The following is a 125,998-nucleotide window of genomic DNA, read 5'->3' as shown; positions in this document are numbered from 1 at the left end:
ACTCTCCCTCGTGATGGAGTGCTTCAGAGAAAAATGCAGGGGGGTTATAAGAACAGCCCTTTACCTGAAGTCATATGTATTTGCAGACAGTGAAAACCCTGGTCAGATCCCCAAATTCACTTTCAATATATTAACATCTTGATGCAGGAATTAATTTGTATCTTTTTGACTAGACGATCCCCTAAAGAAACATCCCATGAAAAACCACCTACATATGACCTTGTGCTATTTTACAGAGCACAGCCTCCAAATAGCTGGTAAAGACACCCAGATGGTGTTTGGCCTATGTATTTTAGTCAGATGGTTTATTTTCCCTTTGGTAGGTTTGTAATGCTCAAGAAAACATTTTGCCCATCTATCTGCATTTCAGTAGAATACAAACTGACTAATAGGTAAATAATCCGTGTGAAAGTAAATAGCCTTAAAGTAAACTGCCTTCACATTCCATTGATCAGCTCAGTCAGCAAACTTTTCTATATTGTCACTAATGTTCTAAATATTTTGGAGAGAAACATGCCAGAAGTATAGAGTATTTCCATTTCTGTCTCACATAAGGTCATTATGAACTCCTCCTTGAATTGATATTGATCCTTCAGCTTGCAGAAATATTCCTCCAATTTATTTTACTTTTGTTGCCGTAGGAATTGCTACGGAAGGTACAAGGAAGAAAATGAGCTGATGCAGAATGGGATCTACACATAAAAATACAACGTGAAGCATCTGCGGCGATAGGCTGACACAGCAGATGCTCTTTAACCATTTCGGGTTCCTTACTATCCAGGGCTGCCACCACTTGGGCATTTCTGTGGCAGCAGCCCCCAGCTTTGCCCAGTTGTAAAAAACAGCAAACGGCTTTCTACCATGGAAATGTCAAAGACCAGCAAGTATTTCATCCTGAAGACACCGTTAGAACATATTTTGTCTCTCTTCTCAAAAACAATCTTAACCTTTGGGACCCGCTCAAGTTCAGGATTGTGCTTCAGCCCTTCCTGGACACTCCTTTACATGAAGGCTGCTGAGAGGGGTGAAGGACCAGCAGCATGCCAAAACCTGTTCACTAGGGAGAAAACAGGGGCTGAATGTGGGGGAAGGGAGGGAAGCGATGAGAAGGACAGGACATGGCAGAGGGTTCAGCCAGCTCAGCCCACCCAAACCGGGAAAATTTCATCAAAGGAGCGGCCAGAAGCCACTTTGCAGAAGGGCTGAGGCGCCTCCGGTTAACACTGCCTGGCCAAGGTCTCACCAAATTCAACCGGCACCCTCCCAGAGCTATGCCAAAGACAGCTGCTGCTAAGGAAAGATGTGGGTAACAATCTGGCTCTGTTTTCCTCTCCTTACAGCTGCTGTGATAGGGGTGAAGCTTTCTGCTTCTGCTGCCCCAAAGCTGAATTGAGCCCTGGAGCAAACCCGCGTCAGCATGTGTGTGTGCGTGCGCACGTGTGGAACCTGCATTTTCACACCATCTCAGTTTCTGCCTGCTTCTCACTTTGGTTAACATTTGAAAAATCCATTTCCCAGAGTGACTTTTTAAAGAGAATGATTTAAAGCTGGAAGCCAAAGGGACCATCTACAAATTTGCTTGCTTTTGGTTTTGCTACTGGGTAAAAAAGAGTGAAAAAGCCACTCCAGTGGGTAACTTTCATTGTACCAGCTGCAAAAAAAATATCTGTTAGGAGTATGGTTAGGAGAAACAGTTTACAAGAATTGGTTTATCAAAACTTGCCTGAGCCTTTCAAATGAGCACAGCTCAACGGCAGATATGAAAGCCAATGTCTAAGACAGAAATTGGGTCAGCGATCTGCAATAGCGTACTTGCCAGTGTGATCAGCGTGAACCTACAGCTAATGGGGACATCAGAATCTCCCAAACATGAGGATGGTGGAATGACCGGGGTGAAGAAGCAGCCTGTGGAGGTTTGGGGAAGCAGAAAGACCGGGTCATAACAAGGACCATAGACTGTAATTGCTGTTGAAAAGAAAAAGAAAAGGAAAAAAAAAAAGAAAACAAAAGCAGGTGATGTATTTAAGTCTTACTTTCTATATCCTTAATGAAAGGCACTGTTTTTAAAATGGTACTTTTATGCTTAAAACATAAAGTTTTAGATAGACAAAATGTTTGCCAGGAATTCATCTTAAATTAGATTTTGGTTTATTTGCTCTGTTTTTAGCACGTTCTATCTAAATATATATATATCTTAAAAGAAAAATAAAGGAAAGTAATAATCAAGAGTCATAAATTTCCAGCAATATCACAAAATCCCTCATTAGCTTTCTGAACGCTAAATGTCTCCATTGATTTAACAAAACGGACAAGGTCTGTACAATTTTTGAGAAGACAAACATGACCTAGTAACAGATTGGTATCTCTCTTCTTGGGGCTTTTCAGTGCATTTATTTAACGGTTTTGAATGTACATTACTTAACAGAAACATTAAATGCCAGTGCTTTGCAACAGTTTTGTTACTGTCTCTTTAAAGTAAACAAACAAAAAATACATTCAAAAAGCAAGGCTATTTTGTTCATGTGATGGCAGAGGCTTTGGGCAGCTGCAACATGCACTGCTCCTGCTCAGAGACATTACCCAACATCAGTCAGCTGTCACCAAAAGAGTTGCACGGAAAGCATTAAAGGATAAAAAGAAAGGTGGGGCGGTGGGGGACAACTGAGCAAAATGCCACACATGCCAGCTAGTCTTTCCAGAAGGAAGACACCAGAATATGTATATTTAGGGGAGGAAAGCGGGTCGGGGTGGGGGGGTGGGGGCTGTAAAGACCACTAACATAGAGAAAAACTTGACTTCAGGGGAAAAAACAGCAGCTCTCTGAAACTTGTTTAGCAGGTTCTCATTCCTAATGTAATCTGACTTTTGTGTTGGTATTGGGTTTTGCCCTATTTCTTACTTTGCTTTCCAAGAGAAATGTAACAAAACTGAGGTAGAAATAATGGTGGGCACACTCCAGCCTGGAAGATTTCTAATGGATGCTAAATGAAGATTGCATTAAGGACAATGGAGCCGTACGTACATAACAAAAAACTCAACTTTACAGTTTGGGAAGGGAAATAAATGTACTTTGAGGGTTCGGTTTTGCTTTGTTATTTGTACTGTTTGTTTGGTCACAGTCCACTGCGTTGCTATAAACAGCTCTGCAACCCATAGCTCTGCCAGCGACCTATACTGATCCCACTCCCTACAGCTTCACCAAAATAACCTCAAAACTATGACTAGAGCTGCGCAACAAAGGCCAGCAGTCACAGCTTAAGGTAATTTGCCTCTCGGAGTCCTACCAAATCTTACGTTTGACTGTTTCAGATGCTAACGTAAACCAATTAAGTGGCTCTTTTTCATCTATGCACCTTCTAAAGACTGTATCACATAATTATCAAGGAGCGATATGCTGAAAACTCTTACAGTTTACCAACAAGAAAAATCACTCTGCTCTGGTTTGATCTGACAAATTGGCAAAAGAACCATTTCTGAACGCTGGGAAATCTTTCTGTTTCTATTTTTAAAACTGTAAAGCTTCAGTCATATCACACTTTAGTTTTTTCCTGGATACATTCAAAGTAATTTTCCTTGCCATTTTCCAATTGTTGAGGTAAACATACATATTTAATATAAAGTAACATTGAAGCCTAGCCTATAACTCTCAGCAGTACATAGTGCTTTCAACACATTCCTTTGAGGTACTGTACAAATCACAATCACTTTCCTGAGTTTTTGCAGACAGAACATTAAAAGAAATGAACTGCAGAAATTAAGGTCCAGATTACCATTACCCTGTTTTACCTGTTCTTAGCTTAACACCGCAGAACAGACAGGATTGAGGAATACTGTTGCTCTTAGAATAGCAAAAATCTGGTTCTCTGTCACAACACAACCGTTCATCTCTTTAGTCCAATAATGTTTGAAGTTAAAGCTCTTTATATTAGCACATGCCACCAATGTAATTGTGAGGCAAACAAAAAATAAAGCACCACTTCAGGCACTTGACAGCAACTAAATCTCAAGAACAGCAGAATGGAATCAACACACAGGGTTCATGTCCTTCTGAAATCAACCCACTTGCACCTTGCTCCTTGGTGAGTATTGTCTAGCTTGAACAGAACTGAGCATCAACATGCGCTTTCTGTCATGTGTGGTTTTTTCAGATCAGCAGCTCTTGTTTGATGCACTTTTCCTTCAAGTCTACCCTGGCTCTTTAGAGGCAAGGTAAATTGTAGTCTTCCCAGTACCCTTTGCAATTTTAACACTACTGAAAAGGGTTCTCTACCCTATGTAGCAGGTTCTGTGTGTGCCAACATTCATTACTTTTTTTGTTTGTTTGTTTTTTTTAAAGTAGTATCACTGACTGCAACCAAACATTTTGTTCCATTCAACATATGTATCAAGCTCTTTTTGAGATATGCTAGGCTGTATCTTGCAGAAAGCGTTTTCAAAGTCTTGATATGTAACTGGCCTCAACTGGCTGGGCATAATGGCTGAAAGGTCTGTGGCTGGCATGGCGTGGAGTGGGCCCACCACGGCTTCCTGACACAAGTGAGCCACATCTAGTCCAGAAAAGCCTTCTGTGCGCTGGACAAGCAGTGCAACCTCCTTGTCATTGAGACAGTAATTGTGCTGTGAGAGCAGTTGTACTATTATCTGGTGTCTCGCTGTGCTGTCAGGAAGTGGGATTAAAAGTCGTTTCATGAAGTACCTTCGAAGAGATTCATCAATTTCTTCCGGTTTACTCGTGGCGCAAATTACTACTATTTGGTCCTCAGCAGAAGTCAGTACAGTGTCCAGCTGCATAAGGAACTCGGTTCTCATCCGATTTACTGGACTGTGTTCTTCACTCACTTGAGAGGAAAGGAGCATATCAATGTCACTAACAAAAATCACCGAGGGTTGGCGACACCTTGCCACGAGAAAGGAGGCATGGACAATTTTTTCTCCTTCCCCTAACCACTTTGTGACAAGGCCAGAGCCAGTGATTTTGAAAAACGTGGCCCCCAGCTGACTAGCTATACATCTGCCCATTAACGTTTTGCCTGTTCCCCGAGGTCCAAATAAAAGGATGCTCCGAGGTAGAGCAGTCAGTCCATTGAACGCATCTGACCTCAATACTGGCCATAAAACCTCCTCCTTAATGACGGCCTTTACTAGATCTAGGCCAGCAATGTCGCTCCAGTCCACGGGAGGTCCTTGGTTGATAATCTCATTGGTAACAAGGTCAATGAGGTGTGTGTCAGTATTCTTCAGTTGCTCGTCCACAGAGTGGTTGGATGAGGTAGCTGCACGAAGTCCCGGGCCTTGCATTGGGTGAGGGAGGAGCTGCCTGTGCTCGTCACCGTGCTCATTCATTACTGGGGAGGTATACTTCCCAAACGAGTCACTTGATCTCGAACCCAGTGAGTTTTTAGCAGTACTATAGGATGGGGGTGTTAGAGCCCTACCGGACTGGCTGCTGAATTTCCTTTGCTGTTCAGAGGACATTAGCTGCTTTGTTGGCTTAAATGCTAAGGATGATGTTTCAGCACTTCTGTCAAAACCATTCCCCCTGTTTGCATTTGAAATGCTGTTGTCGGGCATTCGATACATGGGACTCTGTGTAGATCTCTGTTGGCCATAGCTGTAATTTCCATAACTGGAGTCCATTTCTCCTTGCCCTGCCATGTAGAAAGCTTTCCTTTTGAGAGAGCTGGCTGAACTGTTTGTCAGGGCAGACGGCGCAATGGGCGTCAGACCGTGGCCCTGGTAGGAGTAGCTGGGGACGGTGGTGGGGGGCAGAGGGGTCGGAGCAGGGATTCCTGAAGGCAGGTACGCTGAGGGTGGCGGGGCACCCCCAGGGCTGTACCCGGGGCCAACAGCGGTTTGAGGAGGATAAGTGGCGGAAGGGTAGCTGTAACTGGAGAGGTTAGAGGTCCCGTTGTAGCCGGGGACGAGGGTTGGTGGTGGCGGCGGTGGGGGGGGCTGTAAAAGTCCCGAGCTATGCAAGGGGGACGGATGAGGGGATGGAAGTGCAGGTGCTGGCTGGCCGCTGTAACTGGTATGCAAGTACGAGCCATTGTATCCTGCGGCATATTCCTGAGATGGGAGCCCTGAATGAAGACTGGGAACGGTGTGACTTCCGCAGGTGCTGCTGGAGTAACTGGGTTCAGCCAGGTTACTGGCCACCCCAGGAGAGCTCCCGATGCTGGCCGAGACATCTGCGGGAGGGAGGGCTGCACTTACCCCAGCTTTGCTGGCACTGATAACGTCTGGGACGCAGTTCATGGGATACACGCTCTCCGAGTTCAGCGACGGCTGCCAGGGCTCGCTTTCGTTCTTGCGCCCGTTCACCAGCCCCGAGGGAGCTTCAGAGTAATTGCTGAGAATGGGCCGCTCGGCTGGGCCTTCCAAAATACCGGAGTATTTTTCTGCATACTTTTTCAGAAGATTGGAGGCGGTCAGAGCCGAGATGTCGTCATTGGCCCAGGCGTACTGGTAGGTGCGCTGCAAGTGCCCCCGGTAGGCTTCCACCTTGTGGGCAGGGGACCGGGTGGTTGAAGTGATATCAAAGTGCTGTTCTGGCCACTGGGCATGCTCCGGCGTCCACTGCATCTTCAAGCCTAGGGTGGGGGGAAAAAACAAAGTTAACAACAAGCTCGGCCTTTTTCAGGTGCTTTTAAATGAGTTCTCAACTGTACTGTCTGTGAACTTCTTAAGCTGTCTGAAATGCTGGACTTAACACCACAAATCCTTAAGGAAAGAAAATGCAATGCCCTTAACAAAGCAGTATAAGCTGCTTGGTTTATTGTAGGCACATACACGCGGAGCCACGGTTTTTTTGCCAATTCAGTAGGGGGTTCCTTGTTAGTTCAAAAAAATATGGGTAATGCCAGATTTCTCAAAATAATTAAATAAGACTCAGTACATTTTAAATACTCTGAGTGCTGATTTATTGTTAACATACAAGGCATCCAACTGCTCTGTCCTCTCTCATCACTGTTTCAGTTTTATATTTTAACCAATATAAAAATATGAGACACAGCTGACAGATCACATCTAGGATACCTCTCTTATTTGGTACTGAACACCTAGTTAGCACAGTATAATGCACCCTGCGCAGAACAATATGACACAGACATAGCAGGTCATTCCATAATCCAACTCTCATCTAAAGTGGTCCACGACAGTTTCAAATCTGCTTCGTGGAGTGCAGCAAAGCAATCTCCCAGGCAGCGCTCCGTCGCTTTCATCACACAAAGCCTACAACTCGGTATGAATTACAACTGGCTCCTTTCTGCCTCTCAGTTCTGTTGTTGAGGCTCTGGAAAAAAAAACAAGCATGACTTGTCTGTCGGTCTCTTGCTTGCTCTGCTCGCTCTTCCCCTCCACCCCCGCCTCACAGCCTCCAGGGTACAAAGAAAGAGGGTTAAAAAAAAAAAAGAAAAAGAAAAAGAAAAAAAAAAGATGAAGAAAATGAAAAAGCAATGAAGCCAAGTCCCTAAAAGTTCTGTGGCTTCCACAGCTGGCTATAAAAAAAAACCCCAAACCATCAATTAAAAAAAAGCAAGCAAATGTCATTTTAAAGCAATTAATCTTTTAAATAACGTGATGTGAATTATGCCCCCTCCTCGTAATCCACCGCGCGCAGTAAGAGCAATTTACAAGCGTTAAGATAACCCCCTCCAACTCATACCTATGCATGGTAGACACATTGCTGATTTTTGTACAGCTGTATCAAATAGACCTCCTTAATCTCTCTCGTATTACCAAAAGTGATTTTTGCAAACAGTCTTGTGCCCTCTGGCACAGATTCCCTGATACGGAGGAGGCCTAGTCAAAATGAAGCATCTGTGGCACTAGCTCCCCTCTGAATTACTGCAGTCTATTTTGACAGCTTCTACCCCCTCCTGTTTTTCTCCCCAACCCCTTTAGCTCTTCATTGCCTGACTCTGGCATCTGACATGGCCAGCTTAGCCTCACTGAGCTAAACCTAACACAGCACACAGTTTGGTAACAGAATGGCATGTTTATTCCCTTCTGACTCCCTCTTCCTTGTTTGCAAAACCACTGCACCAGACACTGGAAGTTAATTAGCAGGATGATGCTGTGCTAATTGTGTTAATTTACAAGGTTTTAGTCAAAGAGAATCATGCCAGGGCTGGCACTGCTGTCATGCTTCCGACTTAATGATTAAGAAATACTGAAAACAAGGTGGGAAGGATTGCAGTAATTACACAATAAATGAATAAAGCAACAGATTCATTTGCAATTATATTTTATTGCAGTTGCACTCATTTGCATTTGGATTCGTCATTTTTATTTTTGGATTCATGTATTTGCAAATCACCAAATCATTTAAATTTAGCCTGAAAACTGCAAAGTACCTCTAATTGAGCCTTATATTTTATCAGTACAAGTACTGCAAATCTCAGTACACGTGAGCATGTCATTGATTACTTGTGGATTTTTTTTTTTCCTGAGCGTTCTCTTTCTCTCTCATTTTTCAAACACTTTGACAACTTGAGAAAAAAGTCTGTTAACAATTATACAGTTATCCTATAAAAGTTAATTCAGAGAAGTGCTTTTGACAAATGCAGCTTTGAGACTGAGTTTTTGGCAGATTTATTTCTTTCATTTAGCATTAATATAATCTTTTTTGCTAATTGTTTCTGATGTTTCAACCACTGCCTTTCAGAGGGAGTAAATATATCATGAAATTGGGTGAAATTATAGAAAGCATGCTCATATGAAAAAAATGCAATTTTAATGAGAAACTATCAGAAGCTTTTCAGAAATCATACTTTGTTAAATTCAGCCAGAAATCTGAAGAGCAAGTCACCAAGAGCCAATTGCAAGTAATCAGTATCTAAAATTCTTCCAGTGTCATGAGATTTACTTCAAGCTTTTCTAAAAGAAAAGAATATTAATGTTCCTGTAATGCAGAACTGCCTAACAGACATACAAGTTCATTACCCCTATTAAAAAAAAAAAAAAAAAAGACAAACAAAACAAACAGAGAAACAAAAATTAGCCCTGTTCTACGATATTGGGCTTATTAGATTACCAAAACACTGAAAGCTTCTATTACAGAGATGTAGCAGCACTTGAGTAGATTGATGTTTCACTAGGTGCTAATGAACAGATACCATGAGAAAGACTCTTCACAAAGAATACACTAAAGCAGCAGTGAAACTTTTGAGAAAGGCGGTAAAATAGGAATGGATGGAGCAGAGAATCTGGCTGGGCTGATACCTGCACTGTAGTTAATGAATATGTTTTTGGCACATTGTCTTTAATGGCTTGTAAAAGGAAGACTATTCAATTTAAAGAGATGAAAGAATGCACTAGGTCAGAGCACAACAACATATACCATACACTATCCACTTAGCAAGCTTTTCAAAATACGCTTCACAAATACTTTAAAAATTTCATCAATTGGAATTTTTTATTTAGAATGGATCATATGCTTTTAAAATAAAATAATTCTATTTCTAGTCACAGTGGGGAGATGTATTTAGGTGGTGTAAAAATTCAATTCTTTGAATTTTATTTGTATAGATTAATTTATTTTCCTTATTATGAGGCTGAAAAGAATGTCAGAAAATCTGAATTATCTATTATAAGAGGAGAGGGGAAATCACATCATCAGCATTCTTTATTTGGAATAATTGCTAGATAGACCAGTAGTTTCACATTGTCATGGTATCTTTGGATATGCTCACTGCACAATAATTGAAAGTTTATTTATTGATGCATATTAAATACCAATGCATTTAACAAAGGCTGTAAAGGCAGGATTAGGCTTTGATTAGATAAGCTTAAGAGAACAGGACTTATTCTCATCCCATGAAACATGAGCATTTATTCCAGCACATTGCAATCATTAGTGTTATTTGGAAGCATAGGTTAATAGTTAACCATAAGCATATTTTTTGCATTAGTAAGCAGTGAAGAAATCTGTATTTACATGGAATCCACTGGAATGGTCTGGACTGGGGGACACAAAGACCCATTTTCTCAATTTGATATTAATCAAAAAAGCAGCAAACTTTTGAGAGATTTTACTCCGTTTGTTAACAGTTCAATAATTGTTTGACAAAGGTCAAATGTCTGATTTGGGAGAAGAAAAAAGAATAAATTGTAGTTTCTTTTAATTATGCAAACATTCCCCCCCCCCCCCCCAATTGCTTAATGTTTGCAGCCACTTCTTCTCCATATTTTACATTGTATTTTATTTGGTGCTGTTTGCTTGAGCTGATACACCTTCCTGCATTTCTTTTGTTAGGAATTCAAATGCTGATATAAACATCTAAAATCAGGTAAATAAGGGCATAGGGCATGCATATTTAGAGGTTTGTTTGGGTTTTTTTTCATGTAATTTAAACTCTGACATAAACCACGGTGCTGTAGATAGCGTATCTACTTAACAACTTACTGAAAATCCAGAAGCACTGCACGGCTGAATGTATTTTTTTAAAAAAATCTTTGCTAACTTAGGAATCCTCTGAGCTATCGACATTTTTGAACTGTGTAAACTGTGCTGGTATGGGCTGTAAAAGGCAAAAGGAAAGGATTCTGTTATTTAAGTACAGGTATGTACTTATCAGAGAATTGCTTTTAAGATAAATTTAATACATTATATAGGAGAGGCAGTGTAGGCTTTTTTAGCAGTATCTATTTTTCCTTGTCCTGACAGCCCTGCTATACATCCTTCCTCCATAATTTTTTCCGGCTGGATCTATCTGAATTACATTTAAAGTAATTATAGTCAACAATTTCATTATTCAGTTACTTTGAACCAAGTGTTTGACCATTTTTTTCCCCTCTAATTTTGTGCACTTAGCCCTAAAATGTAAAATCTAATACATAATACTTCATCAGTTTCACATACAATAATTCCATATGGCAGAAATCCACTTACGTATTCAGATTTATGAATTAAAATGAACAAAACAAAAAAAAGAAAAAATGCCAGAGTTGGGAAAAAATAACATTGTAATCTGAACGCAAAAAGGAACAAGCAATGTTCTACACATCCTGGATGTCCAGCAGGGCCCAATCCTGCTGGGAGCTCAAATGAGTTTGTGCACACAAAGAACCCTCCTCCGCTGGTGCCCTCAGTATCACGTCAAACTGCTCAGCCCCTTCCAGGATTATATCTGTTACGGAAGATAAAAAATAAATAACTAGTCTTCCTTGCAATTTAAATAGAAGGGTTTCTGTTGAAAACAGGCATGGAAAAGTCCAGAAATACTAGCTAGGACCACACTGGGTAAAAATACAACCAAAGATTTATGGTGTCCCACAGACAAATCCAAACAATGACCATCCCCTTCCAACTAACCAACTAGGTTAGCAACGATGTGCTTTAGACAAAGGCCTCTGGGACTTCAGTAAACCTCTCATCTCTTCACATCTCTAATAAAATAATCAAGCTAAAATTAAATCATAAGCAGCTGTGGTTTTCTGAAGATACCGGCAGAGGTTGCATTGCACTTCCAGAGATGCTGGGGAACAAAACCTAAATGACACAGAGCTACTGTGCACGAGGAGCTAGAGACAGGGCAGCACACCAACCTTCCCAACCAGCTACCAGTTTCAGTTTGGAGCAGGGGCCTCCAACCATTCCCTCAACACACCTGAGGCAAAAGAAGATAATTCTTCTCCTGTTGTGGTCTCTCTCTCTTCCTGCCCTGCTCATCCCTGCAGTGCCTCAGGTCCTATCTAGCACAGGTCTGCAGGTTCCTTTGTAAACATCAGTAGCTCGAGCAGGTTCTTAACTTTAGGCATATGGTTAAATACGATCTGAGCAACGGCTGAATGTGCTGTTGAAAAGGGGTAGACTGCACCAGGGGCAAACAAGTAAATGAGATACTTCTGATAACTGTCTGTAACAGACTTGTAGGAGCACACTGTTGCAAGGTAGGAAACAGCTCCAAAACCACAGCCCTGAGTACCACCGGCCGCCGCCTTCCCTCTAGGCTTGCAAGTGGACGTGAACTTCATCACTCTGGATCGCTTACACGTTTAGCCAAAGACTCCAAAAGCTGTCCCTGCCCACTGAACTGCTACTCTCACTCCTGACTCCAATTATTCAAGACATTGAGGATTTACACAACGGACCATAATGATTTTAGCCAAGGGATTGCTTCTTGTGGACACGCAGATACCAGCTCTGCCAAAACAGCCATCAACTTAAATAGGCACTTCACTGGGAACGTGCCAGGACTCCTCAAACCTCATACTTCAGTGAGAGCCAAAGGTGTCAGTACCTTGAGGATCAGGCCCTAAATCCACATTTTAAAATCCTTCTTAAACATGGGACAGAGCTGAATAAATGAGTCACGCCATAACCACTGTTTGAGACGTAGGACACACAACTCCCTGGGTTTGTAGTAAATCTGATAGCATTTCGTAAGACTGTATACTGTCATATGTCGCATAATAATAAAAATTAATTCAAGATAAAACATTTCTTTTACACTCCATTTTTTATTAATAAGCATAATTTCAGCTGTTTGAAGATAGCGCAACTGATCTCTCTTAATTGGAAACAGGAGGGATTTTGAAGAGTGGATTGAGCTAATTATGTTTTTCAGGAAAAAAAAAAAGGGGGAAAGAAAATGATTCCCACATTTATTTTCTAATTACTCAGTGAAGACCTCTGCTCCAGTCCATGAGGAACTCCTTTGACGTCAAAGGACTCGGTGGGAGGATGAGCCTCCAACTGAGCTGCCCAGCTGCATGGGCCCAACTTCGGAAGCTTTTTTTCAGTCAGTGGCAGCCACAAACTCATGAAAACAGGTCTGGAAAGTGCTCTCAGCATTTTCTTGGCAGGGGTCTGTTCTTCCTCTTCTTATATACAGTCTACGCATGCCATGCACATCAGTGGGAGCAAGCTGTTGGCAGGGTATTTACGATATGATTCCCATCTAGCAGGGATAGTGAAAAGATTTCAATCTTTAAAACAAAACACTTAAATCGTGAGTAATATTGATGATCACATATATGTCAACAGCACTTAAAGGTAAAAGTGGTAAGAAAAACACAACATGTTCTAGGAGAACCTGGACCGGTTAAAAATGAGATTCCAGACATGGAATCTCAAACTAATACATCCCAATTATCTAATTTCAATACTGTCAAATGATTATTCCTTTAAAATCACACTTTCACACCTCACAACAGCAAACTGCAATACATTTGCAGCAGATGAGTTCCTCCAAGCCGCCTCCCTCCCTGCCATTTACATAAAGCAGCGCCTTTGATAGTCACAAAGACATTTCTGGCTAAACAGCCTTTAGCAGATCCATCAGCTTCAAAGGCCTTAAGAAACCGAAATGGGGAGAAATAATAGCCGAGCAAGCAAAGGGAAACTAGGGCCAGAGATGACACTATCAGCAGACGCAGGTTGGATCCCTAGGCCAACAAAGCAGCAGCCCACAGATGTGGATGACAGGGACTGTGGCCGTTCGTTAGGCACTCCACCGGACCTCCCAGGATGCTGCCCACCTCGGAGGTATCGGTTTCTCTGCTGCTGCAGTCCTTAAGCACAAAAACATTCCCAGTTCAGGGCTCCATCCTCGCAGCATAATCACATTGATACACTATCACTGTGTGCCATGAGGAAAATCATTTATGCACGTATGTATCAGAACCCTTCCATGTAGAGCAGTGGTCATATTTGCGATTAATTGTAGCTCATCTTTAAAATATTTTACTATATCAGTCTGCCCTCACTGTACTCATTTGCTCGTAACACTTTTCTAAACCAACTAGCAAACACACTAATGAAGGCAGTAATTGCAATGAGTTTTCTTTTAACCTGTTATAATGCTTCCTCTTCCCAGGCTTTACATTTTTAAGCTGTTTCTGTCAAGTACCTCCAAGCAGTACCACGCCTTTAAAGAACCTAGCATACTTTTTCAATGCCAAATGGGTAAGACGATAATAATTTCTGTGAGAATACTCAGATGAACAGTAACTCTAAACAACAGTAAGCATAACTTATAAAAAAAATTAAAAAATCACTTTTTGTAGTCCGCTGAATACACACTTATAGCTATAATGTATTTTAAAAAGATTTCATATACCACCTAGTCTGCAATTGATGCCTATATAAACATGAGAATCAATATAACTACTGCAGGATAACTGTCGTGATTCTGAGAATTAAAATATTCACATGGTAAAATACAGTCATAAATGAATATGGAGTTTGGCCACTTGGCACAAGTATTTATGCATATTTGCAAATGCAAAATAGTTTAGACCTGGAGCATGATTGTGTTCCCACTGAAGTGCTTACTTCATGTCTCCAGTAAACCCAACCAAAGCTTTTAGAAGAGCAGCAATATGCATACTCTCTTTCTAAGCAACAAAATAGCAGAAGTAGCCTTTGCCTGGGTTCCCTTTCCAGAAGTGGAGTTTGAGGCACATTTACCTTGAAAGAGCATAACACAAATCCTTAAAAGCAGAGCAGATAAAATACACTCGCTGCTTTATCGTGTTTCTCACGTAATCAACTGCAGCAGGTGAAACACAGAACCCTGAACTTGTTTTTTAGCAAGTAAGTGAGAGGAAAAAGGAATGAATTTTCAGCACTCGGGAGCCTCATATAGAACATTCAGATCCTGACCTAAACTCTTCCAGGAAAAAAAATTAATACCCGAAAATTATAATTTTCAAATTTTGGATCCTCTTATTTTTTTCCATTACTGTTGCTAATCATGATTCAGTAAATTGTTTCCTTTTACAGGAATTTTTTTCTTTCACACTTCGAGTTATTGCTTTGGTGCCTCACTGTAAATAAAGCATTTTTAAAACCTTTTTTTTCATGTATCTTAAATCCATTAAGACAATTTCCTTCTTAAGCTCACTTCCTTTTGCCAAATGAAGATCATCAGGACATACCACACGTGTCCACAGGGACAGCAGAGCTAATGAATATGTATGTTTTATGTCACAACAGAGCACTCCCCTTGTTCTGCAGTATCGACCTTCTCTTATGTGAGTAAATAACAGGTGAGCACTTGTGCATGAGGATAAATGGGGTTAAAACTGCCATAAAGGGACATACTTTATTTGAACAAGGTGGGCACACAATAAATAAAGATTTAAGTGATGCTGGATTATTTTTTATATCATGCTGTTCCAAAATGTTAGAAAATAATCTTGCTCTAAAACACAAGACCAAGTTACATAGCAAGAGTTTTTTAAAATGTATTTCCTTCTAATTATCAGCAGCAGCACTCTGTATAAATTCCACTACATTATATTTTTTATATATTTTTCAGTCATCATACTTAAAAAAAAATATGTATGTATGTATTTCATAGCTTTATGTATAGCAAGAGAAGGTTAATGCCAGGGATTTATCTAACCAGCCCTATTCGCCTTACAAATACGAAGGCAAAGATCAATTTCAGTAAGTTTCAAATAACTGTAGTCAGGTTTGACCCATTACACTCACTAACAAGAGTGAAAAAGCAAATTTATATCGGCCAACAACACAATGCTCCAGCCTGTAACCAGGAATACTGCTTTCCTTTTAAAGCACTCATTCCAAAACCTACCAACATAGGAAAGGTATGAGTAGTTGCTTTACTGAGATTAGAGTACGTCTGCTAATTAGCTCAATGAGAACAAATACTGATTAAATGTATATATAGAAGTAATCTGATACTCAAGGAAAAAAAAGCCTTCTTAAGATGACTCCACAGTGTACCAAGCTTTCACAAAATTTGTTTATGTTATTTATGCATTTTGCTTTTTGGCAATCTGCACATTAATTTTTAATGAAATAGTAAAGAGATGTGGCATCCCGCACTTCGATAAAAATATTCTACAGCCAGGACTGGGTGACACAGTGCATTAATTCAGTGTCCTTCACTCCTGGGACCTGCGTATAATTTAGTCCAGCCTGAAGAAAATAACTTTGATCTGAAGGCTGTGGAAAAAGCTACATATGAAATGAGTTTTGGTGGGTTTAGTGTTGTTTCTTATATACAAGACAACATATGAAGATAAACTGCTTTAGAATGCTCCTGACGTGGCCCAGGATTAAGAGCAGGGAGCTCTTAGCAGAGCTCATCCACTCTCTCTCCCTTTTCCCCATCATACCAGGCACACACCACACACATTTCTCTCTACTATAAGCGGCTAGCGCTGGCATACGCTGTCTTTCCGAAGAGCATATCCCACATAAAAGGATTGTATTATCAACCCATATACTTATTTGGTCTCTCCATTAAAAACAAACAAACAAACAAACGAACAAACATCTATATTTGAACATGAGAGATGACATTGTAAGAAGGGGTGATGTTATCACAGGGAACCTGAGATTTCCTCCCCAAGGTAGGGAACACCTCGGTTAAGTCATCAGAACTGTACTAATCACGCTCTTAGGGAAAACAGAGCTCCAGCACGGCTCCTTTCCGGGCTTAGCTGCGTGAGCAGCTGACCCTTCCTTTCCTTCCTGCTCCCCCCAAAGCAGAGAAACAAGATTAAAAGCAGAAGCATAACCAAAGAACTGACATCCCAGAAACACGAAGCTGAGCTAAATCTTTTCCCCACTTAAAACTTTCGATTATTGTATTCCACAAATTCCAAAGATTCTTTCTCGTGCATTCAATAAAATTTATCTGAATTAACTACCGAAAAATGGAATATAGCCAATTTTTTGCATGCTCTTGGTTTGGGACTTACTGTATTGTTTCCCGAGTGTCTGAAAGGAACTATATAGATTGTTCAGTTAGCTTTGACAAATTATCTGGGGGATGGGGGGAGGAGGAACAGGGAATTTTCTATAGACAAACATAGAAATCTCTCTCTTGCTCTGCATATACATTTATATATTTTACGCACACAGAGGCACCAGAGAGAGAATGCCTTAACTGAGAAGTTTAACTCTGTGTATGCTGATATTTTTGCCATATTCCTGGAGAGAATGGAAAAGAAAAGAAACTAACTCCTCATGCTATATGTTGGTTCTCCTTTCTCAAAAACAGCCAAGTTCATCCTGCAACAGGAAAAGTTGAGCCATGTCCTGAAACATTCGGTGTGTCATGGAGAAGGTGCACAGGCATTTCAAGGGACAGAAAAGAATAATGCGCTGGCTCTAAAAACAGAAAGAAATGATAGAGCCCAGCTGATAAAATGTCACATTCCTTTGCAGCTATCACACAAATTCAGACTTTTCTGTAAACAACCTTCAAGAGACAACAAATTTCTAAACCATGTGATGATCATGTCAATAACTAGCTGAGCACTGTTGATAGCTTAAATAACAATAAACTGTGTTATTTTTCCTGTAATTTTGTCCATAGTGTTATTGCATATGTAGTCACCTAATGATGAAATAGTTTTAAAATTTGCTTCAGGGTACAGAAGTCAAGCTCCACTGATTAGCATCTCAAAGCACACTATAGGCACACATTTGTATAGCTGAATAATAGCACTTGTGTTTGTATGATGTTCTAAAAAACAAAAAAATTGCACAATTTTACTTTTTTTTGATGATGCACACTGATGAAAGTCCTTTCTCTCACAAAATATACAATATATCACAGATAACTGTAAGAATTTCAAAGACAAGGTAGAAAGGTAACATCACAAAAAAAACCCAAAAAGGGGTTTTGGTGTCCATACGAGATGCCTAGACCCTGAGGTTCATGGGCTTGATTCTCCTGTCACTTCTCTGGTTTGAAGTCACAAGAACTACTGAAGTTTACAATTTATTGTGAAGGAGATAAATGTGCCCCACTTTTTACTTCATGATTTTCTTTTTAGGCAACAATTATTCAGCAGTTAATTACACAAACAATATTTTGTTCACCAGCATTTGGGTTTTGTGCCACATGTTTAATAAAAACTCGTCACAGAAAATATTTCATTAAAATCCAGACAAAGAGCTCTGATATTTGCTGCACTAGCTTGGTTTCTGATTTATTTCCTATGTCTAATAAGGTGGCTTTCAAACTTTATTGAATGTGAACCTTCCTAAGATTTGCTGTAAACTGACTGGACAGAAGTCTGATTTCAGCGACAGTCTGAGACCGCAGTCCAACATACCACCTTCAGCAGCACCTCATCTTCCATGTGTGTCCCCCTTTTGTTGTTTCTCCAGTCCTAATTTATTACAAGGTTTTAGTTATAAAACTCTCCATTCAATTTTGTGTTAAATAATATTATAAAAGGGCATCCACATGAATTTAGTATTAAAAACAATATCAGCAGGAACATTAGGATTTTACTAAATATTAAGTAACTATCAGCTTAAACTCTTTTTTCTATTAACACTTTTCATTCACAACGTGTAAGATACAGGAATGACTTAAAAGAAAGCTTAACATTAATACAGTTAAACACACTTACCATCAAAAGTTAAATTCATAAACTATCAAATATTCACTGAAGTATTTGATACTAGTAATATAAATTTATTAAGATTTGTTTGTACTTTGGAAAAATTTTTTAGAAGTTAAAAAAAAAACCAAAACAGGTTCAATTATGAGGTACTGTGAAAGCTGTGAGTTTCATGATTGCAAAAACATATTTAGATTTACAGATAACAATTGAAAGGTGCATTACACTAATCAGAGGAATGCATAACCTCTGCAAAGCAGATAGGAGTGAATAATTTTAATTTTCTCTCCTCTTATGGCTTTATATTCTTAAGCAATGGAAGAAAAGGAAACCTAAATATGACCCTATTTAGATATGTTAACTGAAAAGCCTTTGTAGAATTTTTAAGCAAACAGGATTGTGCTTCCAACGCTGCCCATCTAGTTTTCCAGTGTGTTAAATTGGACGGCTACTTGGACAGCTCTCTATTCATTACTGAACTGTGGAAAGGAAACACAGAGGTGGCATTTTCCTTTTGAACCATCTAATGCCTTGTAGCCAGATTCCAAAGCAGCAAGAAGAGATTTCTTTTTTTTTTTTTTTTTTCCTAGACAAGCTGTCGTAATTGAAATGAAGTCTAATCAGACTCATTACTGTTTTCAGCAATTTGCACCACCAAAGATGCTTATTAGGTAACAGTGTTTAATAAACCGCTCTTTAGAAAACTACCAGTAATGAGCTCTTAACAGCCAATCTTTAGCGTGAATGTAATGTGAAAAGTGTTCCTAGCGCTGAATAGATTTTCACATTTAGTAGTGTCATAATTAAGCTCAAGGAATTGGGAGCTGTGATGATAGATTTACTGCAATATAGACTTTTTTCTCCCCTAAAAATGTATTTGAAAATACTTGGGGTTCAATAATATTTCCAGAGCAAATTTTAAAACTACTTAAAAGACTGTGCTAGACTGGATTAGCTCTGTAAATGGTACTTAATCAGAGAGTATTTGGGGAATGCAGAGAGTACTGTAAGTAGGGTATCATCTACCAAGCATGCATAAAGTTAATTCTACCTAGCTTTGTTTGACTGCTTTTCCATTAATTAACAATTTCCAGTCATTAATATACAAATAATAAATGTTGCTGTCACCAGCTGAATGATAATGAACAAAAATGGCTAATAAAAAGAGATACTTGAAGAAATACTTGTCAGTTCTCCTTCCACAGTAACAGCTGAAAATGCTTGAGAAAAAAATAGAGCAAATTGGTTGGTTTCAAAATAACATTATGGATGTATAATATAAGTATATATTTAGGCATATACACAAGTATACAACTAACGCTGTTTTTCCTGCACATACCATCAACCCCTAGTACCTACTTAGCACCAAAAAAACAAAGTTCCTAATGTAAAGAACACCACAGCTCTGAAAATATAACGTTGTGACATATATTATTCATAAAACACAGCCATCAGCAAGAAATAAGTTTTCATCAATAGAAAGTTCAATTTAACTAGACATACACCTCGCTGCACTAGTCATATCAATACTACTACCTAGCAAATGCTGAAAGAGGCAAAAAAGAAAATAAATTGCACGTATAAGCTCTAGCTAATTAAATATCCAGAGCGAATCTTGAAGAATAGCCATCGTTCTCTCACCAGATTGATTTAGGCCTGACATAATATTTAAAGTTATCAATAAGATATGACCAAGACTACTTTTTTGTCTCCCCCTAGGAGAAATACATAGCGATGCAAATGTTTTACTTACTAGAGATTCTGCTGGAGAAGGTTTGGGTCGGCGGCCAAGACTTTGGAAAGAAGCACATAAAGATGAGTAATCAATAATGAAACTACCAACAAAATGATGAAGACTAATTCTCTTGAACTGAGATTTTTATATCAGAATTCCATCTTAAGATGTTAAGAAGAGTTCCTTTACTGAATGAGTGCTCTCGTTACATCTTTTGTATGCCCCAGCCCCCAAACTTCAGTAATCCTAAATGCAGCCTCTAAGCCTCCATATCTGTTTGCAGCTTTCTGAATCAATAGGACTATGAGAACTGAGACTACCAATTTAATGCCAGTTTCATTTGATTTTGTGGTATGTGCTTCTTTGTTCTGCAAAGTGGAAAAAGGAAAAAAACCCAAACCAAAACAAAAAACAACCCCACACCCAGAACTCATTCCCAGATGGGTTTTTGTAGCTTTCAGATCAAAATATCTTCCAGTTTCTTAAGTCTGAACTGAATTTGTACTCAGATCCAACATTTTTAGTGCTGCTGCTTACCCTATCATGCAATTCCAAACTCTGCACCTTTAAGTGACACACTTAGCTTCCGCTCTCTGTAAAATAACACGACATAAAAAAACATAAAATAAAATAACAGAGAGACTCCACAGCTGCTTTGGACTGCCTCCTCTTGTACTCCTGAATAATGCATTAAACTTCACATCATTTGTGAGTGACAACTTGATGCTCTAAGATACATAATATGCATTTTGTACTGTTGATTTTACTAAGCGCAGATGTTCTGAAGCATCAATTGCTCATCAATAAGTCCTTCAATATCATACATTATGATATTTTTAGTAGTCTAAAACTGAGGTTGATGGAAATGTAGCATCCACAGGAGGTATCTTAGGCATCATTATAAAACTATGGTCACCATCCTTTTTTACTTCTAACATAAGATTAAAGCAGGAGGGAACCTTCCTAGCACTACCACAAAAAAAAAAAAAAAAAAAAAAAAAAAAAAAATCACTTTTCAGCCTCAGATCCATCAGCATTGTATCAAGCCTACAAAACACCAGTCTGCTCACCTAAGATGCTGACCCCAAACAACGCCTGACTTTCAATAGAAATTGAGACTCTTCCTTCTGATATCTCTAGGCCTGCTTAGCCTGATCACAAAAGCCTTCTTTATCAGAATCTTAGAGGAGTTTCCATTGAAGAACTAGCGCCTGCCAAATTTTACACTACTTACAGGCTGCTACCCTGAGACGGAGTGTCATATATACAGGAGTACAGAGTAGCATAAGAAATTGCAAAAGTGGAGGAAGTCAAAGAAGCAGATGAAGCTACAGAGGCAGGTGAAACTCAAGGCAGGATTTGCCCCAGAGCACTGTGGATCGGTGAGAAGGAGCAATAGCATCCTAAAAAAAAGGACAGCGAGAAGAACCTTTAAGATCCATGTTGAAGTTAAGGTGCTGCCATCAGCCAGTGCCTCCATGGTGTCAGGGGGTGATGACTCCCCACAGGGGCATGGCCGAGTAGGGGGAGACAGCTCTACTGGGAACGTTTGCTGTTATTGAAACCTAAGGTGAGCCCTGGAGCGGCTTGTCTTGGGACAACTCCACCAAAAGACAGCATAAACAGCATAAACAGCAGAAACTGGAGTCCATGTGAAATCTATTGCACCTTCTACAGCGGCATGGACATTATTTTCTTCTCCATCGGTGAAATTCCAGTATTATAGCCCAGCTTTCTCCCAGACAGGACCCAGCATCAATCACAGTTTGCCCTTCAGCAAAAGGTACCATAAACAATCCATAGGGTGCCTTTGAGTACAGAACACCTCAGATTTCTCTCTTCTCTTGTTTATGGCAATTTTATTTAGATTTTTTTGTGAGGTAGACAGCAGCTTGGATGAAATACCATATAAAATTGTTTCACTTGGTGTTCTGCATTTTTTGTTTGTTGGCTTTTTTAAACACCCCCCCCCCCCCAAAAAAAAAAAAACAAAACCACAACACCACACACAAAAAAAACCCCAACTTAATTGCTCCAAAGAGAAGCAACCACTTGTCTGAATGATTGCACACAAACCACCTCTGCGGACTGCCGAGGTTACTGTTCTATTATGACACATTTACAAAAGCTACATAATAGATGAGTTGCAGCAGATGAGAACATTTGTCCAACAGAACTGGAATCCTTTGTATTATGGCAGACAATATTGCCTGCACTTCAGATTGGTTTAGACACACAGACTTGCCTACTAGGTCTGTCTTTAAAGGAAGAGCAGTCTAGTACACAACTTCCCTGACTGAAATTGCTTATGGAAATATCTCCTTAAAAAATGGAGCAGGCAAAAGGAACAATACCAGGTCCTATATAATACAGTTGTGGGTTTGTCTGGGGGATGGGGGTTAATAAAGAAAATGCATGTGTGAGTGAGGAAAACATCCCCGGCCTTTAGAGGGATTGAGGTGAGCATAGCAGAATCTGGCAGTCCTTGACTTTTACTTTATTTTTCATAGAGTCTATTTTCTGCTTTTCTGCTGTAGAGTTTTCTATTTATTTTAGCATAACTCTGTATCTTTGTCATTAAACAATCAAGTTCTAATAAAAAACATAATGCAAACAGCCAGTTGTGTAATGAAAAACAACACAGGGTTGAAGGAGGGTTCCGGCCTGGTCTCAGCAGCAGATTAGCTTATGCCCTGCAGCGTGAGATGGGAAATATGTTCCTCACTATTACAGTTTTGATTCCGTATTTGTATTTTACATGGATTTTTAAAGAGACACAATATAAAGCTTTGGTTTAGAGAATCTCTCTCTCTCTCTTTATATATATGTATGTATGTATAACCGTACACATACATTTACCCTCCCAGACAAGAAAGGGGTGATGTTTGTTTCTAGCGATGGTACAGTGTCTAGTCTGGAATCTAGGAGGGAGAAAAAGCACACAAACAGGAAGACCGTGTTTTGGACTATCCCAATACAGACTATCAACTGCAATCTCAAATACATGTCCTTTCGAGAAATTCTAAATGACCCTTTTTTCAGCAACCATCCAACTGCGCTGCAGTGTACTGCGAGATTATTTCTGCCTAGAGAACAACATAGTTTTATTCATAAAAAGGTAAAGCCCATTCAGTTAATTGCTTTTTATACTCAATAAATGTTAACAGTTTATTCACTGGCAGCAAGCCAGGAGATCTCCTCCAACAGACACAGATCTTTCAGATGCATCTTTCCTCCTGTATCCAACATACATGATCTCCTTCTCCCCTTCCCCTGTTCTTTATGTGCATTTCTGCACCGTCCTCTATCTCAAACTTAGAGCTGCGCCAAATCAAGAGCAGCAGCGCTAAAGGGTGGTCAGAAAATAGGACAGCAAAGATTTTTGAAGTTAACAAAGCAGGATTCTGTTCCTACCACCTATCAAGCATGTTTCTGGTTTCTTCATGTACTGAAGGCCACGTTGGGTGATTGCCACTCACTTTAGGAATTTAACTCTTCAGATACAGCAGAGCCCTTCAATATGCTTACCCCCAATGGCTTGTGAAATTCATGTGGAGATCCCGTCTCAGTTTATGTCAGCCCACTTGCTGAGTGGCAGGTGAATACCTAACCCACTATACTAATATATGGGGTTAGCTGTTCTGAAGATATACCTAGTATTGTGAATAAAGAGTAAAGTAGGCAGTAGGAACAAGGAAATCACATTTATGAGGATTTTAGAAACTTTAGCCCACAAAAGACAGGAAAATGAGGCAGAACCTTTATATTCAAGTACTCGCTAAGTACTTTCTACAGTTAAGGAAGGCTTAAATTTGTCCATGTCCATGGAAAGTTTTTGTTAGTTGTTTGGATATTTTTTTTTTTAACTTCATGTTATTTCCATTAGGCACAAAATTATTTAGGTTTGTTATGATACAAAGATCTTGCGCCACTTTTTCAAGAATACATCCAAAGCATTTTAAATAAATATCCTATATCTGTTTTAATGAAAAATGCCTTGGGCTGTATCCATGTCTTGTTCATTCTATGTATTTAACAGAGCGTTTGCCATGACCAAACTAAAAGGTACCTGATAACAAATGGTTAGAGGGCACAGGCTGATATTTAAGAGGTAAGGTTGCACCAAGGTAGCTTTGATGGGCCATTTTGTATTGAGGATAACCAGAAATGACATTTCTTAAAAAGGTCTGGATTGCTAAAGAGGAGAAATGCCCTAAATGCATCAATGAAAACTGCTGCTGAGCATGACTGCTTTTTTTAATATTTTGACTATTTTCAAAGGAAAGACAGTCATGCTACAAATGTTTTTTCAATAAATCTCTGGCGAGTACTGGGCACTTCCAAGATCAGTTACACAGCATACTCTTAAAATGATTAAACTGTCTTGCACAGCTCTTTAAATGATAGACTGCCCAGAAAAAGCACTACTGCCCCACAAATTAGGAATTGTAGCAGTAGTTGATAAGGTAGAATGAGCTCTGGGCCATTTTAGGACACACCTCACCCTCATTACTGGACTGCCCCTCTTGGAAAAATTCTTCCCCTTGTGTAAGGTCATTCAACTAGATTAAAATGTCTCACTGTAACGTTACCTCTTTATAACACCTCAAATACTTGAGTATAGAAGTGCTCGTTATGGGATGAACAATGAGCTTACTTTTATATGCACTGCATAAAGATACTACCTGTATGATTTAGTTGAAAAAGAAAATTTAATCTATATTTCTGGGGTGGCTCTATCTAAAGGCACAAGTTGCTATGACAGAATTTAAATTGTTTGAACAGTTCCCCTGCTCCCTTCTTCAGGTTGTTATTAATGTCTATAATTTAGGCCTCTGTGTTGCTAACATGCATGTGGATATCTCGCTAGTCATATGAGTAAAGCTGCATAATTAGGCAGTGGTATAATTTGTAGCCTAGAACTCTCTCCCACTTCCCTTTCCCGATGCTCCTTGAAGCGACTGTGATTTATGTTGGTGGCAGATCATGCCACTGTTACTCACAGAAATACCTTTTCCCTGAGATTTCTTTGAAATTAGTGACAAAAATTAAACCTCCTCACAGTCACTAAGGTTCGGGACATACTACCCCAACCCCTCCACCACCCACATGTGGGAAGAGTATGACTGTGTTGCTGGGATGGGAATTTGGGCAGTTGACCAAATGGTTAACTATGCTTATCCTTTCATCCTCCAAACTGACAGAGACTTTTTTAAATTCCCAGAACTCCTTTTACAGAATCTCCGTTTGACAATTTCTAAACATGCCCCGATATGTTCACCAAGTTCATCTCTATTAACAGGAAATGAAACTGAAGTAAAGAGGAGCTCTTCATGTTGACTGCAAGCATTTCAGGTTTCATGGCAGACCGTGTCTTCCAAGTACCTTTCACATGGAAGAGATAATGTGTGCAAAGAAAAACAAAATTGTAGGTTTAGTAATGTCAAAATCTGATTTATGCCAAAATAGGAACGTCGACAATAGCAGAATAACTGACAAGTGTTAAATTACCCAAAGAAGTAAATTCTGTAATTATTTACCTCTCTGGCACATGATCCTTAACAACCTCCAGACCTAAAAGGAACAGCAGGAACCACACACATTTTGAAATTCAGCATTTCTTATTTTTGAGAAATGACTTTTTGGCCCAATTTTTTTTTTTTTTAAATACAACTAAGTGCCACCAACAGTATTTCAAATAAAACATCTGCAGCAAGCCCCACAGCTGAATGTGCTGGGAGCTGAGTATTACAGTCATCTGCAAATGGACAACTTTAATTCGATTCCTGGCACCACTGGCCACGCTGAGAATTCTTCTATCTCCTCACACCAGGGGTTTGCTCTTTTAAGCATTGCTCCCTGAAGGGAAGGAAAAACTAGAGAAAGAGGATTTCCAATGACCCTGCACAGATGAATGAATGTGTCAATGGTGAATATTGGTTCAGCTTTGAAATAGGGAATCCTGCAGTGGTTTCTCTGCTTCATCCCCACTACTGAGTTCCACTGTGGACTTCAATGTGTAGGAGGCCTTTAGGGGACATATAATAAATGAAAAAAAAAAAAAAGAAAAAAAAACAAAAAAAAAGTGGGTGGGGGACAAATCAATAAAATGGTTTAAGAATAATAGAGAGGCATTTTTCTAACTAGAACCTTTAAACCATTTCTTAGATAGTTTTCTCAGAGATGTGCATCTCTTTGGCCTAGCTAGTTACAGAACTTGGTTTAAAAAAAGCTTAAATAAATAAGGGGTCCTTACCAGATAGCCAACATTAAAGGCCAGTGTGCTCTTTCAGCACATTTTTAGTTTTGATGGGTTTTCATTTGTCCACTTGTTTGTTTCTGGTGTAAAGATGATGTAAAAACAGTTGTGAAATCGTGAAATTGTTAAAGCGCTCTCTGTTTTAGTGTGAGCTTATTCCTTCGTTTATGACTGGCTTCACAGCAAAAACGGTAACACGCACAAACCAAATACAGAAGGGAAAGATGCCTCTTCTCACCTGCATAACCCTCCTTTCTCACCTGCATAACTCTCCTATAACTCAGGTAAACATAAGAATGTTTGTCTAAGCAGTAGCAGAACACACATTTACTTCTACAAGCTTTTTAGTTCATTTTCATTCAACTACTATCAATCAATCTCACCGTGGCACAATATAATTTCCTAATCATGCCAATATTCATGCTTTTATCTCTTTTTAAATCCAAAGAACATATATTTCAATAAGATGGAAGTCTAATTATTTAAATATGATTTATAATAACACTCCTCTAAGGCCATTTCTTTTATGAGTTTTAGTTCCTTAAAATTGCCATATAATTTAAACTCTAAAGCAAAATTTATATAAAAGAGTAACACAAGCTTCCAGTAAATAAGGCTGAATCGTTAAATTCTCAGTAAGTGCTGCTTTTTCCTCTCTTATGTCTACAATAGTTCTATTTGTTTCTAAGAGCAAAACCAATATATTCAAAGTGAAACGTACTACTTCTCAACATGTTAAGAAACACAGAAGAGCAAGTGTGTCTTTTTTTCTTTTACATGTGATAACTTTAACACATAGGAAAACAAAAACCAAAAAAAAACAAACAAAAAAACCCAGCATCTCTGCACAGGTTTCTATACCTTTGAAAATGAGGTTGGCAGTCAATTGCTTTCTATAGCTGAACACATGCTCTTTAAATATAATAATTTTATGCAAACTAAAGTTTCTCATTATATAATTGCTAACAAAATATTTACATCTACCTCCATTTTAATGTTGCTGAGAATTAAAAAAAATATATTACTGGATATATAAAGGGACATATATTGGACAATTTCAGTTATTAATATAATATGCAGACACTGAATATTTTTGGATATTCGGGGCTATCAGCTGTAAGTTTCACAGATATCATGAGATATGATCCTGTTTCGGCTAAGGAAGAATTTGGGTAATCAGATTTATATAGTCTACAGCATTTCCTAAGGACGCTGCCTGGGATTTGCCTCTTTTTAAATAGTTGAGATGTTAATGTTCTTTTAAGACTATTTTTTAAACACTGAGAAACATCTTCAGGAAGAGCTGTGCTGATTTCCAATTATGTAAAAATTAATTTGTTTAATCAAGCTACAAGAAGGACAAGAAGTTGAACTGGAAAAATTCCATCACATTAAGTAAAGGATTATTACTCACAAGAAATATTTCCAATGTCAGACAGACTTGCAGCCAGAAACTAACTATACTTCTTAAAAAGAATTCTATGTGCCTGTTTCTCCTGCCTGACGAGTTTTTCAGAGCCCTCCAAAACACCACCAAAATGAACTTCAAATACAGTGTTGACTTGCTTTTTAATTTCATTTGCTTTAATCACAGCCAAAGAGATTTCCAGGACTAAGGCTTAAATAAATAGAGTTACCATTTATAAATGTGTATTTTCTTTTACATGGTGTTTGCACTGGAAATGGAAAGGAGATTCCTGACAAGTTGCTCTGCCTCTGGTCTCAGGATTGTCTAATAAATAAGGATATTAGCTCATCTGGCCCACTCTCAGCAATATGATAATAAATGTTTCCCTTTTAAAAAACATTTGGAAACTTGTAAAAAAAAAGGCTTAGTGTTTTTATGTTGTCATAATGCATTAAATCCTTTCATTTTAGTATTCATGATCATTATCAAGTAAATTCTGTTGGAAAAAAGGGAGCAAAATTTTAGCATAATTTTGGGATGATAGTGGTACAGATGAGAATTGCTCCCATAACCTTCTTCTGAATGGTGTTATATGCAAAATAATCCAAAATGAGTTGCTTTCCAGTCCCTTTACAGACTACTTGACATCCACTGCTCAAGTGTTTCAAACCTGCAGTTGCCGACTGTAATAGTGCACAGATGGAACAATATTTATTCTGTCAGTGGAAACTAATTAGGATGACACTAGCTCTGAACATTAAACTAGAAGAAAAAAAAAAATTAAAAAATCACACTTTACACAGTGTGGCACATGATCTGTGAGTTTACAAATAAAAGCTATAAATTTTAATATATTTCTGTTACATGGGAGGTGTGACCATCTTTGCTGTTGCTGCCGCACACAGTAGCCAGAGATGGGCTTGCAGAGGCGTATCTGGATTTGTGTACAAATGCCCGCATCTTTACTGTTAATCCACTTTGCGTCAGAAACTGCATCCCAACAACTTCCACTCTGCAAGAAGAGCAAGTCAGACTTGCAAATTATTTCACGTTATTCTTCGGTCAGCCACACTGCCCCTGTCAACCATAAGTCACCCCCCTCAGCCTGCGGTCCTCCAGGTCCTAGCTGTGCCAATGCCACGAGCTGGGCAGAATCGAACTCAAGTCAGGGAGGTGGCCAGTCCCACCATTCTGCTTCTCTCCCTTAACTCCAGCCGCAGGCATTAGGAAGTTGGCTGCCCTTTAGAATAAATGATCCCATTTGATAAATCATCAGGTCTGAGATATATATATATAAAAAAATATATATAATATATATATTATATGCATATATATATATATATGCAACCTCCATCCAAGGACTGGCTCACAACTGTTGGAGATTCAAGATCAGACACATGACCTCAACAGACAAACTAGTGATTTTCAAAACCTCACTAGGGATCTAAATCTGCATCTTTTGGTGCCTGAATACCTTTAAAAGTCTTCTGACGTTCATGAGCTTGAATAAACTCATTCACAAATGCTTAATGCTGTGAAGGCCGACATGGTACAGCTCAAATTCACAAGATTGAAAACACAGCGTAGAGCATGGTAGTTTGCTGTTAGACTCAACTATTGGTTCAATTGTCTTTCAGCACTGTTCCCTTTAAATAAATGGACATGTCAGGAGAGAATCGGGTTTGGTGTGCATACGTATTCATGTAGAACCACCATCCTAACATCTTACTCAATAATAACTAACCTTTGTAGGGAAAAAAGAAAGAGGTATATGCTTTAAGCAATGTTGTTTTGTAATTTGGAATGGCAAATTAATTGAGACCGAAAAAAACAGAGGAAAAAAAGAATAACAACTGCCCACAGTTAAGCAAGTGTTAACATTTTATAAGTAATGCATCACAAAAAAGGTTGTCCCAATAATTATTGTTCTGCTAATACAAGGTAAACTGGGCAGAAACAGAACTGCCTGAGAAGGTGAGATCTCAAAGGCTTGTCTGTGCAGTGGCATGATCCATCCCCTAGAGGTTTTTTGAAAAAATACATTTGGAAGTGATACTTTCTGCATTGGTAGTGTTCTTTACTCAGCGTCTCTTGGCAACCAGGAACATGCTGGTGCAGAAATTCTCTTTGACCCCATCCAAATTACACAGAAAGTAATGATAATGAATATTCTTTTCATAAACTAGATGAAACAGATGAATACACTTCTGCAACAGTTCCAGCTATAGCCACTAGTCTAATAAAGGATATTATCTATGTCTACAAATCTGGCTTTTCTCAGATCAATGAGACTAATTCTGAAATTTAATTATTTTAGTCTGAAAACATATTTTAGAGAACCTTATAAACTAGGATACTAAATGTGCTCCATAAGCTTTGTTTATTTATTGATATTCATGTCAAACTGCAAAGGCTACTAAACTGCAATCTTACATTTTAAATTTTTTTTTTTTTTTTTTTTTGCAAACTTGATTCAAACACAGGGCACAACTTAATGAGTAAACCTGCAAAAAATGATGAAGTGCCTCTGACTTCTGACTGATGATAATATCTTCTGTGGATGCCAGATAGTATCTCTACTGAAACCATACCTTGGCTGGACAATAAAGCTGGAAGTTGCTCAAGTGTATTGTAGCCAACTGTCAGATTTAAAAACAGTCACAACTTACTATTAGTGGCATTCAGCCAATCTCTTAAGGAACACAGTGACCCGAACTTTATTCTGAAAACTCAGTTTGAAAGCAAATCTATTCCCTAAAGTAATTTTCAGCACTGCTTAAAAAGCTTGGAAAAATCAGATTAGAGTAAACCAGGTTATGTAGATGTTATGAGAATGTAACTTCTAAAAATAACTTTATGGATCAATTCAAGTAAAATTCAAATACAAAGATCTCACCTTTCACACAGCCCTGCACTTCTATAATTCTGGTCTCAAACTATCAGATTGATACAGTCTGTATAGTTAGTATAGTGTTTAGAAAGCCTGGGATATAAAACAACTCCCGTGCATTGAAGATTTATGCCTTGAGAGGCTTATGTGAACACATTACATACAGTATCTGATAGAACTGCTGCACTGCATGCTGTATTTTTGAAATGACTATGGATGCCTAAGAAAAAAATTAATATTCTCTCAAATAAACAGGTACACATATGTATTACTATAATCTGTAACAGGGCATAAATTTCCTTCCATTTATTTAATGCAGTATTCCCATCATCGTTGTAAACTTCCATGAGAAAAACCATAGAATCTTACAGATGAATGAAAATAAAAAAGGAGATAATGCTAAATACAGCCAATGAATGAGGTGCAACCATTGAAAGCTTGCCATAATCACAGAAAATACACCCAGGTAAATGCTTAATAGAAACTCCTATGAACTAACAGGAGTGACACATAATCAATGAAACTCCTATTAAAGCATTATTAAGATGTAACCTTGTTTATTCTAAGTAATATAAAATGTACCCACTAACACATAAAAGCCATCCATGCACTACCCAGCCTATCACAAAAATGATCAGCTATTGTCTAAAGGAAAATGTTCACAGATACTTCAGAAAAAGAAGCATACACTACCACTTCAGTATTTTTGGTCCAGAAAAATCACTTAGAAGTTATTAATGTATGACAGCATATATTGAACTTATTCTTTCCAAACACCACTGACTGAATGTTTCTGTAAAACTGATTCCAAGGGACAGCAGTTTACTACTTTGTGTATTCAAATTAAGTTACTGCTTAGCTAAAATATCACATGCAAGGAAGAAATGGAGTTAGTCTCAACATGTGGCTAAATAAGATAATTTGTTTCATGCATAGCAACTCTACAGACTTATTTGTCTGCTGATTCATGACATCTAGCTTATAACTGTAGCACTAGGAGCCATTTATACAGGAAAAGTACTGTGCTTAGTTTCACTTTCACCTCTCTAGTGAGGAAAACTATAGCAATTCAAAGCACCACTTACCTTATTCACACTACAACTGAGTCTTTGAAAGGGTTTTGCCAACATGCAAATTAAGGATCAAATTTCTTTTCACTCTATCACACAGCTGTACCACCAGGAAAAGAACACCACAGATATACTCTCAGTTTCAACAAAGTAACTTATGATTTAAATGAAGCATATTTATCTGTTCGAAATTTTTGGTGCCATCTGTAAAGTCAAAATTATGCTTAATGCCATCAGGTGTAAGCATGACAATACAACTATTTCACAGCACATACTTTCCCAGGGCAAGTACAAATTAAGGAAATAATGAGCAATTGCAATTCCTGTTGTAGTCAACAATTCTCCTCAAGATCACCACCAGCTTCCCGTTGAAAAATACTGACCATTACTCAGCTTGAAATCAGGGAGTTTTTGCTTTGAGCAAGGTCATTCTCATAGGTAGCGTACAGTGAAGCAAAGATAATAGTCGTGTCATAACCATATGTAATATAATAGAGAATGGTGAAAAAATTCTAATTGTATTTATCTGATCTCTATCTGCAGTGTTGCTAAGTATAACAGAAGATGTAAAACTAGTAAATAATGCAGCAGAAAGTTCCTCAATATAAAATGAATCTCCCCAGTTACAGGAACTCAAAAGAAAAAGAAAGTTGTAATGGCACTGCATAGACTGTTATTTTAAAATTTCACTTTCCATTTCTACAATTTTCAACCTTTTGGCTTAGGCTATTTTCTCTTTGAAAAAGATACCCCCAGTGGAGTGAAAGAATTTCATCATTACTCTAGTTATTTGGTGCTTTTCTGCAATTTTCTTATTAAAAATACCTGTGTTAGCATTGTAAGCATTTGAACCCTCTTTGTTAATTAGTTACATGTAAAAAATGTCCTGCCAAAAACTATTCTCCACAGTATTTCTTTCTTCACCTGTTCTATGAGATAATGTAGCACTGTGGCATAGAAAAATGAATGAACACCTTTTGTGGCTAAACTATACATATGTTCTTTTATTAGCTTTCCCTTTCTTCCTTCAACATAAGCTGCAAGACATTTTGACTTATAATTGCATCTTTATTTTGACATGTTTGTTTTATGATATTTGTTTCTTAAATCTCTTTCAGAACTCTGCAGAGCTGATATACACATCAATGTCTGCTCAAAGTAACAAAAGTGCAATCCAGTGGAATTAAATGCAGTTGTGTTTTGATGCTAAAATAATCTTATAAATACAGTTTCACTGAGTAACAGTGGTGGGAAAATCTCAGGAGGCTCAAGCAAAATCTGTTCAGTTCAAAGACACATCCTAAAATTTTGACTGTTTTCTACTGAAAAGTATTCCCCTGTTCCCTCCCTCTCCATGCAAAAGTCATTCATTTAGAGCAGGCTGGTTTTACACCTCAAGAAAACAGAGAAGAGGGCATCCTGAAGATGAAGAGAGGACAGCAGCACTTTTTCTCATAGTAAAGACTGTAAAGTACAAAGAGGATGATTTTGGTATGAACTATTTGTGGAGAATAATTGCGAGCATGTAGAAAGAACAAGAACTAGGACAGTGTGTTTTAATCAGGGATGCAGGAGCACCATTCCTAGTTCTAAAGAACCCCAGTTCTCACACACTGGGACAGGGATTCACTTCAGAAAAAGCAAAATACTTTCCTTCCTCCTCCCCATTCTACACAGTAACTTAAGAGCAATCGATTCCAAAGCAGGCTGAAGTCTGGGAAATGTAACAGCTCAGGCATAAATCTTCCTTCCCAAACCCTTCCCACCTGCCATGATTACTATCAGTCATTCTTACTAATTAAGAAGAAAACAAACATTTCTCACATCTTGCTGTGGGGGAAAAATACTTCCTGCAAGATGTACAGATGGGAACTTACATAGCAAATATTATTTCTTTCCAGAAATAATTTATTATACTAACAAATAAAGTGGTCCAGGTCCCAGTCTCCAGCCTTGAGAACAAGTGGCACAGTATGGAGTTTAGTGGTCTTGAACCCACACTTGGGTGTATGTCCTGGCTCCATTTAGTTTATATGATGTAGCCTGGGAGACTCCAGAGGAACAGCAAAGCTTTGAAGAATGTCACTTACATTACGTTGCTTAGTAATGTCAGTGAAATACATATGCCAACATCCTATTTATTAGACATTTATTTTTTCATGTGTAAGATACACGGTAGGTCAATTTAAAAACCAGTGAAACATATTGCAAGTTTTCCAGAAGCCTTCACTGCAACTTTTTATAGTTTTAAAAAAACTATGTCCAAAACAGAGGATGAAAGATCTGTCAAAAAAAACAAAGGATCACCCCCTTTCAGAAAGGCAAATCTTGAGTTTTATTTTTGCAATACAGTTTGCATTTACTCACTGTTTCCCTAAACTTCTATTGAGATCTCTCTTCCTCCTTCATTAATGAGTGCACATCTACGCATATATTAGCTGTAAACTAAAAAAGAAAGGAAGACTGTTGGGAGAGGCACATATTTTCCACATCTGGATTTAATTCAAAGGAATGGGGAAATCAAGAAAACAGGGATACAATAATGGCTTAAAGAAGAGAGGGGGGAAATACGATGGACATCTAGAAGAAAATACTAATTTTGATGCAAATAATCATCAGTTAGATGGCATGGTTCATGAACAGACTAATTAGGGAACTGGATCCAATCAGTAAGAAATACTTTTAAGGTTTGTTGCTCTGAATCCTTGCATTCTTAAACAAAATGGAAAAGTTTGAAGTGCTGCAGGATGTAGAATGAGCTATTGCAGGAAAGCAAAATACATTGAAACAGCAGTCAGGGCTGGAACACAGATACCGAAATGCATGTGTTCTTTAGAAAAAAAACCAAAAATAGACAGAAAAGTGTGTCTGATGACATTATAGACGGTGAAGACATAAAAAGGGATATGTTGGATGAAACACTGGTCATGTCAAAATAATAGACATAGGGGAAAAAAAAGAAGTGTGCTGGAGCAGTCCTAGAAATTGTGCATTAAAACTCCCAGATTATATCTGGATTTGGAGGGAATGGGACACACACACCAATATTTAAGGGGGCAGAAGAGGTGAATTGATCCAGACAATAGTTATTCTATTAGTTCAATAGTTATTCTATTAGTTTAAATACATACATATATATTGCAGAAAAATGGGATGCAGTTCACAAAAGGTTTATCAAAGGTAATCAATGCCAAGATAATTTCTTTGATAATATGGCTGATTTTAAGCAAAGGAAATTACTGAATCATCTACTGCACATCTGCATGTATATGATAGGTTACCTTGTGCATTGACAACTGGAGAGACAGAAATTAGTAAAAGGACTGTAAATTATTTAAGGAAATAATGAAAGCGATATAATGACAGACAGTATTAAAAGGGCATCTACAGAACTGGAGGAAGCTTTGTAATGAAGCTCCTCAGAGATCAGTTTGCAAAACTCCCTTAAATTCATTACTGAATATGAATATGACATAAGAAGTAGGAACACACAGTGGAAACTTGCAGATTACACAAAATTAGGAGGCACCACCAGTAGAAAGAAAAGTCAAAATATCATACAGGTAAAATATCATGTTCCACGTAAACACAGGTAATGAACCTTGAATGTAGTAGTGATGAATGTAGTACAGACTGAGTTAATAGTGAAAAAAATTGCTACAAGTTGAAACTTTGTGAAATCACAAAGAAAAGGGAAAGGAAAAAACCTGAAATGTATAAGCTGATTGAAAGATGGACTTTCACCAACTAGTTTGATGTAAATATGGAAACAAATTATGCAGTTGTAAAATATAAACAGGCAAAATTTTTTTGCAGAAAGTATTAAAGTCATTACACAGTGAAACCTTGCCAGAACTGTAATTCTGATTTTCTTCAGGGAAGATTAATTTAAACTGGAAGAAGATCAGGGAAAGGCTATAGGGATGACACTGGGAATGAAGAGTGTACATTCACAGAGAATAAAAGACATTGGCTTGCTCTACCCTGCCAAGACTGAATAGGAATATGATTCCTCTGTAAAAATATAATCAGCAAAGCATATACACTGGAGATGAACTATTTAAGTCAAAAAGACAACATTGGCACAAGAACAAATAAGTATAAAACAGCCATAAATAAATTTATGCTGCAAATTAGAAGATTTGTAACTCCCAGGGCAGTAACATTATTGAACAGCCAACCAGAGTCCTGAAGGACAAAAATAATTAGCTCATGTTAAGACACAGCTTTATCATTTTATATTATAATATATAGTGACAGTAGGGGACTGGACTTCGAGATTCCCTAGGCCCTTTTGTATTTTATATACCCATCTCAGAAGGGTTACAGAGCTGCTCTTAGCCTGTGGAAAACTGGCGGGACTAGGCCAGTGATGAGAACATTAAGAGAAAGACAGGAAATTTTAACTTGGCGCAGAGCCACACTAAGGAATGAACTATCACTTCCAAACAGGCCAGCTCTTCTATATGCACCCCAGAGAATGGGAAAAGTCCATTTCTACTTGTGCATCTCTATATGTGGGTATATTTCAAGATGATTTTGGGTAGGGAAAGGAGTAAATAGAAATAGTAATACATTTCTGCTCAGTTCTTCAGCATAACTTGCTTCCTTGTCCCCAGTTATCTAAAGGTTAAGCTCAGAACAGCATTGCAGAGCCCAGCATTCCTTCCACTCAACGTGGCAAAACCATTCCTCTTTAGATATGCGCTGCCAGCTTCATTCCTATTTAAATACTAATGCACTTTTTTCTTTTCTTTTCTTTTCTGTTTTTTTTCTTTCTTTATTTTAACTAATAATAATTCACTTGTGCGCTCTGGTATTGGCACCTACACTGCTGTATGATGAAATTATGTTGGGTTACATGCAGATACCTCCAAAATATCCATTTTGTAACGTGTTTTTCTGGGTTTTGATTGTTTTTTTGTTGTTGTTTTTGGTTTTTTTTTGTTTGGTTGGCTGTTTTGGTTTTGTTGTTGTTGTGTTTTTTTTTTTTTTTTTAAATAGATATCTTCAGATACTGCTTAGAGATTGTGAAAAGTGGTTTTCCTTTTATGAACTTTAAGCATGTGGCAGTGATCAAATGGGTACAGCTGTCCTTTAAGGACATTGGCAATTATTGTCATCATACCTCCTGTTAGGCAGTTTAAATTGCTTAAAACTTTGATAATGATTACTTGACTGCATTTAAATGAAGGTCGTTTACCCTTCCATTCCCTACTTATATAGCATCTTTCGTGCAACACGCCTCAAGGCCCTTTCCAAAGAACACTAATCAGTACACAAAATTATATTGAAGCAAATAACCTTGTCACAAATTCCATTACACAGTAAAAGCTAAATAAAAAATAATAGCTTTCCTGTCTATATTTAAAAATATATATCCACTTAGTGTCAAGCTTTTCAAGTAGCAGAGAATGCCACAGAAGAGCACGGATTGTACTGCACAGCAAGGAAATGAAAAGTAAACTATTGCTTCGACACGCTTAACCAATACTCGCCCTACCTTACCAATACAATGGGCAATTGCAAAAATCAATATTTTTAAAATGCTGGCTCATGTTAAACTCAAAAATTTTCAATGGGAATTTCAAAGGAACAGCTGAAGCCATGTCCAAGAGGGCCAACCAGCCAGTGGAACAGAAATTGCCTTGTCTTGCAATAATAACTGTTTTAAGGTTTGACTGAGGCAAGACTAGCATCAATCTGACATTTACTTAAAGGAGAACTGTAACCATTTCGCTCAGCCTGCCAGTTCAAAACAGAAGAAGGATTTCTTCCCATAAATAAAGGTAATTTCTTATCTATGTACACATACAACCTCCTACACTAGCTCAGACAAGTGAATGTACTTCCCTCGCTTGCAAGCCTAGACAGGAGAAAAGATGACTGATAATGTCACTCCCATTCCATAGTGGGCTTGTTGACTACTTACTGGTAACCCTGACACTTACTGTAAATACAGCAGTCTCCACAAAATCGAGCAGGCTCTTTGAGTTGCTACAAATTGACATAAGCAAAAACATCAATTAAAAACAGCCTGGAAATGACCTTTCTTCCTAACCAAACAAGTGATTTGATGCACTTCAGTGGCAAACTCAGCCCTTGCCTTGTCACAGGTCTGGAACCATAACAGAAACTGCAGAAAAACTACGCACACAAGAAGCTAAAATGACAAAAATCTTAGTTCACCAATAGATGTAGCATTGTAATTATAGCATTATCTGTGCTGCAGAATATCACACACACCACAAAAATCCAGTGATCGCTCTTGCAGATATGTTCTGTGGTAGTTTCTCATCTGGAAAAGCAGAAACAAAATGAAACCAACTACAACCCTTCTGAAGAGAGAAAACATCCGAAAAATCAGAGGACAAGAGCCACCCCATATCCCATATAATTTAACTCTTTTTTTGGCTGACAGAAATATAACAGGGAAGGGGAAGAGAAGAAAGATTAAATACAAGGGAGAGCAGTAAAGATGTCCAGAAATAAGAGAGGCTCACTCAAAGCTCTTACTCAAGTATTTGCATTATTGCTGATTTCAGCTTGTGAAAAATGAAGAAGTTGAGGAAATAAAATACAAATTAAAGAAGCGAAAAAGAGAAACAGAACATTTGGAAAACTCATTTTAAAATTAGAGAGAAAACAACTAAAATACAAATAAATAAAACTTTCACTGCACAGTAATCCACAAGATGCCTGTGCTTAAAGTGATGAAACAGTCTTTGTTCAGAGAGTCCTGGCTGCCAACATTTATACAGAGTTTGGCATACTATACGGTGATCTTTTCACATACAAAAACAAACACAATTTTCTTTTGGAAGCTACAGACCTCTCCTGCAATTCCAACTGAAATGATTTATTGGCCAATTGACACTTCTTGAATTAATTCTTCTTCAAGTATAACCTAGGAAATTCCATCTCCTATCAGTTATGTCAAATTTGACAGCCTCAGGTGAAATTTCTCCTTTCTTAATTATTTTATTATCCCATTAATTCTCCCAATCCATTAGTCACACTCCCATGTCCCCCTCTGAAAAATTTCTCCTCTTCCTGGATGTCTATACCTTTCAAGAACCTCAAATAAACAATGTCCTCCCTTGGCAATCTCTTTGCTATACTAAATATGTTTCACTACTGTCATTTCCCTTCAGAAACCAACTAGTGCTTATGCATCAGCTTTTCTCCACCTTTCCTTTAGTGACATTTCCAGAAGGAACAACCAAAGTGATCCTCTCAGAGCTACAGGTAGAGGTGTCCGATTTTCACTACTGTGTGCTATGATAGTCAGATGCATGTGCTTCCCCACCCCCCGCCAAAAAAAAGCACTTTTGAAAATTGTACATTGCAAACCGTATCTTAGCTGTCGCCTACTGTTCCTCTATATGAGGTGACAATAAAAGGTGAGATGCACCGTGTTGCAAATCTACCGATCGAAAAAGCAGTGTGTGTTTTGGTGGTCATGCTGAAGGGAAGGGCATAGTACTGATACCACTCTCAAAACTGGTGATCTCTAGGACAGGATGCCCAGGGAAGCTGGGGAATCTCCATTCCTGGAGGCTGCCAAACCTCAACAGGACAAGGCCCTGACTGACCTGGTCTAATTTTGAATTAGCCTTGCCCTGAGCAAAAGGTTGGGCTGGCTGACCTCCAGAGGTCCCTTCCAACCCAACTTGCTCTCTGTGAATCACTTAAGAGTTTCATTCCAGAAATACAATGTAACACCTCAAATCAGCTTCGTGCTGAATTCCCCATTAGATCTTGTGCTGTGCTATTATTTCCCTTACAGTCTGATACCAGATGCAAGAAGTACAAAGACTGGATCTCTTCTCCCAGCAGTATTGTTAGGAGATTTAGGAGATTATTCAGCTTCTCCTGGATGGTAGCCATTTTTACAAATTGTGAGAACAGAGAAGATGGATGGATCACACTGGAGCGGGGGAACAACCTCAAGGGAATAGGTAAGACAGTCATCAGTGCAGTAGCCATATCACCTGCAATGGGGTAAAACATGGAACTCTCCATTGTTTTGGATTATTCCAGAAGGATAACGGTCAGCAAAGCCAAGTATAGTGTCACCACGTTTGCCAAATGATCCCAGATCTTTCTGGAATACAGGTTTCAGTTGTTTTTGAGAAGGGATATATTGCTCCCTCCCAACATTGAGGGCAAAAATGGAGCCTGCCTTGTCTCAGATATCTCAGTCAATACATAACCTAGAAACACTGCTGTCAACCTAATGCAGATTAGAAGTAGCTGAATTTTCACTATTTTGTCTAAATTTTCTCAAGAATACCCTTACTTCTGCAGACTGAATTGGAGGATCACATACTTCATTTTCTTCAAGACCTTACTGTCCTTTTGCTATTCGGTTATGGCAAATCATCAGACCACTGTAATACTGTTTCCCTGACACAAGGATCAACTCGGTGCTTTTGGGGACAGTCCCTGCTCACAGCAGTATAGAGATTATTTTAGACACAACTGGAAATGGCAGAGTCCCTTTGGGGTTGGCTTTCACTAGCCTAGTATCTAATACAGAATAAATATGCTAAGAACTCCAAGTCAAGTGTAGTATACTCCAATAAAAAGGAAAATAATAAGAAATAAAACTATTAATGGCAGCACAATAAAAAATAAAAATAAAAAAACCACTCAAAAATAAGTAGGAAATCAATTAAGCACAAAACCTGAGAGAACAAAGAGGTGCTCAAGGCTACCAAGTGCCTAATTCTAGAGAGTGCATTCTTCAAGATATTGAGCATCACAGCACTGAGTTGGCAAAATAAGTATATAAATCACTGCAAAACCTTGTATGTTTTCCAGTAGGAATGTGCCTACCCTGAAGTCAAATGGGAATTTCTTGAATTGGTGTTTAGCAATCAAGACAGCAGCTTGCCAAACTGGCTCTTTTAAAATGCTTTTCCTTAGAGAAGATTCACATTGGTAAAGTCTTCCACAACTACATTTCCTCTGGAACTAATTAAAGGATAACATTTTTCATAATCATGTTTTAAAAAGATGATTTTCAAACATTATAAAGATACAATTAATTTTTAGAAGTTTAGGCAAGGCGGTCAGAATAATACAGCATTGGAAAGTATTTTCAACACAAGTTGAAAATATACCACAAAATGAGCAGATTCTATGCTCTCAAAAGGAGGCCAATATTAGGATTTCTTCTACCATTTTTTTTTTATTTTTGAATATGTCTAGAAAAGGAATTAAGTTTTAAAATTATTTAAAAATGAAACATTGTCATATGTCATTCAACTCTTATCCACTCAGGAAGATGAAAAAAAAATCTTAAAGTTTTATGGTTGAGGATGCAGTAATTCTTTTGATTATCTGACAATCACAGGTTTTGATTATTTGATAATCACAGAAGCAGGCAGGTTTATTTTTTACTTTGCTACAAATGTAATAAATATTATTGCCCCTGCTACAAAAGCTCAGAGACTCTGACTAAAGATTGCACATAATTCCCATAGTATTGCCTTCAGTGTTGTATGTCAACCATCATGCCTCTCAGCTGCTATCATACGATAGATGCTCTGTCTTAAAGGCAGTCACTGCAACGCAGCCACTTCTGGAGTAGAGTGACATGTGCTATTAACACATGGCAGATTATGATCCCTGTGCAGAAGAATGTTGTCTATCTGAAAGTACTACTGAAGAAATACAGGTGATCTTCAGTAAAAGACAAACATGGCATCTTCATGACACAAAAAACAAACCATGCAACCCAAAACTATAAATGTTTAAGACTATAACTACTTATCATCTCACTTATTCAAAAGCTTGTATATCCAGTAGCAAGGTAACCTTACTACACTGTCTGGAGAATTGGTTTCAGATATCTCAGTGGGACTTAGAGTATCCAGACATAAACTGGCTGAACTGTTAACCTGAAAGAAACCATTCAGTATTGCCCTAGAATTAATTAGTTCCACTTTAACATGGAAAAGGGTTTCAGTGGGAAAAGTGCCAGAATGAGAGCCATCAAAACAGACCTCTGGTAATCACCAGAGAGCAGGAGTATTAATCTATCTGATTAATCCGTTGAGCTGTAATAGTTCCTCAAGGGCAGTGTGATGAGTTGGTAAGTGAACCTGGTGTCATTCTTCTGTCCCCCGCTCCAGAAGGATACAGGTCTGTACAAGAAAGCTTGCTGGCAACAGCAGTGCTTCCCATTTGCCCTGATAAGAACTGGTTGAAAGCAGCTGGATACTTCTCCAGACCCACCAGATGCTACCTTTGCTGAAAATTGTGCAATGCTTTCACCAGAACCATAGTGGCTTTGGCAACATTAAGTAGGGATTGAAGCACTTGAGAGGAATAGTTAGCAATGATACAATACTAGAGCTATCATGGAAGCCAATCCTGGTATAAGAATAAAATATATTCTGGTAATATATTTTCTTCTGGTCTGTCAGAAGAAGCCTCCCTGCCAAGGAAGAAGCAGAGGTTTTTGACAACCAGAGGAGAAAAGCTACAGAGTAAATATGATCATAACTGACTGTACAGCTACTACTCTCAGCCTTTTGCCACATTAAAGTGGGTGTGCTACGTTAGTACACCTTAAAATTTTTTACTTCTGCTGGGTATCTGAATGTTGGGAGCCACTAGGTCTGGGAGGGAATGAGATTTCACTGTATTTAAGAGAAGATTCCCCACCCCCCCTTTCAAAGAGGATAAACATGTTTATCTCATCTTCTGGTCCCTACAAGGAAACTTATTAAAGCTATCTAAAACTGAGGTGCTGGAGAAAGCATGATGGCGGAGACAGTGTTATCCGCCAACCTCCAGTAAGGATTTTGGTGACTGAGCAGAAATGTTTATGGTGTCAGTAAACTCCTACAAGCATTTGGACTGACACCCGTGGGCAAAAACTAAGACAAATGCCAGCTATTGCCAAGGACAATCTGCAATTAAGAATTTCACAGAAAAAATATGAGACAAAGGGAATAGACAGTAAATCAAATGAACTGAAATAGAGAAACTGGAACAAAAATTTGGCATATCACATTATTCCAAGAAAAGGCAAAATTACCCCAGTGACTTAGATTTCAGAGAAGTTGCCAATGCTGAATCATCAGGAGCCATAATTTCATCTATCCAGGTTCCTGATGTAGGAAATCCTCACACAATTTCTGTCACCTTTTAAAAAGACTGAACTAAACAGAAATCTATCCTATCTTAATAAGCTAGTCTCCACTTGGCAGCTGCATACGTGTAGAATATTTCTAAAAGGGAACCAGGTCGCCAAAGGAAGCATCTATTGAGCATCTTTTCTTTTACTCATTGACTTCCTATTTTTACTCTGTGCATTACACACTTTCCCCCTCGTGTGTTGGACACCTCAGCTCTGGAATCACACTGGAAGTCAATCATTTTGCAGTCTGTGACCCAGAGTATTGATTCAATGCTGTGAAAGGTGCCATTTAGTTATAATCAGTAACTAAACTGTAAAACTATATTACTTATTACTTTCATTCATTCACTCTAAAAATACGACTAAACACCTTTAACTTCATTCTTTAATTCTCTACAGTAGCCATGTCATGCCAGCAAGACAAAAAGTAAACAAAACAAAATTATAAAGTCCAAACAGGCCTTTTGGAGCATGATCAGATCAGGCTTTACAGTGTGTTCACCTCTGCAAAATAATAGTAGGCAGCCCTTTAATATCCTTCTTTGAAAGCCAAATTTAGCTTCTTTACCTATAATTTTCAAATGGATACATGCCATTCTCTTAACCACTCATAATAGACTTGTTTCCTACAGACACCAGACTCCCATGAAACATCCCATTAGTCCCACTGCTGAATTCTGGTTTCACCTGATGTCACCTTTCATTACCACAGGCAATTTAAAGCTCAGGCATTCTGCCATAGCTGAGGAGACATAAAAGACCAAAAATTACTTTAGAAAAATTATTTCTCAGAAAAAGTCCAGGAAGAATTTATAAGTATCCTGTCTCCATTATTTTTTTTATCCCCAACAGCAATTACTCCAAAACCTGAAGTGTTTTCCCATTTATTTAGCCTCACATTAGTAATAAAAAATATTATTTTCTTAACTTTACAAGCCTATAAGGCATAAAGAATCTTTTAGATAAACACAAGGTGAATTCTGATGGAGTCAACCCCCAAGCTTGGAAATGATAAAAATAAGGGTAAAGAAATCAGTTCTATCTTCTCTTGCATGGCTACCCCATGTCTTGTCAATCCAATGCAGATGGGAAGAAGTAAAACCAGTTAACAAGTATTTTCAACAAAGAGGAGAGGGAGAGGAATTACCATCATCAGAGAGAGAACATTTAATAAAATACTTTAAACAGAAATTACTTTAGTTACAGGAGACCAATAAAGATGGAAAAACAAGCAATCCGAATAGCATGTGGATAGATCTCAAAGCTTTTCCCTTGCAGAGCTTAGTAAAAGAATGCACCAAGAATTACTTTGCTTTATACTGTTCAATCATTCTGTGTTTGTATCTCTATGATGAAAGGATGTACCTTATGGAATAAGTCCCAATTCCAAGAGTCTTTACTAGACAATCTGTAGACCTGAATTATGAATTACTCTACCAATGAACCAACAAGTTTCAAATGCTTGCCTTTTTGTGGAGGCTCAGCACAAGACACTGAAGGGGCCAGAAAGTACTGCCTGAAACAGTTACCATCCCAACTGTGAAGGATAATGTAAAGAAAATCTTCCTTTGGCATAAAGAGAAAAAACAATATTATAAAGATATATCTTGAAATACAAGCCAGACATTTCACATTAAATGGTTCTTGTCTATTGTTAACCTCAAATGAAGAAGTTCTAGGACACTGCCTTAGTCCTCCCTTTTAAAATTCTATTAAACAGATCAAATTCAAATCATGAGAATCTCATATGTATTAGAATGGGAATAGTAGCTTCTAAGTTGAGAGAAATAACTCTGAAGGAGGGAAAAAAATAAGTTCCCTTACCCCAAGATGAATCCTTTAGTCTCTCTTCCTCAATTCCATCCTTCTTAAGATGAAGCTTGGAAGAAGAATCCATAGTTAGATGGATACAACAAGTTACTCTCACCCATTAAAACGTATCTTTCAGCAAAAGAGAATTCAAGGGAAGAGTGAAAATGGTTTGAGGTTGAGCTGAAAGTTTTATAGCAGCCGGTCAAGAAGTCAAATCCAAACAACCTCACCTCTTTCACTTTTATCAGAACATAATCTGAGGAATGTTGTAGATCAGAGACACAAACAAAGGAATTTTGAACCCTTCGTATGCCTAAACAACTTGTCTTATCTAACTGAGAAGCAGTGGGGTAAATCTTCTGTAGTAACTCATACTCTTTGCCTAGGTATTTGTAAAGTGGTCGTACTCAAATATGGATAACCCATTTAAACAACAAGTTCTTTGGGATCCTTAGGGTTGGATGAAAGTCTAGAATGACAGTATTTAGCTAATATCTACAGAGAAATTATGTGGAAGGGCTGTAGGGAACTGAGGTTTATAGCAGGAAAGACTGGGGACTCGGACACTGTATTATGCCAAGTCCCACATGTGAGTCATTTAATTCTTTCCTCTGGATGACTGATTAATCCCATTCCACTACAGCAGCAGCAAGTTGTAAGATACTTTACAAGTCCACCAAGCTATTCCCAGTGCTATTGCCAAACAAAGTAAGAATATTTTCTTTCATGTGAAGAAAAGTTACATTCCTTCGTCCTTCAATTGCCAGCAGTGTTGAAAAACTACTTAGGTGAATGGCTAGATACCACTAAAATCTTGTTACACAACATATCCGAAATCTCATTCAGATCAAGCAACAGAGATATGGAGATCAGTGGGGGCAGAAAATAAGCAAAAAAGAAAAAAGTGAAAAAGAGAAATACATTAATAAAGCACTTTCATGAAACCTTTCTTGCTTCTCAGCAGAGCCGTAAGCATGTCAAGAGTATTTTAAGTGTCCCATCAGGTACAGATGATAATTAAGAGAAAGGGTATGTGAAGAAATACACATGAAAGATATTTTGTGCCCACTGAAGTGCTATGGCACAGGCACTGGATAAATGACTTAGTCTCAGAATTTCTCCACTCAGAATCTGTGATGGCAACAGATCTGCCTTTCAACAACCATTTCATTTTCTTGGTTACTGCCCAAAATGTTTTCCAATCTAAGCCATGTTTTATGACAAATGTGTAAAGTTTCAGAGTGCTACAGAAAGCATTACAAAAATGCAAATTGTACTACTGGTTAGTGCAGTTTCTATAAGTAGCAGTCATAATAAATAATTGAAATAACATGTACTGCTGATGCACAGTGAAGGGAGAAAGCCCTACTGCACCTGGCTGACAGAACTACAGATACTGCTGACGACAGGAACGTTAGACTTTACTATTGAGATGTACTGTGCCTTCAACTGAAGACCAAATCCTAGCTGGCTAGAAAAGAATAGAATTACAGCTCGGTTGTGTCTGAGAATCCATGATAATCCCACAAATAATATTTAAACAAATGTTGTTCAAAAGCTTTAGCTTCTCTAAAGATCTGTAATATACCAAGTTGTTGTTCTTCCCTATTTATGTGCTACAGGTATTGTAACAGCTCTTGCACTTCATAGCATACTGGAAGCTCAAGCTGTAGATGTTTTCCCCAAAGGTCTCAGTAGTATGAACTGAAGCTCTTCCATAGTAGTCCCAAAAATTACTGCTCATTGGCCAAGGCCCTGTTGACAACCCTCCACTCCAGGAATCCTTTCAGACTGTTTTGTGCTTTCTGGATGATGACATTTGTTAATTATGGGGGGAAAAAGATATTTTATTTTACCTGCATTATTGTTGCAGAAACAGCTATCTGAGCCAGTTACCACACTGGACTTCCTGAAAACAGACCAAAAAAACCAAGAGACGCTGTCTCCTCTGCTCTGTGCAAACATGCACACAGACACACAACTGTTCTGTTTGCAGTAAATAATTAAGAGGTGAGTTACATATTTTTAAGAGACAATTTTCTAACAATATAATTGTTAAAATGGGAGGTGGTGGGGGAACCCGATCTCCAAATTCCATGGGATAACAATCTTTCCCTTGGACCCTGAGCTTATCCCTTCAAGTTACAAAAACAAAAACCCCAGAGAACTGGCAAACAAATTTATTGCATTATTGTTGGCATCAAAACAGAGGAACTCTTAATCTGTCTCAGCTGAAATCACATGATCCGGTAGCCTGGGGGGAGGGATCTTAATAGCAGTCAGGGCAAAGAGGAGAAGAGAGCACCTTTCCTCAGCCGGAGCTAGGCAGCAGGTTCTCTGCAGCTCTTCTCCACCATCCACCCAAGCCCCTGGGGCCAGCAGGGTGGGAAGCGCAGCGGCAGTGGGCTCACAGAGGTAGTGGTGGGCATCAGGGCTCGGCAGTTCCCGACAGCCCACCCCAACTACAGCTATGGACACACGCCACGGCCGTCCTGCTGCCAGCCGACCCCGCTTTTGATCATAGCGCACTTGAAGAGCTTTTAGGCTACTTCTGCAACAGACTGTGTGCATTGTACTCAGAATTGGAAAAGATGACGGAGACAGCACTGAAAAAAGTAAATTGGCTATGAGCAAGTCCCTATCTCCTATTTGGTATTGATAACATATTCCTTTAATGAGGGGCAGGAGAGAAGAAAAAAACGAACCAACCAAGGAAGATGGAGAAATGGCTTTCATCAACAGAAATGCATACATCAGCCAACAAGCTGAATAATCACAAAACGGGGAAAAACCCTGATCCAAGCATTAATAATTCAATTAGTATTCATTGAAATAACATTGATTTTAATTAATCTATTTCACATCACTTTTCATATCCTATGTGCTTTCTATTACAGCTTAAAAATCATTAGTGTATGAGCCTGCTAAGTACTCATATCTTTAAAAATAACAAAAAGGAGACACAAACTTGCCAAATAAATATTTTAAAGCCTCCAACAGTCAATAAAGAAAAATGAAATGTATTTGCTTGTCACTGTGCATTACTAATATGGAATACACTAGTATGTTGCCAGCTGTATTATATACATAATTTGATTCACTGGAACTTCAGTATATTAAAATATTGGTAAAAACTGCATCAGCCACCAAAGTATATACTTATCAGCTTGTATTTGCACAATACAATATCTGGCACTGTTCGGTGACTGACTGAAGCAGAACACTTTTCATTTATTCTACTGCTCTGAGCTCATCCAAAATACAGAGGAACAAAAAACCATGCATGTTTCTCTCTGAAGTAGGCCCAGCAGATCGATAGAGAATATCTATGTCCATCACAGAGCTTTGCTGGAGATGATGTGGAACAAGGCACATTTCTAAAGGAAACGCCAAGAGCCACTGTAATTCCTAAAGCTCTGGGCACCACAGACAGCCAGAGCCAGCACGCAAGAACTGTGCTTCTCTGCTTTAGAGAAATGACATCCTTTCTCATGTTGGGTAATGTTGACACTCTGGCCTGGGCCCTTCAGCAGGGTACTTTCCCAGTGGGTCCCTACCAAGATGGATAAAAGATAGAGAGATGCATAGGCAAATCCAATTTGATAGAAAGCAGCAAGACCAGTCCGAACTGCCTGGTACACTAAAATGATATTGTAAAGAGATAAAAACAAATATGCTCCTCTTTACATTCTCCTGTCATTACCCTTTATGTCATAGTGGTATAGTGAATCCACAATTATAGTTATGATTTATTTTATTTTATTTATTTATTTTTACAATACATTGAGGAAATTTCTAGCTTTGGATGCAGTCTGACGTCCTTCTACCTACCTGGGTAACTACAAATCAGAGATATGACAGTCCAAGCACTTGGTTTTTAAATAAGGGGTTTTGCTTCCTATAGGCCTCTAATTAAGCTCAGTCAATTTTTATTAGTTTCCACAGGCTCAGGTTTCATTGCAAGGCAATCAAGATACTTTAAATCTTTTCACTGTCAGTCATCCATCTCTGCCCAAGAGAGCCTTTCACATCACAGCTTTTACCTTATTCTCCAACAATGCTCATAGTTGTTCTCTTAATTGATACTTGTTTACACTAACGATTTCTGCTATGTGTGAAATACTTTCATGTGTAAAATAAACTGTAAGTAGCATTTCTCCATCTCCACCCCAAACTCATTATCTAAATGCTACAGGTTACTCCACATTTCTATATACACAAAACACAGAAGTGCTGATTTTCTTATTTAGTAACAGTTGTGGTCACCTTAGGTGTGCCGGCAGTTCAGCAAGGGGCACAGCCTGCCAGTGCACATTATCACAGGATAATAGGACAGAAGAATTTACATTCCAGATACCCTTCCAAAAAAATACCATAATTGGCTTATCAACAGTACTCAACCAAGCGCAATATAAAGCTCAGGCACGAGCTTATTTTATATATGCATACCTATCTAAATATATACTTGTGTAGATAGCTATCGATATCTTTTTTTTCCACATCATGTGCAATATTGAAATACGTTATCTTTTCCAATGGCATTACACACCTTGCACCAGCCTGCAGTATGTAGATACAATAAGCACTATCACTTAAACCACAGAAATCTTTGCACACCACGTCTGTAAACAACCTCAGTGCACTTCAGTTTCCACAGAAGTATGTATTTGTTAAAGCTTTCTTACCTGAAAAAAGAAAAACACTAATAGCACCATGGGAGTTTCAAGAAAGGCAGGCAAATTATGATCACATTTACCATCTAATTTGCTCTCTGAGGCTTGTTCAAACAGTGCAAACATTGTGCTCCTCTTCTTCATTTGTTCTGACAAGCAGGATGACAACTAATCACCATCAAGAGCTTTCCCACTCTCCAGGCCCCCATTTTCTGTTTATCCAATTTGATGCCTTCCAGCCAAGGAAACTGTTAGCCTTCCCTGCCACCCCAACTGAGAAGGCCAGCTCTCCAAGGCCGGATTTCAACTAGAAGTCTTGTAGGGTGTGAATCCACAGTACTAAGCAGGAATAAAATGAGCCCTTTCCGCTGCGCAGTGTGCGATAGCACCGGCAGTGGGTTCTGTATAGGGTGACAAAAACACCCGAGGGAGGCAAAGAAGGTTGGAGACTGACACAGAAAAAGGAGCCTGAGGAAAGGAGAGGCATCTTCTACCCTCTTCCTTTATTTTCCTCAAAAGACAGATCTGTGATCTACCAAAGCATTGCCATGCAAGTCCTTCAATGTGCAAAAATAAGACCCCCCCCCAAAAAAAAGAAAAAAAAGAAAAAGCTTGGAGAATACTGGAAAGTTACTTAAAGGATGTCTGTCCTTTGATAGATCTTCTCTCCAAAACTATTGCACTGATTGGCCTTGATTAGACTCAGCCACACAATCAAATTATCTTGGCTTAACGAGTTAAGCCAGTGTCATTGTCCACATGTCCCCTCTTCACCCAGGCCCTAAGCAAGAAAACACTAATTGAAATGAAAAAGGACTAGGCCATATTACCTCACATGCCTGTTGGGCTAAAATAGTACACAGTAGATACCATTCCTTAGCAGATGCATAAGTCATAAAGATTTCAGTTGGGCCACTTGTTATAAACCTAAAAGGGAAAACGATGTTGCAACTTTGGTATTTAATAACGTAAAAAGTATGCACACACATGCAAGTAAGGACTCACTACAATTCAACCTTACTGAACAGAGGTCATATCAAAACTGGGCAATGTGTTAAGCGATGTATATGGTATAACAATCACCAAATTTTCATTGCTTTAGCTGTCTGATACTCTATTATTTCTGATATCGTGAAGGAAATAATGTCAACAGGAAGCCGTCTGACTCCAGATTCATCAATTTTAAGAGGTCTTGATCTTCATGTTGACCAAATCCATACCAAAAATTCTTTCTTTTTCTGTATAAGCATTTGAAACATGCAGCTAGGCTTTAATTGATAAAAGATACACCCTCTCTTACTGTTACTTCTGTCCCTTTGCCTGCAGGCAGCAGCCCATAACTCCAGCCAATGTCACCAGTGTCATTAACCAGCATCGGATTTAGCTATACAAAATGCTGACATTAGGAAGCCACTTGGCTCAAACTCTATGCTACTTTTTGAAAGGTTATTAAATATTTTCCTGGATCTTGCGATCCTGCTGTTTACACACATAATTAAAAAGTCTGCACTATAATACATTTTGATTGTTCATGAGATATTGTGAAAACTTGTCCTAATCAAGAGTGTGTGTTTGTGTGTGTGTCTTTCATTTTTTGTTGTTTCCCTCCCCCCCCCCAAACATTCTCAGAGTATTTTCACACCCTTTCTAATATCAGGAGGGTTTTTTTCTTTCTAAACGTTCAGTCTCTTTTTTATTCCCTACTCAGGAAAAGAAGTAGAAATGAAGTATGACAAATGCAAATATCTTCAGAGTCTCATACTCGGCAAAGGGATAAAACAGGCCATGTATAACCTACACCACTTCTTACAAAAGTACTATTTGAAACAGAGGGGAATTTTGCAAACTAAAGACTGCAAAGGTTTCTTTGGAAAGAGGTTGGTATATTCTTAGGAGGGACAAAGGGGGGTAAAAAAAAGCCATTCCCCTTGCTCCAACTGCTTCCAAGAGTACTTGTAATTTCTTTTTCTTGAAAAAGATTTAGGGGACAGGAACATCAAAGCTGTTGTCTCTGCTCCATGTTACATGAGGGCCTTCAGATTGTTCTCTATTACAATGATAAATATCTTCATGGCAGTGAGAGGTTCCCCCACATCACTCTGCTATCCATGCATCACACCAGTCTATGGACCAGAGAGGTGGATTTTACTGATTTAATGATAGATCTGGTAGCCTAATGGATTTTAGATTAGACCAGTCCACTCTCACGTCAGTATATAATCTTCATAAGTGTCTGAGCCTGAAGATGTTCAGTGGTAGAGCTGAACTACTTTCTCCAAATGCTTCATATGTTACTTCTATAGGCTGTGATATTTAAATGGTCCATATAAAATTCACAGATGTCTTTTCCTTTAGCCATTACTGCTGTTTTCTAGTGGTCGGCTCATCTGTGATTTTAATTTGTAAAGATCAATTAAGCCACTATCTCCAAAGTCACAGGACACTGCAGAGCTGCAAAAGATGAGCTAATGGATTTTTTTCACCTCGTCTGCTTCACAGCATTAACTTGGAGGATCTTAAATTCTGAGCTTTTAGATCAGACACCGATGTTTGCAGAAAGAAGCCAAAGCCCAAAAGTAACTTTCTTTAACAATTAGTACCCTGTGCAACTTCAATGATGTCGATAGAATCAAGGGGGGTGTGTGTGTGTGTGTGTGTAAATCAGTGTGTGTTTTTGGCAGCTTTCCCTTTTCTGCCAATTAGAACAATCAGACTCTAAATTTCACATCGAGCTAAAAGAAATTAGCAGCTTTATCTTGGTCAAATGTTAAAGTAAATAGCACTTGAAGCGTTAATCATAATTGCAGTTTTTCAAGTTATTCATAACTCATTTCCATTGGCTCATTTTCCCATGCTTACCACAGTGAACATATTTTGATGAGCGGCATTAAGACTGCTTTGTCTGTGCCAAAGGAAAGAGCTGGGTCTCAGCTGCTAAAGCAGCAGGCTGCCAAAACAGCTGGACTCACCTTCCCCAGAGAAGCCTTCTGCTGCTTGTGGGAAGCAGTTGGGTACAGAGGAGCAGAGCAGGTGGGAGGGCATGGTAAGAAGATAACTGGTTTCAGACATCCTTCTTCAAGTGGTGGGGAGAAGAGGGCAGGGTGCAGAGATGGGTGAAAGGTAGACTCAGGCTCCCAAGGAAGGAAGCACACCTGGACCCTTTGCTGGTTCTTAAATGGCTCGCAGGGATTATGTTTTAAAAAGTGTTATAGCGGCAAAGAGGCTCTTTATAAGGAAACAAGGGCTTTCCTGGTGGGGAGGCAGGCTGTGCTTTAGGAACAATACTGTAATTAATTTCTAACTACAGCCACTATGTTATAAATGGGCACGGACTGCAAGATTTTTCAAGTTATTTAACAACACCTGCTGAAGATGATGGGGTAGGCAAAATTCACTTAAAGATGTAAGCAATGTATTTTGAAATGTAATATATTCAGCTTAAAATAGTTTAAGAGAGATGCTCTTTCAATACTGTAGATGCGTAGAGGATGCTATCAAACCTCTTCTGGTCTTTCCACTCCTCCTAGCTCTGCACGGTCCTCTCCAAGGCCGGCTCAGACTCGGTGCAGGCATTTCCAGCAAACGCCCTTCGGTGCTGCATGGGATTTGCATGCAAACTCCCTTATGAGAAATGGAAAGCCAGAGACACCGTGGCACTAAATGGGAAAGGAAGCACCACTGAGCAGCCACAGACCACTGAGAGCAGCTGTTTAATAGGAGTTAAACTCAGAGTCCACTGAAGTCAATGGGAATTTTGTTACCAACACTGCCAGGACTTGGATTTTCTCTAAAATATTGTCAAATAAGCAAAGCCAACTGACTTCAAAAAGCCTCATCGATATGCTTCAGATGCAATAATCCTAGGTGGTGCTTGAAATCATTTTAGATAACAATTTCAGGTGGAAGTCTTTTCAGCTTGGCTTTCCCTTTAAGGGCAGATTTCCTTATAAAACAAGAGCAATATTCTCTTGCATTTGAACTTTGCATGAAAATCCATATTTCCAACACACTATAATAAGTTTTTTAGAGCTCAGTAGGTTACCAAGAATTAAACAGCCCACACCCTTGCTGTGACTTACACATCATGAATAAGGACATGTAAGAATACACTGAAGTAGAAAGGAGTCATGCGGTAAGAGGACTAGGGAATGCAAATATTTTACCTTGTCTTACTATCACCAGGTAGTTTTCAGAGGAACCACCAGCTACACAAATAAAAAGCAAAGTACAAATACTGATCGTTCTTATCTTTTGTCTGTACTGCACATGCCTGAGTTACCTATTTAAACAAACATTAACAAGTGAGCTAAAATTAAAATGACATCTTGTATTTTGATCTTCCAAAATGCCACATGCACATCCTATACAGCAGGCCAGTCATAAGAAACCACATCAAATAAAATATGAAGGATTTACTTCCTGTTCAGCTACTTGCACAGCCTGTCTCTAAAGTTAAAATAACATCCCCAAAAGTTGCTGAAGAGAGAAAAGCATATTTCTGTCTTTAGAACAGACACTACTGTAAGTCCACTACCAAGCCAGATAGATTACCAGTATAGCCAGTGCAGTAATAGCACGTCAAAACCAAAGCACCCTGGCTGCAGGGCCACCAGCTCTGCTTGTATGTACACTACTGCACGCACGTGCTGGTCCAGGGTACTGTGCACCAGCCTGGCCAGTCCGAAGCACGCTTATCACAGTATCATCATTCTTCCATTTTACATTAAAAAGTGAACTAAACCTATATTGCACAAAAAAAGCCCTCCGTAGTAGATTTTTTCCAAGTTCAATAAGAAAGGTATTGTATCAAGTGGCAGTAGCTAGGCAGTCTTTATTGGGCTCATAAAAGATTATGATTTTGCCCCATTCTCTATATAAGTGAATTTCTTAAAATATCATTTTTAAAATGGCACTTCTTCTTCTCATGATAGTGTTTCTTTAATATATTAACTTTCCCACATCCCATACTTTGACAGTTCGGCAATTTTCTAGTTCATTTTAAATCAGTTTTTGACAAAACAATACCAACAGTTCAGTAAGTGTCCCAGCTGAATTTTACAATTTACGTTTCTTTTTGAAATACCCTCTTACTGAATAGCTTTAGCAACTAATAAAATTCTTCAATTTTAAAGCAAAAAGAATCACATTAAGCACTAAATTCATGTGGAAGGGGGAGGACTAGTGATACTGAATGTTGATAGTAGATTTTTTTTTTTAACAGTAGAAAAACTTTTTTAAAATCAGTAATACATTGTAATTTGCAGGTTTCATGCATACTCTACTGTATGGATTTTTAGTTATACTTTTGATGCTTTGACATACACATACAGACATGTGTACACATACATGTATATATGTGCATACATGTATGCAAATATACAAGTGTATATATACGTATGTGTATACAGATACTTACACACAGACACAAACATACATGCATGTAAGCTATTGCTGTTAATTTTCTCTGTTCCGGTTAAACAAAAATGAACCACTATCAAATAAAATTTATTCTTATGAGCTAAATAAGATGCAATAACTAAGCTGAGTAGAACCCTGGTGAAGACAAATAAACATTGTTTACAAATATTGCGTGTGTTAACAGTGAAGTGAACCACTAATAGTATAGCTCCCAATCTGTGATTCATGATAACTTCGCATCAGTAATACCATGTTAACTAACTTTTTAAAATTATGAACTCCTCTTGCATTCTCACTTTGGAAAAAACATACAGCCTTACTAAGAAAGCGCGTCTAAGTCTAAAACTAGGGACATGAGCAGATCTGCAGATCCAACTGCTTCAAAAATTAACCACGCTCAACTCCTAGTATCTGCCCATCTATCAAAGACAACCTTTCCCACTGGAGATAGGAGCATTTTTGGTCTGCTTCAGTACAAAGCAAAACACCTTAGGTTAAAATTTCCTTTACTTCAGCTGTGGTACTTTCCTTCAACTTCCAGTTGAGAGTAACAACTAATGGTTGAGGGCAGGACCTTCCTAAATGGCTCCAACTTGATCCACAAGAGGCAACTGGACTTTTGCAAGGAAAAAAAGCTGCATTTTAAATCAAGCTCTGTAAACCTTTCAACTAATGTGCTTTAATTCCAGTATGGACAAAGAATGTTTAAACTCTCTGTAGCTCTACAATTTAATATTAAATACAACCTACAGTCTGTATGAGAGTTTTTTTTCCTTAAACATGGGCTAAGTATTTTTTTCTTAAATATTTGTATTAAAGAACAAGGTCAGCTCCAGAATTCCTACAGAAGGGCACCACAAAAAGCCACCTAAAAATGACACCAAAAGAAGGGCATATTAGACATAAGGTTTGAGAGGGGAGGGCAGTTAGGTTTAAGTTTGCATCAGTCTCTTCCATTGGTAGAATTTTGGTGAATGGAAATAACCAATAACAGAGCTTTTGTTATTTCACTACAATTTATAGATGTTTTGGTTGTACAAACTAAAAAAATATGTGAATATGTATTTTCATAAATAATACATGTCACAGAGTCTTGTTTAATTTATTTCACGAACAGGAATTTTTGTCCCTTTAATCCACATTGTCCCAAAGACAACTATATTAATAATTTCATTCTGGTAACTGTCCTGGTATATATTCAGTTACCATTTCTATTTTTTCTAAAAAGAAGAAAATGCCTGGCTACAGAATTACAAAAATGTTTCCAATTTCTGTCATTTGAAGCAATCGGTACAAAAGAAAGAAAATTTAAGAACTGAAACTAATCCTGTGAGGAGTGTGCCTTAGTGGGGCTCATTTTAGAACTAGCTGCCTTTTCACTTGGATGTATAGATGCTAATTATCGAGGTCATCACAGATCTGTGTGATATTTTAGGTTTTCTTTCTGCCTTTCTATTAACCTGAGAAATAAAAGTGTTCTTCCTAAAAATATTATTCTAAAATTCTAGAATAACTTAATACTATACTAGAGAGCTTCTTAGACTTACTCTCTTCAACAGACTCTCTCTTAATATTCTGAGGTTACAGGAATCAACTGCTACAACTACTGCATTTTGAGAGTAAGCTGCTGTCCCTCCATTGTGACATATAATTTCTAAAGCATTAGTGTCTTTTTTTTGGGAAAACCACATACTTGTATTCCTATTCACTAGGGTATTTGCAAAAAAATTAAAGTAATTCCAAGGCCATAACTGGGAGCCTAAAAAAACCCAACAACCTCTCAGCCTGTTAGCAGTGAAGTAGATTTGGAGCAGTGACTCACACGGGCAACCTTGATATATAACCCTTTTTCCTGCTATTTATTAGTGATGGATATCCCATTCCAAACCACTTTCCTCGCTGGGCCAAGAGAACTCTGGACATTTGTGCACCATGAAAAGCCTCCCAATCACTTCAGGCTAGCAAGGAAAATGGGTATCAGAAGAATTGTGATGAGGGCAGAGGGGACATCTTTTGAGAAAAACCTGCTAAAAACCATCTCTGAAGAAATTTGTATTAATCTAGCATGTGCACTTTAGGATCTGTAACTGAAACAAAAACATATACAAGAAGGATTCTCTAATATTACAACAGCTAATTTAAATCATACCTGAAATTTCGCAGATTATTTCTCCATAAACTGAGGGATTTTGATTAACAAAGTACCAGCAACATAACCTCAGGACTCAGGATCCACTTTAATGCTTTGTTTTCAGATCAGCTGAAGAAAGATCTTGTACCTAGACACACAAGCACTGGTGTTGGGACCATACTAAGAGCAGGATTGTACAGAATAATGTTCAACATGCTTGGACCTAGACCCAGGCATCCTTCATGCCCACATTTTGCCAGGCAATTCTGGCTTAAGGTCTACAGAATCAGTGACAGGTGGGTGATCTAATTAAAGCAAAGACCTTCGGGTGAAGCTGAGTCAGCAAATTAACTTTTGCTGCTCCTGTGGCGGGATACCATTAGGGGAAGACAGAAACTAAAGGAAACATTGCCTCACGTGCCAAGATTGCCACTGGACTACTGAGACAATGATAATAGGCTCACAAGAGGTGATAAGACTACAGACATATGGTGATACCATAGCATTCACCTTTGTACTGTCCTTCCTTATGTCTTTAATATGTGCCTTCGAACAGGTTATCTGCAGGAGTGCTGAGGAACTCTCATTTTGGAAAAAGATACAGAATAAAGTGGAGATCTCATATGCATGTCAGGTGATGAAGTCTCACTGCAGATTTTGTCATACGGGAGTGAGAAGAAGATAGGTAAAACATTCCACCCCCCCCCCCAAATAGACCAAATATGGTGCCCAACCAACTTTTACTTCCCAAAACAGTGAATAATCAGAGAGTGAAAATCTCTATCTGCAGGACAAAGATGCCAGCAAAAGAGAAAGGTAGTCAGGTGATTTAGATAACAACTGTCTCTGATACACAGGACACACATATCAGTTTTCAATAAATTCATTGAAGGTGACTATCAAATTATTCCAGAATTTGAAGAATGCTGTTCTTTACACTTGTGTGATAAAGGAAAACAAGTGACATAACTGTTCAAACTGAAACCAGACAGGAGTGGATTTAGAATTGATCCTGGAATGAAAGAGGCAGCCATGCAGTTTAGCGGACAGTATTGAAGGCAAGAATTGTCTGATGGAAAGGACGGATACTTACAGAAGCCAAGAGCCTTTCAACATTAGAAAGAATTCAAAATATTATGAGAGATGTTACATGAAGCATTGGCCAGGACAGATTTCAAGCTGGAATTTAACAAAAACACCTCTTGGAGTTGTACCTGCTTTAACAACTATCATGTGGGAAGACACAGGTTAACATATAGGAAAAAAAAAAAAAAAAAGCAAAAATTGCATCATTTTGCAGACAATTAGCAAGAACCTACAGAGCACATTTGGTAGGGACAAAGAAATGACAGCAGTGCCACTAGCAAAGAAGAATTATTCACAGAAACAGTGAACACCTTTGTAAAAGAATAATTTTATATTTTTTTAGCACTTTCTTCAACCAGACAACTTTGATGACTAAAAAGATACAAACATTTTTAGTTGGGTAGTGCCATTTTGAGCAGGAGTGGGGTGAAAAGCAAGAAAGCATAGCCAGAAAGTTCTGAGCAAGAACCAGAATATCAAAGGCTAAAGCTAAGCAAACGTACATTCTAGAGAGTGGAAGCAACAAATCTAGGCAAGAAGTTAACTGAAACAGCTGATTTAATGGTGAGGCTATCATTGACCGGCTCTACCAGACAAACAAAAGGTATAATGATGCTTTGGAATGGGCTTTGGAATGAGGAACATATGTAAAGAACTTTACATCTAAACCAGTTGCTGAGTTACACCTGAGCAGTGTTTCTAATGAAAATCTTTGACAAGTCAATCAATGTTTCATCTCTTTGTTAGGATTTGCATCAGAAACCCTTTGTATTTTCTACAGGTGTGTGAGTGAGAATATTATTGGCATAATGATCCTACAATGGTATCATTTAAGCATACAAATATTCTGAACACTAATAAAGCTAAAAAGTACCCACTGAATAAGTCTTTAAGACATTTTGGTATTGAAAGGAAGCCAGCATTGACTAAAATGGGTCTTAAACGATCTCTGTCCTTTGCTAAAAATCCTCAGCAAACTTTCCTTCCTTCCCAGGTAGGTACAGGGTTTTTTCTTTTTCAGCAATCAGTGGAAGATCTGCAAGCTGAGGTCAAAGCTCAAAAAGCTTCAGCAGTTGTAGACACTCTCTAGAACACTGGACAAACAGTAATTGCTAAAGCCTTTGTCCAGAATGAAACAAACTTACTAGAATACCCACTCCCTATAGCAGCAAGGATTGAATTTTCAGTACAATATGGGACAATGTTTAAATATACAGGAATTTTTAAGGTATTTCAGAATGTACATTTAAGTATATATGAAAATTATTCAGGGGCTGAAAAAATACCTAAGATAAGCACCAGAAATACCCTGAACTGGCCTAAAATGAAAGCCCCGAAATGGAATCTTCAGAGTTGCCTCATATGCCAAAACCCACAATGAATAAGTCAACACAGGCAGTACAAAATATTGACACTGCTGCTCTAAGAAGGATAGATTTGTTTACGTTGCTTGGAAAAAAAATAAACTTCTTTTAGATTAATACTCTCATTTTGCTGAGACAGCAGCTACTAATAAATGACATCTAAGCTGGTGACAGTGTATATGCAGTATTTGTACTAGATACAGCACAGCTAACAGTAATATCTGATAAAGGACAACTTATTAAGCAAAAGTATAAGTTGTTCTAAATAATGTAGTGATCTAAAAGTTTTCCTTAAGTCTAATGGATTTACTGGACAATAATAATGCAGACACTGAAAAAGGTGCCTACTTAGATTCCAGTCCATGTTATAACACAGCAGTATCACTACTTTCTTCAACCAATGCAGGCAAGTGGTAGTATTTTAAAGTGCTACCAGAGAACATACATAGAAAGAAATGAATAGGTAATGTATATATGATATTAATAACATTTGGGGTTCCTTCCCATTGCCACTGCATATAGCGTTATCTGTGTGTTCACAGTGGGAAACATTAGTTACAAGCCTTAAAGGATGCAAGTGATCATCCTGGGGTTGATGGGTACTATAAAACGGGAGGAATAGGGCACCCTATTTCAGATTCAGAAAGGAAGAAGGTAAGAGGCATCAAATTTTCCTTTTTGCCTAAAGGAACCTTGGGCAAGTAAAAATAATGCAATATTTAGACAACTGAACGTCAAAACACAATACTAGAGAAAATGGGCTTTCTGGCTTTAATTAATACTGGATTCAACTTCTTAAGCCTAAGTCACAGTGCAAAACCTCCCGAAGTCTAACTGGATTGAGTAATAAAAATCACTATTAGGCTGGCTGCGTATAATATGAAATTGTGTTGAATACTAACTTGCTTTCTTAGCAGTACTCTTTCAGAATGTTGGAAGGAAATGGCGTTGTGGACTAAATAGCCAAGTTTCTAAATTCCATACAAAAGAACCAGACAGAGCTTTATATAGCTCTTCCACTTTAAGAAGAAACTGTCAGATAAAGCGTATTTTTTGCAAAAATCCTAAAAAACAAGTGATCAGTGACAAACTTATTTCCCAGACTGTTGTGCACTCTTCAGCCATAGTGAAGGATGTGGCACCGGACTCTGTCTTCTGTCAGAGGAAGAACACTCCTAAAATCGTAATTTACAGTAATTCAGAAATGAAATGCAAAGTTTATTACTTCAGAGCCTGGCAGCTGAACAGCAATATGCGAGATCTACCCTGTGAACAGTATGTACTGTAAGCAGAATTGTTAGAACGAAGGAAGACTAAAGATGAAGCCAAGACTCCTGGTGAGATCTATCAGATGCTTATTAGCGCAAGAGATTTCAAAAGATACATGACAGAAGGGATAAAACAACAGAAAATTATCTAGGATAGTGTACAGTCAAGGAGGAGGCAGAATTATTGGTTATGTGTGAATATAAGCTAAACATTTCTAAATGCAATTCTGCAGAACAACTGATGTAAAAAGAAGACAAAAGTACTGACCTACTTCATGGCTCTTCGTGTTCTGACTACCTCATACAAGCTTTAAGGCTAACAGTTCATCTTCATCCTCATTCATTCAAAATCATCATCCAGCTTTCTACTGAAGGCCTCCCTTTCTCCTCATCTGCCAAGAAACCTGCAAGGGGGTTATTAATGTAATGCAATGTGGAAAAGCAGTTGAATGAAACAGTGTCACGACACTCCAAGTATGGTGGAAACTTCTTCCAAGAATCTCTGTATCAAGTCACCTTTGATGTTTATAGTAGGCTTGCAGCTCCATCCCCCCAGTTAGCAAACTTCTGTGCATATCTACTGAAGAGGAAAGAAAGAAAAGTGTCTTTGCCTCAGGATAAATGAAAAGGGATTTCAATTATGTCTGTTCTTGACAATGTCTAGTACGATAGGAACTTGCTGAAGACCAAGTTCCTGGCAAGATACAAGGGGAGAGAGGCCTTTGAGCATAACTATAATTTTGTTAGGATGTTAATTAAAATCCATATTGATCCACAGAGGAAAGTATACAATAGAAAATTGCTATATACTATGTCTGGTGCTGGAAAGTCATTCATAAGAGTACTCAGGCTCCACAGGAAACACAGTGGTATCACTGACACAATAAAGGGCCCTAAAACTAAATCAGGTACGTGACCATCACAGTACTATGCTCACTTGAAAGACAAGGTGGGGAACTATGATTGATTCTATTCTAACTCAACAGCATAAAGCAGAGAGTGGATAAAAAATGGGACATGAACTACATGTTTATAAAGACTTTAAAGGAGAAATGACTTAAGCAAAATCCTTTAAGGGAATATTCAATAGAAGCAATATGCCAACAACTTTGTCTAAAATCTCCTGCACAAAATTGTCAGAATCAGACATATTTGCCCTTTGCTCTTTTATTTTTTACATCATACATCACTTCAAATATTGGTGTATTTCAATAATGCACTACAAACTATTTTAATCTCTGCTGGAGGTTATATGGTAAGTAACAAAACAAAACACAACCCCTCCCAATATTTAAATGAGAAGATGGCAAATTTCTGTGTGTCACAGGGATACAGACTTTTGCATGAATGTAAAGATTTTTCTCAGCTTTTTAACTAGATCATTTTCAAATAACTACAAGTTAACCCCACATATAATGCACAGAATTTGCATAATTTGCCTTTCTTTAAATATCTAGAAAAGACAGGAGGTTTTAGAGTAATTTTGTTAGGGCATGCTCTTAAATAACCATGACTATATACAGTAAAGAATCAAAATGTATGGTAGAAACTGCAAGGTCCAAATTGTTAATCCAACAAATGGATGACCAGGAAATGCAGCATGTATTTACAGTGTTGATTAGGGCAAGAGAATTGAGAACATCCTAAAACACATGGAGCCCAACAATGCAATATACCCAACTGATATTTATTGCTGCCTCTGTAGAGGCAATTTCCATTTTGATGTGTTCTCTCACACATGATGTTCTGAAACAGTTAAGTAACATGAAAAATACTGGTTCAAGATTATATCTGTCATAGATGAAAATACAGCATTTATGCAGCATTACATAATAAAGCCACTGGTTTATGGAGCCAAGGTCCTCTTGGGACTGCCACAAATCTACATATTGTCATATGGTGATAGATTTTTACATTTACATATGTGAACTATAAAGAACCCACATTAATAACCAAAACAAACAAAACACAGTTATTGAATCTAAAGGGCTGAGGAAATTTAACAGTGTCATTTGGTTGTGGTAAAGGTCACTATTAGTTCACAAAATCTGTCTGGAAAGTCACCTATCTTAGCCAACACTTATGAAGAAATCAAGCAGTCTGTTAAAACCACCTAATTCTGGGGGGGTTGCCAACACCAAGGGCAGATATGCACTTGTTCTGTACTTAAAAGACAGCAGAACTGCGGGGAGGGAAGAGACTGCTGACAGTTATTTGCACACTTATTTTAGAAACTAGGAATGAATTAACTCTACAAAACTGTTTATCTGGCCAGTATGTCTAGCAAGTAATTTCTAAAATTCTGCTATGCTAATACAGGTGAACTTATTAACACTGATTTTTGCCAAATAAAATATCAATTTTGAGGAGATAATCAATGCTAAGCATGGAGCTCCATACATTTATGGAACTCAACAAATTTAGAGAGTAAATTATATGACATGATATCTGCAGTAACAGATGACTGGACTGATGATCTTAGAGGTGTCTTCCACTCTTGTTTTCCAAAACTACTACATATAAATTAGATACCAGGTTTCACTAGTAGCTTAATCCAGTTTTGGACATGAATATTCAGAGTTGAAACATGAATATATCCTCTCATGACATCATCCAGACTACTTCATTATTATTTCAGCTCATGGATAATTCCTGCACACCGCCATAGCCATCCCTCTCTCTCTTATGCTTTAATCTAATGGCACAATTAGTCCAATGAAGGATTAGACATTGAAATTTCTAATGTTCAGAAGTTTAACTAGAGTTCTCCTACCCTTAAGTATCAGAGAATGCAAAAAATACATCATCCTCACATGTTTTAGCAGTAAGCATTCTGTATCTTCTACCACGTATGAAAATTAGCGTGCAGGGATATTACTACAAAGAGCTGTATCTAGCCCAACATTCTGATATCTCTAAATAAATCTGTAGACTATATGTCTACATGTTTATGTTATATACATAAAAAATTGTAAATGTATACATAGCAATCCACACCTGTATACACTGCCACATGATTTTGGAATAGTACCTTTGATAAATGCAGTATATTAAAAAAGGAGACAAAGGCCCCACAATTTATTAGAAGTATGTAGGTTTTTAGAACACTTTGTAAGATCTTTATCTAATCTACCTGAAACCCTGGAGAGCTGGAAACTATAGACTAATTTTTAAGGCACAGAAAGTGAGGTAAACAAAAAAATTACAAAGAAGCAAAAAATCCCAGGCCCAGTTTTTAATAGTGAACTCTAACCCACTGAAAAGCTACCGGCCTTATTTTGGGGTATTATCTTCAGTTCTTGACCACTTTTTCATGAAATCTCTCCATTCCTCCTCCCCTCCCCCCCCAAAGAGAAAAACAATATATTCAATCTGAGGAAGCCACCTGTGCTTTTTAATAGCCTTGCCTGACAGAGAATAGGTCTCGTAACAGATGAGATACATAAATGGAAAATCATTCAACATTTGAGAAAGGTGACTAAATTCACTAGGCTAGTGTCAATTTTTAATTCCTAGGTTTGTTTTTTGAGGTTTTTTTAAAGGCCATTCATGAAATATTAGAGATGCCTGTCTTATATTAATGTTACGTCCTCTGACAGCCACTCAGTGAAAGATAAAAAGATGGCATTAAGTTTTAGCAGTGAAGTGAAATGTTGCATGGTGCAAGGTGACCCAGTCTCATTTAAGAGACTACCAAAATATAATCAAATAAAACCTATGATCTTTACACTGGTAAAAACAGTGCAGCAAGGGGACAAATATAATTTTAAAAACTTAAAAGACCAGTTGAAATGAATCATGGATATTTGTAATGTGAGTGAGTCCTCTGCAGCTATTCAGTCCTCGTACAAGCATCCATATTGAGAGCAAATTTTAATACGGGTGGGCTCAGTTTTTCCTACAATTTTGTCCTGCCACTATATCTAACCCAAAACAAATGTCCCAAACTCAATTAAGCTGTTTGATTACAATAAAAATAGTCCTTGCTCTTTGTCTTAGTATCTACTGGCTGGTAACTTGTAGTTCACAGGGAATGCATTGTCCAACTTCATTAATCCACAGCTGGGGAAAAAAAAAAAGAAAACTCATACCAATCTGATGATGTGTGCGCAATTCAATTATACCAAGATAAACTGCCTTTGGTTAAGATTACCAAAAGAAAACTTTAGGAAGCACATATTTTGTAAAACAGATCTAGACTTAATTGATACAATTCTTCTCACTCCGCTTGGTTTTGATTGTTACTACGATTTTCATACAACTTTCTCTAATGTGTTTTCTGATAGCTACTGACAAACTTGAGATATTTTCATGATGGACTGCGGCTGTAATCTGCTATGGCAATTCCTCTGTTTCTAACCCCTCACATTTAGTCCTTCAAATCCATTCACTCAGAGCTCCCTCACCTGCCACTCTGATTGCAATGCCTCCCAGACCCTCATCAGCTCACCTCATCTATCCACTGTCACACAAACTTGGGCTCGATTTGTTGAAATGGAGGAAACTTCTACTGGGGTCGAACGATGTAATTTGGGGCTGAAACTAAGTGAAGCTTGCTGGTTTGGATAGACTGTTATGTGAAATTCTGTCAAACAAATCCTGAAAAAAACCCAAAACAAAACTATGAATTCATGCCTGTATTTTGCATGGAATGACTCCTTTCAAAATAATTTCTAAGTGTTTTAAATTAATCACAGTGAGCCTGGAAAAGTGCAAGCAAGATGAAATGAAAAATTTCTTTTTATATTTTTAATGTTTAAATACCCTTTGGCAAACAAGATAAGGCAATGGCTGAATGTCCCACAGAGTTACTCCCTTACTTGCGTATTTATTGTTTATACAGTTATTCCCTAACAGTGAAACTCTCCTTTAGCACATAGGTTTACATTATTACCAGGACAAACATTGAATCTAGAGGAGTTAAATTCCTTCTTCATCTCTGTTTGCCAAAAGTACAAGAAAGCCAAGAAAACAAAACCCCTTGAAAGCAATGAAATTTAATAAATAAATAAATAAAACTTTCTTTCTTTTGAAAAAAATTAAAACTGCCGATTACATGTAGCCAAATGTAATGAATGTTTGTTACTTTGTTTTAAAATGTCAGTTTTGTACCAACTGTAGTGATGCTTGCCCTTGCTGCTGCGACCCAATCTTTAGATCTCATGAAATGATGGAGCAGTACAGAACACAAGTACTGCAGCAACACTGGGAAAGAAGTTCAGGACTGTAAGATCCTGTAAAACAGCATCACTGTTTTAATTCTGGAATTTTACTCAATAGAAACAGTCAAATTAAGGCAGTACAAAACTGAAAAATTTAGGTTTGCCCTGTGTTTACAGACATATAAAAGAAGGAGGATGAAATGCCAAATACATTTTTACATCTACCACACATCATTATGTAGATGATACCAGGCAAGGTACTTTGTATAGACAATTTAGCCCACGTGATTCACAGGCTGATTCTTATCTGGGTACATCGGAAGAGCCCTGTAACCCAGTATTTCACTCCAGTGCCCCAAAAGATGTCAGCTATCAATGGACCTACCCCACCCAATGGTTCACAGTCCTTACTTCAACATAGTAAATGGTAACGTGCTGGCAGCATTTAAATGGACATTCTTCATCTACCAGACACAAGGTACAGGGAGAGAGAGTTAGTGAGAAGGGAGGTGACAAAAGCTGCAGAGTTAAAACGTACACAAACATCCACAACTTCAAAAATGTACTTTTAATACATCGGGAGATCTCATTGAATGCAGTTTCTTATCCACTCTGCCCAGATTTGTGCCACTAAACACAAGGCTTAAGAGCCTGAAAAAAAATATCCAACCATGTGAAAGTAAAAAAACCCCTCTGTATAATAAAACAGCAATAAAAATCCCTTACCAATTATTCTACTACATTCTCAAAATAGGAATAGTGTCTCTTATGCCCTAATTTTAGCTTTTACTTTGCCCCACGCTAAAACACCAGTGTAATTATCCTTTATAAAGGTTGACTGAGGTCCCTGTGAAAATCTGCTCAGGGTGATTATTTAGTTGGCTTTTTTATTTGTGGAATTTAGGCAAGAATGTTTCAAGCTGTTTGTCAAAATAACTGCTTGATCTGCTTTACTATTTTTGTAATTGTTAAAAAAATAGCATTTTCTAATAAACAGAAGGAGAGTAAGGTTAAATACTCTAATTACCAACTTGTAAGAAGAGTTGAACGTGAAAGTTGTGCAAAGGCGTTCCTAATTTTGAGGTACTTGGAGCAAATTCTCAGGATTTAATGATTGCAGTGTACCTGGAAATGTAAGGCACAGCAACATGATATGAGGGAATATTCTTCGACATTTCCGTAACGCATTTAAGTGCTACTGAAAATGTTTCATTTCTCGTTAGTAGTTTTACATGTAAGTTTATTTTTACATATTCTGATGACTTCCAAAGCACTGGACTTCACATGTGACACAAATATTTTCATTTTAAGAAGAGAGAATTCAAATAACTTGATGTATTTACCTAAAGGAAGGTTCGTAGTGCTGAAAACTTGTCTGCTTTTTCCTAACTACATGACCTGGTCTAATAAAAAAAAAAAAAAAAAAAGCTTTTCCCCAAAAAAGCCCTCCCAAAGTACTCTACACCAGAGATGTTAAAAAGGAACTATTAACATGGCTAGACTCCATCTAGGGGAGCATCTCAATTAAAAAAAGTTGAAACTTATTTATGTACTTAATTAAAACCGTATCTAAATATGGTTTTCCTAAATGAGGCTTTTCGTGTACAAGCAACACAAGGATTGCTACTGAAAAGCTATCCTGCAAACAATGCAAAGGCAACTTAAACTTATGATAGGTTCCCCCAGTGTTCATTTTTTCCAGTTCTCTCTCCAACTACTATTGACTTAGCAGAGGTACAACTCCTACAAACGTAACAAAACTGCATTTGCCACCCCTCTGCCTCCACAAGTTGACCACAACCACCACTACCATTGCATAATAACAGGCGTAGAGGAGTCTGATGACAGAGCAAGGACGATGCAGAGGTGAACCTCCAGAAGGTGCAGACAACCAGAGCATCCTGCAGCCATTCTCCTGCAGCTCCAGAAACATAACCCCAGGATCCAGCTCCCTGTCAAGCGTTCCATGAGCAGACCCATGGGGCCTTTCAGACTAAAGACAACCATTGCAAAACCTTTCCCTACGTTCCTCAGCCCTTCCCAGCTGTCATTAAGTATCGCTAGGATACAGCAGCTCTCTCCTTCCACTACACTCATGGTACTTTGTGACCCTGTTGAAAAAAAAACTGGGGGCAGATAAAAAAGTCTACCATTCTCTTATCTCTGTCTTAAAAGCCATATTTCTTTCTGGCAGAACTTTTTTGGAGGTACCATAAGTAAGACTCTTCCCACTGACTGATTCCATGAAGATTGTGTCTTGGAAGGTTCTACTTTTATAATTATTTCCTCTTAAGAACTTTCTAATTCGGTACCCATAGCAGCATATGTATTCCTATGAAAAACTCTACATAAATTTACTGGAAATTACAATTTTAAGACATTTCCAATCTATGAAATTGAACAGGGAAAAAATATTACTCCTCTAGAAGTTGATAGAGTGATTAAAAAAAACTACAGAAGGATTATCACTGCCTATTAAGCGTGATAGTTTGAGCAATTTCTATGGAATCCTTTCTTATTTTATTCCTATTAGATTCATTAGCATATTTCCAGCTCATAACTAACAATTGTCGGCTATATTAAAAAAAAAAAAGCCCCCCCTAAATCTGCTCCAATGGCTAGACATTATGGCAATCAGTTAAAATTTTCTTATTTCTCATTCAATAGCTTTACACAGTGCAAAGAGAGTTACATCCCTTTGGAAACTAATCCCCCTGCTGAGCATTGCAGTCCAGTCCCACAGCGCCTATGGCGGTGTGAGTGCATGCTCCTTCTGCCGCAATGCCTGCGGCTCCTGCGTAGCCCCACACTTGTGGGATCTCACACTCTTCTCTACCATCCACTATTGACCTCTGTCAAGAAACAGAGAGTTAGGCAGGTCTTCAATCTAAGCTTGCATGTATCTTGTTATGGTCATCATGCTTGCAAACATATTTTTTTATGTCAGATGTATGTTCCTACCTCACTTATGTCCTCCAGATACCAGATTCCTGGTCGGTGCACCAACTGTTTAGGTACCTGAAATGGCTGATGTGCCTCAACTGCCCAATGCTTTAGTGAGCAGCCTACCAGGGCTGCTTTGTGGCAGCTGCAATGCTACACAAGAACTCAAATTTATCTGATCCCCGTTTATCTCCCTCCAGGACAGCAAATTACTTTTTTTTCTGTTTATTTTGTATTCTTTTAATGGAGGACAAACAAGTTTTCCTCATTAACAACTGGTTTGCGGTATTGTGTCATCAGTCACTAGTTAGTATACCATTACTTTAGCATCCTCCATTTTGTCATATGATCATGCAAAGTCTTTCTTGCTGCACAGTGACAATCAGTGTTCTCTCCTACTCAGGACACAGGCTTGGTTTAGCTGAATGTTATTTTTTCCCTCTAATTTTCATTTCTGTGAATACTGCCATAAGACATAAGTTACTCTTAATGTTCTTCTAAGTGTTGTTAAATGCTACACAAAGTTTACATGGTAAGCCTGTAACTCTTAATGCATTAGATTTTCTACTTTAGTGGTTGTTCATCTGGTATAATTTCTTAATGGATTCTTTTTAAAAGAACTAGATTGTAATTAACTGCAGCCCATGATTATGTACATGAAAAGGACTCGTTTGAACCTTTACCCTAGACATACACCAAGGTGAAAGAAAAGATACAGGTTATGGCTTAATAGTTTTACTTAGATAAATGGTGACATTTCTTAATAGAACCAAACAATTTTATGTTTTGTTCATCAAACTTTTTTTTTTTCTCTTTTGTTTTTTTTTTTAAACTGTGTCAAGCAGGTATCAGAATTGAGATGTACTCACTTCACTCAATGGAAATACGTCAGCACTCAGCACCTTGGTTTGTATGGAATAGGTTTGTACATCGAAAAATTCGACAGGCTGTAATTGTTAAAGAGCATTCCAATATTTATTTAGATTGGGTATCAACTTTCAACATAATTCTCTTTTTTCTTCCACTTACTAACCTTCGCCTCCTCAGACAGGCTAAAATGTCATGCAGTTAGTCTGTCCACAGGAGAGTTTTCCAGAACATAAGAAACCAAAACCAAACCCCGCCCTGCTGTTGTTTATTTAGTTCTGTTTGTATGGAGGGGAGGGAGGCTCTACAAATCATTTTCACACATATGCTCCTATCAAAAGTGTTGTCTACAGCTCAGTGAGCAATTTTAAGCTGGTGTCTAGTTTTTTAAATCTCTGAGAATAAAGAACCAGCATATTTAAAGACAGAGAACTTGAGCTCTAATTTTTCCAAGCGCCGTCATGTATTTACAGAATGGCTGTTTTGAACTTGTTAAACTAAGTCTTGGAAGAAGGGACTTGGAAAACAATTGGTTCTTTTTATCATCACACCTATTTTTGCGGTCTAGGTTTTTCAGCTGTGATGATCTGAAGTCCTGTGAACATGTTTCCAACAGATTCTATCAAAGGATATGAAAATGCTTTGGAAGCCGAGATCCAGTTTAAAAAAGAAAGCTGGTGTTATTGTCATCAATCTGCTACTGACTGAACTGAAAACAATTTCAAATACACTACTAAATCCTTTCTTTTTGGCCCCACTACCGTTTCAAAATTTAACCCTTTTACCAGTTAACCTTGGAGCTTCAGTAATCCCATCTGACTATCACAAGAGTCACTGTCTGCTAGATCACAGTGCTTCTCAAGCAACTTTTCTCAGCCTCTATTTTGCCACCTGCAAAATAGAGCAACACTTTTGGAAATGTGTTTATGAATGCCTAAATTTGAATGACTGACATTTTGATATTGCCTTGTGTCTGCCAGCTGTATTATGAAGAGAACACAGTTTTATAGGAAGTTCCAGCTACAGCACAGCCTGAGGCATAATTTCTGTAGTTTAATCAGTGAATCACTTACTTAGCATCGCAAGGTTCCCTTTTCCTTGCTCAGTATGCTGAAATTGTTCATCTCTCCAGAATCATTCAGCTAAACTTATTTCATCATAGTAGGAATATTAAAAAATAGCTAGGCTTGCTGTGTCTATTTATCAGAACCTGAAATACTCTGACAATTGACGTTTCAATTTATTGCTGTGCTGGTCCTGTTTTAAGAGTAAAACTGAAAGGCATATGGTTGATAACACAACCTGTAACTGCTTTGAACACTATCTCAGAGCCTGTGAACATACATCAGCCTGTTCATTCCCATCTAGCAGGAGATACTCAACAGAAACAGATCATGAGCAAATGCCAAAAAAAACAGAGTGGAAGTTGGATTTCCTGTTTATTATTTAAAATGTGCACTCCACAACTGTCAAATTAAAGGGGAACTTTACAAGCATCCGGACATAAAGGAACAGGGGCCCAGCAGCAACTGTGACAGCCCCACATGGCACCATTTGCAATATGGTCCTGCGCTACCCATGCAGCGCTCCATTTGTAGAGCTGGACGCAAACCAACTCCTGCAGCTCAGGCCGGAGGATGGGATGAAATGAATTCCGGCTCCCCGCAAAACCCGCATGCAGCCCCCAGAGCCAGCAGCCAGTGCCCAAGAGAGTACTGGAGCAGGAGGCAGTGAGGGAGCCCAAGAGCTGCTTTGCCAAGAAGTGCCCTGAAGGAAATTTTGGCTTGCGTAGAGGCGTGGGGGGTTCACCTCCAGCCAGGCTATTGGCCCCTTTCATGGCTGGGCGAGCTGTCGCAGCCATGGTTTTCAAACAAGGTTGTAGTAAAAGTCAAGAGAACTGTTTCTCCCGACTTCATCTCTTGTCTTTAACGGCATCCTCTTCACATGTGTTCTCACAGAGAAGTGGGGCATCCAGTACAGAGAGACCCGAATCTCAGCTAAGGACCTGATGTGCTATAAATATACAGAGCATAGGTGAAAGCAAAATTTGCCTTCAAAAACAATAACAAAAAAGCAAAGTAAAACACCTGATCCACGCTGACATCAAAACTGAAGTGAATTCGCAGCAAATAACTCGCACAACTGCCAGCAGTCTTCACCAGAAATATGAGAGCTGACACCCTTGCTATTATATAGTAAGTAATCATTGTAGTAAATAATAAAAAACAGTATTTGTAAGTTTATTTGAAAGTGGTGCTGAAGTATGAAGAACAAAGCCAGAACTAAGTATTCCAGACCCAAACCCTAGCTCTGACGTGGAAATCTTCCACTCACTTAGAAAATTTTGCAGAAAACATATGTCCTTAACTTTGCTGGAAAAGGCTCTCCCACTCAAATACACAGGTCTGCCTACATGTTTAGAGCTAAGCACATGCACGCTTATCAGTGGTATCAAGGCTTTAATCCTTCCTCTTGAGGCCTCAGTAATAAAGTGGGAATAACCACACTTACCTACTTTGTAGGGTGTTGTCAAAATTAATGCTCACAGAGCCGTCAGTAGGTGAAAATCATTATGGCTCCCATCCTGCAATTGCTAATGCACGGGCTGCCTGCTGCATGCACACCGAGCCTGGTGAAAGCTAATTGAGTCCTCTGGAGGTGCAGCAGTTTGCCCAGGCCCTATCAATAAACTGTTAAGAGTTTAAAAAACAAAACAAAACCCCACTATATTAAATGTGAACACAGCACAATTTTCAAATGCTCCTGCAGTCCAGAGCCTCTGGGGCTAAGCATGGCGCAGGAAAAGCATTCATAACAGAATACAATACAGGGATATATATATATATATACACACACACATATACAGGGATATAAAAACACAGCTATTAAGCCAACTACTCAGTATAACTGTGTGCATACACTCCCAAACACACACTGACAGGCAAACATATACCTAAGTGCACACAGCACCCAAGCTACACTAAATCCATGATTGTATGTACGTAAACAGATGAAAATATAGACACACAACTGATGCACATTACATCTTCTAGCCTTCCCTAAACTTAGCTCTCATCTGGAAGAGAAGGCTGGAAAAAAATTGTACTTGATGGTTCACTCTGAAGAATGTAAATGAAATTAAGAAAATATCCGAGCCAAACTGGTTTGCTCATCAATATATCCCACAAAACCAATTTAACTGACGTCAAATTCAAATAATTCACCTGACGTCATACTGGAGAAGCCAGCCACGAACACCTTACAAATTATTATTTTGATCCAATTGTTAGAACAGAATTACAGCAAAAACTGCACTTTCCACAGCTATTAAAGCAGTGACCCTGGCAGAGCATGCTTTTGTGCTGAACTTTTTATATCACCAAGCCTATTAATCAGGTGGCAGTTCAAACTGATGCGCTTTATATAGTTGACCCTGGCTAGTGCTTTAATTACTTGGTATTAAATGGTAATTAAGACTTTTCACATTCAGGTTTAATCCAAAAAAATTAAGTGTAAAATCCAGTAATTTAATAAAGAGTTGTGTTCTTTGCTGTGCTTCAGCCTGGACACTGAGGATGCAGCAATTTACTATTGACAAGGACTAAAGGAGCAGGTCATTTCACAAGTATAGTGTGGACAAAGGTGAACCGGGCAACTGATGAAATCTGTGGCCACGGCGAAATAGCAATCTCTGAGCCAAATGGTAATAAAGTTACTGAAATGAAGCAGTGTAGCTTCTGAAGTGAACTGTCATAAGGAGGATACAGGCTTCAGGATGGCTTGGATGAAGTAATTAGAACATTATTCCCTGAGAGCCAATCAAGGTGGTTAGCCCTACTCTGATTTTGTATGCTACACCTGAAAAGCAAAAATATGTGTGTAAAACAGCCAGAAACACCTGCAGTTGTAGCTAACGTTCTGTGAAACAGTGTCCACCTCTCAGAAAGAATTTACTAAATTTGCAGTAAGTGGGGCAAAATAAGAGTCATGCTTTAATTCCCATATTATCGAATTATATCTTTATATTTTCTACGACATGCAGGAACCAAGTAGAAATGCAGTCAAACGTCACTGTCCAAAATTCCCTGCTAAATCAAAGACAATTACTTCCCTCAATAGCTATTAAAGGCAGATAGTTTAATCATTGGGGAGGCAATCTAGTGTATAGGACACTGCAATAGGAGTCCGGAGATGCAGGCTTAACTCGTGGCTCTGCTACTGACCTGCTGTATGACCTTGGGCAAGTCTCTTCACATTTCAGTGCCTCTTTGTGTCCCTATTAACCTTTGTGCGTCTCAGCTATTTAGAATGTAACCTCTCTGACGCAGAACAGTCTCTCACTACATGTTTTTACAATACCAGCACAACAAGGTCACCATCTTGGTTGAGACCTCTAAGTGCTACAGTAATCCAAATAAATAAGAACAATATATTCAATTATTCAGAATCCCACTTACATTTATTCAATTTTCCCATAACATCTGGATAGCTGAGACATCACCACAGATTAGAATGTGCATCCTACATCCTTTTAATTTTAATGTCTTACCTGCTGTTCGTGTAATTGAAATTTGTATTGATTTTCATAAAGCAAAGAACACCTAACCCACCGCCTGAAACACAAACAATGGAATGAGCCATTGGTGCCCAAGTTATTCAGAACACATAGGAAATAAATCATTTGTCTTGAAGGAGAAACAAGAAGGTCCACCCAGTATAAAGTTTGACCCAGCAAAGCACTTAAGCGTGTCCTTAAGTTTAAGGACGAGTAGTCCCACTGAAGCTCTTAAAGTAAGCTTAAATAAGGAATTGGAGCTTTTCAGAGTTTGGGGAATACTCTGTAAAAGATTTGAAAAAAAATATAACACCACCATGAATGGATGTTAATATGCATATTGTGAAATTATGCAATATGAACAGGTTCCCAAAGAAGGGAGTAAAAATACTGCTTTCTTTAAAAATGGGTGATTAAATGATGGATGTTTCTTGATACTAAGCATGTTCCCCAACAAGCACACACCACACCTACACATGCAATTCAAAGGATATTTCAAATACTTGCAATTTCTTTCTCTGTTTCAATTGTACTTTGAAAGCATTTAGATGCAGGAAAAAATAACAGAGATATCTCTTTCTGTGACACGTTTTCTTCAAAAATATTGTTCAATCAATGTACATTTTTCATAAAGTCTGTCTGTATTTTCAAGAAATACCCAAGCTGAGCTAAATGAGGAAAAATATAGGCTCCTAGCAGAACCTATAAGTTAAACGAAGAAGAAGTAGGAATTGTACACTAAGGATGTTACCTAATTTATTTGCCTAGAAGCTTGAACCCAACAAGCATCCAAATATCATAAAGGTTTGGTTACTTAAACAAGTTTGTACAGTGGAATGCACATTGACAGGAATCATTCTTCTTTTCTTGATTCAGATACCGATACTTGAGTATGCTCACCTTCAGTTCATGCTTTTTAATTCTGACTCTTGGAAACAAAAACAAACACAAAATAAGAAAACATTAAACAGTCCCAATTGGAAATTGTTACAAAAACACCAGTAGCAGAAAAGAACTGTAATTAAAAATGTACTGACCCACAAAGGAAGCGTTGAACAATTGTTTTGGCAGTGCAACTTTTGCAAATCAGCTAAAATCCTACCTGGAGAAAGGGCTTAAGCCTATGCAGATATTGATATATCAATAACATGCCATGAATGACAGTAGAATAATAACCATCACTAAAAATAAAAAAAAAAAAAAAAAAAAAAAAGAAAGAAAGAAAAAAGGGAAGAAAAAGAAAAAACCACATGTGGCTTAATAGCCACCCTTTGAAGAAAACTGAAAGCTCTAGGAGAAATAGAAAAAGTAGTCTGCTGTCTTCCCTAGTCTCATAAATTTTTACTGTCCAAACTCAAGCTTGGGGTACAACATCATTTTTATTTTCACACAAGAAATCCTGTTCGTAAGTATGGCATGAAGGTAGGATGAGACAATAGTAAAAATGTTGAGAAGGCTGGAATGTGCACAACTTATTACCACTGTAAAGGAATTATTATCTGAAAAAATATTACATAAACTATTTATCTGGAATATATAAAATTTGTAGCAATCATAAATGCTAGTGAAAAACAAGAACTCATGTAATAAAAGGAGTGTCCTTAAAGATCTTTTCTTCTCCTGGGAATTTAAATGTAGTGAGAATGTGGAAGATGCAATTTCTTTAGCAAGGAGCTCAGTTACCATAACTGATACACATTGCCAGCCTTAGAATTCTAATTGTGTTTAATACAGTTTCATGTTGCATCAAAGTACAAAATCAATACCATTTGTCCAGCAAACAGGAAAAATGGAATCTATAAACTGCTCTTATTGAGTAATTAAACACCTATTATTGTCATGAGTGGTGAAACAATGAATTTGATAAGACAAATTTTTGCGAGAAAACACTGCAGTGATTAATACCTCCCTACGTATTAAATAAAAATGACTGCCTTTTGTGCGGTACTGCTGGCAGAAGAACAGGAATGAGAGAAGTAGTTGCCAGTGCCACAATAACAGGCTAACCTTGAACTGAACTCCTTTCCTCAAGAAATTAAATGCTGTAGCAGGACTTTAAATCCCTCCACTTAGAGCTCATTTGTGTTCCACGTAACCTGCAGTTCCTGAAGAGAACTCATTATCTTCAAAAGGAGAATCCTTTTATAATTTCTTTACAAATGTGTATATTGTTTCTACAAAAAGTATTTCATATCAGAAAAGGGATAAGAGTATTAACAGTGTAAGCAAGGCAAAAAGGCTCGTATCATTAAGACACCATTTCTGCTTCCTGGGAATTCAAACACCAGCTACAGTGGCATGGAAAAACGAATGAAAATGAGGTTAAAGAAAATGTACCTTTACAGCAAAATTTTAATCTGTTAGATTGATGCTAAACTGCCTTGGTCTTTCTGCTCCTATATGCTGTATTTCTATGTATAGACCCCCTCCCCCAATGCCCCTCCTGTAGCTTTGGCTTCCTATTTTTCTTTTCACTTAGAATGATGCACTAGGAACAACTATAGAGTACAAAAGATGAATCTATGGATGTGACACTTGTAAAGGGTAACCCTATTTCACAAGTGAGATGGGACAAAAAAGAAAGAAAAAAGGCCACAGAAGCAATAACTGCTCACTGAATTACCATTAAATTGTAAGATTTACAATCCAATGTACAGTAAGTGCATATCTAATGGAGTTTGTCCTCTAAAAGAATATAAAGTAGATCTTTGCAGCACAAGATGTATGCAGGTTATTTTTTTATTTATTTTTTGCGTGTTTTTTTTTTTTTTTAAATTGATGCACACAGAAAACAGATGTGCGCATAAATTCCAGAATTTTTATACATATTAAAACTAAGCCAAAGCCAACATTAAAATACGATAAATGTAGTATGATTAGTAGGATGCAGCTTTGTATTTTCAAAACATGCTCCCATTCTACAAAGAGAGATAAAAGATGACTTTAACACAGCCAGTCAATACTGCTTTCACAGATATCATTGGTAAAAGCAGATCACATATTATAAATTCAGTTTATTGCTCTGATCTACTGGAATTCAATGAAATGACTGAATGACTTTTTCTGGGGGGCAGCAAAGCTGCTGCTGACCATTTCCAACATCTTCTAAACAAATATCTGGACAGGAGTTTCAAATCACTTTGTTCATTACAGCCTCAAATAGCCCACAGTATTTATTTTCATATAATGAAGGTAATATGAATAAGGCTCATGCACAGCACTATTATTCGTAAACATATTTGTCACTAATTTTACTGCTGTCGTTCATATGAGCATAGCTGTTGAGTCATTTAAGTTTAGAAATCAGCAAGGCATATCAAACAATTATTTAAATAGAAGCAAACTTTTACATGAAATACCAGGCACATTCCTATTATACTATATTACCAGGGTATAAATAATCACGTTTTACAGGATGACTTTGAAAAATTCAAGCCTGTAATAAAACCCCAAACTACCAAATAGACAAAGGAACTTTTGGGTGGGTAAGCCATTCAAGTAACAGCAAGGCAGATTGTGTTCTGCACTCTTAATGTGAATTAAGTTTTATTTTCCTTAGTTAAACTTCAAGCTTTCACATTTCCACAAATGGCATTAAAACTTTTACTCTCTTACCTAAAAGGAAGTTTGCCTACCACGCAAATTTTCCCATTATCTGGCTTTTATTTCAAAGGATTAAAAAGGAACGCACAAGATCAGCAACGATAGCCTTGTTCTCTCCAACCTTAGTGAATCAAGTTCACTGGAGGTGAAGCAGTGGAATTATCAGTACAAGTGGCTGTGTCATCAAAGCTTTCTGAGAGGTAGTGTATGGAAATGCCTAAACAAACAGAAGCGTACAAGCTGTCTGTATAGGAAAGGGCTCTCCCAAGGCTTTTCATTAAAACAATTCCAATTGCAGCTTCATGATGCAGCATTATATTACGGGAGAAATATAAAATCTTGACATTTTTCTAAATGTGAATGGGTTAAAGAACCTCTCCACGCTACAGCGAGCCTGAGAATTTCCAGCAGCTGATGAAGACCAGTTGACCACCTGATACTTTTTCAGCAGGGTGATAAAATTAAAGGATTGCTTTGATTTGCTTGAAGGATTACTTTCTATAGTTAATTGTTTAAAGTGCACAGTCTTACAAAAGGGAAAAATATCAAGAAGGTTAATGTAGAGTGAGCTAATTGCAAGCTGATTACATTGTGCTAAGCAAGAGATATTACTTGTGTTACATACCATCACAAGGACTAGCCTATTTCACCCTGCTGCTGCAGCAAACAAGCTGATTTGCTAACGAAGTGGTCAGCTCGGGCACTTGCACAGCATCTCGGTAGGTCCACAGGCGACTGCTTCCCATGCAGAGAATCTCAAGCTCCATTTTCCAATCTGATTACACGGCTCCTTATTCCAGCAGCCTTAAACCTTCATGGCAGTTTACCAACATTTTCATCACTTTTTCTTTTACAAAGCAAAAGAACTGATAAGCTCTCAGGTACCCGGGATTTCATAGTCGATGGCTGGCAGGCAGCCAGCTTCCCTCACAGCACAACTGTTTCGTGCCACAATGCAAAAAGCACACTGAATTTAACAGATAGCACAAAACTATTAGAATTTTGCAGTACGTACAAGCAAGCAGCATGTTTCTGTCTTTGCAGGTGTAGACAGTTCTGTTTAGTCGCATTTATAACATGCCTAGACCTGAAAAGACGGGTTTAAAAAGAAAAAAAAAAAAAAAAAGAAAAATGAAGACAGAGTACTGTCACTAAGTCAATTGCCCTACAAAGTGTGCACCCAAGTTACTTCATTGCAGTGCTGCCAAATTACCAGGAATTAGAGACAATACTGATAACTTTTGACAAAAACTTAAATTAAGAAAAAGGGAAAGAAATCTTCAGTTTAAATGAAAGTGCTTGACATAAACCAAAACATTATTTTAACATGAAAAAAAAGGCAAAAAAAGAGACACCGTTGTCTATTTTTGGCATGTGAAATGCTTGCATAAAGCATTAAGAGAGCCACAAGATATACCTGAGTTTACTTATTCTCTGGATTAGAAATCCCACTTGAACGATGAAAGAACAAAAATACGATTCATACTGGCAAAGATGAAACATCTTTATACAATGTTTATTCTGATGTATATCGCGTAATGTCTAAAAATCTGAGGTACACAGGAAGAATTATAAATATATACATAAATGTATATACATATATACAAAGAAAATAGCAGAATGCAGAATGAGAGGTCTGGAAAGAGGTTATCCTGCAAATCTTAAGGATTCCAACAAAAAGAAATCCAATAAAAAGCGAGGGGGAAGGAAACTTTCTTATTTTCGGTTAAAGACATTAATACTAAACCAACAAGTTTTTACTTATTGCTACCGAGGCTCACTCTCCCATTCAAAGAAATTGGTTTTCCCTGTATTATTTGCATAATGCCCAAACCAGCCTATATGGAACCAACGTAACGCGCAGTTAATAGTGTAGAAAACAATTCCCTCGTGCCCCCCCAAGCAAAGCATTTTTTTTTTAAATCCAGAGGATGAAACCGAAATCCGAAGGAATACAACCCATAAAGTGTTCTTAGAAGAAGAAATGCGATTTTGCACAGCACCACTTTCATCGTAAGGGGATGGGGGTGGAAAGGCGGGGAGGGTACGACAGTGAGTTGGGGGGGGGGGGGGGGGGAGGGGAAAGGAAAAAAAAAAAAAAAAAGTACAACTAAGCTGGCGCGATGGCTCAGTACTCCAGATCACCAGTGCATTGACCCCCTGTATCTCTGAGTCATTAGCTGGAATCCCAGCTCTGCCTTTCGGAGCAGGGATTTGAACTCGCACACCGCTGCGCTGCGGCGCGGGCTGGCGAGCGCGGCGGGCGGAGGGGTCATCCTCTCCCGGGCGCGGGGGCGGCCGGCGGTCCGGGGGGGGGCAGCCCTGCCCCAGCGGCCGTCGCCCGGCGCAGGCACCGGACCCGCTGCTGACTCGGGCAGGGACGCGGACGGGCACCGCTGCCTCTCCCCATCGCTCCTGGACGGAGCGGGTTTAGGCCGCGGGCGCTGACAGGTACACGCCAAATTCGGGGGGAAATTACCGGCATGTCCTTACCGGTCTCTGCGCGCACGCGCGCGTGGGTACGGGTACGCGTACACCTCTGGGCAGCTATACAAATGTTTACGTCTAGTTATGGAGGCATACTGAAACAGGCTGAACTGGCTCCTCCGCGGCCACACGTAGCGCTCAGGACCGCCAAAATATTCCGGCACCAGTTCTTCTTGGCACAGCTACGGTGGTACATACACGCACACACAGAGGCTACATCTGGACGCCCTACACACGCCGTACTGCGTGCCAGTAGCTTTATCTTTAAAATGCTGTTTGCTAATTTACACGGAAATTTCATCTCTGATGAAATAAAAACCACGCTTTAACCAGCTTCTAATACCAACACATTATTCCCATGAATAATTCCTAGTAAACTATTCGGTACAACTGTAAGGTTTGAGAGGGTTTGTTGCTTGCAGTTCCAGGTTGTGGGGTTGCCTTTTCTTTTTTTCTCACATCCCCCCCCCCCCCCCCCCCCCCCCCAAACATGATTTATTGGATGGTGAGCAAACCCACTTAAACTATAGTTGTCCATATGAATCGCTAATTTTCATGTTTCTAATTAAAATGTAAACAGTGTAATGAAGACATCAAGTTTTTAGGCAAATGTCTCTTCCAGTGCCACTTGGGGTATGGTAATTACTGAAGCAGATCTATGGATGCTCCCGAATCCTCTACAAGTCCAGATTAAAAGCATTACTGCTAAACCCTGCTTTTTACACCAGGGAATTGTGTTCTCTAACCTATTCCCAGTTTGCTTACAGATGCATATCTGTACAAGCCTTTATAACTGGTCATTAAAAAAAAATACCAAAATAGAGGTTTATCACATAAATGGAACAGTTTGGGGGGGGGGGGGGGGGGGGGAAATGTGATTTCATTTAAAATAAAATTTGATTTCACTTTTATGATTAAACATAACTAGCATAGTAAAACCTGTGCTGAAAACTTATTGTCTTACTGCTTCCTCCAGAAAAAGAAAAATAGATTAGGCACTACTATGAGAATTTTGAAAAAAGCATAAATGATATTTCAAGCCTGTATTAAAATTCCTATTGTCCCAAAATGCTTGTTTCACAGTCAGTTAATTTAAAAATATATTATTCAGGAAAACATTAATAAAAAGAAATCTATTCACTGAGAAAAAATGTAAATGGCCATTGCAAATACAAAATGCTTGATGTGCAACTGAAAATCTTTTGTTGCATTTATTCCAGCCTTTATGTCTATATCTGAAATTTGTCAGAATTTATCCTAAAGCAAATGACCTCTCCTACATTTACCGAAGGAATACAAGTCCTCTCCTTGCTTACAATTGTTAATTGAGCCTGTCTGCTACAGCATCTCTTCCCTCTTCAAATAAGCCAGGATACTTGTTTTACATATTTACTGCCAAGCACTTGAACAGTCATCTATTTTATTATAATACTGGGGGTTGCCCCCCCCCCCCCGGAAGATTTTTTTTTTTTTTCTTCTGTACTGCGAGTAGTTAAAGCTGCAATCCACAGTGATATAAAGCGTCTAAAAATGCCTAGTACAAGAAGAGGTTTTTCTTCCTCCCTTCCTGGACTCAAAGTCCATATTCTGACTGGTACAGCCAATTTTCATATTATTTTTACATAAATGCTAGACAAGCATGTCTGCATTGCTAACCTGGATCATAAAGATGAGAGTGCACAGAATGTACGTGTGCATATGTGCATGTGCACGTGCATAAACATTTTAGTGGGTGGTCCACCATTTCAGTTCTATTTTACTAATAAAGTATTGTATACAAACCTGCGAATACTTCTCAGTAGAAAAAAAAAATATATATAGGATTTCAGATTACATCAAATCATGAAGCATTTTGTCTCTCAAATCATAAATGGCTTAGCAGAATAAAACAAAACAAAACGCTATTTAGGTGTTTCCTTCAAATGTATTGTTCCAGCAAAAGCAGGTTTAATTAGACAAATAGCATTTTAAAGGCTACTGCTTTATAACATGGTACTCTTGAAAATGATGGGGGGTTGCAAGTGAAAACACCATTCTCATTTAGCTCTGTGGTAAAAAAAAAAAAAAAAAAAAAACAAACCACAAACAAAAAAACACCAAACACAAAACCAAAAAATTACACACACTCACACATGCTAAACATTTTTTTTTTTTAATGGATTGAGACAATGGGGAAATCTTATGTCTTCGCAACAGTTCCAAGGCCATACTAATCAGGTGTAATTTTTAATGAACACTGACTGTTTGGTGCTCATTCAAGGTATTTCATTAGGAGGTTATTCATTTAAAATAAATGTTTCAACCATATCAAGCTGTAACCTTTCTTGAAATGTAAATGAATGGTTTAAATGAGAAGATTAATAAAGAAGGGATGTTCCAATTCCAAGCATGGCATGCTATGTATTTTTAAATTTGTCTATGCCAGATGCTGTCAGTCAGAACAAAAAACTGTCCAAGCAGACAATCTGTGCGTCTGAATGTTGATCATGTTGGAAAGTAAAGGGGGAGGGGGGAGAGAGTGTGTCAAGGATTCATGGTCCTTCATCTTTGCAGTAGAGCAAACACGTCTCTCAGTATAACGACAGACAGCTGCTTCCACTTTCTAATGTGCCCTAACTTAGATCACTGAAAGAATTGTCAGCACTCAGAGAAACACACAAAGATAACACAGCCAGCTGCCATGAAGGGGGAAACAGCACAGCTCAGAAGAAATGGGATTTGTTCCATTTGCATGATGCTGGCTCCCTTGGGCCCCTTTCTTTCAAATCCAAAGCACAAAAGACAACACTTAACATATTTGCTTAAAGATGACAACCTCATGTTGATTTCATTTGGATGTAACAGTGGCAGGATTACAGATATAAGAATATATTATATCTGTAACAGAGACTGACAAATGTATCCATCAGTGAAACTGTCTGATTCATCTGCTTATACAGCCATTTTACCATCCCAAGGGTGCCATCTAAGTAGTAACTTTAGAAGACTGAAGGTCTAATTTTATTACACTACATTTCAACCTACTAAACAATATTATTTCTAAAATAGATCATTTTTATTGGAAGTCTCCCTGATGAAAAATCCAGTAGACACCGGAGAATTTATGAACTGTATGGGTCCTTTGAACTCAATATACTGCCCATTTTAAGCAACTTTCTTTACACACGATCAAAACCTAAGCTCAAATAACTGAAATTGAGTTAAAAACATAGATGATAATGGTACCTATTTTAATATTACATCGTAGTCTGTCGCTATTTCAATATCTGCTCTTGGCAGTCCATCACTATTTAGAGTGCTTCTTGTTACAGTTCTGCATCAATAAAAGAGTTTCTTCAGTAGAAACCCTATGAATAATTATTGTTCTTCAACACACTTTGACCAGCTATGCAATCTGGTTTTTGGTTGAGGTTTTCACTGGGCACTCCAAAAGTCTTATGAAAGTGACTGAAAGCCAAACTCGCTACTCATCGCATTGCACTGCAGCTGCAGAAACAGAAAACCAAACTAAAGGGCACACGTTTGCAAGATCGCCTGTCTGCACAATTTTGTAGACTGGCCTCCTTTTTAAGCACATGAAACAATTAGGCTGTGGTTAGAGTCTCTCTAGTTTCACATGCATTACAGTGAATTGTCTGATGGTGAAAATATCCCCACCACCACCCTAAGACCATCAAGTGACTCTGCATAATGCTCCCTACATGAACTGCTTTGTCTGGAGGAACTCAAAACCGCTTGTTGCTATCTGCTGCCACCAAGAACTGCACTGTAATTCACTAGATTGAAGTTGCTTTGTAAAATGGAGTTAACTGCTGTACGTGGAATTTCAGCACAGCAGATGGTTACCAATCATTATTTTCAATTTGTTTAGTTTCAAGCAATGGGGCTGGTTGGGAGGAGCAGTGAGGAGGACAGGAATGGGGAGAGGAGTGAGGTTAGATACACTGGCTTGCAATGCAAGTAGTGCTAGATTGCATATCATTAAAAGGAGAAAAAAAAGTCTTTGCTCTGAACTGCATTAAAGCTAAATAAAAAAAAATAATAAAAAAATCAGATTTTATACACATATACAGATAAAAAAAAATAAATAATACGACATTTAAAAGGAGGCACTTACTGATCAATCATTCTCTGTTCAAGAGTTACCTTACATTTTAAATATTGGAAATGTACTTTAAAGTTTCCAAAGGTAAATTGTCTCTATTCACATATTGCCATCATTCAAGTTTAAATCACTCTCTACTATAAGTGGTTCAGTTGTTGAACTGGAAATGGAAAAGGAACCATTTATGGACAAGTGCACATGAACAGAAATTAAGCTGTAAATATCTGGGCTGGGCCATTATTGTAGTCCAGAAACATCTGGGGATGAAGCCCAGGCTGGGCCCCACTCCTTCTGTGTTCAGGTAATTGCTTAGATGATTTATAACTTACTGTTTCTATTAAAAATGATTTAAAGAGAAATTTGGAGCCCGAATTCTAAAATGAAGATGGCTTTGCTCTTGCTTTTGTTTGTTCAGGGGGAAAAAAAAAAAAAATCCTTTGCCATTTTTCTCCCCTCTCCTAACGTTTAAGAGGTATAGTGTTCCACCACAAGGACAAATTCACACTTTTCTAAATTCAGACCAAAGACACAACACATGCTCTTCCAGCAAGAAAAATCAGAGACCATCCATTCAGCTTACATTTGAGTTGCTCGGTGCTTTAATACTTCCCATCAAAATTAATTTTGAATTAATTTCCCCACATAACTACTTTTTAAAAAAATATCCCAGAAACTGTATCAATACATTCACTGCATATTCACTTGTCTCTGCTATTTTGATCCATCTGAGAGTCATTTATCTCTGCCTGCCACCACGATGCCAGGGGTGATGTGGGCAGAGGCCTTCCAGTGGGCACCCCACTGGCACCCAGGAGGGATCACAGGCACCGTGTCCCTTGTGAGGACATTTCTGGCTGTAGGACTTTCTTCCCTCCACTAACTTCAACACAGCTTGATTTTTCTGGCTTTCGGAACAAGCTGTAAAAGCCACTCATTTGACAGGGTGGAAGAGAAAGGCCCAGGATATTGGGGTTTGGAGGACAACAATAAGGGATATGCTTGAACGACACCAATCCTCTACCGGCAGTTAGGAAAAAAAGATTACTCTCTCCCAGGCAGAACAGCAGGGACAGTCTCTGACTGTAAACAACTCTGTCATCAAAAAACTTGGTTATTTAAGACTGACCAGATACCCTAACTATATTTCCAACCCTTTTCCATGACAGCTAAAGCTTATTCTAAGAGTACCCCTAACCCTGCAGAGATTAGGTTTGTAAAGGGGTTAACCACGCCACCCTCCAGGTGTTACACATCCATTTTTTATTGATGTTTCTGTATGTTGGGCAGTTTACTGCACAGCTCCAACACGCAACACCAAATGAAGGAACAAGTCTGCAACCTGGGTGTATGCCAAGGTTGAAGTGACACACTAGTGACTCTCTCAGCCCCTTGGGAAAAAGTGGATTAGATGAATCACAAAACAATGTCACCATTATTTCTCCAGTAAGTTAACTATCCATTGGCCACAGGTCGTATGACACAAAACGTCTGACCTAGCACTTTCACAGATTGTGCATAATCTTGGAAATCTTTTTTCCCCTGCATCTCCATAAACTGCAATTATCCTTAGACCGATAAAAACTCTTTGACATTTTGAGGCAATGGAAAACTTTGCATATGGGGTTGCATCAACCTAGGAACATACCAAATAAATCTTCCAAACTGTTCATGGGTTATTGTCAAACTCCCCCAACAAAACTTGGTCCAGTATCACCTGTAAAGCAGATACTGTGCACTTCATATACCAAACAGCTTTTTAATTTATTTTTTTTTTAAATTACTTTTAAAGAAAAGGTTGGAAAGCTAGAAGGGAATTGAGCATAGATCTCCTGATTATAGGCCAGGTGACCTACGGAGTAAACAAAAACAATCCCCTTAACTTTTGCTGCATTCTTTCTCAGGTTTTCCTTTTGTTGCACAGAAATGCAGAAACCCAATAATGCAGTTAAGCTTCATGGCTCAACAATGAATGTGTAGCTAAAATGCTGTATTCATGCAATTTAAAAGCAACGTTTGCCCAGAGTAACAGGCCTATCTGTTCAACTACACAGAAGACTTATTGAAGTCATCAGCAGGAGATACTTTTCATCCTTCTAAAGCGTACATGCTCCAACCACATTTCAATTCAAACTGGCAAAATAATGTTTAAAAATGCTTAAGCAGAAAGTGCCTAAGTTAAACCAGTGCACTTTTCCTGAAAATTGTATACTTAGTTAATGACTCACTGTAGAACAAAATTTTCTTAAGTATATATTTCTTCCTAAACATACTCACATTCTTAGACCAAAACTAAACTATGGATTGGAGCATGTCATAATTTATGGTACTAAATCCAAGAATACATGCTCTTTTGTTCTACATCAGTAGATCTAAGGAAAATTTGAAGCAGACTGTCAGATTCATTTGAATTATTGCAAACCTTCTGATTCCAATGGTGATATACTGGAGTGGAGAACCATAGTCAAACATTTGAACTGGAGAACAAGTGTGACTTCACATAAATATCAACGATACTAACAATAGTCTGTAGGAGAACAAAAAACCATAATATGGCATTTCACGAGAGAAAAGGGTTGAGCAATTGAACCTAGGTGACTGAAGTAGGGTTAACTGGGTTTAATCCCACCTGAATTATTTATTGTCTAGGTTTTAGTACATAATAAATTTTAGTACCTAATTTTGCAAGTCTCAAATACTGTGTCCTGGCTTCTGTAATCTTTACTACAGTAAAGAGCAGTGTATACCTAAAGAAAGATTTTTCACCAGGTGAAGAAGTAACTGTAAATGAGCCACATGATTATACCATAGTGGATTTGAGTCTTTACTTTCACAAAGATCACCACTAGAGGGGAAAAAAATAAAAAAAAAATAAAATATAAAAAAAATTTTTAAAAAAATAAATTAAAAAGCAAACAGCATAACAAATACAAAAGCCTTCCCCCAGATTAAAAAAAAATAAAGGAAAAGTAAAGCAAACCACTTACTGTAGCAAAACTCTAGGAATAATAAGGAATACACACAGAGATTTTATTATGCAACACAAACGGGATTCTCTCTGTAGGTACCAGCATTAAAACTTTCTGCAGATGGTTGTGCGGGTGAGGATCTGGCAGAGGAGGTTATTGGCATGCCCTCTAGAGGGTGGATGTCTGGCCAAGGAACTTTTCAGCAGCTACTAAAATACAGAGGAAGCTACCAGAACTAGATCTGTAAGCAGTGCTTACTCTTTTCATTTTTTTTAAGCATATTTTATGTACTCAAAGACACTGTAAGTATTAATACAGCAAACCAAACCTCTAAAGGATTCCTGTCGAGTATAAATACATCCATAAACACAAGATATAATTGAAAAGTCTTTGCTTAATGAGATCATGGGTGCTTTGGCACAGTGCATAAAATGTAGATTTGAAATTTTAAGATGATATATCAATTCCCACAGTTGGGCTTTGGAATCAAAATAAAAAAAAAAAAATCTGCTCAGCATCAGTTCAGATTCAGGTTACTCTTACTCTAACATGGAACCACACCCTACAAATAACAAAGATAAGTTTTCTTACCACCCACCTGTATACTCATACAGTGTGGATCTTTTTAAAGGCAAAAACATCTCAGGGTAAAACAAGGGTCAAATTTTGCATTGGCAGTAGGTAAAAAGCTCTAATATACCTAGTCAATCATACACTAGTTGAAACACAGCCCACAGAGCACTTAATAGCTCAGCCCAACAAGCATATCACCAAGTGGAATTTGGTGCACAAATGCAAATTTATGGATTTTTTTATTCTTAAACTGTACATAATTTTTTCCTTCTTATCTTACTACTGACAGCAAGTAAGTCTTATTACAGCTAACTAGGAAACAAACTTGCTTGCCTGAAATCCAGCATTGAACCACCCACAACACTTTAGAAACCGTACACTAGTAAATTATATTACAACATAAAAGAAATCCCTCCTGAAAGTAGTTATCCTATAAGAAACATGGATATACAAGGTTTTGCTTCTTTCAGTGCCTTTTTACCACATCATGAACATATTAACAGCTATCCAATTGCAGTCTTTTGCTTAAAATATTTACAAAATACCCCAATTTGATACTGGTTGGTATATACAGTAAAAGGAAACACCAGACAGAAAACAGTTATTTTCATCTCTAAAAGGATAGTTAAATGATAAATTAACATCATTAATGAAAACCTCATTATTGCAACTACACAATAGTATCATGCCTATTCATACTTAATTTTCTTGTAGAAATTACATTATACAACACAGCATATAATCGGTTCTGATTGGGGGTAGGAGAGAACCAGTCGTTAACTATGACTAAAATGACCAGTTTTCCAGTGCAGTTGTCTTCTAATTAAATCTAAGTGTGGAGCACAGTCATTGAGATATGCTATAATGATTTGCTTGGAAGTATTTTTCTCTTTTGTTTTTTTTTCCCTCTCTGCTTATCAGAATACCTTACACCTTTCAAAACTAGAGCAGGGGAAGAAAAAAAAAAAAAAGGCTTCTGGCAGATGCCATGTCAAGGCATGTATTACTCACCATCCTTCCGCCCACATTCGGGAACGCAGCTCATCTATTTCTTAGCTCTTCCCACTAACAGGTACTAACTCAGAAGCTCAGAACTGCACCTCAACTGCTATTTCAAAAAGACAAGCTTCTGAATGACAAACAATACTACCATTTTATTAGCAGCAAAATAAATACAGTAGTAGTGCTCAATGCTGCATCAAGCTACCAGTGATTTCTGTATTTAGTGTTAGCTGTTAGGGATTACACTCAAACCCGGGTCTGCTCCAGAACAGCTTCCAGCTGAGCATCCAACAATGCCAGTACTGTACCCAGTAGCAGATATCCAGAGAGCCTGGCACCCCAGGAGCATATTAAGTGGGGACAAGTTTCTCCTCAGTTTATGGTTAGTATTTTCTATAAGATCAGACTTAGAGAAGAAATAACTTATTATATCAGAGTCTCTTATCTTTACAATGAAAGACTGCAGGTCACCTGGTAAGGGACACAACAGATATTAAAGTGATTATAGCCTTGATGTTAGTCAGAAAGTAGAATTGCATGTGTGTTGGTAGAGTTGTCAGCAAGACTATGCAGAATGGCACTTTCCTGTGTTTTAGAAGTGCAGTGTTTCTACATTTACTATATTACAAATACAATTCACAGTGGCAGGGTAAGACCAAGAGGCTGAGAACAGGGGGGGGGAGAGTGGGGGCTGGGGGACACAGGTAGGCAGAGAGCGGGGGCATGGAATGGCTTTGAAAGGCCAGGAAGGCGAGCTTCTATTTCTCTGCAATGGGTTTATATCAGCCAGGCTTAAATAATGGTATTGCAAATTGAGGCCCAGGGGAATTTGGAGCATACAAGGGAGCTTTTGTTTGCCAAACCCCAAAAGGTATGTAGCAGATTTGGGGGTTTGTTTCCATTTAAATGGCATATGTATTTCTAAACCATAAGTTAAACTATTTTGCTCCATTTATTATACGGCCTTGCTGATCCAGTACCCTTTAGGAAAAAATTTTTTCCTAGCCAAAATAGTGATAACTCTTTAAAGTAACAATTATCTGTTACTGTACTTAGCACTTTCACTTTACTTCCCTTCAGAACTTTTGAACAAGGAAGAAAGCAACAAATCTAACCCAATAAACATCATAAGGGGGGAAAAAAGAAAAAAAAAGGAAAAAACCCGATGTGGGCTGGGGGGAAGCAACAGAGAGAAAGAAGAGCACGGCTAGAAGTCATCTGAAGGGATGCAAGCTTTCCAGTGTAAACACAGAAGCTCATTAGTATGTGGTGATTTAAAAACATATTCTGTTATCAGAAAGCAAAATAGAAATCTGTGCTAAAAAAAATAATCTTCAGAAGTCTTTAAAGCAGGTGGACAAAAACGTAGGCACATACAAACATACGCCTCTACTCCCCCTTCCCCACACACATGCACAGATACAAAATTGGGTTAGTACTCCGTAAATAGGCTTAGCTCCTGTAAATATATCTCAGGATTTTAGGTGTACTTTTTCACACTGTAAGATTTCTACACAAAACCAGTTTAATCTAACTCCCTCTGATTATTATTAGAAACTCATTATTTGAGGACATCTATCTTTACAGTAACTATGCACCATTAAGGAGCACAATGCCCATAATTGTTTAAAAAAGCCATGGTGGGGGAGGGAGAAGGGAGAAGAGGATCAGGAGGAGGGAGAAGGTAACTAAGGGAGATTTTGCAATTAGAACAGCATAATCTACTCTGCATTTTGCTCCTTGGAACATTTACACAGTAACAAACTGAGTTTAAAGTTTCTTCCATCCAAAATCACAAATGAGTCATTCATTATATCTTTACGTAACACACGTATTTTTGTCCTGATTAATTTAAAATGTGTTCTTACAACCACCAGGAAAAATCAAAAGCCCTGTTTACTCTATCATACAGCATTGATACCTCAAGAGGAAGATTGCAGCATTTGAGAAGAACAAATAAAGCTAATGCCTACCATTTTCAGGGGAAATTCTTTATAACATCCATCACCTGGCTTCTAAGATTTGTTGCACACCTGCATATCCAAAGTCAATACAAATTGCAGGACTCAGTGCCTCTGATAACTGAGCACCCAAAAGTGGAAAACTGAATTGCACTTGCTGAGATGCAATACTATTCGTGATGTTATCTCAGCCACAGAGCCTTCAAGCTCAAACTGCAGCTGTTGTAGCAGCTCTGAAACAGAAAGGAACAGTAACTTTAGCCCAAACCGACTTGCCTGTCATGAATGAAAGCAACAAGTTCTACTATCTAGAAACAGCTGACATCTTGGGGGGGGGGGGGGAGGGGGGGAGAAGTGTGTTTGCTAATTACTCAATAACAAAACATCTTTCCTTAATTAGTGGTGAAAATTATTACTCCAAATGAATACTAGTGTCAGTTTGTCTGTTATTCTGTACCATATGGATAATCTGCTTGGTGGTGGAAGAAATAGCACATTACAACTCTTTGAACATTTCTAACTAGTGAAAACTTTAAAAATGTCATTCATTAAGGTACTAATTATTCACAGTCTCTACAAGCACATGATAAAATATTTTACCTACATCTAACTTTAAAATAAAATTTTTAAAAAGCTTGAAACAAAGGCTTCTCAAACTTAACTATGTGTCTCAACAAAGACGTTCTCTGCATATAATGTTGTGCCTTTGATACAACTGTCGCATTGACAAATGCTAGGGGCCAAATAACGAGAAGTGCTTCATACCCCTCGTTATACAGGATTTACTGACTTTCAGCTTCAGCTTTCTACCAACGCTACCATTACTCTGAATAACAGATTAAATTTCTCAATAGGGCTACCATGGTATCAGCTAAATTAATGTTACCACTAAAGTTTTTAAACTGAAAGCGGAAAAATACACCACTGTTGTAGCGTAAAGAATGCCTACACAGGACAGGAGTATGAAATGAAACAAAATGAATGCAAGTCAAAGAACAAAATGAAAATCAATGGTTAAAAAAGGTTCCCGCACGAACAGTTTCCAAAATATATTTATTTCAACATTTATGGAAGGCAAAGAGTAACAAATAAAGAATTATTAGAAACTCTATAAAGACAGGATAAATTACTATCTTTAAAATAGAATATCTGCCTATTTATAGTATGTTCAATACGGCACCAGCATAGATTTGTAGTTAATATTAAGCTGTGGATCTAACACTAGTAAACACAAAAACTACTTAATTCTGTACAGTTTTTGTAAATTAAATTTTGTAAATTTAAGTATACGTTCAGCTGAAGAGTTAGCAAATTAAGTCTCCTTCCATATTAAAAATAATTGAATCTTGCTAGTTTAAACCCAGTAATTTTCTGACTGAATAGGGATACCCAGTTCACAAATTATCACAGGTGAATTTAAGACTATATTACGTCCATGAAAAAACCCCCACACTATTTTATATTTGAATTTCTCAATTTTAATCATGCAGATGACCTATCAAGTTTAAAGATCTTCAGCAAACTCCATCTGTATTTTAAACAAAACAATTCTATACAGTGCAAGAAAGGATTCATAAAAACATATTGTCCAAACTGAGTCTGCATACAGCAACATTGCACTATTCGTTTAGAGCTGCAAGAGGAAACAGAATTGTGTTCATATACCAAGAGTGTATTTCTACAATACTGTATATAGTGATGTGGCCCACAAATACCAACAACAAGGGACTGAAAATAGGATCAATTCTTTTCCTTCTCAGAAACAATCTTGTAAGCATCTGAGTTCCCAAAGACATAAAAGAATAGTTACTTTTCTGAGATCTTTTGATATCGCTCTTCATGGTGGAGCTATCCATGAGTGATGGGAAAGATCTCTTTTGAAAGTAAATGGTGCACCTTCAAGTGTGTTCAGGTACATCTTTGCTGTTCCTTTCAATGTTTCTCAAGTTTTACTTGAAAAGGATGCTGGATTTTTTAAAATTTGGTTTAGGTATCACAATGGGATACCTTATATCAGTCAGTGCTTGCAAACCTTATTCTTCCAGCATAGAATCTAGCTGTTTCTTTCTCTGTGTCAACACAGGAGGCTGAAGTAATCAGATAGGTCTAAAGAAGACAGAGGATGTTAACCTGCACTTTCTCAGAATCTGTGATGAGTAAGTTCATACTTTCAACGTGACCACACTGAGCCATAATGTATATAACTAGCTACTTTTCATCTACAAACACAGCTATCACAGAAGTTTGTATAGCAGGGCTATCAGTTCATAACATTTTAAATGTCAGTATTGATACTATCGTCAGGGATTAATAATTTCTGCATATAACTTTATAATTCCCATCCACCCTCTGCTGTCATTCAGTAATACAAAGTAATTGTTGGCTCTTCCCCCCACCATGTCTCCAGAAAAAATGTACACACAGTAACATCTGTTGTACTGTCTAGGAATATCTTTGCAGCAGTACAGTTCTTATAGTTTTATTAAGTGATAATTCAAGCTCACTGTATAAATGTTTTTTTATTAATGACTTGCTTGTATGTTAGAATGGAGGAGACAGAAGGGGAAAAAACTCTCAGAGGAAAATGGGGATGTTACTTCCAACATATTAAAAGGCAAACAGCAGTTGTTCTAAATCAGGAAAAGAAAAAAAAACCGAATCCTTGAATGAGAGCACGAAGATACATTCCTGCCACAAACCCCCGTAACCCACCAAGTCCAACCCCTTCTCCCATCTCCTCTCAATATTCATTTTCAAATTCCATTCAGATTAACAGGAGTTGCACAAACATGCATTAATGTGTCCCTTAAGTATTTTATCCCACTGAAGATGAGAAACAAAAAGTTTAATTATGACCCATACCGGAGAATCATTCATTCCGGCCTTGCTTAATTAGATGTGAGACAGCTATCTTAGATCATGAAGTTTGACCACAGTATGCTCTTACTGCTAGAGTATTAATGCAAATAAGATACAGATTACTGAAACCAATTTATCATCACCAATCTATAACCAGCTTGACACACACACACATTCAAAAATATCACACAAAATACATTTTGGCATACATCTTCATACATTAAGCAATTCATATACAGAAAATGAACCATGTGCTTTACAAGGAGTACATTACACATTAAAAGTAGAATATGAAAGGGTTACAAACAGATAACAAAAAGTCTAAGCAGTACATGATTTCAAGGAATCTGGAGCAAAAATAGACTTGCATCACCAAAGTTTGCTATCACATCAAAATAATCTCAGTATTTTTGTCCACATCACTTTCAGGATATTTGAAATTTAACTAACAACATACTAGCAGTAGCTGCACTATACTTTAAAAGAACTGAGAAAAATAGTTTCTCAGTAACAGTTAAATAATATGACTGGTAATTGCTATTTCAGTGTTTCATGGCACATCAGACTTCACGCTTAATAGACTATTATAAAAAAAAAAAAATCAACCAGTAACATGACAGTCATCTGTAGTTGCATTATTTTTAATTATAGCTGAGACAGATGAAACTTTTTTCCATATGCAGAAAAACAGTTTAAAGAACAAAGTTTTATTCCATTGTTTAAATATAATAATGCATGGCTGTTCTTTCTATTGTACAAATACAATAGCCATTGTAGTAAGGAGTGTTGCTTATATGATTAAATAGATAGTTCAGTATTATGATATGTTTGACAGGTACCGTTACTAGCACTATAGGAACAGACATACAATATTGTTATTACCATACTTTGTGTACCGATACCTCATAGCAATGTAACTCAGCAAAAGGGAAGCATAGACACCGCATTTTCATCACAGCAGACATCTCCGTATACTCCTAATCAGTGGTGCTTTCTGCAGATTACACTTTCCAGTATTCTCCCCATTCTCAAACTGACCTGTCAAAGCCAGATCCCCCCCCCAGTTTCTCATGACTTTGGTAACCAAGATTGACCAACTATTTCTCTTTCCATTTTACCCTCACTTGTCACACAGCGATACCAACATCAACAGGTATTTAGAAGCAATAGTAGTGAAGTCCACTTGTATTTAGTAGGTTGCTGCAAATACAAATTATCTTCTAAGAAACATAATACATATACATGCATTCTCTTTAACATGCTGATCAGAGGGGTGGCAGGTACAATTATTAAAGGACTGAACGCCTTAGATTTCCTTTGACCTCCATTACAGTCTGGGACTCTGTGTTCCTTGAAGGATAAGATTGTATTTGTCGAACCTATGGTAACATATTGCAAGTGGATTTTCTCTGTTCTTCTGTATTAGCTATCATCCTTTACAGCAACACAGTTTCATTAAGGGAGATGTATATGTTGTTTTGAGATTCAGAGATTTTTCTTTTTTCTTTTTTTTTTTTTTTTTTTAAGAAAAAAGAAAAATTGAATGATCTTAAGGAATTTTCTTTATGCTCGCATTTCTCACACACTCTATAAAAATATCATTGACATAGGGTGAAAAGGTCGCATGGCTCACAGAAATGGAGCCAAGTACTCCAGTAAGGTTTTTCACCTGGAAAATATCCCTATAACTAATTCTGTGTATGGGAAATTTTTTATTATTATTTTAGCAATAAAAAAAAAAATCCAGGCCTTTTCCCAGCCTAGAGTTCCCTGAAGTGATCTTTCCCATAAGGAAGATAAGTTTTCACTTAGAGGATAGCATCTCTAGCAGCAAGGGTTTAATACTTTGCAACAATATCAAGGATACGCAATCCTGAATTTACAGCTCTTCAAATTACTTTTATAGCTATACTGTTCATTTTGGATCAGATGCTTATCTAAAATTCCATATATTTTGGTAGCCATAATATCTGATTTAAAACAGCTTCCAATAAGCCAAAGAGCGGTACTAAAAAAGAAAAAGCCACCAAAAAAAAAAAAGCCACAGTGGGTGAGATTCTGGCAGCTGAAAATTACTGTAGCTCTTTAAAGCTAAATTATTTTACACCAGCTAAGGATTGGGTCCAATAAGCACAATTCCACTTCAAAGTTGATTTTTTTTCCACCTGCATAGTGCTTTGCTTCTCATCTGTTCTGTTAATAACACATGAGAATTTCTAATTAGTATATCCCAAATTCTTTTTACAGTTATTTTTATGCCTTTTCTTATCAGTGACTCAGGAGGAGAAAAAAGTGCTGATTGATCAATTAATCAAGCTTTATTGTACAATATTCCTCAATACTTCAGAAATGTCTGCAGAACAATTTTCTCCAATCATAAGATCAATGAATCAATGTAAACCCCCAGTAATTAAATTTATCAACTTGGTATCAATACAGCTAGCACTTTATGAAAGTATTATGTGAAGTTTGTTCTCTTAAGGGATATATTGATTGAGGGCAAAGAGCCAAATATTTCTATTATTAGATCTGGGAATGCTAGATCAAAACTCAGTCTGTTATAAACAACATACAAATGTTTCATATACACAGATCTCATGCTGATTCTGTACCAGTAAACCCACTCCTAACAAGCAGATAAGCATATTAATTGATGATTAAGACTCCAGGAAGATCAGTCATTATATTCAATGTTTCTTGTATGCATTCATTGAACAAACCTATTGACAGAAACTGTACAGAATCATTTTCATCTAGGAATTATATTTTAAAAAAGGATAAGAGAATCTAAACAAAAGCAGTTTTCAAACCTTGTTCATGCAGCATAAAATAGCCTTAATTAATTAAATTTTGAAACTAAAGCTTCGCAGTTTGAAAGAGATTATCACATGTCTCTCCATCATATATAGTAGTTATTACTTGAAAGGTGAACAATAAAGCCTAAAGATGACATCTGATAAGAGTCATATTAATAACCAAAACAAGGAAAAAAAACACCACCCAAGTATTTTACAGTTTAATTTTTAAAGGGCTATGATACAAAGTATTCTGGAATATATTTTCACTTGCTATCCCTTACTACATATGCGTAAGCAAGTAGGGCGCGAAAGTTCATGAAGTGCCATTTTATCAATTATAAGAAAAACAGTAGGATTTTTCTATCAACAACAACAACAAAAAAAAGAATTTTTGGCTCTGCTTAAACAAATAAAAAGTCTTAAAGAACAGCTAATGACATAAGACTGTAATATTTTCCCATGAACTCTATGATGAAGATATCAATAACAATACAGTCTTCATATTTCTAAAATACCGCTAGAATGAGAGAAGCAAACATCCCTGTACTTTCACAGAAGTTGCAAGAAATAAAAACAATTTGATCAAGTACTGAAGGTATCTTATTATGAAGGGGGGGAAATAACGACAAAAAACCCAAACCCACCAGATTCAAGTAGGAGTCACATCCTGTTACAAACATCAAACAACAATGAGCCTTTATTACCATGCTATGATTCCTTCATTTCAAACATGATTAATTAGCAAGTATAACACTCACCAAAACTCCCACCACGCTGCTGTTTGCTGCCTATTTGCAAATGGGTCTCTATCAAGTATCCATAAGCTGTATTAGTCTCATTTATGACACTGAAGAAAAGAAGTCAAAGCATCCTGCTTTAAGGAAGGTTTCGCTCATACCTTAACCAAAAAGAAAAGAAAAGAAAAAGAAAAGAAAACAAAACAAAACAAAAACTCAACAACAAACAGACACCAAAACCATCTTTTGTCGAAGGGATTCCTTGAAAGTCCAAACACAAACTTCATGCAAAATAAAAACTTTTCTAAAAAGTTGCTAATCAGTTCAAATGGTTAAAAATAAGTAGAGAGAAAAGATCAGTTTAGACTTTGTTTTGGTCTTTTCTGTTTTTTTTTACTTGAAACCTCAACTTTATATTCCATTTGAAATACACTGCTTCTGTTGAGAATGAAAGTGTGGTTCATATGTCAAAAATGGAAATAAAAAGAGGATGAGAAGGGGAAGGCACACTTAACAGACTCTTAACTTGTTTTAAGCTGTGCAAACAGATATCTTCAAATGTACCTTACTTGCAATAAACATTACTTTGGCAGCAAAAGAAACTTTGCTTCATGGGGAGGAGTGGTGGAAACTGAGATTACAAATACAGAAGAAGAAACAAGACTGAGATGAGAGCAAAAAAAGCTGAAACTGCCTTCTCGAGCTGAACTCTATAAATACTATCACAAAAACAACAGAAAAAGGTTCAATTTGGAAGCAACAGATGTATTCCTAAGCAAGAAAACATCCCTGATGAAATAATACACGGACATACAGAGAAGATCTTTAAAAGTATGAAGAGATGCCTGTACGGCAAAGCCGAAGTTTCAATGTGAAAATAAAAATTAGACAGAAGATGCGATACCTCCTTGGTTTACCAGCTCTGTATCACAGATACTTGATGATTTTGTCACGCCCAGAGCAGAGTCATTTTTAAAGTGCAAATCGGTCCTACTCTCTCCAGCTTTTTCAATTTTATAAATTTGGGATCAAAAACATCAAAGCACCTTCCACTTCGGACCTAACTTTTAGAGGATCAATGTGACAAGTCACTGCTTGATAGATGTTTCTCATGATAAACGACTTGTTCAAAAGAGACATTGTAGCTTTCATTTCCTGACCACAACACACTTTTAATTTGCAACAGCAGAGCTGCTCGAGTGTGACTAGTTCCCACTTTCCAGCCTTTCAGGATTGTGGCACTGTCAGGCCACATACATGGGCAAAACAAAAACTCAGAGGAGCATCCGCAACAAAAATTGTAGCAAAAGTTTTCCTCAAACAGAAACCTGATTACGTTTGGTTTCTCCCAACAGTGGGCTTTTAAACCCCCCTCCTAACCACCTCCAGTCCCTAACATTTTAGGGAAGGGGGGGAGGGGGGGGGTGAAGAGAAATCATATTTGGAAATATATACTTAAGTGCCGTAAAATATATATAGCTGCCTAATAGTATTGTGTTTATTATACATATATATATTACTGCTACAATAATTATTATTATTATCTGGGAATCACATTTAACAGTCCAAACCATCCACACCATCCAATTTCAGCTCTCAGCATACTGTCCGATTCCCGATTTAAAATTTATAAATGTAATATCCTCCTCATCACAAGCAGCAGTCCAATCTGCTCTGAATATATATTACAGCTTTAACATCACAGAGGGAAATCTCCCATCTGGCAATCACATTCGCTCCAACAGCTCTAGGAAAAAAAAAAAAAAAAAAAAAAAAAAAAAAATGTTCCGCTCTCGCTCGCTCGCTCTCCTCCTTAAAACATTTCTCAGGGCAAATTATGTGCATCTAAAATAAACAGTCGCCTTATTGATCACTTCAAAGTCAACAAGTTCTAACTGCAAAATGCAATCACATCGTTCCATCATATAGCACCCAGGACGTGTTTAGCAATATAGTCACCTACAGAACCAAAATAGGAGTGTACATTGTGCAACTGCTTTCTCAATTTCTTTCTTGCATTCAGGTATGTTATTATGAGAGATCATCAGCCACACACGCCAGACCTCCCCCTTATCCCAAACACACACACACACACACACACGCACACACACACTCGCTCTCTCTCCCAGGGTCTCTCTCCATCCTTATTTGTTGCTACCACACGCAATTAAAAGTGAACGTACCCCCTTTTTGGTTGCACAAAACAGACTAATAGTCACTTCTGTTATTAGTTCCTTAGCCTTAATTGCATACCTAGAGGTGCATCTACTGCACCACAAGGAGACCTATTGAAATTCCCCATGCTCCATTTTATCTGACTTTTTTGGAGGAGGGGGCAGTGTGGGGGGCTGGAGAGTGACCGTTAAAATGAAGCCAGTTTCAGCACCTGATTATTTCATTCTGTTACACATTGAGAACAGAGCAGTGGGAACCAGACACTTGTAAACTGAGCATAAATTACCACTTATTAAACAGTATTAAACGTTCGGCCACAACAGTAATTTTGTTTGTTTACATGCAAAACATTCCCCCACCCCACATCAGTTAAAACCTCTAGCAGATGATTACGCCGAAAGTAAGAGAGGGAAAAGCAGCTGGAGTCCAAATGAATACTCAAAAATTATTAGTTTGCAAAAGGAAAAGATGCATTTTAGGCGTGTATGTACGAGTACGTAGACGTATAGGTGTATATATTCATTGCTACGCATTTTCCCCTTCTCCAGTCACCAAGTTTTACTAATTTACATACCATTGGAGTTCAGTGGTGTATATAGTGCACCGCTAGTAACATGCAACTTTAGGTTTTACAACCGAGATCAATACAATGGACAAAACTAATGCTATAATCGAAGCAGAAATGATAAACAAATGATAGCAAGAGAAAAAAAAATGCTTATCTATACACAATTGAAAATATACTATTAAACATTAGGTATTTATTACAAAATATTTGCATGCAGAGTCCTCGGTGCGTTATCATGCTATTTAAATTTGTCTTTGCTATTTAGATGCAAAGGAAGTAGATCCCAAAACGGACATACCATAAACACTGGTGCTACTGATCATTTCTTGCTGGCAGCACAAAAAGCTGAATTGGATTTTTCACAAGCAGGAATTCCAAAGGTTGCTTTTCATTAAAGCCACTTTTCCTCTCAGCTATCAAATGTCACTGCCTTGAAACGTGGGCCCTTTCGTCAGGTATTCATTTAACCTACATGCATATAATTAAGTGGGAAAGCAACATCAACAAAAAGGGGATCTCAGATCACAAGAGAAGAAAGAAAGGGGAAAAAAAAAAGCACATGACCAGGAATGCAAGTCCATGTCAATTTCACTCACTCCCATTGAAACTAACAAGAGCTCCAGGGAGGATAGTAATAGGATCAGTGGATTGTATATACCATTAAATTATACATCTTTCTCTCCCTTCCGAGCCAACAATACGCCCACCACGCTGTACCCCCTCCAAGATGATGTGCTTACATTTTACTGCAACAGCTCCTCTGACATATTCGTGCCCCCCCCAGCCAAGACACAGCAATTTAAACCTAACTTTTGTTTTGCGAGATTCTTATTTGCACTTATTTGCTCAGAAGTTAGTTGCCTCAAAGTCCAGCCCCGCGTTACCTGCAGTTTATTATTTTCAATGCAACTTAAAAATAAATCCAATTAGGAGGAGGAGGAGGTGGGGAGGGAGCTTGCAATCGCGAACTCTTAATCTGCCTACTATTGTTGGCAATGATCAAGCAGGAAAAACCCATGCACTGCGATTGTATATCTCTACTTTCCAGACTACGATTAGGAAAGCAGACCGGAGTGTTTAGTATCAGAAAGCGACTGCAAATTAGACAAAATATTTAGGGCACGAGCAGGCGATTAAAAAAATACGCGGCTGTCTCGGAAAGCTTTAAGATTTAATAAAATTTAAAACGATGGTAGGAAGACTTGGGGGGGGGGGGGGGGGGGGGGGAAGATCCGCTTACCTGGAGATTTGGTACAAGAACCCGATAGGTTAGAGTAGCATCGATCCGATGTGTTTGCTGATGAATGGGGGCTCGGGTTAAGTGAAGGTGCCTATGATTTGAAATCATTCCAAGTTTTTGAAGGGAAGACTGACTGCAGCCTCTGCCATGTTGGAATTTCAAACCCAAAACAGCTGCTTTGCAAGGAGCCAGCATGCCAGCAGCTGGACGCCTGCGCAGAGCGCCGCCGAGCCAAATTCAAATCACTTTCACGCGAAGAGCCAAAGATCAGTTTTCAAAGGGGGAGCGGCGCGGGGGGCGGGGGCGCTCCGCGGCCCTGCGCGCCGGGGCTGCCGCTTCCCGCGGGGGACGGCGGGGCGCCCGCGCCGCGGCCCCGCTCTCGCTCCCCGGGGCGGCGGGACGGGCAGAGCGGGCTCCCTCCGCGGCGGCGGCGGCGGCGGGGCTCCCCCCGGGCGCGGCGGCGCTCCGCGGCGCGGGGCGGGGGGAGGGCCGGGGCCTAGCGGCGGCCCGCGCCCGCGGGGCAGGCGGCCAGGGAACCGGCGGCGGAGGTTCCCCCGGCCGCCGCCTCCGCCGCGGCCGCCCCGCGCCTCCCCGCCTGGGGCCGGGGGTGGCGTCCCGGCCCGGCCGGCGGCGGCCTGCGCGGCTGCCCTCGCCGGCCCGCTTCTGCGCCGCGTCCCCGGGCGGCCGGTGTCGGGGCTCGCTGGCCGCCGCCGCCTCCCGCCTGAGGAAAATGGCCGGGGGGGAAGTGCCCCGCGCGCCGGCGGGCCCAGCCCGGCCCGGCCCGGGCGGCGGCCGGCGCCGCGCAGACGTGCCCCGTCCCCGCGCCGCTCCCGGGGAGCCCCCGCAGCCGCCCGCCGGAGCCCGGCTGCTAGCAGCCGCGGCGAGGCATTCCCGGTAGCCGGCAATGGCTGAGGGGCCCCGGCAGCCACACCTCCCTCTGCCCGCACTTCCCCAGCCCCGGCTCGGCGGGGGATGGCAGGGAGCCAGCTACCCCGGCCCACAGCTGCCGGGGACTCCCCTTGCATAAGAGGGATTCCCCGGGGGGCTGTTAGACGGGCTTTACAGCCTCTTTATGCCGGCAGGGAAGGCATAAAGTGGCCACACGGCGCAAATTGGGCCCTCCCTCTCGCACATCGGTTACGCTGCCTCTCGCCCACGGGTCTTTCTCCGGCGCGACCGACCCGCCGTGCCCGGTGCTCGCGGGCACCCTGCGCCCTCCACACCAACCCCGCGCACGGCTGCGCGCCCACCTCCCTGCTGCCGCGGCTGTGGAAAGGGGGGCGAGGGCTTCCCGCGAGACGGATCTACGTTCCCGGTTTTACACCTGATGGGACTATCGGAGCATTTTTACCTTCTCTTCAAACGTGGAAGAAGCCACGCTGTCTGGATGCCGTTCCTGGGCTCTGGCTTAGGGTCCTCCTGGAGCAGTTTCACTTCCTCTGCCTCGTCCTACTGAGGAGTTAAGGGTGGCTTGGGAGGGTTGCTTGTCCGTCCTGGATGTGGAAGAGATGGATAAAATTTTCTTAGTAAAAAAGGGAGATGCAGTGGGAATTTGGGCTCTGGAGGAGGCAGAGGAGACCAGTCCCAGGGGATTAGCATCCGGAGGAGTGGGAATGGGCTGGTTTCCTCGCTGCCTTCCTTTTCAGTAACCTCGCAGGCCTAAATAAAACCCAGAAGCAGTTGCCAGCAGAAGCTGCTCTCAGCCAGTCCCTATCCCACCAGGTAGTGGAAAAGAGAGGACAGGAAGGCCTGGCTGATGTGATCCATGAAGTCACGCAGTCAATCCAAAATTATCTTCACCAGGCGAAGACTCTTTTGGGTGGCCTGAGCCCCCCAGGTAACCAAGCTGTGCCTAGAGATTGGAAATAAAAGGACACAGCAAAACGGCTAGACAAACTCCTGCTTATTAAGGATATGGAAGACGTCCCTAGCTCGCTTGGACAGCTAGGGATAAGGCTAGCACTGCTACACAAGGAGAGCACTGCCGGTGGAATAACAAGGTGGTCTGAAGCAAGGAGCTGGTTCTAGAGCAGATACAGCTTCCACTAGCAAAACTGCTTTTGCTTCCCTTTATGTCCCAACTAAAACAAAACATACACGTGAAAACACAGTTTAACTGAATGTTGGGATATAGAGGGCTATTTTTAGAACTCACAACATAGCTATAGCAACAGAAGTCTATAGAAATCGCTTCTAGGCAGCCACCCAGATCAGCCAGCAGACAAGAAGCCCCACCACAACACCCGCTGCGGCCTAGTCTGCAGTGTGCTCTTCTGGCACCTTTTCCCTGCCCTCAGCATTGGGTGGCTGTGAGCAATGGGCCCGTAGCCTGGATCAGCCCGTTACCTGTGCGGGTAGCCACCCATCGTCCCTTCCACAAGAGCTCGGTGGGTATTAAGTGGCAGCTTGGCATTAACACAAGCAAACATCTATTCCAAATGGAGGTAACATGTCAGTAGCCTCTGGTGTTCACTAATTTGACCAATTTGACTAATATATATAGTTATACATATTATATTTGGTAGTCTCTGACGCTGACATCTGCAACACAGCATATTGCCTCTGCTAGTTTTGCCAGCACCAAGCACTGAAAATAAGAAGTCATGGTCCCAAAGTCATGAGGTTGGTCTAAAAGTCATATCATTAAACATAAAAATTATTGGGTTTGTCCTTGCTATTTTATACATCTGGATTCCTTTTTCCTTTTTTTTTTTTAATTTTTTTCCCCCCAAAACCATGGCACTATGTACTTTTTATCTCAAGTGAAAGATTAGTTTCTTGCACAATTATAGAGCTCCATGACTCGTAGCTGTAGGAAAACAATGGCAACTGCCATAAGGCATTATTAGACGAGTACCAGCGCTTTTGAAATTTTCTGACCAGTGAAGAATATATTTATCATCTTAGTATTGCATTAACCTCAGTATTTTTATTTTATATACCTATATTTTTCTTCCATTCAGGCTTCTCATGCCACATTAAAATAGCCCGAGTTGAAACAGTAGCCATGCAGTATATGTTTTTATGGATCAACATTCATCTCTGTGCAGAAGGTCAGCATAAGGCTTATGTACAATATTAAGTCCTTATTTCGAGGTCTGAATTAGGCTGAAGTGAAAGCCTTGTTCAGCTCATCTGTACATGGATGAATTCCACTCTTTGTTTAAAATGCCACCAAACAGTCCTGATCCGTTTGAATGGGAAATTCTCAGAGACTTTCAAACTGGGAATGTTACTTTGAGCCTATTTCAATATCTAGGTGAAACGTTCACAATGAAATTCAAAACCACATGAAACTTGCCTGGTTTCAGGTTTTGTTACAAACTTCAAACTCAGACCAGGCTCCTTGAAAGGTTCACAGACCTTTTCGGCAAATCTAGATTAATAACATTTAAACCATTTGAATTGTGAAAACAAAAGAAACCAAAATCCCAGAAAAAAAAGAACAAGAACATCTAACTATGCTGCTGCATCAGTTCTCCCAGGGATGCTGATGTGATGCTTGCAGACTTTGTAGTTACTACTTAGTATATCTAGTAAAGGTTTTTAAGAGCTATGATAAAAACAACAGTGTTCTGTGAAATAGTCTGTAGTGCCTTTACATTAATTACATGGATTTCATTTGTAAATGAGAGCAAGTTTTCAAAGTGGCAGACAATGCCAGAGTTCTTTTAATGCTGACAGTTTGGCAGCATCTGTGCTCCCCCTGTGTGCTGGCAGGGCAGGGCCCCCTGCCTGCCTTCCTCCCTCTGTGCTGGGCAATCCCTTCAGTCTCCCACTCTCAGACCTCCCGTGGGGCAACCGCAGCCTGCTAGGATGGGCTGCAATAAACGGCCTGCAAGTGCTCCTTTTTGGAGTTGTGGTCATTGGTGAACTCATACACTCTTTGCTTCCTTTGTTAGGAGCACAACCTGTTTAAGAGCTCAGGCAACTCATATCAGGTATTTATACCACCTGGACCCCCACTGAGCAGCTGAGGTGGCTCCAGATCCCATGTGCTGGGACATTTCCAGAATGTGCGTGGCAGGACACACCTTCATAGGCCTCCCTTAACAGGTGGGAAATGCTACCTCTTCTCTCTCTGACTAGAGTGGTCAGTCACAGAAACCTCAGCCTCTTTAGCTAAGGGTTCACTTAGTGCCTCTTAGGACCACCTTTTCGTGCTTCAGCATGAGTACAATGGCTGCCTCAGCTTGCTGGAGCTGAGACTCCAAGAGGCAATGACAGCTGTGTGGGCCTTAAAGTGTAGATAAATACAGATCAGAAGTAATTGTTTCTTACTTGCATACAGGCAACTAACATTTAGTTGAATTAATGCCCTAAACAAGCCCCGTAGCAAACAATGGGACAACGGTCAAACACAGAGGGGGAATGCATTCCAAATATTAATGTGACATATTGCTTCCAGGTTCTTCCCAGGAGACTGCAAGGGATGAAATCTTCCCCTCTAGCCATACTGCTGTTCTGCACAGTTTGACTGAAGCTTCAAATATGTCCAAGCCCTAGGTCAGTAACTACGCCAGGAACACATAGTGTCTTCCTGGACTGCTTTAGCACACAGCATGCTGGCTTAGGTACTGCATACTGGGCAGTACCTAACATCACAAAACATCACTTGACCATAGGCCGTATTTAATGTAATTCCTGACTGTGTCAGAAAGAAAAACTTTATATAGGGTACATCTGTCCATAGAGGCACTTTTTGCATCTTTTCTGTGCTGATGTAAAAACTGATAACTTTTACAACTTGTAAACCACTTTGGGTTAGATTCTGGGGTTTTGAAGAGAAAGCGTTTCCAATACATTTGTTCTTGCTTGTTCGTTTCCACTCCTGTGGAATGGGGACTGGGCTGCCTTGATTTCAATGAGATTTCTAGCCAAACCCTTTATTGGTCATTCTCTACAATCTTGATGAATATTTGATGCTTTTGGCATCACAAAACTATTGGTCTCTGAAGTCACTTCCATTTTCCATTTTAGTCCTAGAGGAGAAATTGTTCACAATATCCAACAAAAATATTCATTTAGCAAGTGCCCTGTATAACAGAACAATATATAGATGTTTGTCACATAAACATCTGACAAGACCTATGCCTTCTGGCATTTCTTGAATTTTGAGTGCTTAATATTTTTACTTTGGTAGCAAATGCATTTTTAATACAATTTCTCCATTTTTTTTAAAAGCAAACTTTAATACAGAAAGTCCCTCTTGGGGAACTGTAGGAAGGACTTGAATGTTTTTTAGGGGTTTTGTTCTCCATCTTCTTTTATTTTTCACTGTGTTGTTAATTAACTGGGCAAGAATCACACTAATCCCTGTCATTTGCCTTAACAAATGCATTAATAACTTGTTCTCCTCATTTGAAATAGCCTTTCCCCATTTGAATTAGAGGAGGATGAGGAGCCCGCATGAGGCCAGTAGGATTCAGAGACATGTGACAGTGACAATGGAATATCAAGGCACAGGAATGACAGTTGCAAACATTATTTCTCTTTTTCCTGTCTCTAACGCCTTTTTTTCCCTTACAAGTACTACCTTTGCCTTGGTGCCAGCATCTTTCTCATTCCCTCCCTAGTTCCATATCTTATTTGCAATCCTTCCCATTTGCCCCCCTATCTAGTACCAGTCTCACTCATAAGCCCTTGTCCTAAACCATCATCACATTTTATGACCTTTGACTTGTGCCTTTTTCCTGTGCCTGAACACATTTTCCTTTGTGTGTTTTTTTCCCCTTCCTTGATGGTCTCCCTTTTCTGAACTCCAGTCAAGCTGCTTCTTATTCCATGTTGTCCCGTGATTTGCAGGAAGAAGGCTGAGAACATCTGATAGACACCTTTATTCTCCTTGTATTTAGCACCACTGGTAATTGAAAAGAGAAACCTGAGAGCAAGTCCTGCTTAGATCTGCAAACCCCAGAAAAGAATACATCCACTGCAGATAGAATCTTTGAAGAAGCTGGTAAATGAAAAATGCAAACAGTTTTACAGAGGATCAGATTTCTCCAGACTGAGGAAGACCTTCATAGGGTGGTGAAAGAGGAATATCCCTTCCAAAGCTCCGAGTCCTGTTACAAGCAAGTAGTCAACAAAATATTTCAAAAATTTCTTAACATGAGCAAAACAGATTTTCCCTCAGTGCATTCTGAGAAACAGGTGACCATATTTGCTGAATGTTTTGAAAAAATAGCCCAAGGCAGATATTTGGCATGAAAATTGCTGCCCGCTGGTTTATGTTTGACAAAGTTACAAGCAACTGGAAAAAGGTTCTTGCAATGAAACCTTGACTATAACTATCCCACTATAAGAGTCTACAATTAATGATTACCAATAACAAAAATGTGTTTTACTTAATGAGTAATACTTAATGACTTAATTCAGTCAGTGTCTAGAATGAAAAAATCACTTTATTTTGGAGGGGGAGTGGAATGGTGAAAATTGAAAATTTTTTTCCCAAGTGTTTTTCCCAAGCACTTTGTATGCTCTTCTCAGAAACATGTTGTATCTCATCTCCAAATGCACATTATAAAATCTCTCATTTACCCTACAAATTAATGGAATTAACTTTGGAATCAAAGGAAAGAAAACATTTAGCAGAACACTGGAATTGCTCAAAATTGCACATATGCACAGAAAAGAAGTTTACCTAATAGATTACATGCTATAGGAGCTGCATGTCTGATAAAATACTCACAGGGCTTTATCTGCTGTTGCTTTAGGAGCAGACTTTTACCTGCCTTTTCTCTTTTAATGAGTAAAAGTTCCTTTACTCTTAGACAAATATCTTTCTCTAAGTAAGGCTCCTGCACCATGTTATTGATCTTCATAGAAGAAAATTCTTTTTATAGTAAAATTAAGACAACGTTTATGACTCTTATTGTTTTAAACATTGTCTTTAGAGTTGATGTGGGTGTATTTTAGTCATGAAACAACATTATCAATCTATCTATGCAGTCATCTCTAAAGCTTTTCATTCTCTAAAGCTTTTAAAGCAAGCAAAACATTTTTAACTATTCTTGCTAGGGATTCATCTTTAGGACTGTCATGTTTATGAGCCTTAATCAAATATCCAAAATAAAATACCTTTCCAACATGCAAAAGCACCAACATATCAGATAAGTATACCTTACATTTTTGAAGAAGAAAAGACTATTCAGACTTCAAACATCTCTATTCAGATAATTGGAGCAACACAACTGTTCTACATATGATGTTCTTCCATTGCAAGAGATACATTGTCTCACTTAGGAGACAAAATTAATACAGTTGGATTTGGTGCTATTAATGAGAGCATCCTTCTCAACTCCCTGTAATGTAATAACTAAATCTTGCTAACTTGTACTTCTTCTAACTTCCTTAGAAAGCTCAAATTTGCTAAATGCACAGCATTGGCTGCAATCAACAAGGCACTTAAGTATGCGCTTAATTTTGTGCACACAAGTAATCACATTACAGTAAATGGACTTGAATGCTCAAAGTTAAGCACACACTTAAGTGCTTTGCTGGATCAGGGCCAGAGCATGACAACTTGCAGGTCATTCTTACTGCACAGTAAGAGATCACAAACCTTAAATATCCCATAGAAACCTCCCCAGTTCAAATCAACAGTACCAAAGGCAAGGACAAAAATACACTAATAAGTAGCTGCTGCATTCTTTTCTTCTGTTACAAGTCACTAAACTGGCAGCAGTACTTACAATATAGCAAATTACCAATACAATAAATTCTCTTAATAAGTATCCATAAAATTACAATTTATTTTAAAGATCATCGTTTGTAATTCTATTCTCATAAGACCATTAGACACATGGGTCTTTTTAATTTTAAAAGACCTGCTAATAGTTCTCACAAAAGAATTTATTCAAGACCTTGACCTTAAATTGATACAATTGCACAACTTAATCAGAATTAAACATGAGTCAAAGTACCGTACAATGTTATCATGGGGGTCAACACAGCCGTTCAGCAGCCATGCAGAGGATGCCATTAGTACCACAACCTTGGGTATCTAGGATTCTGATTCTGAGGATCTAATACTCTGAATGAAATGTTTTTATTAAATGTTTTCTGCCAGTTATTATACCGATGAGGCAGGGAGGGGAATTTTTGATGACGTTTCTTTTCATGTAACTGAAAGGATGGAAAAATAGTCTAAGAACCTTTTCAATTCAGTCACAGATTTTCAATCTAAAATGAAACTTTATACCCACTGTGCTACACAATTCATTATATAATTTTCTGGCTAAATGGACATGGTTCAACACTTCTCCAGGACCCATTTCTCTCTTCAATAATATGAAATTAATATTTGTTTAGGATCGGAAGCTACATTTTAGATCTAAATTTGCCTGACTGTTGACAGTATTCAGATATAGGGAGCTTCTATATTTTTCCAACCCATAAGTTTCTTCACAAAAGTTAGCAGGGTGAAACAGCAAGCAAGGACACACTGCCAAGTCTGGTTTTCTACCTATCTACAATATAGTTTTCACACTTTCCATGACTGTGAATGTTTTCCTTTCTCTGTCTTTTTTTTTTTTTTTTTTTAAATTTTAATTATGAAGAACTGAAAAATCATTCTCTATACTGAGAGTGTTTGTGCTGGGGGAGGGGGCCAAAAGCATGGTCCAAGCCAATTCTGATCTCATTTACAGGGATGAAAATCTGGAATTAATCCATTGAGTTTAACAGACATGTTCTGGGCTTACATAGATGAGATCTTACATTTATAAGTGCAATCAGTGTTTTCCCCTCTGACATTCACATGGCTCAAACCAGAAACATTTCCTGAATAAAAAAAAGGCCAAATCATCCAGTTGGGAAGATTGGCATAATTCCATTGGAGTCAATGGAGCTGTAGTAATTTACGTTAGCTGATGATCCAGACAAAAGTATATAAAAGTTTTCAGAGCAGGCTTCTTTCATTTAAAACCGCATTATGTTAGGTGCACTGTTGATGCTCAGAATTAATGTGCAAGTTGTTAATCTCGCTAGACCTGGATTTAAAATTAGACAATGCAATAATTAGTTTGGCACTATCATTCTGCTACCTAGAGGGTAATAATGTAGGTCATAAAATACCAGTGATCAGCACAACTTTTCATACAAAACAAAGAATCTATATTGGGAGGGAGGAGAGAAATTAAGAAATTGGTTGTTACCAGAGACCAAACTGGGCTGTGAGGTACTGTACCACCTCACAAGATGCTGTGTTGCATATGTCTACTTATGTTTCTCAGCTCCCAAGTGTGCAGATGATTCTGTAGGGTATAATTGACTCAAAGAGCTACAAGCTCTCTTTCTGTACTATATTTATGTTGGATGTTCATTATTCTTCATGTCTTTATTTCTAAAAAATTAGGAAAATTATTTATTTTATATTATTTTCCTTTTTTTTTTTTTGCTTTTGTTTGAAATATAAGCATTATGCAGAACAAACAGTTTACAAACATACAGAAGTGCAACACTATAGTATATGTATCTTGATTCATTTTCTTGACAAATGACTACTGGCAACATCAATAATTCAAAGGGAGAAACAATGAAAATATAGAGGAATTGCATTTTTATACTTCTTTCTGTCCTGTCAGTCATTCTTGCTAGGCTTTTATCTAAACATAAAGAAAATTAGGAAATCATCAAGTCTGAAAGCTATTCTTGATGAACACTTGCTTACATTTTGTGCTATTTAAATGGTCCGTGTGCTTAAACATACACATTTTGAGGGTATCTCATACATACATCTCTATTAAGAAAACAATATTTTATTAGCTTTTATACAATCAGGCTGTGTTTGTGTAGGGTACACAGCAGAGTTCAGTGAAGATAAGATGAGAACATATATACAGGTGTGTATATGTCTGAAGTATCTCTATGCCTCTTATACTACTGGAAAGTGCACATTCGATGTTATAGATGCATATATTCATAAATCATTTAAAGTTGTGCTTTTCATGTGATGTGAGGCACAGATACAAACTTGCTAATGATAATTATAGAACTGATGCTGATTTAGTCATTTCAAGAAAGCCATGGAGGCATAATTAGTGTCTGAATGGCCTCAATATTGCATTATTAGGAGGCTAGGGTGAAACTTGAAATGAGAACATCAAGGCTGATAAAAGAAAAGAAAACATGAAATACATACATAATTCATTCTGAGATATTATAAAGGTTTATAACCAGAAACAATAATTTGCAGAAAGCATCTCATGTACTGGAGCCAACTGCAATAATTTGGTCAACCTGTTTAAGATCAAATAGTATTCTTAGCTATTCTCAATGGTATCTTTCTAATAAAGTAGCAGCAAACAGACACTGTTTGCTTCTGGTCACTTTTAAAGAATGTTCAGTTTATCAGTGGGGACTTTAATCTCAAGCTTCATAGAGTACAAAAAGAACATTGATCCTACTGTTTTGTCCTCTAGGCCACAAGGCATGCACATTTTTACATTCATTTGTCATAAAACAAAAAATACATTTTGCCCTTTGAAAATACCAAATGCCAGCTTTTAAACAAAATAATTTTCCATCACATTTTTCCCTCTCTTTTAACCTTTCCATCATTCTGCCCCCACCTTCCTTTTATCCCAGACTAATTTCCTCTCTCTGTTAATGTCTTTCTTCTATTTTAAGTACTAGTAAGAACTTTGCAGAATTTCTTGGTTTGGACCTTCGCCAAACTAGCCACTGTTTAATGATTTGACATGGTAGTTTGAATTAATCAGAATTCTTCACAACCCTCTTTCTAATTTCCCTCTAGATATGTTACAGAATATACAAACAATACCTTTTTACCCAAGTTAGACAAAGGAATGCAATCCAAGAAGTTGGACAAAACCCATCCTTTGTGTACCATTTACTTCAAATGTATCTTCTTCTTTCCTTCATTTAAATAAATCTAATATGCAAGAAAATCTTGGAATTTCATAAAATTTTACTACAGAAACAAATTAATTTATTATTTTTCTGTACTTCTTATTTGAAAATATTTTTTTCAATTACTTTTCAGTGATCTAAAGTTGCCACTATCAGAAATCTGTTCAATAGCCTCCTTTCATAATCACTGGATCAAGGGTCTATATGGAGTTCCCCACAAAGAATGCGGAGGTCTTGCCTTCTCTAGCTCTGGAGTGCCAGTTATTGCATATGGTGAGTGGCTCCCGCTCCCAAGCCCTGCTCAGCCTTCAAGTCAGGCCAGTGTAACTCTTTCCTCCTTCCCAGATTTTTTTCCTTAAAATATGTGGGGCTTTTTTCCTATTTTTCTGTGATGGAGCCGTGAACAAACACCATTTTCTTGATCAAAACTGTAGAAAAGTCTTGAATTCTGCTTTTGCTTGCCAGTATCTGAAAGAACCCTCCTTGTTAAAACCCTCATTAAAGGTTATGCATATGCTGTCTTCTCTCAAAATATAAAAAGTCTTCATGAAGAAAAAAGTCAAGGTTGCAATGTTACTAAATGGTGTGTGGCTTGAATTTTAGTGAGGGAGGAGCATACACAAGTACAAATTCATAACACCCTTTCATGTTCCATGACTACCAAGGTTTAAATACATAATTTGTCTTTAATTTTCACTGAAATTTAGGAAAATAGAAATGTTTAACTCCTGTACTGGCTTGCAAAAACTAGCTTTGGAGAAGACTTATTGACAGGATAACATTCATAAACTTGAAACCACTGGGGTAGATCCCAAACAAGTAGACAAGAATATTCATTCTCTCAACTTGATCTTTTTATGAATAGCATAGCTAATTTCATCACAGACTCCTGTGCCACACTGAGTCTGTTTTGAAAGACTGAAGTTTATATAGAATAAAAGAATATTACAATCACGAGCGATAAGGATGATTGAGAAAGATCAGATTGTGGCAGGCAGGACTTGAATCTGAAAAAACAGAACTCCTTACTTCTCATTGTCTTTAGCAGTTATCATACATTCAGCACTAGAAGGAATCCAGCTTGTGCTTCTCTTTTTTTCCCCTGCTTTTTACTAGTAACCTTTAACTTTATGGGAGGCACAATTAACCACAGGATCAAGTGCAAGGAAGGGCTAAGTGTGTGACTATATCTAAAAATCAGCTAGCTAGATAACTAGCTGGTTATCTAGTACTTAAGGCACACTTTCATTTTCATAACTTTTGATACATTTATATTTATAATATTATAAATATTTGATATAAATTTTCCAACATTTATAGTAAAGTTTGTAACCAAAAATAGCAAATACTACACTGTAACATGCTTTAAAAGATACCTTCTGGACTGTATTTTAAAATAAATTCTGAGATAAAAGCTACACCCTAAAACTGGAGGTAAGAGTGAGGTCTCTCTCGTAATCTTGGGCTTGATAGTATTTTTGAACTGTGAAAATGTTTTACTATTTCATCATCCATCACATTTCCAGTAAGTTGAACTACCCTCTGCGAGCTCCAACCCAAGAATGATGGTCTCTGATGCAACCCAGCCAAATATGCTTCCCCCAGGTAAGACTGGAACCAGTGGGAACATCTGGAGAAATTAAGACTTACCCTGTATAGCAGAGGATCATGTTAGGGAACATTTAAATGAATGGGACATACATAAGTCCATAGGACCTGATGGAATGCCCCAACGAGTGCTGAAGGAGCTGACTGATGTCATTGTAAGGCCACTCTCAGTTATCTTAGAAAGGTCATGGTGATCAAGGTTGGTTCCTGAGGATTAGAAGAAAGCAAATGTCACATATCTTCAAGAAGAAGGATTTGGGGAACTACAGGGCAGTCAGCCTCACCTCGGTCCCTGGGAAAATGATGGAGCAAATAATCCCAGAAACCATTTCCAGACACGTTAAGAACAAGATGATTTGGAGTAAACAGAATGTATTTGCAAAGGAGATATCGTGCCTGACAAACTTGATAGCATTCTATGATGAAATGACTAGCTCAGTGGATGACAGAAGAGCAATACATATTGTTTATCTTGACTTTAGGACAATGGAACAGGGTGAACCCCCAGCAAGTTTGGAGAGGATAAAAAACTGGGAGGAATTGCTAATATACCAGATGGTTGTGCTGCCATTCTGAGGGACCTCAACAGGCTGGAGAAATGGGCCAACAGGAACCCCATGAAATTCAACAAAGGGAAATGTGAAGTCCTGCATCTGGGGAGGTATAATTCCATGCACCAGTACATGCTAGGAGCCAAACAGCTGATAAGCAGCTCTGCAGAAAAGGGCTTGGGAGGCCCTGGTGGACAACACGTTGAACATGAGCCAGCAATGCACCTTCATGGCAAAGAACATCAACAGCATCCCAGGCTACATTAGGAAAAGTGTTGGCAGCACGGTGAGAGAGGTGATCATCAACCTCTACTCAGCCCTAGTGAGAAACATCTGGCATGCTGGGTCAATTCCTGGTCTTCCCAGTACAAGAAAGATATGGACTTACTGAAGCTAGTCCAGCAAAGAGCCAAGAAGGTGATTAAGGCACTGGAGCATTTCATATGAGGAGAGGCTGAGAGAGCTGGGGGTGTTCAGGCTGGAAAAAAAGCATGCTCAGGATGGTCTTATCAGTCTGTATAAATACCTTAAAGGGGAAGGAAAAAGAAGATGGAGCCAGTGGTATTTGGTGGAAGGACAAGAGGTAATGGGCACAAACTGAAATACAGGAAATTTCATTTAAACATAAAAACTCACTTTTTTACTGTGAGGGTAATCAAACAATGAAGCAGGTTGTACAGAGAGGCTCCGGAGTCTCCATCCTTGGAGATACTCAAACCCCTGCTTGATATGGCCCTTAGCAACTGGCTTTAGCTGACCATCCTTTGAGCAAAGAGATTGGACTAGGTAATCTCCAGAGGTGCCTTCCAACCTCAGCCAAAGTTTGGCCAGACATTATGGAATTTTCCCTTATTACCATTTAAGATTTGTTATAGTCAAAATTCAATTGATACAAGATCAGCTGAGAATGGGTAATGAATATCCAGTTTTTTTAACTGTTTGACATGCAAAGTAACTTTCTTTGTATTCAAGAGCAGCTAGCAATGCAGTTATTGTAATGCTACTACCACTAATTATCATTGCTTTATTATTATTATTACTGTCATCTTAATTGCTATTGAGATTCTATGGCTTATCTTTTCAGTCTCACCAACTGCCTAGAACAAAGGTTGCGTGATTTGGGGTAACAATAGCATTCCATCATGCGTATCCTATACTTGATGTCAAAAGATGTGACGTTGAATACTCAAACACATGCATGTAGATGTAATATGGTGGGTGTTTTCCCAAAAGGCTCTTACAAGGAAAGATGTTTCACAGCATTGTGTTTTGAAGGCTCAACTTACAAACTTGTTTGTGCTTGGCAACTATCTCCAGTTGAAATTGTGTTATTACCTTGGTGAGTGGCACAACGCCACTCTAGCAGATGGACACCAGCATAGGCATGCCAGAGAACTAGTACGTGCATTGAGTTTGAGTATTAGGGCCCAGATACCTATCCAGGTATGAGTGCCTATAAATTTGCATCCTGGTTGTAGGAAGTATGTAATTGCAACTTCAGCTCAGTTTAGCATTACTTTTGACATTCTCAAAATACTTCTGATATTACTGAAGAATACAATTTGTTTGTTTGTTTGTTTGTTTTCTTGGCAAATAAGGGCTGTGATTAGCAAGGGTACATGGGTGAGGGAGAATATATTACAGCCATCCACTCTCCCAGTATTCCCTTGGGAAAGCATACAGGGATGTACACAAGTACAACTGCAGCCAGGGTGAATTTTCTTATTTAATATAATAGCTCAACTGAGTGTGGAAGGCAGATTCATGACCTTTCATGCTGCAGAAGTGTGCATATACTGCAATTTCTTCTGAATAAGATTGCTAATGTTTCAAAGTGCTATAAGGGTCTTTACTTCTCCCTTGCAATTTTATTGACATTTTTCTCCTAGTTTTCATTTGTGCTATAGTCTAAATTTTACACTAAATCATTTAAGTTTGCTCTGGAGAGGCTGCAATGCTGCTCCCAGGCACACTGCCATGATTGAATCCACAAGTGAACACTTTGTATATTCTTAAAAACCTTATATCCTGGTACAGAACATGTAACGGAGCTCTCAGCCAGTGCACTGCAGTTAAATGTGTTTGCCTCAGGGTATAAAATCAAAATAGTTATTTGTATTAGGATGCAACTATGGATAAAATCACATAATAGATACAACTCTTTGCTTTGAAACATAACACATTATTTTTCCAATAATTTGTGTGTGGGGAGGGGAGGCAATATGTACATGCAGAAAATTTAATGTTTGCTCAAATTATATGCTCAGATTTCAGAAGCAATTGATCTGCTGTATCTTGACAAAACCTAATTGATACTAGTTTGCATCTGTCGTGGTTTAACCCCAGCCAGCAACTAAACACCATGCAGCCGCTCACTCACTCCCCCACATCCAGTGGGATGGGGTAGAAAATTGGGAAAAGAAGCAAAACCCGTGGGTTGAGATAAAAACGGTTTAATAGAACAGAAAAGAAGAAACTAATAATGATAATGATAACACTAATAAAATGACAACAGCAATAATGAAAGGATTGGAATGTACAAATGATGCGCAGGGCAATTGCTCACCACCTGCTGACCAACACCCAGATAGTCCCCGAGCCGCCATTCCCTGCCCCCACTCCCCAGTTCCTATACTAGATGGGACGTCCCATAGTATGGAATACCCCTTTGGCCAGTTTGGGTCAGCTGCCTTGGCTGTGTCCTGGGCCAACTTCTTGTGCCCCTCCAGCCTTCTCGCTGGCTGGGCATGAGAAGCTGAAAATCCTTGACTTTAGTCTAAACACTACTGAGCAACAACTGAAAACATCAGCGTTATCAACATTCTTCGCATACTGAACTCAAAACACAGCACTGTACCAGCTACTAGGAAGACAGTTAACTCTATCCCAGCTGAAACCAGGACAGCATCATATAAGTATCCACTTCTATGGACCTTCCAAAGACTCTTGACTTTTTAGGGTTTGGAAAAGGTTTAAAGTAAATTCTTAGGGTTGAATTCTGCTTGTGTTGAATACCATGTAACAGGGACCTCAGCTTCGATGAGTATGTAACCTGATGCACGGCTAGCCAATATCCCTGTAAATTTAGCATTATCATGATTTAGGTATTAAAAACTGCACAAAATTGCATGAATATTGTAGTAGAAAAGTTGGTTTAAATGAGCTTGACATGACAAATCAATTTACTGTCTAGTTTGACATATTGTCTTTTTACCACTAAGTGTTCCCTCAGGAAATCATAACAACAAAAGAGATGTATAGGTGCCCAATTCAGCTGCATGGTGTTGACTTTGAATTTTATGGTTCAGATGTGTGTTTGTGAGTCAACTAAATTTTAGTAACTCATGAGTTGCTCATTATGAGCAAGTAACTTGTTTCTGTGACACAGTGAAGAGATGCTATCAAAAAGTGTAAGATTAAGTAATTATGCCCTACACATACTTCAAAATGCCTTAGTGATGCACATTATTGGTCTCAGATGCTATTCACTATACCATCTTTCATATTTTAAGCCTAAGAACAATACACACAACAGTGACCAAAAAAAGCATCATTTTACTGTGAAGTCACTGTTAATGAACCAGCATTCCAGAACAGATATACAGGTTATGTGGCAAAGTTCATAACCACATAACATCAGGTACAAGGTCCTGTGGTCATAGATGTTCTTTGTGTGAGTTTTATACCTATCAGTCTGCAAGAAAGTGCATGGAGTGTAATTTTATTGAGTGCAAGATGTCACTGTAGTAAACCACAGGCCATCCACAGAAACTAGAGCCACTAGTAACTACCCCTGTAGCTCAACTGCAGAAAATCCCTTGAGAAACTTACAGTATAACTACCTGTGCTGACTGGGACCAGCTGAAGCCTATGAACCTTCTGATGATGATAGTAGTGTAATACAGGATGAAACTCTGGCCACTTAGCTGAGACATCAGGTATAGAAGCAGATGAACTCCTAGGAAGAAGGGCATTTCTCTTCATTAAAATTTAAAATGGTTCCTCATTTGCTTTTGTACTGCTACAGAATGAAACTAAGACCTTGTTGGGAAAATCATGATTAGGAGAGAAAATTATTTTCTAACTCTAGGTAATTGTAGAGCTATAATAGCTCAATAAAAATGTAACTGGAAGTGACACACTTCTGTCTTTTGCTACAAAAAAGTTTTATCAGAAATTCCCAGTCAGCTCTGTGACTCATTAAGTCCTTCTTATATTGATAATGAAATATGGAACTAAGCAGAAACCTGGTGACATGAGTGAGTTAGTTGTAATAAAACACCCTTTAAAGTTTCCTGACGAGCACTGCGGTATCTCTTAATGATCACAACAGCATATGGGCCAGCAAATCCATTCCAGGTATTACAGATATCTCCATCAACCATTCTTTCTCATCAACAAAGTCACAAAAGGATTGCAGGACAATTCAGATGCAAAGGGACCTCAGGAAGTCTCTAGTCCAACACCCTGCCCAAAGCAGGGTCAGCCATGAGATCACACCAGGTTGCTCAGCCCATTTGTCAGTCTGGTCTTGATAATCCCCAACAATGGAGACTGCACAGCCTCTCTGGCAACCTGTTCCAGTGCCTGGCTGTCCTCATGGTGAAATTTTCTCCTCGTGTCCAGTTTAAACCTATTGACTCAATTTATGGCTGTAAAAAATACCAAAAAACCATATAAAAAACCAAACCAAAATATATTTTCTTTGTAGACCTGGCTTTCTGTAAAGGACTTTTTGTTTAGGAGTTGCTTTTAAATATGCATGGTATAACATACTCATAAAATACTAGCTAATCCATAAATTGAATGAATGCCTCAAGACACAACTATTTTTTTTAATCTCAAGGAATGTGATTTTGATGGTTTCCACCTAGTCCCTGTTTGTTCCATCAGAAAACCAAAGCAGTCAGCACAGTATGGTTGCAGACTGTGCTCAACAGATGCCCACAACTGGAATAGCATGGGGTACTGAGGTCAGGAGTGAGACTCATTGGCAGAGATGTGTGTGGGAATCTTGCACAGCATCTGCCTGCATTATGCCTTTTTTCAAGTCATTGCTGTTTGGCCCTTGCTTTTTGAGCATCGTATTTGCTCAGAAATAAGGCTTTGAACAACAGATACTTGCCAGTCCTGGGCAATTGCTGCTGCTAATTCAGGAGGCCAATTACTGATTTATAAAAGTAAGGTGTTATTAGACAAAGGCTAGAAATTAGACCAATTCATCATGTTGGGCTAATTTTGAAGGTCTTTGCTCAGTTTTTAGGCAAACTACTAACGTAAGGGATTGAGAAGTTGCCCAAGTTCTTAGCTGCCATTTTGTGGCAATTTTTTATTTCCATTTGTCTTTGATTTAAAATCTCTAGTTATATTCAGTAGCTCCATTTTTACATACATGCAAAAAAACCCCAACAACCCCAAAACTTCAAGTATAAACCCAGGAAGCACCAAATGAGAATTTAAAAACTGTGACTGACTTTGTCCTGATAAATACATGGTGGACAAACACAAATTCAATATCACCATTTCCCTGGAACTAGTACCTCATCAAATCATAACTTCATCATTTGAATTTTAAGTGACTTTATGAAAAATACAAGCTGTGATGGCCAGTCAGACACCATACAGAGGCACAGGAAAGCTGCCTTAGTAAGACTAGAATAAGTTAATGGAATTCAGCTTTAATTTTACTAAGACAAGGAAAGGAGGAAGGCTGTGAGGAAACCTTCTGGAAGCACCAGAAAATATTCTTTTACTGGCTGATGAAAAGAAGAAAGCAAAAGGGATGTTATTGTGGATTTATATAAAGCACATAGCCATAAAGAAATCTAAGAGAACAAATCATAAAGACAGACTTTAGAGGGAAATTCCAAGCTAAGAAAGGCGTTCAAAATGGAAAGGATGATAATGAGGAATTACTAAGCCATATTTGGAACTTGTTAAAACACTGACCAATGCTTATTGTAGAGAAGGGATGGACCCATGGACCCTCTCACTGCAGGAGTCTAGGGGCCCTGTGCTGGAGGCCCATGTGTGGATGGGATAGGCCATCAATTGCTGGAGAATGCCCAGAATCTGTCCAAGGATGAGTTGTGTGTCAAAGGTAGAGCATGGCTCCATGTTAATGTCTGAAAAATCCCAATGGCAGTACAGTTTGTGAAAACTGACAACTTCATGTATCATACTTGCCTCTACTCATTTGAATGCTGAATTGGTTTGTGATTGCTGTGAGGAAGTTTCAAATCAAATTGCTCAGATGTCATCTCAAAGCTATGCATTCTTCTAGAAACAAAGAGTATCTCATAGGGCAAATGCAGTTTTGCCTGAATTTCAGCTGGTCTGTTATGACAACCTTCCATAGGATCAGTTTTCAGTTTAAAATCAGCAAGGTACCATCACATCCTTAGTAAAAGCCAGTGATGATGATCTGCCAGATGCTGATGAATATAACATCTCTCTATCAGTGCAGATAAACAATGAGCTGAGGAGCAAAAATAGCTTTATGTGCTGATTTCCTTGATTGCTGTGAACTAATAAACCAATTCACACCAAATTCACTAAACATGACAAGACACTCCAAGGCACTTGGACTCCAAGACACTTAAGGCTTTACTTTTCTGTCAGCCTGACAAGCCACATTGTAAACCAGTGTAAGCAGCAGCCCAGGCTATGGATCAAAAGGAAATTACAATGCAAATTATTTTTGGTTAACCACTATCCTTTGAGACATCCAGTTCTGATACTTTGTTGAGCTATCTGTAGTTACCAGCAACAGAGAATACCTCTTTGAGTGGCTCCATTCCTTCTCTTCTGTGAAAACTCAGAAGATAATGAGGAATCATTGCTTCCCTGCATAGAGAAGATACCACAGGGACCAATGTTACTCCTCTTGCTCAGTGTGTGAGAAAAAATCTAGAGTCTTAGAGAGGAGACATGGTTTGCAACATATTCACCTGAGAAATCACTTCTCTTCCTGTGTCAGACTGCCAGCTTTGGATCAGAGGCTGTGCTGGAGCTCGTTGAGTATGAAAGAACAGCTTAACCAGCAGGGTTTTGTCTGTAAGAGGAATTTGGCTTGGGAATTAAGTCTGCCAGGTCCATCAAACCTCTATTGCCTTTGGGAGCAGAAATGGTCTCTGAAATGAAGAGGTTTCACTGTTTGCTCTGGATCGGTTTCCTACCTCTTTTCAGGAATTTATTTGCTACTCTCCAAAGAATGTTATATATATTCGGGGAAGTTATGTCAGGGAACTGAGATCTTCAGGTGGGCACAAATATCTACTGTATGAATTTTTTTAAAAATCAACTTGCATGTTTTTATTGCAAAAAATCAATGGGCTCATTTTGGTGTACAGTAGGTGATAATGGCCTGTATTTTAATAATGTGAATTGTGCAAGTGTTGGTGACCAAACAGAATGACGATAATTCAATTTGTTTCTTGGATCACTGGCACAGACAATAACTTGGCTTACTGCATTGCAAATGAATGTAACTTTTTTAAAAGATTCATTTGGAGTCTTCAGATGAACAGAGAGAGGATGTCTGTGAATGGTCCTGAACTGACAGCACCAGGAATAACAGCAACTTACTCATTACATCAACAGAAAATTTTTTCCAATGCCTCCACAAGGAAGGAAAGTGAGAAGTAGGCATATTTAGTGGTTTTCCCCATTTTTGTAAGAGGGATATGTAGGTTGTTATAGTGATGCTGTTTCCTACTTTCTTTTCTGCTTCAGAGCCCCTTCTGGAAGAGTGGTATCCTCTCTGCTCCTAGGGCAACAATAGAGTCCTTCACAAAACTCAGTGTTTGCAGTTGCTAAGGTGTACCTCATGTCCACAATCAAGTCTGTATAATAAATTACTTGAAATCTTGCAGTCACTCCCTGGAAAACAACTTTTGAGGAGACACTACCTTCTGTTGTTCACTCCAAACTTGCAAGAGGAGTTGGGAAGAAGGATGGTCATGTTGGACACCAGGCTACAGTGCTGCTCTGTTGTACTGCTACCTGACGTTCACGTGAGTGGGACTTTTGCTTTTTCAATAACCTGGCCCTGGAGCAGACCCTAGTAAAGAAGGAACTATGTGGTTTGGGGTTTTTTTCCCGTCTGAGTTATTGCTTATTTATCTGGGTGTTAGTTATTTTTTAACAAGATTTTGTGAGGGGAGCAAGATTATTTGTTGCTTGTTGAAAATGAACTCCAAAATGCTCCACTGCCAGAATATAATTTCTTTGCTTGTGCTTGTTTTCATGTTCCAGTTTCCCTTTGCATTGCAATGAAAGCAATGACATTAAACTCTTACTCCATGGACTAGTTCTTAAGACAGGACTATCCTAATATACAAAAAAAAGAAGTTTTTCTTTCTCTTGAGTGAGAGCAGGAGAGGGATGTTCTGGTGATACCCGCCTCTCTATGCTGAAGGGTAAACCTTTACATTTTACATAGAATCTAATGAGAAGTTCCACAACTTTCCTTAATGTTAGCAGGAAACATAATTATTAGTTTTCAATGTATTCATTCCTCTGAAACAATGAAAAGTAAACGTTACAATGTCCTTCTGCATGAGAAAATAATAGAACTCTATGGAATTACAATAGCAACACTACAAAAGTAAAAAATTAAGCAAGACAGTTTAATTCTTCTTGTGAAGTCTCTACTTCTCTAGAATGTTGTGCAAAATAACAACAAACAAGCAAACAAATTCACCAGCAGTAACAGAGTCATCATCAGAGTCACAGACCAAACCAAAATCATGACCATTTTATGTCTTCAAAGAAAGTGCCTCATCTATAACACTGAGTCACCAGTATATAATACCAGGGGGGTTTATTGCATTAAGTTCCAGGTAGAGATGAAAATCCTATACTCTCCTATTATGGACCATGTCTCTGTTGGGTGTTTGGCACTTGAGTTTTATCGTCCAATTTGCATTCACTATCACCTCAAACTTCTGTAATGGAAAGGTTGGTGTGATACTATTGGGACCACGTTTCCCTCATCTTTGGTTGCATTAATTCATAACTCTGTGACTTGCAGCTTTCATTTAGAGTGTTTTAGTCTGTTACCTGTTACCTATCTGAGAATAGCAGCTAGTAGAGCTTGAATGAAAGAGGAAAGGTAATTAATTAACATAAAGACATATAAGTCTTTAGAAGCATCTATTTACTAAAAAGGTATAGTTTTTGTGGACCTACCAAAGTAGGAGATGGTATAAATTCCTCTTTCTTCCAGTATTCTTTTCCCTCTGCAAAATAAGGTAACTTCTGCATCAGCTAGCAACAGTTGACATAGAACTTATTTTCTAAAATATATCATGCTAATCTCACTAGCTACAAGTACATCACTAAGTACTCCTTTAGGTGTGAGTAGCTAGCCAGACAGAAGGTCATGTAAGTTATTTCAATTAGGAGAAGAAACTGGTGAGGGAAGCACATATCTCTGATGTTAAGATGTTTGTATACAAGAAAGCAGAAAGTCTTGCCCCTTCTTTGAAGCGAAGTACCACACAGTTAGAATGAAGTGAGAGCACACAGACAGGCAACGTTATGCACAGTAGGACAAAGCAAATGTGCACCCTAGCTTATCTCACAGTAACTTTGTTCATGTACCTGTGTCCTCAGTGGCACCTTAAAACCAGTGGTATCTTTCACAAGTTAAAGTCAGTTATTGGAATTATATGCTGTATTAATGAGATTAAAAAACTCATTTAGACTTCAGTGCCATGATTATAAGAGTGCAGTAAACAAAACTTTCCCCTTCCTTACAATGTAAAAACAGACTAACAGTTCAAAGATTAAAATTTGGGAGGTTTTCTTTCCTCCCTTAAAAATGTTAAAAGGGAATGAAAAAACTGATTTTTAATTTGAAGCCTTTATATTCTACTTTCCTGCCACTCCTCAGGAGTTTTGTCTTTCTTCCAAAAAAGCTTCAAAGAAATCAAGAAAAGGGTTTTCTCATGAGCTGCTTTGAACATTGTTTTTCTTTCAGAGCTTTCTATAAGCTTAAAACACAAATTTCTAGTAATATTTATCAAAACACACTAAAAATTGCACTTCAGAAATTAACAAGGTTTTGTCTTTTGAGTGTCCCACTTCAGAGAATGCTTGCATGGGAAGCAGGCCTTCTCTGTCATGTATGATGCCATCAGCCATGCTGCTATGCTGGCATGGTACACATTCCAGTTCGATCCCAGCACAGAAGACAAACTGGGAATCACACACCTCAATACAGAGCTGTAGGCTTCCTAACTGACAGTATGTATTTGAGGCAAGGAAGAAAATAAAAATGGAAAAAAAAGAAATCTTCCTCTTGTCAGCTTCTGTCGGAAAAAAATAAATAAATCTGATTTCCATAGCAGCATTTTAAAGTAAAATTTGGCACCACTACCCACACTAAGGTCCCTCTTTACAGAAACTGAACCATAGTATCGATTAGAAGCCTTGCACTAGTGAAAAAATTACACTTCACTTATCTGTATTGTGACTTCAGACAAAATCTGACAATGGAAACCCCAATGACCTATCAGCAGTGTGGAATTTCTGATGGTTTATTTAGTTTGACTGACTCTGGTACGTTGCTGCTATGAATATAGTTGCTATGGAAGGAATGCTTTAGTGCTGTCTGTCTTCTAAAGGGGTCATGATTTTGCAACATCTCAAATAACACTGACGGCTTAATGTCTGGAAACAGTACAACATTTAACATTTGCTATGCACAGTGAGGATCGTGGTTCATAATTTATTATTCAGAAATTACGTAAAAATATTTTTATGATAAAATGTGAGGATATGCTTAAATATTTATGAAAATAAACAATACATAATAAATTTATTTTTACAATGTCAATAGGTAATAAGAAAGTAATCAAAGGTGCATTTAGAGCTTTAACAAACAAAATGGAATTTCAGTACTTGAAAGTGGTATTTTGAATTAGGCCAATGCTGTTGTTCTCCAAAGCAATGAAAATATTTTCACTTTCTATCCACCAGAATATCACTAAACTGCACTAAGTTGTTTTCCTCTCTCAAACTTACAACAAAAAAAGCCTCCAGAGCAGGAGCTTTCCATTTCACTTGTCATCGAGTTTCTTAATGCAGTATTTGGCTCTAGCAAAGATCAAACATAAGCAATGGTTTAAAAACAGCTCGTTGTAGGCTAAAAGTTTATGGAAACATGAACCAGTAGAGACAACTAATGATAAGACTGAAAGTATACTGTGCCCATTATGATCTTCTCTACAAACTATTTACATGCTTCAATCCCTTAATTAGCAACTTACTAGTTCTCACATTACAGTCTCCAAAAGAGGACTGGTATGGGATGGATGTTGCCCAATGGTTCAGGGATACCTTAATCCTAAGCAAAAATGTAGCATGACAGAGAGGCCAGAGGTGTTCTAACACACCACTAGAAAGAGGATTGATGGCTACATTACGTTTCATTTATGCTGGGTGGACATCGCTGTTTAGAATACAGTCTCCAAGCCAATGCTACAAGGTTAGTTTGCACCCTTGCAAACAGTATTTCAATTTATGAAATTCTTTGCTATCTGAATGCCAAAAAGTGAGTGCTGGTCCCCATTTTTTTGAATGAAATGCCACGACTCATTCAGGAGCTAGTAATATCTTGCTGGCAACAAGCAAAATTCAACTGAATTGAATATTTTATCATTTGTCTTGTGCTTTATACCAGTTAGTCCCAAAAATCATGGCTGTTACTTTTGCTTGCACCCTTCTGTTGGTTACAGAAAGGAGTTTC

General features: G+C 38.4%; 1 protein-coding gene across 2 annotated transcripts; it reads right to left on the bottom strand.

Moving 5' to 3' along the window:
* Window positions 1-4,322: 4,322 nt before the first annotated feature.
* Window positions 4,323-101,323, bottom strand: FIGN (fidgetin, microtubule severing factor). 2 transcript variants are annotated; one of them, XM_049811712.1, is made up of 3 exons: window positions 101,210-101,323; window positions 100,268-100,437; window positions 4,323-6,590 (listed from the first exon to the last, which is right to left on the bottom strand). In XM_049811712.1, the coding sequence occupies exons 2-3, from the start codon at window positions 100,290-100,292 to the stop codon at window positions 4,342-4,344; spliced, it is 2,274 nt and encodes a 757-aa protein (XP_049667669.1). In that variant the 5' UTR covers window positions 100,293-100,437; window positions 101,210-101,323; the 3' UTR covers window positions 4,323-4,341. The 2 variants fall into 2 exon arrangements, with proteins under 2 accessions (XP_049667669.1, XP_049667679.1); XM_049811722.1 differs by lacking the exon at window positions 100,268-100,437 and having other exon boundaries at window positions 101,210-101,295.
* Between the last annotated feature and the right edge of the window lie 24,675 nt (window positions 101,324-125,998).

Source organism: Accipiter gentilis, chromosome 1, assembly GCF_929443795.1.
Source record: "Accipiter gentilis chromosome 1, bAccGen1.1, whole genome shotgun sequence".
In the NCBI taxonomy this organism is placed as follows: domain Eukaryota; kingdom Metazoa; phylum Chordata; class Aves; order Accipitriformes; family Accipitridae; genus Astur; species Astur gentilis.
The sequence above is the reverse complement of the archived record's forward strand: the minus strand, read 5'-3'. Positions and strand labels throughout refer to the sequence as shown.

Bases quoted from the DNA above. Each gene is read 5' to 3' on its own strand.
- FIGN (XM_049811712.1), bottom strand. From the start codon at position 100,292: ATGATCAGTAGCACCAGTGTTTATG. The intron at 6,591-100,267 runs GTATGTCCGTTT...CCCCCACCCTAG, and splicing joins CAGTAGCACCAGTGTTTATG to GCTTGAAGATGCAGTGGACG.